This window comes from Salvelinus alpinus, chromosome 3 (genome assembly GCF_045679555.1).
Source record: "Salvelinus alpinus chromosome 3, SLU_Salpinus.1, whole genome shotgun sequence".
Taxonomy (NCBI): domain Eukaryota; kingdom Metazoa; phylum Chordata; class Actinopteri; order Salmoniformes; family Salmonidae; genus Salvelinus; species Salvelinus alpinus.
The window spans coordinates 14133671-14272838 of NC_092088.1; the positions used below are offsets into that span (position 1 = coordinate 14133671).

General features: G+C 44.1%; 2 protein-coding genes and 2 long non-coding RNA genes across 16 annotated transcripts; 3 read left to right on the forward strand and 1 right to left on the reverse strand.

The window, feature by feature from the left end:
- Window positions 1-52081: 52081 nt before the first annotated feature.
- On the reverse strand, window positions 52082-115767 carry LOC139570046 (glutamate receptor ionotropic, NMDA 2C-like). 4 transcript variants are annotated; one of them, XM_071391511.1, is made up of 18 exons: window positions 115569-115767; window positions 115335-115471; window positions 115047-115145; window positions 112950-112968; window positions 102726-102754; window positions 96030-96095; window positions 95689-95877; window positions 90467-90807; window positions 89902-90016; window positions 76766-76977; window positions 72254-72422; window positions 67228-67381; window positions 66497-66622; window positions 58808-59037; window positions 56661-56821; window positions 56280-56467; window positions 55859-56091; window positions 52082-54620 (listed from the first exon to the last, which is right to left on the reverse strand). In XM_071391511.1, the coding sequence occupies exons 1-18, from the start codon at window positions 115762-115764 to the stop codon at window positions 52995-52997; spliced, it is 4290 nt and encodes a 1429-aa protein (XP_071247612.1). In that variant the 5' UTR covers window positions 115765-115767; the 3' UTR covers window positions 52082-52994. The 4 variants fall into 4 exon arrangements, with proteins under 4 accessions (XP_071247612.1, XP_071247613.1, XP_071247611.1 ...); XM_071391512.1 differs by lacking the exons at window positions 102726-102754; window positions 112950-112968 and having other exon boundaries at window positions 52082-53986; window positions 54119-54620; XM_071391510.1 differs by lacking the exons at window positions 102726-102754; window positions 112950-112968; window positions 115047-115145; window positions 115335-115471; window positions 115569-115767 and adding an exon at window positions 99501-99688 and having other exon boundaries at window positions 52082-53986; window positions 54119-54620.
- LOC139570045 (putative nuclease HARBI1) lies at window positions 59648-62872 on the forward strand. Of its 9 annotated transcripts, none has more exons than XM_071391507.1 (10): window positions 59761-59887; window positions 59975-60151; window positions 60242-60303; window positions 60386-60472; window positions 60560-60601; window positions 60670-60843; window positions 60923-60958; window positions 61057-61611; window positions 61893-62004; window positions 62099-62872. In XM_071391507.1, the coding sequence occupies exons 1-7, from the start codon at window positions 59824-59826 to the stop codon at window positions 60956-60958; spliced, it is 642 nt and encodes a 213-aa protein (XP_071247608.1). In that variant the 5' UTR covers window positions 59761-59823; the 3' UTR covers window positions 61057-61611; window positions 61893-62004; window positions 62099-62872. The 9 variants fall into 9 exon arrangements, with proteins under 9 accessions (XP_071247609.1, XP_071247606.1, XP_071247605.1 ...); XM_071391500.1 differs by adding an exon at window positions 61681-61796 and having other exon boundaries at window positions 59763-59887; window positions 60560-60843; XM_071391501.1 differs by adding an exon at window positions 61681-61796 and having other exon boundaries at window positions 59763-59887; window positions 60923-61611.
- Window positions 115768-118877: 3110 nt separating the features above from the next.
- On the forward strand, window positions 118878-120364 carry LOC139570047 (uncharacterized). Of its 2 annotated transcripts, XR_011674006.1 has the most exons (4): window positions 118878-119615; window positions 119703-119879; window positions 119970-120031; window positions 120114-120364. It is a non-coding gene; the product is annotated as an uncharacterized lncRNA (long non-coding RNA). The 2 variants fall into 2 exon arrangements; XR_011674005.1 differs by having other exon boundaries at window positions 118878-119879.
- Window positions 120365-120553: 189 nt separating this feature from the next.
- On the forward strand, window positions 120554-121591 carry LOC139570048 (uncharacterized). The gene is made up of 2 exons (XR_011674007.1): window positions 120554-120724; window positions 120819-121591. It is a non-coding gene; the product is annotated as an uncharacterized lncRNA (long non-coding RNA).
- The last annotated feature ends 17577 nt before the right edge of the window (window positions 121592-139168 follow it).

Genomic DNA, 139168 nt, shown 5'->3' on the forward strand with positions numbered 1-139168 from the left:
CAAATCTAAAATAGATCTTGATTTGTTTAACGCTTTTTTGGTTACTACATGATTCCATATGTGGAATTTCTACAATGTAGAAATTAGTCAAAAATAGTGAAAAACCCTTGAAGGACTAGCTGTGTCCAAACTTTTTACTGTTACTGTATATATATTATTATTACTTTTATTTTTTTATTTTTTTATTCAATGGCGGCCGCAGTGCAACTTAGAAGCAGCCCAAAAACCCGTAAACCGAGACCAATTAATTTTCACCACGACACTGTTTTTTTGGCGGAAAAAACCCTGTGTGGCGCCCAAATAAGGAAATGACAGTTGGAACTCCACAGCAGAAAATACGTGATTTTTGTTGCTAGGCTACCAGTTACAGTGCTTTTAGCTTGTCGTTTGCACGCGCCTTCATCCAGAAGCAATACCAAAATGATAGCTAGTGTCTGAAAGAATTATATGGATATAATATTTGTAAAATTATTGAGCATGTCCTCAACTCAAATAAGCATCAGAAATGGTCCTTATTTACCATATAATGTATATCAAGATCCTGATGTGGACCTCAGGCAAGAGCATATGCATTGTATGTGCTGTGAAAGTAAGAAAATATTCTATGTATGTATGTCAGTATTTGTCATCATATAGAGAAAATAAGATGTCCGCATAAGCCTATCTCAGCATACCTAGTGTCAATATCCGGCCATACCGTGTATGATATGCGGATGGAATCGCCCCAAAAAAATCTGTATGAAAGAAAAATATGGATTTCATATTTGTCAAATTATTCAGCATGTGCTGGAAAACTCTGAAATCGTCCTTATTTTCAGCATATCAAGATCCGGAAATGACCTCAGCCAAGAGAAATTCTAGAATCAATATAGCTTAATATCTTTTTTTACCCGCTTTTTTCTCCCCAATTTCATGGTATTCAATTGGTAGTAGTTACAGTCTTGTCTCATCGCTGCAACTAGCGTACGGACTCGGGAGAGGCGAAGGTCAAGAGCCATGCATCCGCCAAAACACAACCCAACCTAGCCGCACTGCTTCTTGACACAATGCACATCCAACCCGGAAGCCAGCCAATGTGTCGGAGGAAACACCGTACACCTGGCGACCTGGTCAGTGTGCACTGTGCAGCGCACCACAGGAGTCGCTAGTGCGCAATGAGACAAGGATATCCCTGCCGGCCAAACCCTCCCTAACCTGGGCAAATTGTGCATCGCCCCATGGACCACCCGGTCGTGGCCAGCTGCGACATAGCCTGGGCTCAAACCCAGAATCTCTGGTGGCCCAGATAGCACTGCGATGCAGTGCCTTAGCCACTGCGCCACCCAGGAGGCATAGCTTAATATCTAGAATGTGCTGAGAAAACACACACATGCGATGTATACAGTCAGTATTTGTCAACATGAAGAGAGACAATAGGATTTTGCGAAGGATATCAAATGAGTCCATATTCGGCCATTGGAAATGTCCAAGTGTGATATTCAGAGTAATCCCAATATCATATATGTCTAAAAGACACACAGAATTTGTCAGGATATGGAGCATATCCAGGCTGTATCAAAACTGGCCGTGATCGGGAGTCCCATAGGGCGGCGCACAATTGGCCCAGCGTCGTCCGGGTTTGGCCGGTGTAGGCCGTCATTGTAAATAAGAATTTGTTCTTAACTGACTTGCCTAGTTAAATGAAGGTTGAATTAAACATTACAAAAATTATGTCATATTCACAAAACTCTAAATATGCATTGCACATGTTCTGTATACTCTAGAATATAAAAACGTGTCAAGTAAATATATCCCCTTATATGGACCATTTCTGCCCAGCTCAGAAATAGAATAAATTGTACAGCCGCAAGGCTTAAAATGTCTATGTGCCATGTGTAGTGGGGTTGGTTCAGTGAAAACTCACTTGTGTGATGAGCAACACTACCTGGATAATACAGTGGGAAAGCCTAACCAAGGCACCAACATTGGAGATCAAAGGTCCTTTGAGGATTGTGAGGACTCTCATCTTTATCAAGAGATTCCATCTGTTAATGTATGTCCACATGTTCGTATGACTTTCAATACATGCGTGACCATATGTAACTTAGAGGTACATGCGTGACCATATGTAACTTAGAGGTACATGCGTGACCATATGTAACTTAGAGGTACATGCGTGACCATATGTAACTTAGAGGTACATGCGTGACCATATGTAACTTAGAGGTACATGCGTGACCATATGTAACTTAGAGGTACATGCGTGACCATATGTAACTTAGAGGTACATGCGTGACCATATGTAACTTAGAGGTACATGCATGACCATATGTAACTTAGAGGTACATGCGTGACCATATGTAACTTAGAGGTACATGCGTGACCATATGTAACTTAGAGGTACATGCGTGACCATATGTAACTTAGAGGTACATGCGTGACCATATGTAACTTAGAGGTACATGCGTGACCATATGTAACTTAGAGGTACATGCATGACCGTATGTAACTTAGAGGTACATGCATGACCATATGTAACTTAGAGGTACATGCATGACCATATGTAACTTAGAGGTACATGCATGACCATATGTAACTTAGAGGTACATGCGTGACCATATGTAACTTAGAGGTACATGCGTGACCATATGTAACGTAGAGGTACATGCGTGACCATATGTAACTTAGAGGTACATGCATGACCATATGTAACTTAGAGGTACATGCGTGACCATATGTAACTTAGAGGTACATGCATGACCATATGTAACTTAGAGGTACATGCGTGACCATATGTAACTTAGAGGTACATGCGTGACCATATGTAACTTAGAGGTACATGCATGACCATATGTAACTTAGAGGTACATGCATGACCATATGTAACTTAGAGGTACATGCATGACCATATGTAACTTAGAGGTACATGCGTGACCATATGTAACTTAGAGGTACATGCGTGACCATATGTAACGTAGAGGTACATGCGTGACCATATGTAACTTAGAGGTACATGCATGACCATATGTAACTTAGAGGTACATGCGTGACCATATGTAACTTAGAGGTACATGCATGACCATATGTAACTTAGAGGTACATGCGTGACCATATGTAACTTAGAGGTACATGCGTGACCATATGTAACTTAGAGGTACATGCTTGACCATATGTAACTTAGAGGTACATGCATGACCATATGTAACTTAGAGGTACATGCGTGACCATATGTAACTTAGAAGTACATGCATGACCATATGTAACTTAGAGGTACATGCATGACCATATGTAACTTAGAGGTACATGCGTGACCATATGTAACTTAGAGGTACATGCGTGACCATATGTAACTTAGAGGTACATGCGTGACCATATGTAACTTAGAGGTACATGCGTGACCATATGTAACTTAGAGGTACATGCGTGACCATATGTTCTTAGGAGCTCTGAGGGTTGTGATTTCAAATCCCAAGAGAGCTGGACATCTGAGTCCTGGCCTCCAGTATATACTACACATCTAGTTCTATGAGGCTTTACACATATTGGACTGCTTTAACACAGCCAGACCATTTCTGGTGGTGGTGGTGGTGGTGGGGGGGGGGGCTTTTTAACACTAATTGGTCTTTTCACCGATCAAATCTGATGTGAAAAGATCTGATGTGATTGATCAAAAGAACAATTAGTGGGAAAAATATCAGAATTGGCCTGCCTGTACATGTAAACGCAGCCTAAAGGTCTTCATTCATGATATTCTGCGTTTGTTATATGTAGAGAATTAGGTATGGAGTCTGTTCTGAAGGTAGCTTTGTATAAAGAATGTGTTGGAGAAAGTAAGAGCCATTAAGATACAGCAGAGACACATCCTGTTGTCTGTCTGGAGGCATGGAGGAACGCCTACAGCGCCTAGTATTAAGTGCTCATTATCTCCCACATCATTATCTCTCTTTCTTTCTCTATCCCTCCCTTCCTCTTTTTGTGTCTCTCTCTTCCGCCATCTCTTGCTGTCCTGTCTTTCTCTCCCTCCCTATCTTCCTCCCTCTGTCCCTCCCTTTCTCCCTCCCTCCCCTGTAGAGTGTAATCATGAGAGTGATCAGTCGCGCTGTGTGTCTCAGGGCTGAGTGAGATATTACCTGAACGATTGGGATGATTAATAGCAACTCATTTTTAAAACACTAAATGGTACCTGGAGGCTGAAGCAGTTCTTCTCTCACTCAAAGTTAATCTCCTGAGTCCAAACAGAAGTTTCAAGTTTCACGTTTTATTAGTTGCATGTACGGGATAGAGTGCTGAAGACACTCCATCCATTCTATTGTTTTTTGATAGTCTCTCCCTTCTCACGTGTATTTGGGTTTTATGAGATTCCCTGTTAGAGCCTTCGTGCCCAAACCCATGCAGTGTGATAAATGTAAATGATTTGGCCGTGTGTATGTAGAGTAATATATTCCAGCTGAACCTAAATGCTGCAATTGTGGTGGTGAACATCCAGCCACATTTCTTTGAAGTGTCCTGTTAGGGTGAAAGAAACAGATGTGTTAAGATGAAGGGCTGTCCAGCACATCTCCTATCCGGAGGCAGTGAGAAGAGTGGAAGAAAGGAGTGAAGTTGAGGAAGTAATGGTAGCAGGAGTAGAAACACCACAAAGACATCCTGACATGTTGCATGTTAACAAGGTGGACTTTGTAGCGTGTAATACTTTGTTTATCAACTGCACAGCGCAAACTGACAGGAAATTTGAGAAAATGTTTATGGGGACTCAGGGACTTTTCCGCAGAAGCATTACAAGGAATCCTGTCGATGAATGCTCCGTTCTCACAGGCACCTGAGCCTGTTTAGGCATGTGATTTGAATGTGACTGAAGGAGTGGGATGGTTGGTTTGATTTATTTCTGTATTACCTCCCTGTTCCCCGCAATGGAATAAATTATTTTGGTTTTGTTTCAATACCGTATACAGTAGTTGGCGGCAATACACCAATAGGTGTAGTCTGCCATAAAACTTTGAAAAAGAAGATCTAGTTGTCACGCCCTGACCATAGAGAGCCATTGTTTCTCTATGGTGAAGTGGGTCTGCGCCTTGGTCCGATATTTATTCCAGCGAACGTGAAACTAGTGGCCATTAATGGTTGCAATTAGCCCTGCATAGCTTGACCCCCCCACTATCATTGACAGGCGATGTGATTAACCTTAGCCTTAACATTAACCTTCAATCTTCATTCATCTTTACATTAAAATAATGATAATTTTAGATTGTCTTAAAGGTAGAGGTGTAAAGTAGCTAATTACAACTACTCTCAATACTATAATTGAGTAGCTTTTCCAAGTACTTGGGATTTTACTTCTACTTAAGTAAAATTGTATTAAAGTAACAGTTGTTCTTCTTGTGTAGGATATTTCAGTACTCTTACCACCACTGGCTAATGAGTAAAAGAGGGAGGGAGGGAGGGAGTGAGGGGGGGTCTGGGTGTGGGAAAGAGGAAGTGAGGGAAAGAGGGAGTGAGTGAGGAAAAGATGGCATAAGTTATTGAAAAAAAGAGTGTGAATGGGTGTGTGAATGTCAGCCAGTCCCATGGATAAGTACCACAAAACAGAGGGGTGGATGAGGGATTGAATGGGTGAAAGAATCAGACATGTTTATTTCTGGAGTCTGATATTGAAGTCGGGCAACTTTATTGTGTATTGCTTGTTTATTTATCAATACATTTTAAATGCTTTAGAATTTTTGTTGTTGTTGCATATAGGTAACCTTGGTGAAATTAGCAAATTATCAAGGTCAATGTTTTTATTTTAAAGGTCCTGAACAGTCATTCTGAAAGTACTTTTTCTATCATGGCTAACACGCCTTCGCCGATGTTGGTTACAAGACGGTACTTATTTAAAGTAGGTAAGAGAATATCATGTTGCCATTGGTATATTAAAATGAGAGTTAAGGTGATGTCACCTTGTCCCCTTAATAACGAATGTAAGTGTTTGACATGGAGGAGGGGACCAGTAACTTTATGATCAAACTTTATCAATGTAGAATCAACAGTTATTTTACATACTTTGATTTGGTTTATCAAATATCATCACATTTCATGAAAAACATGATTTTGACTGTTCATGACTTGTAAAAGTAACTCAATTACTTTTACTTTTAAATTGGCAACTTTTTCCTTTTAAATGCGTAGTTTTTTACACCATTAATCGAGTAAAATGTCATTAAAGTAAAAGTACTTCTACTTGAGTAGGATATTCCAGTACTCTTTCCATCACTGCTTAAAGGTCCCAGACTAAAACAGGTTTCACCATTTCCTATACACTTGTCCCAACAAAATATCCCTCACAGATGTTTACCGTTCATCGTCACTATTATTGTATGCCAACCGCCCTAAAATCACTTGACGTCAACTAAATTTGCAACACAAAATGATGTGGCTGTAAAATATGACACCACCCCAGTGTTATGACAAAATGTTCTCCCCAGAACTCCTAACCTTCAGTGACATCATCCCGGGGACATCTCAGAGGACAACAACAGGAAGGGAAATGGTGTCGACGGAAGAAGACTATGGTGTTGTATCATTGCCTTCTCTCTCCTACCTCTCTCTTTCTCTGTATCTCTTTCTCTGTGTCTCTTTCTCTCATTCTTTCTTTCTTTCTCTCTCTCTCCATCTTACATCTCCATCTTCCTCTATGTGTGTATCTCTGTCTCTCCCACTCCATGTCTGGCCTTATACACTATATATACAAATGTATGTGGGCACCCATTCAAATGAGTGGATTTGGCTATTTCAGCCACACCCGTTACCGACAGGTGTATAAATTTGAGCACACAGTCATGCAATCTCCACACACAAACAATGGCAGTAGAATGGGCTTACTGAAGAGCTCAGTGACGTTCAACGTGGCACCGTCATACGATGCCACCTTTCCAACAAGTCAGTTCGTCAAATTTCTGCCTTGCTCGAGCTGCACCGGTAAACTGTAAGTGCTGTTATTGTGAAGTGGAAACGTCTAGGAGCAACAACGGCTCAGCCGCGAAATGGTAGGCCACACAAGCCCACAGAATGGAACCGCTGAGTGCTGAAGCGCGTAGCGCCTAACATTTGTCCGTCCTCCATTGCAACACTCTCTCCGAGTTCCAAATTGCCTCAGGAAGCAACCTCAGCACAAGAACTGTTCATCAGGAGCTTCATGAAATGTGTTTTCATGGCCGAGCAGCCGCACACAGGCCTAAGATCTCATTGCGCAATGCCAAGCATTGGCTGGAGTGGTTTAAAGCTCACCGCCATTGGACTCTGGAGCAGTGGAATCGCGTTGTCTGGAGTGATGAATCACGTGTCACCATCTGGCAGTCCGACGGACGAGGAATAATGGTATGTTTTTCATGGTTCGGGCTAGGCCCCTTAGTTCCAGTGAAGGGAAATCTCAATGATACAATGATACAGCATACAGTGGTATTCTAGACGATTCTGTGTTTCCAACTTTGTGGTAATACTTTCCGGTTCCAGCATGACAGTGCACAAAGTGAGGTCCATACAGAAATGGTTTGTCGAGATCGGTGTGGAAGAACTTGACTGGCCTGCACAGAGCTCTGACCTCATCCCCATCGAACACCTTTGGGATGAATAGGAACACCGACTGCGAGCCAGACCTAATTGCCCAAAATCAGCTCACTAATGCTCTTATTGCTGAATGGAAGCAAGTCCCCACAGCAATGTTCCAACATCTAGTGGAAAGCCTTCTCAGAAAGGCTTTCCTTTCTCAGTGGAGGCTGTTATAGCAGTAGGTATCCACATACTTTTGGTCATGTAGTGTCTGCTCGTCTCTACTTCGCCTCTCTCTATTGGTCCTCTTACACCCTCTCGTTCCCCTCCCCCTCGCCCATATCTCCTCTCCCTCTCTCTATTGGTCCTCTTACACCCTCTCCTCCCCCTCCACCTCCCCCATATCTCCTCTCCCTCTCTCTATTGGTCCTCTTACACCCTCTCCTCCCCCTCCCCCATATTTCCTCTCCCTCTCTCTATTGGTCCTCTTACACCCCCCCCTCCCCTTCCCCCATATCTCCTCTCCCTCTCTCTATTGGTCCTCTTACACCTTCTCCTCCCCCTCCCCCATATCTCCTCTCCCTCTCTCTATTGGTCCTCTTACACCCTCTCCTCCCCCTCCCCCATATTTCCTCTCCCTCTCTCTATTGGTCCTCTTACACCCCCCCTCCCCTTCCCCCATATCTCCTCTCCCTCTCTCTATTGGTCCTCTTACACCCCCCCTCCCCTTCCCCCATATCTCCTCTCCCTCTCTCTATTGGTCCTCTTACACCTTCTCCTCCCCCTCCCCCATATCTCCTCTCCCGGTCTTCTTACACCCTCTCCTCCCCCTCCCTCATATCTCCTCTCCATCTGCCGGTCCTCTTACACCCTCTCCTCCCCCTCCCCCATATCTCTTCCCCCTCCCTCATATCTCCTCTCCCTCTCTCCAATATCTTTATAATGTAATCTAGTTAGCCATCAGCCCCATGTGGTTAGTTCATCAGGTGTAGAGGGCACGAGGGGAGGGGGCAGGGAGGGAATGTTTGGGCCGTGCTTTTGTCGGTGCACCCACTGTCTCCCATCTGTCCCACAGTGCTGTGTGTGTGTGTATGTGTCTGTTGATCATTTGAGAAGATCAGTATGACAGCAGGGAGTCAGATGCTCAGCAGCGCTCAGACTTGTTTAAGGGAATGTGTGTGTGTGTGTGTGTGTGTGCGCGTGCGAGTGTGTGCGGGCGTATGTGCAAAAAAATAATAAGGTCAGTCCCACTATCATTCATACATTTTTTTATGTGATAAAATCCCCTGAGTAGAGGGATGACGTTTGTATTGGTATTTGTAGCTTCAATTGCGTCTTAGACACACTTATATGTCCTCTTTCACCTTCCTGACAAGGGCAATAGGATTCCTGTGTGACAGACTCGTGTGCCTGCTCTTTGCTCCTGTTACCATTCCTCTGACTCTGTAGGGGGTTGGAGAAGGGGAGTAGGTGGGGGATGAATTGGAGGGGGACGGATGAGTGCAGGAGAAAGGAGGACAGGAGATGGAGATGTAGCAGAGGGTGGTGACATAGACGGTAGGGGAAGACGAGGGAGGATGAGGGAAGGAGAAGAGGGGAAGCGACGAGGGCGGTATTTTCTGTCATCTGTCGTCTGCTGCAAGCACCTGTTGTGTGTGTGTGTGTGTCCTCATACTGTGTAAATATTTTTATTTATTTTTATTTTTATTAACCTTTATTTAACAAGGCAAGTCAGTTAAGAACAAATTATTTTTTACACTGACGGCCTACCAAAAGGCAAAAGGCCTCTTGCGGGGACGGGGGCTGGGATTAAAAATAATAAATAAATAAAATATAAATATAAGACAAAACACACATCACGACAAGATAGACAACACTACATAAAGAGAGACAACAACATAGCAAGGCAGCAACACATGACAACACAGCATGGTAGTGACACAACATGACAACAACATGGTAGCAACATAACATGGTAGCAGCACAAAACATGGTACAAACATTATTGGGCACAGACAACAGCACAAAGGGCAAGAAAGTAGAGACAACAACACATCACGCGAAGCAGCCACAACTATCAGCAAGAGTGTCCATGATTGAATCTTTGAATGAAGATAAAACTGTCCAGTTTGAGTGTTTGTTGCAGCTCATTCCAGCCCAAATATGTGGGCGAGATGGTATAATAAAGCTTGATCAATCATCCAGGGGTCACCGTGGAAACAGAGGAGAACAAGAATGATGTGCTAGGAGAACGCTAATGCACACCACCACTGACCTCTGACCCGTCAGAGAGACACTTTTAATCCCCTGGTGTTCCGTCAAATCGCCGGAACAGTTTAACACCATAGGTTTGTCAAAGTCATAAATGGGAATATGTTTTCTGCATGGACAGCCAATATCACGACTTCATAAAACAAAATAATGACGTAATTTATAAATGTGTGCCTTGTGTCTCCCCGACCCCTTTATTTCTCATTTCTCGGTGTTGTCGCTCAGGTTTCTGTATCTGTGAAGCCATAACATGGTTCTCTTTAGTTGTAGTTCCTGAGCTGCTCTCTCACGTCCACCTTTCAATCCTAATCCCCCAACACGTCAATCTTTGTGGGGAGGCAGGTAGACTAGTGGTTAGAGTGTTGGACTAGTAACTGAAAGGTTGCAAGATCGAATCCCCGAGCTGACAAGGTAAAAATCTGTCGTCCTGCCACTGAACAAGACACTGTTCCTAGGCCATCATTGGAAAAAAATAATTTGCTCTTAACTGACTTGCCTAGTTAAATGAAGGTTAAAAAAATTCTGTCACAGTCATCTTTGTTGAATAGCTGATATAGGAGTCTGATACAGAAAAGGCCAGTGTCAACTCCTCACTAAATGCCTGTTGGATTATGGGACCTTGGGATTGAAGATCACATCAACATGATCTCATAGCCTCACTTTGGAATTTGTCGTAGTATTTATTCTGCATGGTTACAGGGTTAATTCCATGTGGTTAAAGGGTTATTAACACAGAAACAACTCAAAGAGTTAAGTTTAGGTATTAATTCCTGACTGGTTAAGGTTAGGGCTATGGTTTGGGGAAGGCTTAAAACAAAATAATTTAAAACAATGTGCTGTTATCATCAAGTAGTCTTCCTGCTTGCTAGAGCATTGTGAACTATTGTGGCTCAGTGGTCTAAGCAGCGCACTCTAGCTCCGGAGCTCATGAGTTGTTATTGAAGTCCTCAGGATCTTTTCAGATGTCCTGTTCCATGGCTGTTTCCAGGCTGCAACCCATACTGTACAGGCTCAGTGTAGTAGCCTCAGATCCCTCTCAGCAATGCACACACACACACACACACACACACACACACACACACACACACACACACACACACACACACACACACACACACACACACACACACACACACACACACACACACACACACACACACACACACACACACACACACACACACACACACCTTTCAAATCTCCCCGCCATCTCTCTCAGCAGTACACACACACACACACACACACACACACACACACACACACACACACACACACACACACACACACACACACACACACACACACACACACCCACACACACACACACACCTTTCAAATCTCCCCGCCATCTCTCTCAGCAGTACACACACACACACACACACACACACACACACACTTTCAAATCTACCCTCATCTCTCTCAGCAGTACGCACACACACACACCTTTCAAAATCTCCCTCTCATCTCTCTCAGCAGTACGCACACACACACACCTTTCAAAATCTCCCCTCATCTCTCTCAGCAGTACGCACACACACACACCTTTCAAAATCTCCCTCTCATCTCTCTTTGGCTGCAGAAAAGCAGGTCCCTGCTAGCTAGCAGAGGGATGTATCCAACCCAGTGTTTTCCCCCTGTGCTAGTGATGTTGATCACGGCAGAGTGCCAAGGTATCACAGAGAAGCTGTGTGGATGGAGCCTGGCCCTGTGGAGTTCGCTATAGCGTGTTTTGTTCTTATCCAAAATGAAAACTGAAAACTTCTCAGAATGTCTTATATTGTTTTGAGTTTTGTTTTTATTGTTTATTTGTGGTTCTGTCTATAGCCCTTAAGGAAAAAGCACATGAATTTCACATGATCTCGTGATCACGTGATTCCATGTGAAGCTAATGTGATTATGCTGAAGCAACATGTGATAACATAAAACTACAGGTGACAACATGTGAGCATGTGAGAACATGATCTCAAGTGAATTTAATGTGAAATAAATGAGGATGAAACATTTCAACATGTGATACCATGAAAGTACATGGGACAACATTTGAGCATGTGAAAGACGAAATGTCAAATGTGACCCGTTTCAAGAAGCTAGGCATACATCGCACGTCACTACTTCACAGGAAAGGCAATTGAAGATTTTATCAAAATGCGTTTTTGGGCAGAAATGCCTTCCGGAACATGTGGACGTTCATGTGCCTTCATATCAAACTTGTATGCTGTCTGTAAATACAAATACAATTGTGAAATTACCAGCCTAGTTGGTTTAGCCACGGAAAAAGACGGGAACCTTCCCGCTAGCCATGATTGGCTGAGATAATGGATGGGCTGGACATGCCGAGAGATGAGTTCGGATTGGTCTGCTATGTAGCACGCTTCTGTCTATAATCCTTGCTACTGCCACTTTAAAAAAATATATATAACGTTAGCCATGGAGATCTGCAAAGGTGTTGCTACTGCTCTCAACAACATTGCTGCCCAGAATTTAGGAGGCGCTATCAACAAAGATCAGCGGGAAAAAGTAGTGATGAACTACTTTTTGCACAAGATCAGTGAGAACCGGAATGACTTGACACAGCAACGAGCCAAACAAGCTGTAGCTAGCTACAAACCAAACGGAAAAGACATTCTGCCCGTGAAGCGTTCTTCCATGTATATGGGTAAGAGTCTAGCTACATTTTCAGATATTATACCTTTCTAATATAGCCAGAAAGTCATTTTCATTGCAAGTTAGAGCTTACTGTTCGTTAGCTAGTGAACGTTAGCTTGCTGACTCACTAGCTAACGTTACATTTATGATCTGTGTAGTAATATTATTTGTAACTCAGAAATCCATTTGCATTGCTAGTTGTACCCTAATGTTAGCTAGCTAGCTAACATTGAACCTAGTTGCTTAGCTTTAGCTACAGTTGAAGTCGGAAATTTACATACACTTAGGTTGGAGTCATTAAAACTTGTTTTTCAAACACTCCACAAATTTCTTGTTAACAAACTATAGTTTTCGCAAGTCGGTAAGGACATCTACTTTGTGCATGACACAAGTAATTTTTCCAACAATTGTTTACAGGCAGATTATTTCACTTATAATTCACTGTATCACAATTCCAGTGGGGCAGAAGTTTACATACGCTAAGTTGACTGTGCCTTTAAACAGCTTGGAAAATTCCAGAAAATTATGTTATGGCTTTAGAAGCTTCTGATAGGCTAATTGACATCATTTGAGTCAATTGGAGGTGTACCTGTGGATGTATTTCAAGGCCTACCTTCAAACTCAGTGCTTCTTTGCTTGACATTATGGGGAGATCAAAAGAAATCAACCAAGAACTCAAAAGAAAAATTGTAGACCTCCACAAGTCTGGTTCATCCATGGGAGCAATTTCCAAACGCCTGAAGGTACCACGTTCATCTGTACAAACAATAGTACGCAAGTATAAACACCATGGGACCACGCAGCCATCATACCGCTCAGGAAGGAGACGCGGTCTGTCTCCTAGAGATGAATGTACTTCGGTGCAAAAAATGCAAATCAATCCCAGAACAACAGCAAAGGACCTTGTGAAGATGCTGGAGGAAACAGGTACAAAAGTATCTATATCCACAGTAAAACGATTCCTATTTCGACATAACCTGAAAGGCCGCTCAGCAAGGAAGAAGCCACTGCTCCAAAACCGCCATAAAAAAACAAAGACTACGGTTTGCATCTGCACATGGGGACAAAGATCGTACTTTTGGAGAAATTACATCTGGTCTGATGAAACAAAAATAGAACTGTTTCTTAACGATGGCTATAATGACCATCGTAATGTTTGGAGGAAAAAGGGGGAAGCTTGCAAGCCGAAGAACACCATCCCAACCGTGAAGCACGGGGGTGGCAGCATCATGTTGTGGGGGTGCTATGCTGCAGGAGGGACGGGTGCACTTCACAAACTAGATGGCATCATGGGGAAGGGAAATTAGGTGGATATATTGAAGCAACATCTCATAACAGCAGTCAGGAAGTTAAAGCATGGTCACAAATGGGTCTTCCAAATGGACAATGAACCCAAGCATATATCCAAAGTTATGGCAAAATGGCTTAAGGACAACAAAGTCAAGGTATTGGAGGGGCCATCACAAAACCCTGACCTCAATCCTATAGAAAATGTGTGGGCAAAACTGAAGGAAAAAAAAGTGTGTGCGAGCAAGGAGGCCTACAAACCTGACTCATTTACACCAGTTCTGTCAGGAGGAATGGGCCAAAATTCACACAACTTATTGTGGGAAGCTTGTGGAAGGCTACCCGAAATGTTTGACCCACAATTTAAAGGCAATGCTACCAAATACGAACTGAGTGTATGTAAACTTCTGACCCACTGGGAATGTGATGAAATAAATAAAAGCTGAAATAAATCATTCTCTCTACTATTATTCTGACATTTCACATTCTTAAAATAAAGTGGTGATCCTAACTGACCTAAGACCGGGAATTTTTACTTAGATTAATTGTCAGGAATTGTGAAAAACTGAGTTTAAATGTATTTGGCTAAGGTGTATGTAAACTTCCGCATATTCACACTCCAGCATTTCATGCATAGTGGCTAGCAATGACAATCAATTTGTACTGTAGCTAAGGGTTGGGATTATGGTTAATTGTTTAGCTAGCTAGCTAGCTACATGTCTAAATTAAAGACTCCACTTCGCAAGAGAATGGTTACATGACCCATCAAGTTAGTGTGTCGGGGTGATTACAGCCATCTATTGTATTTCATGAACATGTGTACATGTCTAGACAATAGTGACCCATCCACAGCTAGATGTGGCTGGGGGGAGGTGATTGTAGCATTTCTTTCACATGAACCATCAATGTGGTGTCTGGGTAAGCATCACCTAGTAATTCTAAAATATTTATAAAATATTCTTATCTGGACACTTTCAAAGTCAGATTAGGTTAAAGGCCAATAACTACATCAAGCGTATTTTTACCTGGAGTTTTTCCTTATTGTAGGCTGCTACTTTCACCACTTTTAGTCATGAAATCATTGATTGATTTTCTGCACTCTGTCACTCACTCTGTTTAGCACATGGCCTCGTGTGAATCCTTAAAGAGATGGGTGGGGCTAAGGCTTAAGAGGGTGTGGGTTACAATTTTCTTTCAAAGCAATATTACTTTCCCATTGTTCCTCTACTGCAGTATATTATATACCATTGTGTAGGTCTGTCTCTACTTTTTTTCAATGTAAAAAAACACCATATGAAATGTTGCTAGCTAAAACCCAATCGAGGCGTTGGGTCACAAATGTCCTTCAGAATACCCTACTTAGAAGGCTAAAAGGCATAATTGGCGTTTATTCAATTTAAACAGTCATGGTACCCTGCAGGTATTGTCTAGTTCCTGGTTTGTTCCAGGGATGTTCCAAGGACATTTTTCGGACGTTCTCAGAACATTATGTCATGGTCCCCTGGAGGTGTTTGTCTAGTTGCATTGAAAATACTGTAAATCTACAACTAGTTCAGGTATTTTTACAGCTAAATGATGGTGTTAATGTTAAAGGATGTTAGGCTGACTACTTGGGACTCAACCTCACTTGGGATTAAACTCAAATTCTCTTGGTTGCAAGCTACCTGAAGTTCCTGCTGAGCCACCAGGTCTATGGACATAATGGAGATTGGCTATATATGTATAGCCAAGAGTACATTTCTGCACTTTGCCTAAAGTTTTGCACTAAAAATAAAGTAAATATTTACAACAACTTGAAGGTGGTATTTCTATAAATGTACAGTATGCTACTGTATTCTGATTTCAATTACTGTAAAATCATACATACAATGTGCAGAAATGTATTGTGCCAATAAATCTGTGGCCAATCTCTGGCATGGCCACAGGCCTGGTGGTGTAGCAGGTATTTCAGATTGCTGGCATCCAAGAGGTTATGCATTTAAATCTTAGGTGTGGTTTCGTCCCAAGTGTGATAACCAATGTTGAAGTCAATTCCATTTAAATTCCAGTCATTTCAGAAAGTGAACCCAATTCAACATTTTCCGGTATTAAAAATAATTGGAATTAGAATTGGAATATATGTGTACTTCCTGAGTACAGTTCATTGTTGTACAGTTATTTACAGTAAAAATACAGTTCGGCTGTAGAAATACATTAAACGTTTTTTCCACTATTTTCACCGCAACACATTAGCCGGTAACTTATTATAAACTGACAGGATTTTTTAAAACAGTTTGTGCCATAAGCACATCTAAGCAAGTATCCTATACGTTTAAATGCAATTGTAAATGAAGAGTGCAACGTTTTATTTATATAGGCAAGTCAGTTAGGATCAAATTCTAATTTTCAATGATGTCCTAGGAACATTGGGTAAACTGCCTTGTTCAGGGGCAGAATGAGCTTTACCTTGTCAGCTCGGATATTCGATCTTGCAACCTTTTGGTTACTAGTCCAACACTCTAACCACTAGGCTACCTGTGGTTAGGATGCAGGATGGGCCAAAAAGTACCCAAGTGCATTGCGGTTCACAGTAAATATAAATCAAAACACTATTACTGTAGAAATGTACTGTACAGTGACAAAAAATTACTTCAAAATGAACAGTAATGGCTGACAGTGTAGTTTCATGTTATCACATCATGAACCACATTATTTCACATGTGGAAAATCACATGATTTCACACGGAACATTTCATGTCACACTTCACGTGATCACGAATTTCATATGTGCAACTGAAAACCTGGGGTTTGAATTTACAACCTCAGGATTAGAGGCACACTGACCTTTCTGCTGCACAACAAAGTCTGTAGCAAAGCCCATACACATTCATGACCTATACTAGGCAATTAGCAAAAGAGTGCCATCTGTGCTGTTATTTTAGTTATCACTTATTCTGACTATTCTCTCATCATTGTCTTAATTGACATATTTCAGCAATGTGAGAGTTTTCTGTATAATTGTCTAATGTTGCTGTGGCATATTATTCTGTTTTAATGTTACTCCTGAATTGTTATGATAAATATAATCATTGTGAGTGTTTTTTTTAACAAAGCTGAGATTTACTTTGCAGTCCAAAGCTGAGATCAGTTATTGACACAGACATGATGGCATAGCAAGAAGATTGGAATGCAGTGAACCAAGCGATTGTGAGTTTAAATCCCAGGTAAGAACATGTTGAATAGTTATTACTGTATAAATAAACACACAAATCTATAAGTTGAAAACACTGTGTGTTTAAAGCACTGTGTGTATGTATCGTAAAGGCTCTTCCTTGTTTGCAGGGCATCACCAGTGAAAAGGTGAATCCACTTGTGAAAAGTAATGAGATCTCATTTTAAATAATACAAGTGAAGTGTTCCAAAAGACATGTGCCATCAGGTGGTTTTTCCTTTAGGGATGCTTGACATTGGAACACTCAATGTGAGTCTGACCTCTGTCTCAGAGGATTTCTTATATCCAATATCTCTTATTCCCCATGCTATACAATACTGCACTCTCTAAATACTAATTAGATTTACTATGTATTTTGCAAGTGTGCAGTGGCACTGTCTTGAGGATGGTTGGCCTATAAAAGTCATTGTAGTACCAACATCATAGAACCCAATAACCTCAGCTGAATCTCTCTACCTCGTCTGTGTGGGCGGCATCCTGTCTTTCTCTGTGTGTGTGTGTGTGTGTGTGTGTGTGTGTGTGTGTGTGTGTGTGTGTGTGTGTGTGTGTGTGTGTGTGTGTGTGTGTGTGTGTGTGTGTGTGTGTGTGTGTGTGTATGTGTGTGTGTGTGTGTGTGTGTGTGTGTGTGTGTGTGTGTGTGTGTGTGTGTGTGTGTGTGTGTGTGTGTGTGTGCGCGCACACGCAGACACGCACGAACACACACACACACCAGGGGACAGCGAGTGCCCACATAATGTGTGTTATTGTGTCTGCAGAGCTTGGTCCAGTCTAGTAATGTCCTGTCGTTCCGTTGAGTGGATGGGATCCTGAATAGGTTCATTCTCTTCTGTATCGGTCTATTGCATGCGGTGTATCTCATTTAAGAAACATATTCTCTCACTCTTTCCATCTCTCTCTCACTTTTTCTATCTCTCTCTCTATCTCTCTCTTTCTATCTCTCTATCTCTCTATTTCTCTCGCTTTCTTTCTCTCTCTATTTTTCTCTCTCCCTCTCTTTTTCTCTCTCTCGCTCTCTTTCTATATCTCTCTTTCTCTTTCTCAATTTATATATATCTCTATCTCTCTATGTCTTACTTTATTTCTTCTGTCTCTGGAGCAGAAAACTATTTTGTCATTCTGAGGTTAAACAAGTCCAGCAGTTTACAAATTCTTTGAAAGAAGATGGCGCCGACAGACACGGTCGACCTGTTTCTGGCTCCTAGCCATCTTTGCAGCATTTTTGGGGGGGCTATTTCTTAAATAATTTGCTCAGAACGTTTCTTGTATTATTACCTCTGGCCGAAAATAACTTTTGCACATTCGATCACAGGTCACTCACCTGAAATTTGAGCAGGCATTTTACTTCCCAGATCTGGATCCAGTCAAAAGTTTTGGACACACCTACTCATTCCAAGGTTTTTCTTTATTTGTACTATTTTCTACATTGTAGAATAATAGTGAAGACATCAAAACTATGAAATAACACATATGGAATCATGTAGTAACCAAAAAAAGTGTATTTTAGATTCATAAAAGTAGAGCCCTTTTCATTCTCGCACACATCCTCTCAACCAGCTTCATGAGGTAGTCATCTGGAATGCATTTCAATTAACAGGTATGCCTTGTTAAAAGTTAATTTGTGAAATGTCTTTCCCCCTTAATGCGTTTGAGCCAATCAGTTGTGTTGTAAAAAGGTAGGGTTGGTATACAGTAGATATCCCTATTTGGTAAAAGACCAAGTCCATATTATGGCATGAACAGCTCAAATAAGCAAAGAGAAACAACAGTCCATCATTACTTCAAGACATGCAGGTCAGTCAATTTGGAAAATTTCAAGAGCATTGAAAGTTCCTTGAAGGGCAGTCGCAAAAACCATTCAAGCGCTATGATGAAACTGGCTCTCATGAGGACTGCCACAGGAAAGGACGACCCAGAGTTAACCCTGCTGCAGAGGATACATTCATTAGAGTTGCCAGCCTCAGAAATCGACAATCAACTGCACCTCAGATTGCAGCCCAAATAAATGATTCACGGAGTTCAAGTAACAGACACATCTCAACATCAACTATTCAGAGGAGACTACGTGAATTAGGCCTCCATGGTCAAATTGCTGCAAAGAAACCACTACTAACGGACACCGATAAGAAGAAGAGACTGGTGGAAATCTGTCCTTTGGTCTCATGAGCACAAATTTGAGATTTTTGGTTTCACCCGGCTTGTCTTTGTGAGACGCAGAGTAGGTAAATAGATGATCTCCACATGTGTGGTTCCCACCGTGAAGCATGAAGAAGGAGGTGTGATGGTGTGGGGGTGCTTTTCTGGTGACACTGTCAGTGATTTATTTAGAATTCAAGGCACACTTAACAAGCATGGCTACCACAGCATTCTGCAGTGATGCGTCATCCCATCTGGTTTGCGCTTAGTTGGACTATCATTTGTTTTTCAACAGGACAATGACACAAAACACACCTCCAGGCTGTGTAAGGGCTATTTGAGCAAGAAGGAGAGTGATGGAGTGCTGCATCGGATGACCTAACCTCTACAATCATCTGACCTCAACCCGATTGAGATGGTTTGTGATGAGTTGGACTGCAGAGTATTGTAGCTGGGAAAGCGGTGAAATTCAAATTACAGTATTATAAATATTTAACTTTCATAAAGTCACAAGTGTAATATATCAAAATAAAGCTTAACTTCTTGTTAATCCAGATGCTGTGTCAGATTTCAAAAAGGGTCTACGGCGAAAGCAAACCATGCGATTATCTGAGGACAGCGCCCCACATACAAAACCATTGAAAACATATTTCAACCAGGCAGGTGCGACACGGAAGTCAGAAATAGCGATATAATAAAAGCCTTACCTTTGATGATCTTCTTCTGTTGGCACTCCAAAAAGTCCCAGTTACATCACAAATGGTCCTTTTGTTCGATAAAGTCCTTCTTTATATCCATATAAACTCTGTTTAGCTGGCGAGCTTCAGTCGATAATCCACCGGTTTCTCTCCATCAAAATGCATACAAAATGAATCCCAAACGTTACCAATAAACTTTTCCAACCAAGTCAAACAACGTTTATAATCAAACCTTAGGTACCCTAATACGTAAATGAACGATCAAATTTAAGACGGGGAATCGTCATTGTCTTTACCGGAGAAAAATACCAAAGAATGCGCTCTCTTCCACGTGCTTGGAAACACTACAGACAAAATGGGAGCCACCTAGAAAAACTACAATTTCTGGCTCATTTTTCAAAAAACCAGCCTGAAACACTTTCTAAAGACTGTTGACATCTAGTGGAAGCCCTAGGAACTGCATTCTGGGAGGACTTCGCCTTATAATAAAAGTGATAGCCATTGAAAATAGAGGTAAGCTGAATATTTTTTGGGGGGGATGGTTTGTCCTCAGGGTTTCGCCTGCCATATCAATTCTGTTATACTCACAGACATTATTTTAACAGTTTTAGAAACTTTAGAGTGTTTTCTATCCAAATCTACCAATGCATATATATGCATTTCCTAGCTTCTGGGCCTGAGTAACAGGCAGTTTACTTTGGGCACGCTTTTCATCCGGATGTCAAAATACTGCCCCTTATCCCAATGAAGTTAAATATAGGAAATCTGAAGAAAATGCTACCGAAATTCTATCAATATGCCTCTTGTGCTACACGCACATCACAAACTCTTGATCATTGCTACTCTCGCTTCCGGGATGACTAAAGTTACTTGTGCTAGTTTAGCCAGCTAGTTCAGTACACAACATGTGGGAGCAACACCGTGTGCCAGCTAGCATGCTAGTTAGCTAGCAGAAGGTATCCCTAACTAGCAAGCTAGTTATCTAGCTAACAAATAGTGTCGCCCCAGCCTCCCGCCTGCTGTGCTAGCAGGAGGCAGGGGCGACTGATGGAGAGTGTCTTTCTCCCCCGCCTGTCACCAACTGTTTTCCCACAGTTCTTTTAATGACGGTGAGGGCATGTGTTCGGCAGGTGGGAGTGAAGGACACGCGAGGCATTCAAGCAGGAACCAATGGGGTGCTTGGAAGGTGGGGAGTGGCATTTATGCAGGAACCAATGGGATACTCAAGGAACGCCGGAATTGTGGGCTGCAGTTGCACACTATTGAGTTAAGGACCATATCACCTCCACCTTACCTGACAACCTAGACCCACTGTAATTGGGGTGCATGCTGAGCCCCTCCAGTACTCCCTGGTCACCCATGACTGCACAGCCACGCACGTCTCCAACTTAAAATTAAAGTTTGCTGACGACACAACGGTAGTAGACCTTACAATGATGAGACATCGTACAGGGAGGATGTGAGAGCCCTGGTGGAGTGATGCCAGAAAAAATAACCTCTCCCTCCACGTCAACAAAATGAAAACGCTGATTGTGGACTACAGGAGACAGCAGAGAGAGCACGCCACCATCGACAGGGCCGCAGTGGAGAGGGTCAAAAGCTTCAAGTTCCTGAAATGGTCCCTTCACACAGACCGTGTGATAAAGAAGGCACAGCAGCGCAACTATAACCTCACTAAATCTATACTCTGCCTGTGTTTCATCTCAGATCCTGCTGACCCAGCCTCATCTCTCTAGCCTCCAGCCATCTCCTTCTCTCCAGGGACAGGCCTGGTGGCTGGTTGTACATTAGACCCACCTCGCCTGGTGGATGTCATTTAACCTATGTCTGTGTGTGTACGTGTCACTGGTCCGTGATGAGACCCAGTGTGTGTGTACGTGAGAGAGAGCTTTTGCATGTTACCAAGGTCAGTTCAATACAACAAGCTCTCGGTAAACTCTTGTTTTTTCATTTCTCCCTCCAGCTACTTTCAGTAGAGAGAGAATGTGAGAAGGAGAAGGGGGGATGAGGAAAAGAGGGAGGAAGATTGAGAAATGATGAGGAGATATGATGTTCCTATTAGTTTTCACTGTGAGCCTCAGAGAGAGAGAGAGAGAGAGAGAGAGAGAGAGAGAGAGAGAGAGAGAGAGAGAGAGAGAGAGAGAGAGAGAGAGAGAGAGAGAGAGAGAGAGAGAGAGAGAGAGAGAGAGAGAGAGAGAGAGAGAGAGAGAGAGAGAGAGAGAGAGAGAGAGAGAGAGAGAGAGAGAGAGAGAGAGAGAGAGAGAGAGAGACAGACAGACAGACAGACAGACAGACAGACAGACAGACAGACAGACAGACAAGACAGACAGACAGACAGACAGAGAGAGACAGACAGAGAGAGAGAGAGAGAGAGCAGTAATAGCACTCTGTTCATCTCAAGACAGATGAGAGGAGTCTGAGCCCTATTAGCTGTGTTTGCCCAGAGGCCACACCCTCACACACACACACACACACACACTCACTCACACACACAAACACCCCTACACACACACCCTCACACACACACACACCCCTACACACACACCCCTACAAACACACACACACACCAACACAAATCCTCACACATACACCCACACACATCCTCACACACACACACACACCCACACACCCCCTCTCACACACACCCCATCAAACAGACCACACACACAATATAAAATATAATTTTTGATTGTAGCACAAGAACTCAGTTGTATTCGGTAATGCCACATATTCCCCAACATACAATGAACTGATTAAATGTTCTGAATATAAAGCTCGCTTGAACTACGATGCTGTTCGCACGTGTGTGAGTGGTGCTTTAATGTGAGTGTCAGATGAAAACGATAGTTTTAATTGGCCCTTTCCTCTGGGCCATCAGAATATTAGACGCCTTACAGCCGCACGCACGCACGCACGCACGCACGCACGCACGCACGCACGCACGCACGCACGCACGCACGCACGCACGCACGCACGCACGCACACACACACACACACACACACACACACACACACACACACACACACACACACACAGAACGAAAGATCTTTATATGGCTCTTGATACTGGAACAACTGTCAGCTACGGAGGTGTGTGTGTGTGTGTGTGTGTGTGCGGGCGTGTGTGTGAGCGTGGGTGTGGGCGTGTGTGTGTGCGGCGTGTGTGTGGGTGTGTTGCTTGGGGGTTGGTACTGTATGAAGTTGTTGAATAGTGATGCTATGAATAATTATCTAGAGTAAGTTTCATGTTATCCAGCTAATAGGCGCGTCACAGCGATAGAGGCGTCAGTCAGAAGCACATATCTCTAAAGAGGATAGTATCAGAGTTTACACAGCCTCAACCCATCATTACTAATCTTAGAAAGAGTTAGATATATCTTTACATCCTTTTACTGTCAACTCATCTGTTATATAGAGCCTGTACTGCAGGGGTACACTGACAGATATACATTTTTATTAATTTTGCTAGCAACAGCAGAATAAATTAATGTTGGACCAGGGATTTACATTTACATTTAAGTCATTTAGCAGACGCTCTTATCCAGAGCGACTTACAAATTGGTGCATTCACCTTATGATATCCAGTGGAACAACCACTTTACAATAGTGCATCTAACTCTTTTAAGAGGGGGGGGGGTTAGAAGGATTACTTTATCCTATCCTAGGTATTCCTTAAAGAGGTGGGGTTTCAGGTGTCTCCGGAAGGTGGTGATTGACTCCGCTGACCTGGCGTCGTGAGGGAGTTTGTTCCACCATTGGGGTGCCAGAGCAGCGAACAGTTTTGACTGGGCTGAGCGGGAACTGTACTTCCTCAGAGGTAGGGAGGCGAGCAGGCCAGAGGTGGATGAACGCAGTGCCCTTGTTTGGGTGTAGGGCCTGATCAGAGCCTGAAGGTACGGAGGTGCCGTTCCCCTCACAGCTCCGTAGGCAAGCACCATGGTCTTGTAGCGGATGCGAGCTTCAACTGGAAGCCAGTGGAGAGAGCGGAGGAGCGGGGTGACGTCAGAGAACTTGGGAAGGTTGAACACCAGACGGGCTGCGGCGTTCTGGATGAATTGTAGGGGTTTAATGGCACAGGCAGGGAGCCCAGCCAACAGCGAGTTGCAGTAATCCAGACGGGAGATGACAAGTGCCTGGATTAGGACCTGCGCCGCTTCCTGTGTGAGGCAGGGTCGTACTCTGCGAATGTTGTAGAGCATGAACCTACAAGAACGGGTCACCGCCTTGATGTTGGTTGAGAACGACAGGGTGTTGTCCAGGATCACGCCAAGGTTCTTAGCACTCTGGGAGGAGGACACAAGGGATCTGTGGGAAAAGTTAAAAGGGTGCTGTACAATATAATGTAATATTATTAATCCAGAATGTATTTTCCCTTAGATGCACAACATGGGCCTGGGAGGCTCAAACTGATATTGGCATCCACAGCATTCCATCAGTTATATATATTAGTTTTACTAAATTGTTCTTGTATTCCCTAAAAACATTTAGCAGTTAATTGATGGAGTACTGTGGACACCAACATCCCTGCATTGTAAAAAAAAAAATATATATATATATGTATGTATGTAAATATGTTGATTCAACGTACAATTGTAAGTCAACCATCTGAAATAGGATTGAGTGTTTGCTCAACATTTGGGCATATAGCTGAACCAACATACATGCTCAAGTTGAATTGTATGTTCACTTAACTTTTAATTTGATGTTGAGTAAATCATTTGTTCTACCTTATTTTAATATTTCCCAGTGTAAAATGTAATTCTTTATGGCATTACAATACATATATCACAAGGCCTTTCTTTGAGGGCATAGATACACCCTAACACAATGGTCTAAAACATAAAGCCTGCAAGTCATATTATTCTGGCTTGACAGTATGAGGTTAATCAACAATTGGTACTTTAAACCATCACTTGGATATTTTTTACTCTCATGCTGGGTTTACCTAGCACAGGGGTGTCAAGTTCATCCCATGTATGGCCCAGTGTCTCATAATAAAACCTTTTGAGATATTTAATGTTTTGGCATAAAGAGTTTAATTTAATAGCATTTGCCTAGGAACTCACACGGTGAAGGCCACAGGACTGACAATTAACTATTTCAACAGCCATGTGTAGTAACTCTGCAATTCACTCAGAAAGGTAAGGTATACTGGGAAATGATGCAGAAAAATGAATCCATGCTTTTGTTACTTTTAGGTTAGACTACTGCAATGCTCTACTTTCCGGCTACCCGGATAAAGCACTAAATAAACTTCAGTTAGTGCTAAAAACGGCTGCTAGAATCTTGACTAGAACCCCAAAATTTGATCATATTACTCCAGTGTTAGCCTCCCTACACTGGCTTCCTGTTAAAGCAAGGGCTGATTTCAAGGTTTTACTGCTAACCTATAAAGCATTACATGGGCTTGCTCCTACCTATCTTTCCGATTTGGTCCTGCCGTACATACCTACACGTACGCTACGGTCACAAGACGCAGGCCTCCTAATTGTCCCTAGAATTTCTAAGCAAACATGCCTTCATTCCTCTACAGCACACACAACACACAAAACACACAACACACAAAACACAACACACAAAACACACAACACACAAAACACACAACACACAAAACACAACACACAAAACACACAACACACAACACACAAAACACAACACACAAAACACAACACACAAAACACAACACACAAAACACACACACTAACTAAAACTATAATACTAGTCTTTTGGAACATAAACATCCATCAGCTGTTAGTATTCAAAGTGCTGTGTGTGTGCGTGGGTGTGTGTGTGTGGGTGTTAATGTATGTGTCAGTGTTGGGGAGAAGTGAACTACATATAGTTCAACTAGTAAATGAACTACATTTTGCAGTAGCTTGGTGGTAGTTGATCTAGTTAGTGTTTTCAATAGTTGCCATGTAGTGGTGTAGTAGTGGTGTAGTAGTGGTGTAGTAGTGGTGTAGTAGTGGTGTAGTAGTGGTGTAGTAGTGGTGTAGTAGTGGTGTAGTAGTGGTGTAGTAGTGGTGTAGTAGTGGTGTAGTAGTGGTGTAGTAGTGGTGTAGTAGTGGTGTAGTAGTGGTGTAGTAGTGGTGTAGTAGTGGTGTAGCTAACTTCTGGAACTACCCTCTACTCTTTTTCTACAAAGAAAGAAAATATGGGTGAAGTAGGCAATCATTTCCTTTCTTTTTTGGCATCATTCTGCCTAATTCTCACTGGAAACATCATTTTTGTGTTTAATAGAGTAATTTACACAGTTTGTTAACGTAAAACCCCAACGTGATCTGTTCTATTTTCACAGTAGCTTCCCCAACACTGGTATGTCTGTGATAAAAATTCTGCAGTCGATGAATCCAGACGGTGAAGGTCGTAGTGTCCCTGTCTCCATTGGAGGGGGATAATTTGTCGGTCGGATGGGGGACGACAATGAGATGACTCTTTTAATGGACTGCCACACTGATTTCCTCTGGGGTTAAAAACAAAATGAGCTCTATCCTCACCTCCTCACCTCTCTAAATGTAGTCTATGTCTCTTCTCTCCTCTCCTTTCTCTACACAAAAAATAAGGGTTCTAAATAGTACCAGATAGCGGTTCTTTGCTTGTAACCATAGCGGAACCCTTTTTGGGGCTATATATAAAAAGCATGCTCTTAAGTTCTAAATGGAACCTGTATGACGCTATATAAAGAACCATTAAAACAGGTTACACTGTACATAGCACCAAAACTGGGTTCATCCATGTTTACAACCTTTTTGGGGGCTATATAGTACCCTTTTTATTTTCTTTATGGAACGTTTATGGAGAATGGTTCTTTAAAGAACCTCTCTCAATCTCAAAGGTTCTTTGTAGAACCATACAGGGTTTTTTTTCTTCTCTGGTCAGCCATATTATACTGTTAAAATACCATTGGTGGTATTGGTGTGTTAATTGACACGTTTAATTGAGTGAGCTACCTCTGGAATAGCTGGGGGTCCCCGAAGAGACTAATGAAACCACTGACTAATTTAGCCTACCATTGTCAGTTGACACAAGGCCACACATGAATCTTCTAGAGCAGTGGTTGCCAAACTTTTTATAGTCCCGTAACCCTTCAAACATTCAACCTCCAGCTGCGTACCCCCTCTAGCACCAGGGTCAGCGCACTCTCAAATGTTGTTTTTTACTATCATTGTAAGCCTGCCATACACACACTATATGATACATTTATTCATAACTTTTCATGTTCAAAACTGTGCACTCTCCTCAAACAATAGCATGGTATTCTTACACTGTAATAGCTACTGTAAATTGGACAGTGCAGTTAGATTAACAAGAATTTAAGCTTTCTGCCAATATCAGATATGTCTATGTCCTGGGAAACTTTCTTGTTACTTACAACCTCATGCTAATCACATTAGCCTACGTTAGCTTAACTGTCCCGTGGAAGGGACACCAATCCCGAATAAGTTTGAAATATAAGAATGAGTGTAAGTTTTTTTCACAACCCGGCTCATGGGAAGTAGGACCAGAGCACAAATAATAACATAATAATAATTTATAATTTTGCTCTTTATTTAACCATATTACATATAAAACCTTATTTGTTAATTGAAAATTGTGAATAACTCACCACAGGTTCATGAGAAGAGTATGCTTGAAAGGATGCTCATAACTCTGCAATGTTGGGTTGTATTGGAGAGAGTCTCAGTCTTAAATAATTATCCACACACGGTCTGTGCTTGTATTTAGTTTTCATTCTAGTTGAGGGCCCGAGAATCCACTCTCACATACAGTGGGGAGAACAAGTATTTGATACACTGCCGATTTTGCAGGTTTTCCTACTTACAAAGCATGTAGAGGTCTGTAATTTGTATCATAGGTACACTTCAACTATGAGAGACGGAATCTAAAACAAAAATCCAGAAAATCACATTGTATGATTTTTAAGTAATTCATTTGCATTTTATTGCATGACATAAGTATTTGATACATCAGAAAAGCAGAACTTAATATTTGGTACAGAAACCTTTGTTTGCAATTACAGAGATCATACGTTTCCTGTAGTTCTTGACTAGGTTTGCACACACTGCAGCAGGGATTTTGGCCCACTCCTCCCTACAGATCTTCTCCAGATCCTTCAGGTTTCGGGGCTGTCGCTGGGCAATACGGAGTTTCAGCTCCCTCCAAAGATTTTCTATTGGGTTCAGGTCTGGAGACTGGCTAGGCCACTCCAGGACCTTGAGATGCTTCTTACGGAGCCACTCCTTAGTTGCCATGGCTGTGTGCTTCGTGTCATTGTCATGCTGGAAGACCCAGCCACGACCCATCTTCAATGCTCTTACTGAGGGAAGGAGGTTGTTGGCCAAGATCTCGCGATACATGGCCCCATCCATCCTCCCCTCAATACGGTGCAGTCGTCCTGTCCCCTTTGCAGAAAAGCATCCCCAAAGAATGATGTTTCCACCTCCATGCTTCACGGTTGGGATGGTGTTCTTGGGGTTGTACTCATACTTCTTCTTCCTCCAAACACGGCGAGTGGAGTTAGACCAAAAAGCTCTATTTTTGTCTCATCAGACCACATGACCTTCTCCCATTCCTCCTCTGGATCATCCAGATGGTCATTGGCAAACTTCAGACAGGCCTGGACATGCACTGGCTTAAGCAGGGGGACCTTGCGTGCGCTGCAGGATTTTAATCCATGACGGCGTAGTGTGTTACTAATGGTTTTCTTTGAGACTGTGGTCCCAGCTCTCTTCAGGTCATTGACCAGGTCCTGCCGTGTAGTTCTGGGCTGATCCCTCATCTTCCTCATGATCATTGATGCCCCACGAGGTGAAATCTTGCATGGAGCCCCAGACCGAGGGTGATTGACCGTCATCTTGAACTTCTTCCATTTTCTAATAATTGCGCCAACAGTTGTTTCCTTCTCACCAAGCTGCTTGCCTATTGTCCTGTAGCCCATCCCAGCCTTGTGCAGGTCTACAATTTTATCCCTGATGTCCTTACACAGCTCTCTGGTCTTGGCCATTGTGGAGAGGTTGGAATCTGTTTGATTGAGTGTGTGGACAGGTGTCTTTTATACAGGTAACGAGTTCAAACAGGTGCAGTTAATACAGGTAATGAGTGGAGAACAGGAGGGCTTCTTAAAGAAAAACTAACAGGTCTGTGAGAGCCGGAATTCTTACTGGTTGGTAGGTGATCAAATACTTATGTCATGCAATAAAATGCAAATTAATTATTTAAAAATCATACAATGTGATTTTCTGGATTTTTGTTTTAGATTCCGTCTCTCACAGTTGAAGTGTACCTATGATAACAATTACAGACCTCTACATGCTTTGTAAGTAGGAAAACCTGCAAAATCGGCAGTGTATCAAATACTTGTTCTCCCCACTGTAGGTACGTGGTTGCAAAGGGCATCAGTGGCTTAACAGCGCGATTTGCCAAGGCAGGATACTCTGAACACAGCCCGATCCAGAAATCTGGCAGTGGCTTCTGATTAAATTCAATTTTCACAGAACCGTTTGTCGCAATTTCGATGAGGCTCTTGTTCAGATATCGGTAAGTGGACTGGAGGCAGGTCATGAAAGGGATAACGAATCCAATTGTTTGTGTCATCCGTTGCGCACCCAACTCACTCAGGTGCTTCACTATGTAACATTTAACATTGTCCGTAAGTTTGAGTTAATTTGCACACAAACAATCATACAATGATAGAAAGACCTGTCCTTGTTAATGCAGACAGAGAAGCGCTCCAACTTCTTAATCATAGCCTCAATTTTATCCCGCACATTGAATATAGTTGCGGAGAGTCCCTGTAATCCTAAAGTCAGATCATTCAAGCGAGAAAAAACATCACCCAGATAGGCCAGTCTTGTGAGATACTCGTCATCATGCAAGCGGTCAGACAAGTGAAAACCGTGGTCAGAAAATAAAACTTTAAGCTCGTCTCTCAATTAAAACATTTAAAAAATCAATACTTTGTCACTTGATAACCAGTGCACGTCTGTATGTTGTAAAAGCGTACATGGTCGCTGCCCAAATCATTGCATAGCAGAGAAAATACATGGGTTCAGGGGCCTTGCTTTAAAACAAATTTAACCATTTTCACTGTAATGTCCAAAACGTCTTTCAAGCTGTCAGGCATTCCCTTGGCAGCAAGAGCCTCTCAGTGGATGCTGCAGTGTACCCAGCTGGCGTCGGGAGCAACTGCTTGCACGCGCGTTACCACTCCACTATGTCTCCCTGTCATGGCTTTTGCGCCATCAGTACAGATACCAACACATCTTGACCACCAAAGTCAATTTGATGTCACAAATCTGTCCAGTACTTTAAAAATATCCTCTCCTTTAGTCCTGTGGTTTGCAGAAGAGGATGTCTTCCTTAATTGACCCCCCATAAGCGTAACGGACATATACCAAGAGCTGTGCAAGGCCTGCCATGTCTGTAGACTCATCCAGCTGTAACGCATAGAATTCACTGGCTTCTATGCGAAGCAGTAATTGTTTCAAAACATCTCCTGCCATGTCACTGATGCGTTGTGAAACAGTGTTGTTTGATGGAGGCATTGTCTGTATAGATTTTTGGGACTTTTCCCCCAGCATCGTCCCAGCCGTATCTGCAGCAGCAGGAAGAATTAAGTCCTCCACAATAGTATGGGGCTTGCCTATCCTAGCCACTCGGTAGCTCACCATATAAGACACTTCTGGCCCATTTCTTTTTAATGGTATTTGTTGCTTTCATACATGTCTTACTACTCGAAAGTTGTCTTTATTCTCGCTCAAAAAACTCCCATGGCCTATTTTTCTAATTGGCATGTTTTGTTTCTAAATGTCTGCGCAAGAGTTCATCGAGTTGTGAGATGGTACTTTTTCACATATAACACACTGTGGCTGAGGAAAGGCACTACTCCCAATTTAAGTGAACCCCAAATCAATGTAGTTCTCATCATATTTGCGCCTCTTCGATGGTCCAATGTCCCAGTCTGCGCTTTCCCAGGTAAGGGGGAAGTAGCTCTTCGGCTGCATCAGATTCACAACTGTCAGTGTCCATGCTAGATGGGCTAACAACAAATGTAGAATTACTGATGCTAGCATTGGATGTGCTCGTGGAAGCAGAACATATATATATAAACATATATATTATTTTAAATGTTTATCACATTTTTATTTGGCATACCCCCGACAGCATTGCACGTACCCCTGGGGGTAATACCTGTTCTAGGGGATGCAGCCACTGGCCATAGTCATACATGAAACAGTATATAAGGCCATACCAACAACACATTAGATAAACTGGAATGACCCTCTCACTCACGGTTGAACATAAAGAGCAGCGCACAAACCACGCTCAAAAGTATTCCAATGAGCCGTCGCCCCTACGTTTGAATAATTACTTAAAGAACAATGAACCCCTTTGTGAACTGTAAAGAAGCATTGAAGAGCTCAAAGGGTTCTTTGAGTCTTTATGGTTCCACATAGAACCATCACCGTTCCCAAAGAACCTAGCAGGAAGCATCAGGAATTTTGTCATTTAGAAAAACTAGAGAGGAACAGGGTCAATATCATTACTGTAACCTGGAACAGGGTCAATATCACTCATCTAACCTGGAACAGAGTCAATATCATTACTGTAACCTGAAACAGGGTCAATATTATTACTGTAACCTGGAACAGAGTCAATATCATTACTGTAACCTGGAACAGGGTCAATATACAATATTTTGACTCGTACTATATACTGTATATATATGTTTTTATACCTACAGGGGGTCCTAAAATTCTAAATCAAATTTCTACATGATCCATGGAATGACCATCTTAAAACAGTTCCATAAGTTATCTTAGTAGAACCCCCCCCCCCCCCCAACGGCTTAGAGTTTTAGAGGTTAACTACATTCAACAAGCTCAGCGAGAGCGACATGAGACATGAGACACACGTTGACGTAGTTGATCGGCCCTGTAAGACAACTGTGCCCCCCGGGCCCTCTCTCCCCTTTTTCCTCTTCACTCACTGTAAACCCCAATGTGCTGGCATTACTCAAACCTTTTGAGGAAATCTGTTTCACTAAATATATCTGAGTACAGTTACATAAAATTATTTTACAGTCATTACTCCAACTGATAGAGACACCGTGAACCTGTAGGGGTCCAGATTTGAATTGTATCAGCTTGAAAATGTTAAGGAGGCTGAAGAAGTTTGGCTTGTCACCCAAAAACCCTGACAAACTTTTACAGATGCACAATCGAGAGCATCCTGTCGGGCTGTATCTCAGCCTGGTATGGCAACTGCAACGCCCTCAAACACAAGGCTCTCCAGAGGGTAGTGAGGTCTGCACAACGCATCACCGCGGGCAAACTACCTGCCATCCAGGACACCTACAACACCTGATGTCACAGGAAGACCAAGAAGATCATCAAGGACAACAACCACCCAAGCCACTGCCTGTTTACACCACTCTCATCCAGAATGTGAGGTCAGTACAGGTGCATCAAAGCTGGGAACGAGAAAAACAGCTTCTATCTCAAGGCCATCAGACTGTTATACAGCCACCACTAACTCAGAGAGGCTCCTGCCTACATTGAGACCCAATCACTGGTCACTTTAATAAATGGATCACTAGTCACTTTAAACAATGCCACTTTAAATAATGCCACTGTAATGCCACTTGTTTACATATCTCACAATGTTTACATATCTTACATTACTCATATACGTATGTATATACTGTATTTTATACCATCTGTTGCACCTTGCCTATGCCGCTCGGTCATCACTCATCCATATATTTAGACTTGCAACTCCTATTGGAATCTAGCCAGAGTTAAAAAAGACACAAGATTAAATTTGTATTCACCTGCAACCTGCATTCATAATGACTACCAGGGTTAGGAACAGTGTGAAGAGATGACCTAAACCATTTAAACTGGAACAACCATTCCAGTAATGGGTGAAATAAATCTAACTAACAGATTGGATTCGTTTAGAAAAATGAATGTTATTTATCTTTGTGTAACATAAGATTAATCAATCAATCACTCAACGTAGGGATGAGGTCAGAGACCTGGTCGTGTGATGCCAGGACAACAACCTCTCTCTCAACGTCAACAAAACAAAGGAGATGATCGTGGACTACAGGAAATGGAGGGCCGAACACGCCCCCATTCACCTTGACGGGGCGGTAGTGGAGCGGATTGAGAGCTTCAAGCTCCTCTGCGTCCACATCACTAAGGACCCCACATACTCACACATACTACACTGACACTCCAACACACACACACACGCACTACATATGCTCACACACACAAAGCACACACTCACATGCATATTGACGCCACACACACACTCTCACTCACACATTCACACTTTTTACCTAAGCTGCTGCTACTCTGTTTATTATCTATCCTGATTGCCTAGTCACTTTTACCCCTACTTGTACTGCATTACCTTAATTACCTCAACTATCTCGTACCCCTGCAAGTTGACTCGGTACTGGTACTCACTCCTTGTATATAGCCTCGTTATTATTTTATTGTGTTACTATTTCCTTTTTTTATTTAGCTAACATTTTTCTTACTTTTTATCTCTGCATTGCTAGGAATGGGCTCGTAAGTCAGCATTTCACAGTCAAGTCTACACCTGTTGTATTCGGCACATGTGATATTTGGCATATGTGACCAATAACATTTTAGATGAAAGGTCCTGAACAGTAGTGGCTAACTACCAAGAAGTTTGAAAAGACAGGCTGAGTGACTGGGGAGTTTATATTCATGAGCTTTGACTGACAGGTTTTATCTAGCAATGTAGATACTGTGAGCAGCATTGCAGTAAAATTAACTCACGCAAATTCATTGAAACACAAAACCTTGAAATTGTAACAATAAAAAAACAAAAAACGTATTTTTTTTTTACATACATCTCCCTTTCTTGCGCTGCGGTTTACAGCAACAATGTGTTGACTTGACATTGCCGTTTGAGTTTTGAACGACCCTTCCCCCCATTTTGTTCCATGCTGAATGAAGACCTAGCTGGCCAGTAACTAGCTAACACCAGACACAGATGAAGACCTAGCTGGCCAGTAACTAGCTAACACCAGACACAGATGAAGACCTAGCTAGACAGTAACTAGCTAACACCAGACACAGATGAAGACCTAGCTGGCCAGTAACTAGCTAACACCAGACACAGATGAAGACCTAGCTAGACAGTAACTAGCTAACACCAGACACAGATGAAGACCTAGCTGGCCAGTAAATAGCTAACACCAGACACAGATGAAGACCTAGCTAGACAGTAACTAGCTAACACCAGACACAGATGAAGACCTAGCTGGCCAGTAACTAGCTAACACCGGACACAGATGAAAAGGGAAACATATATTTGTCTTTGCAATAGATTAAAAGGGTAAACTTTTAATTATATTTTCTGACACCCTACAGTGAAATTTTGGCATCAGTATAGTAGCTATCTAGCTATATAAACCACGCCCCTCTGCAAACACGCCTTCTCTGATGTTGGTTACAAGACGGTACTTGTTTAAATTAGATAAGAGAATATCATGTTACCATTGGCTGTATTAAACTGAGAGTTAAGGTGATGTTCAGTGTTGAGTCAGTACCACATTAGATTTAAAAACACCTTGGGGTTTACAGTGTGTGTCTAGTCTGTGTCTGTGTGTCTGACAGTGTTGATGATGTATGGCCTGTGTACACACCAATGTATAGAGAACCACACCGCTGTCTGTGGCACGCTCACATTGCTCCCCAAAAAACCCATCCTGGAACCATTCAGAAAGCGGAGCACCTTGGAATTGAATCGCCTGGCCTAATAGGCTGGTGACAGTATAGAAGTGATGACAAATCATACCGCCAACTCTCTGGATGGAAAAGATCATATCGTGCCTAATATGCAGAGCAACGTAATCATTTTTCCTCATCTAAATCTTTTAGGGTTTCTTTGTGAAAGAGAAAATGGCATCTTTGTTTTCTACCACTCTACACACGATTCATGAGATAAATGTCTGTCTGCCTTCTGCTGGCATAACAAAATCTGCTTCCATTTCTACGGAATAGAGGTCCCTTTTTGTTTTCAAATCAGATATATTCTGACTAGTTAAGGTTTTCCCGCTATCTCAGTTTGATGTTGTCTAAAGAAATACACCTAAAACTTTTCAGATTTCAGATCAACTTTATTTTCCCACCAGGTGGAAATTAATTTGGTCATTTGTTTAAAAAGAGGATACATAAAAACACAGAATAATATGCAATAAAATGTATTTGAAAATGCAATAGTCTACAGATTGACTGTGAAAGTGCAATATGCTGTACACTCAAGGGACCAATAGACCAGGGTTCACCAACTGGCCGGTGGTTTTATTTTACATTTGTTCCCAACTATAATAGAGACATGTGATCGTATATAAATGTAAGCAAGGTTTGAAATGATTGTTTTATTCATTGTATCTGTTTGAGCATCTTACGGTCAATTTGCAGTCCACAAATTAGAGAAAAATTGGCCCGTGGCTGAATCTAGTTGATGATCCCTGCAATAGACTATCCATTGTACAGCCTAATGGCCATTGGAATAACAGAGTCCCCCATAATTATCTGTTCTCATCTTCTTTAGAATAAATTTCTTTCGCCTTGTCCGGCTGCTGCAGTGATTGAGTTTTGAGTGAAGGAGGTGGGTGCTGTTTTAGGAGAATACATTTTGTGTCCAGGTTGGAGGCTGATTCTTGGTCTGTACCATGTATTCTTCCCCTCGTCTTGATCAAGCGCGACTTTGTCTTCCGCTCCCATGTTTCCAGAAACGCAAATCAGACTAAAGGTCAGCACACAGATCTGTAGAACATTTGTTGAATATGGCGATCAACATTAAAATGGTTCAGTTTGTGTGAAAGAACATTTTCTCTGTAGCAGTTTCTTTGTCTTTGAAAGGGCACAGTCATTGCAATAAAACTTCAGTTTTAATTTCTATTTCGATTCCCAGGTATTTACAGAAAGCATTCAGACCCCTTGACTTTTTGCCAAGAGTGTGCAAAGCTGTCATCAAGGAAAAGGGTGGCTACTTTGAAAAATCTAAAATCTAAAATATATTTTGATTTGTTTAACAAATTTTTGGTTACTACATGATTCCATTTCTGTTATTTCATAGTTTTGATGTCTTCACTATTATTCTACAATATAGAAAATAGAAAGAATAAAGAACAACCCTTGAATGAGTAGGTGTGTCCAAACTTTTGACTGGTACTGTAAGTATTCAGACCCTTTACTCAGTACTTTGTTGAAGCACCTTACAGCCTCGAGTCTTCTTGGATATCACGCTAAAAGCTTGGCACAATTGTATTTGGGGAGTTTCTCCCATTCTTCTCTGCAGATCCTCTCAACCTCTGTCAGGTTGGATGGGGAGCTTCAATGCACAGTTTTTTTTCAGGTCTCTCCAGAGATGCTCGATCAGGTTCAAGTCCGGGCTCTGGCTGGGCCACTCAAGGACATTCAGAGACTTGTCCCGAAGCTACTCCTACATTCTCTTGACTGTGTGTTTATGGTCGTTGTTCTGTTGGAAGGTGAACCATTGCCTCAGTCTGAGGTCCTGAGTGCTTTGGAGAAGGTTTTCATCAAGGATCTTTCTGCTCCATTCATCTTTCCCTCGATCCTGACTAGTCTCCCAGTCACTGCCACTGAAAAACATCCGCACAGCATGATGCTGCCACCACCATCACTGTAGGAATGGTGACAGGTTTCCTCCAGACCTGATGCTTATCATTCAGACCAGAGAATTCTCATGGTCTGAGAGGCCTTTCAAGTGCCTTTTGGCATACTCCAAGCGGGCTGTCGTGCCTTTTCTTGAGGAGTTGCTTCCGTCTGGCCACTCTACCATTAAGGCCTGATTGGTGGAGTGCTGCAGAGACGGTTGTCCTTCTGGAAGGTTCTCCTATCTCCACAGAGGAACAACGGAGCTCTGTCAGAGTGACCATCAGGTTCTTGGTCGCATCCCTGACCAAGACCCTTCTCCCCCAATTCCTCAGTTTGGCCGGGCGGCCACTCCTAGGAAGAGTCTTAGTGGTTCCAAACTTCTTCCATTTAAGAATGATGGAGGCCACTGTGTTCTTGGGGACCTTCAATGCTGAAGAAATGTTTTGGTACCCTTCCCCAGATCTGTGCCTCGAAACAATCCTGTCTCGGAACTCTACGGACAATTCCTTCAACCTCATGGCTTGGTTTTTGCTCTGGCCTGCACTGTCAACTGTGGGACTTTATATAGACAGGTGTGTGCCTTTCCAAATCTTGTCAAATCATTTGAATTTAGCACAGGTGGGCTCCAATCAAGTTGTAGAAACATCTCAAGGATGATCAATGGAAACAGGATGTACCGGAGCTCGATTTCGAGTCTCTTAGCAAAGGGTCTGAATACTTATTTTTATTTAACCTTTATTTAACAAGGCAAGTCAGTTAATTAAGAACAAATTATTGTTTACAATGACGGCCTACCCCGGCAAAACCCGGACAACACTGGCCCAATTGTGCACTACCCTATGGGACTCCCAATCACAGCCAGAAGTGATTCAGCCTGGATTCGAACCAGGGACTGTAGTGTCACCTCTTGCACTGAGATGCAGTGCCTTAGACCACTGCGCTGTAACGTAACAGCATTTTGAAAAAGGGAAGGGGTCTGAATACTTTCCGAATGCACTGTGTATGAGGTCACTCTATCGACTGATTCCCCATAGATTTTTGGGGGATTGTGCAGTTTTATTCCTTCTAAAAATCACTTTCCATCTCTTTTGTGTTCTTACCGTTCATTTCAAGAGAGTTATTTGTGCACCACTGGATGAATTTTGCAGTTTCTCTGTCAAAACCTTCAAGAGATGCTTGGTCTGAATGGAGGAAACCCACAACAACAGTGTCATCTACATATTGAAGAAATGTGTGGGCTGGGTCAGAGGCTTGACAATCGTTAGTATACAGCGTGTACAGGATTGGTGAAAGCACGCAACCTTGAGGGGCTCCCGTATTCATCATTCTAGATGTGAAGATGGTGGAGTTAATCTTCACTTGATGGGTACCATTCACAAGGAAACTGTTGATCCACGTAATCAGTAGAGTGTTGACACCCAAATTCACCAACTTGACAACAAGTAGGTGGGGTTGGATGTTATTTCATTCGCTGGTTGGTTCCAGTTCTCCTCAATCAGGCTCTGACAGAGTTTGCAGTGAGTCTGTTGTTTCTGTGTTTCTTTGCGATCAGACCAGTCAGAGAACAACCTTTATGACTGATGTCTAGTGTGAAATATGTGTATTGCTCAAATTATTTTATTTCACTTCTGTCCATTTCGGTCAGTTAACTCAATTCGATCAGAATCTTGGAATCTTTACCTCGGAACACAGAAGGCATTTCAGCTCCTGTGATGGTTGGGATGATTGTGGGCACTGAGCCCGGAATCTTGGCATTGCCAAGGTAATTAACGCTCCTTCTGGCAAAATCAATTACGTCGTCTGATCTAGAGAGTGACTCAGCAATGACATGAGTGACACGCAATTAGTTAAAAAGAGTCGAGTCAAACCCATCAAACAGTTCTCAGATGCAGGTTACAACAGATTTCATATGAAAGGAATAGAGATACCAAATATCAGTCAACATATTGTAAAAGACTACTAGAATTGAACTACAACCATAGATTGTTAATCAAATATCTTAGAGTAATACAGTTCAAATCAATAGATATCTTCATATTTTATTGGATAAAAGATCACGGATCACGCTCCACAGTATCTCCACCCTCACCTCTTTATAACTCCTCCTATCTCTACCTTATCCAACCACTCCTCTCCCCGCCCTCTCCTAACCACTCTGTCCCCCCATCCCCTTTCTAGTTTCTCATATTCCAATAATATCTCTACCTTATCCAACCACTCCTCTCCCCGCCCTCTCCTAACCACTCTGTCCCCCCATCCCCTTTCTAGTTTCTCATATTCCAATAATATCTCTTTCTTATCCAACCGCCACCCCTCTCTCCCCCTCTCCTTCCCTCTCTTCCTCCTCTTCCCCCCTTCATCACCTGTCAACCCTCTCATTCTCAAGGTGACTCTGAGCATCTGTGGTAGTTTACGACACATGAGCACATTTTTTCAGACCACCATTCTCCTCATGTGTGTGGGTGTCCTTATGTCCATGTGTTCGTATGTCCGTGTGTCCGTATTTCCGTGTGTGTGCGTGCGTGTGTGTTTGTGTGTGCGTGTACGTGTACGGTCTGAGATTTATCCTTTTTCAAGGTCATATGGTTTTGTGAGACACTGTTTATGTGTGTGTGTCCATAAGAATGTGAATAATTACTACGTCTTCCCCTCCTCCCTCTCCCCGCCTTCCTCTCCCTTCCTCTCCCCTCCTTCCTCTCCCCTCCTCCCTTCCTCTACCTTCTTCCCTCTCCAATCCTCCCTCTCTCTTCCTCACTCTCCCTTCCTCCCTCTCCCCTCCTTCCCCTCATTCCTCTCCCCTCCTCCATCTCCCTTCCTCCCCCACCTTGCTCCCGACTCCCCCGTCTCCCCTCTGTCCTATGTCCTGAATATTAAAACCTCATCTGGACACAGACACGCTATTTACTGGTAAATTTGTCTCATCACCCTCTCTCTCTCCTCATCTTCTCTCTCTCCTCCTATTCTCTCTCTCTCTCCTCATCTTCTCTCTCTCCTCCTATTCTCTCTCTTTCTCTCCTCATCTTCTCTCTTTCCTCCTATTCTCTCTCTCTCTCTCCTCATCTTCTCTCTCTCCTATTCTCTCTCTCTCCTCATCTTCTCTCTCTCCTCCTATTCTCTCTATCTCTCTCTCATCTTCTCTCTCTCCTCCTATTCTCTCTCTATCTCTCTCTCATCTTCTCTCTCTCCTCCTATTCTCTCTCTCTCCTCATCTTCTCTCTCTCCTCCTATTCTCTCTCTCCTCCTATTCTCTCTCTCTCTCTCTCACACACTGTGTGCATCTTGCGTCCTCCACAGACGTTTTCATGTGCACCAATTGAACCATTCATCAATTGGCAACACAGCTCTGCCTCTACATCAAATCTCTCATTGAAGAACACACACACATGTCCCCCCTCCCCTCCCACACACACATGCACGGATCAACCTTTATGAAAGTGAAATGAGTCTCGTGTCGGAGTGTTCAGTGGTGTGTCTCCTCTTTAGTCAGTTGACCATCAGACCTACGCAACAAGCCCAATCACCTGCTCTCTCTATGACAGACCATGGATCAGATGAATCAGTAGGGAGATGACTGGTTAGATGATTAGATCGGAGTTATCTGTGCTATTGCCCACACTGTACTAACAAAGCAGAGCCCTTTATGGAAAATCTTGAAGTTGCAATTTACCTGAATAGAGTCTTACATCTATCTCCAAACAATGAAGCACTGGAGGTTTAACTACTACCTGTCAGTCACCTTGTGCTGTGGGAGGAAAGAGAGACATGGAAGAACACTTAAGTAGCTGTTTTGGTGCATAACGAGTCACTTGATTTGCGAAAATCACGTTCCTTATCAACGCACAGAGTGTGTTCATATGGACTGATTTTCCCTCATGTAATCTCATTTCATCCAGAACTAAACTCTTGCGTAATTGGTCAGGTGCTCAATTAAGTTCTGGGTCCATATGTTTCCCTCTCTCTTTCACTCTCTCTCTCTCTCTCTCTCTCTCTCTGTGTGTAGGAAGGAGTTTATGAATATATTGTTCCTGGTCATATTGATCCATCAGCACTATAAACCGTGGTACAGACAGGACTATCTGCATAAGTATAACCAGTGGTTAATTAATACAGCCAGCATCACTGACGGCCACGTTGCTTATTCTCAGCCTGGAAAAACAGTCGTGTTCACTCTCTGAGAAGAATATACAGCGCCTTGCAAAAGTATTCATCCCCCTTGGTGTTTTCCTATTTTGTTGCATTACAACCTGTAATTTAAATAGATTTTTATTTGGATTTCATGTAATGGACATACACAAAATAGTCCAAATTAGTGAAGTGAAATGAAAAAAATGTAATGTTTCCAAAAATTCGAAAAAATACAAAATGTTAAAGTGGTGTGTGCATATGTATTCACCCCCTTTGCTATGAAGCCCCTAAATAAGATCTGGTGCAACCAATTACCTTCAAAAGTCACATAATTAATTAAATAAAGTCCACCTGCATGAAATCTAAGTGTCACATGATCTGTCACATGTTCTCAGTATATATACACCTGTTCTGAAAGGCCCCAGAGTCTGCAACACCACTAAGCAACAGGCACCACCAAGCAAGCGGCACCATGAAGACCAATGAGCTCTACAAACAGGTCAGGTAAAAGTTGTGGAGAACTACAGATCAGGATTGGGTTATAAAAATATATCCGAAACTTTGAACATCCCACGGAGCACAATTACAGAGTCAGAATTGAAGGAATGATGGATGGAGGAAACCTGTTTCAGTGTACCAGAGATTTGAGACTGGGATGGAGGTTTACCTTCCAGCAGGACAATGACCCTAAGAATACTGCTAAAGCAACACTCAAGTGGTTTAAGGGGAAACATTTAAATGTCTTGGAATGGCCTGGTCAAAGCCCAGACCTCAATCCAAGTGAGAATCTGTAGTATGACTTAAGGATTGCTGTACACCAGTGGAACCCATCCTATTTGAAATGGCTGGAGCATTTTTGCCTTTGAAGAATGTACCAAGCTTATAAACTCAGCAAAAAATAAACGTAAATTTTTCAGGACCCTGTCTTTCAAAGATAATTAGTAAAAATCCAAATAACTTCACAGATGTTCATTGTAAAGGGTTTTAACACTGTTTCCCATGCTTGTTCAATTACCAACCATTTCGAATCCCACCATACCTTCTCCGCTATGCAATCTGGTTTCAGAGCTGGTCATGGGTGCACCTCAGCCACGCTCAAGGTCCTAAACGATATCCTAACCGCCATCGATAAGAAACAATACTGTGCAGCCGTATTCATTGACCTGGCCAAGGCTTTCGACTCTGTCAATCACCACATCCTCATCGGCAGACTCGATAGCCTTGGTTTCTCAAATGATTGCCTCTCCTGGTTCACCAACTACTTCTCTGATAGAGTTCAGTGTGTCAAATCGGAGGGCCTGTTGTCCGGGCCTCTGGCAGTCTCTATGGGGGTGCCACAGGGTTCAATTCTTGGACCGACTCTCTTCCCTGTATACATCTATGATGTCGCTCTTGCTGCTGGTGAGTCTCTGATCCACCTCTACGCAGACGACACCATTCTGTATACTTCTGGCCCTTCTTTGGACACTGTGTTAACAACCCTCCAGACGAGTTTCAATGCCATACAACTCTCCTTCTGTGGCCTCCAACTGCTCTTAAATACAAGTAAAACTAAATGCATGCTCTTCAACCGATCGCTGCCTGCACCTGCCCGCCCGACCAACATCACTACTCTGGACGGTTCTGACTTAGAATATGTGGACAACTACAAATACCTAGGTGTCTGGTTAGACTGTAAACACTCCTTATAGACTCACATCAAACATCTCCAATCCAAAGTTAAATCTAGAATTGGCTTCCTATTTCGCAACAAAGCATCCTTCACTCATGCTGCCAAACATACCCTTGTAAAACTGACCATCCTACCAATCATCGACTTCGGCGATGTCATATACAAAATAGCCTCCAATACCCTACTCAATAAATTGGATGCAGTCTATAACAGTGCCATCCGTTTTGTCACCAAAGCCCCATATACTACCCACCATTGCGACCTGTACGCTCTCGTTGGCTGGCCCTCGCTTCATACTCGTCGCCAAACCCTCTGGCTCCAGGTCATCTACAAGACCCTGCTAGGTAAAGTCCCCCCTTATCTCAGCTCGCTGGTCACCATAGCAGCACCCACCTGTAGCACGTGCTCCAGCAGGTATATCTCTCTGGTCACCCCCAAAACCAATTCTTCCTTTGGCTGCCTCTCCTTTCAGTTCTCTGCTGCCAATGACTGGAATGAACTACAAAAATCTCTGAAACTGGAAACACTTATCTCCCTCAATAGCTTTAAGCACCAGCTGTCAGAGCAGCTCACATATTACTGCACCTGTACATAGCCCATCTATAATTTAGCCCAAACAACTACCTCTCCCCCTACTGTATTTATGTATTTATTTTGCTCCTTTGCACCCCATTATTTCTATCTTTACTTTGCACATTATTCCACTGCAAATCTACCATTCCAGTGTTTTACTTGCTATATTGTATTTACTTAGCCACCATGGCCTTTTTTTTGCCTTTACCTCCCTTATCTCACCTCATTTGCTCACATTGTATATACTTATTTTTTTCTACTGTATTATTGACTGTATGTTTGTTTTACTCCATGTGTAACTCTGTGTTGTTGTATGTGTCCAACTGCTTTGCTTTATCTTGGCCAGGTCGCAATTGTAAATGAGAACTTGTTCTCAACTTGCCTACCTGGTTAAATAAAGGTGAAATAAAAATAAATAAAAACCATAAACAATTAATTAACATGCACCAGTGGAACAGTCGTTAAGACACTAACAGCGCACAGACGGTAGGCAATTAAGGTCACAGTTACGAAAACTTTGGACACTAAAGAGGCCTTTCTACTGACTCTGAAAAACACAAAAAGAAAGATGCCCAGGGTCTCTGCTCATCTGCGTGAACTTGCCTTAGGCATGCTGCAAGGAGGCATGAGGAATGCAGACGTGGCCAGGGAAATAAATTGCAATGTCCGTACTGTGAGACACCTAAGAGAGCACTACAGGGAGACAGGACGGACAGCTGATCGTCCTCGCAGTGGCAGACCACGTGTAGCAACACCTGCACAGGATTGATACATCCAAACATCACACCTGCGGGACAGGTACAGGATGGCAACAACAACTGCCCGAGTTACACCAGGAACGCACAATCCCTCCATCAGTGCTCAGACTGTCCTCAGTAGGCTGAGAGAGGCTGGACTGAGGGCAGGTCCTCACCAGACATCACTGGCAACAACGTCGCCTATGGGCACAAACTCACCGTCGCTGGACCAGACAGGACTGTCAAAAAGTGCTCTTCTCTGATGAGTCGCGGTTTTGTCTCACCAGGAGTCATGGTCGGATTCACGTTTATCGTCGAAGGAATGAGCGTTACACCGAGGCCTGTACTCTGGAGCGGGATCGATTTGGAGGTGGAGGGTCCGTCATGGTCTGGGGCGGTGTGTAACAGCATCATCGGACTGAGCTTGTTGTCATTGCAGGCAATCTCAACACTGTGCGTTAGAGGGAAGACATCCTCCTCCCTCATATGGTACCCTTCCGGCGGCTCATCCTGACATGATCCTCCAGCATGACAATGCCATCAGACATACTGCTCATTCTGTGCGTGATTTCCTGCAAGACAGGAATGTCAGTGTTCTGCAATGGCCAGCGAAAAGCCCGGATCTCAATCCCATTGAGCACGTCTGGGACCTGTTGGATTGGAGGTTGAGGGCTAGGGCCATTCCCCCCAGAAATGTCCGGGAACTTGCAGGTGCCTTGGTGGAAGAGTGGGGTAACATCTCACAGCAAAGAACTGGCACATCTGGTGCAGTGCAGTACTTAATTCAGCTGGTGGCCACAGCAGATACTGACTATCTTTTTTTTGACCCCCCTTTGTTCAGGGACACATTATTGCATTTCTGTTAGTCACCTTGTCTGTGGAACTTGTTCAGTTTGTGTCTCAGTTGTTGAATCTTATGTTCATACAAATATTTACACATGTTAAATAAACAGAGTTGACAGTGAGAGAACGTTTCTTTTTTTGCTGAGTTTAGAGACATACCCCAAGCGACTTGCAACTGTAATTGCTGCAAAAGATGGCTTTACAAAGTATTGACATTGCGGGGGTGAATAGCTATGCACGCTCAAGTCTTCAATTTTTTTTGCCTTATTTCTTGTTTGTTTCACAATAAAAAATATTTTGCATCTTCAAAGTGGTAGGCATGTTGTGGAAAATCAAATGATACAAAAAATATATTTTTATTCCAGGTTGTAAGGCAACAAAATAGGAAAAATGCCAAGGTGGGTGAATACTTTCACAAGCCACTGTAGCATTGTCTCTATACCTCCCCTGAGGCCCTGTCTCTTTCTCTCTCTCTCTCTCCCCCCTCTCTCTCTCTTTGCCTCTCTCTCTCTCTCGTCTCTCTCTTTGCCTCTCTCTCTCCCCTCTCTCTCTCAATTCATCGCAGTGCTAGAGTTTGATCCCGGGCTGTATCACAAAAGGCCGTGATTGGGAGTCCCATAGGGCGGCGCACAATTGGCCCAGCGTCGTCCGTGTTAGGGGAGGGTTTGGTCGGAGTGGCTTTACAAGTAGGTCGTCATTGTAAATAATAAAATTGTTTTTAACTGAATTGCATAGTCAAATAAAGGTTAATAAAAAAAATGCAAATACAGTTGAAGTAGGAAGTTTACATACACTTAGGTTGGAGTCATTAAAGCTTGTTTTTCAATCAATCCACAAATTTCTTGTTAATTAACAAACTATAGTTTTGGCAAGTCAGTTAGGACATCTAATTTGTGCATGACACAAGTAATTTTTCCAACAATTGTTTCCAGACAGATTATTTCTGTCACGCCCTGACCTTAGAGGGCCTTTTTATTTCTCTATTTGGTTAGGTCGGGTGTGATTTGGGTGGGCATTCTAGTTTTTCTATTTCTTTGTTGGCCGGGTATGGTTCCCAATCAGAGGCAGCTGTCTATCGTTGTCTCTGATTGGGGATCACACTTAGGCCACCCTTTTTCCCACATTAGATTGTGGGATCTTCTTTTTGCATAGTTGCGGTCTAGCACTGCAGAACTTTACGTTCGGTTTTGTATTTTGTTGTTTTGTCTGAGTTCAGTATTAAAAATCATGAACACTTTCAACACTGCGCTTTGGTCTCATTCATCTAATGACAGACGTAACAGAAGATTCCACCACAAATGGACCAAGCAGCGTGGTCAGGAGGAGAGGACATGACGGAAACCCGAGAGGCAGCCCCCAAATCTTTTTTTGGGGGGGGGGGCAGATGACGTGGGCGTCGGTGCTGAGGGGTGAGTCCGAGGCCAAGGAGGAATTCTTGGACCGTTTGAGCGAGGAGTGGTTGGCAGTGGAGAGGGATGAAAGAGTTTGAAGGGGTTGGAGTCTGGAGCAAGACAGTCGCTTTGAGGAGCGTGTGACACTTCAGGCACCGTGCTTTGCGGTTACACATACTGTGTCTCCGGTACGCATCCACAGCCCGGTGCACTCTGTGCCAGCTCCCCGCATTTGCCGTGCTAGAGTGGGCATTCAGCCAGGACGGATTGTGCCGGCTCAGCGCTCCAGACCTCCGGTGCGTCTCCATGGCCCAGTATATCCTGTGCCAGCTCCACGCACCCGGTCTCCTGTGCGTCTTCCCAGCCTGGTAAGCCCTGTGCCAGCTCCACGCACCAGACCTCCAGTGCGTCTCCCCAGCCTGGTAAGCCCTGTGCCAGCTCCACGCACCAGGCTTCCAGTGATGATCCATGGCACGAAGCCTCCAGTGATGATCCATGGCCCGAAGCCTCCAGTGATGATCCATGGCCCGGCGCCTGCAGTGATGATCCATGGCACGAAGCCTCCAGTGGTGATCCATGGCCCGGAGCCTCCAGTGATGATCCATGGCACGAAGCCTCCAGTGAGGATCCATGGCCCGAAGCCTCCAGTGACGATCCAAGGTCCGGAGCCTCCAGCGACGGTCTGCAGTCCAGAGCCTTCAGCGACGGTCAGCAGCCTAGAGCCTTCAGCGGGGGTTCCCAGGCCGGAGCCTCCAGCGACGGTCCCCAGTCCGGAGCCTCCAGCGACGGTTCCCAGTCCGGAGTCCGTGTCGACGATCTACGGTTCCCGGAGTCTGCGACGATCCACGGTCTGATCCTCCGGCGACGATCCAAGGTCTGGTTCCTCCGGCGACAATCCACGGTCCGGTTCCACGGAAGCGGAGGGATCAGCGAGCGGAGCGGGGTGTACGTCCCGAACCGGAGCCGCCATCGAGGCTAGATGCCCACCCGGACCCTCCCCCTTGGAGTCAGGTCTTGCGGCCGGAGTCCGCACCTTCGGGGGGGGGGGGGGTGGGGGTACTGTCATGCCCTGACCTTAGAGATCCTTTTTATTTCTCTATTTGGTTAGGTCAGGGTGTGATTTGGGTGGGCATTCTAGTTTTTCTATTTCTTGTTGGCTGGGTATGGTTCCCAATAAGAGGCAGCTGTCTATCTTTGTCTCTGATTGGGGATCATACTTAGGCAGCCCTTTTTCCCACCCTAGATTGTGGGATCTTGTTTTTGCATAGTTGCTGTCCAGCACTGCAGAACTTTACGTTCGGTTTTGTATTTTCTTGTTTTGTCGGGATGTTCAGTATTAAAAATCATGAACACTTTCCACGCTGCGCTTTGGTCTCATTCATCTAACGACGGACGTAACAGAAGATCCCACCACAAACGGACCAAGCAGCGTGGTCAGGAGGAGAGGACATGACGGAAACCCGAGAGGCAGCCCCAAAAATGTTTGGGGGGGCAGATGACATGGGCGTCGGTGCTGAGGGGTGAGTCCGAGGCCAAGGAGGTATTCTTGGACCGTTTGAGCGAGGAGTGGTTGGCAGTGGAGAGGGATGAAAGAGTTTGGAGGGGTTGGAGTCTGAGCAAGACAGTCGCTTTGAGGAGCGTGTGACCCTTCAGGCACCATGCTTTGCGGTTACACATACTGTGTCTCCGGTATGCATCCACAGCCCGGTGCGCTCTGTGCCAGCTCCCCGCATTTGCCGTGCTAGAGTGGGCATTCAGCCAGGACGGATTGTGCCGGCTCAGCGCTCCTGGTCTCCGATGCGTCTCTTCGACCCAGGATATCCTGCGCAGGGCTCTGCGCACTGTGTCTCCGGTGAGCCTTCATAGCCCAGTGCGTCCCGCAGTTGCCGGGCTAGGGTGAGCATCCAGCCAGGGCGGGTTGTGCCAGCTCTGCGCTCCAGACCTCCGGTGCGTCTCCATGGCCCAGTATATCCTGTGCCAGCTCCACGCACCCGGTCTCCTGTGCGTCTTCCCAGCCTGGTAAGCCCTGTGCCAGCTCCACGCACCAGACCTCCAGTGCGTCTCCCCAGCCTGGTAAGCCCTGTGCCAGCTCCACGCACCAGGCTTCCAGTGATGATCCATGGCACGAAGCCTCCAGTGATGATCCATGGCCCGAAGCCTCCAGTGATGATCCATGGCCCGGCGCCTGCAGTGATGATCCATGGCACGAAGCCTCCAGTGGTGATCCATGGCCCGGAGCCTCCAGTGATGATCCATGGCACGAAGCCTCCAGTGAGGATCCATGGCCCGAAGCCTCCAGTGACGATCCAAGGTCCGGAGCCTCCAGCGACGGTCTGCAGTCCAGAGCCTTCAGCGACGGTCAGCAGCCTAGAGCCTTCAGAGGGGGTTCCCAGGCCGGAGCAGGGCTCTGCGCACTGTGTCTCCGGTGCGCCTTCATAACCCAGTGCGTCCCGCAGTTGCCGGGCTAGGGTGAGCATCCAGCCAGGGCGGGTTGTGCCAGCTCTGCGCTCCAGACCTCCGGTGCGTCTCCATGGCCCAGTATATCCTGTGCCAGCTCCACGCACCCGGTCTGCTGTGCGTCTTCCCAGCATGGTAAGCCCTGTGCCAGCTCCACGCACCAGACCTCCAGTGCGTCTCCCCAGCCTGGTAAGCCCTGTGCCAGCTCCACATACCAGGCTTCCAGTGCATCTCCCCAGCCCGGTAAGCCCTGTGCCAGCTCTACGCACCCAGCCTCCAGTGATGATCCATGGCCCGAAGCCTCCAGTGATGATCCATGGCCCGAAGCCTCCAGTGGTGATCCATGGCCCGGAGCCTCCAGTGGTGATCCATGGCCCGAAGCCTCCAGAGACGATCCAAGGTCCGAAGCCTCCAGTGATGATCCATGGCCCGAAGCCTCCAGTGGTGATACATGGCCCGGAGCCTCCAGTGGTGATCCATGGCCCGAAGCCTCCAGTGATGATCCATGGCCCGAAGCCTCCAGAGACGATCCAAGGTCCGGAGCCTTCAGCGACGGTCAGCAGCCTAGAGCCTTCAGCGGGGGTTCCCAGGCCGAAGCCTCCAGCGACGGTCCCCAGTCCGGATCCTCCAGCGACGGTCCCCAGTCCGGAGCCTCCAGCGACAGTTCCCAGTCCGGAGTCCGCGTCGACGATCTACGGTTCGGAGTCTGCGACGATCATGGTCTGGTTCCTCCGGCGACGATCCATGGTCCGGTTCCACGGAAGCGGAGGGATCAGCGAGCGGATCGGGGTGTACGTCGGCACAGCTGGCACAGGGCTTACCAGGCTGGGAAGACGCACAGCAGACCGGGTGCGTGGAGCTGGCACAGGATATACTGGGCCATGGAGACGCACCGGAGGTCTGGAGCGCAGAGCTGGCACAACCCGCCCTGGCTGGATGCTCACCCTAGCCCGGCAACTGCGGGGTGTAACGACGATTGTAACAATTTCACTTATAATTCACTGCATCTCAATTCCAGTGGGTCAGAAATGTACATACACTAAGTTGACTGTGCCTTTAAACAGCTTGGAAAATTCCAGAAAAAGATGTCATGGCTTTAGAAGCTTCTGACAGGCTAATTGACATAATTTGAGTCAATTGGAGGTGTACCTGTGGATGTATTTCAAGGCCAACCTTCAAACTCAGTGCCTCTTTGCTTGACATCATGGGAAAATCAAAAGAAATCAGCCAAGACCTCAGAAAAAATATTGTAGACCTCCACAAGTCAGGTTCATCATTGGAAGCAATTTCCAAATGTCTGAAGGTACCACGTTCATCTGTACAAACAATAGTACGCAAGTGTGAACACCATGGGACCACGCAGCCGTCATACCTATCAGGAAGGAGATGCGTTCCGTCTCTTAGAGATTAATTTCGTTTGGTGCGAAAGTTTAAATAAATCCCAGAACAACAGCAACCAGACTACGGTTTGCAACTGCACATGGGAACAAAGATCGTACTTTTTGGAGAAATGTCCTCTGGTCTGATGAAACAAAAATAGGACTGTTTGGCCATAATGACCATTGTTATGTTTGGAGGAAAAAGGGGGAAGCTTGCAAGCCTAAGAACACCATCCCAACCGTGAAGCATGGGGGTGGCAGCATCATGTTGTGGGGGTGCTTTGCTGCAGGAGGGAATGGTGCACTTCACAAAATAGATGGCATCATGAGGCGGGAAAATTAGGTGGATATATTGAAGCAACATCTCAAGACATCAGTCAGGAAGTTAAAGCTTGGTTGCAAATGGGTCTTCCAAATGGACAATGACCCCAAGCATACTTCCAAAGTTCTGGCAAAATGGCTTAATTAAGGACAACAAAGTCTAGGTATTGGAGTGGCCATCACAAAGCCCTGACCTCAATCCTATAGAACATTTGTGGACAGAACTGAAAAAGCATCTGCGAGCAAGGAGGCCTACACACCGGACTCAGTTACACCAGCTCTGTCAGGAGGAATGGGCCAAAATTCACCCAACTTATAGAAAGAGAGAAATGGGACAGGGCAATAAAGAGTCACAGAGAGAGAGGGGGGGGGGGCAGAGAGAGAGAGAGGGGGGGCGGGGGGGACAGAGAGGCAGACAGTGCTAGAAAGAGAGAAACATGGGACAGGCCAATAAAGAGTCACAGAGAGAGAGAGGGGGGGGGGGGGGCAGAGAGAGAGAGACGGGGGGGGCGGGGGGGACAGAGAGGCAGACAGTGCTAGAAAAAGAGAAACATGGGACAGGGAAATAAAGAGTCACACAGAGAGAGAGAGAGAGAGAGAGAGAGAGAAAGAGACACGGTCACCTTCGTCCAAAAGACTTTTAATTGTTCTTAGTGATTAATTACAATGTGGAAGAAGGTAATACAGATACTAGAATAGCTTTCAATTACCTCCTTTAACTAGCTATCATTATACAGAGGGAGGGAGGGAGGGAGGGAGGGAGGGAGGGAGGGAGGGAGGGAGGGAGGGAGGGAGGGAGGGAAAATGAAAGGAACTGAGAAAAAGAGAGAGAGAGAAAGATAATATCAATCATAGTAAATGGCTCACCAAGTCTGTCGGTCAGTTCTGCCATTATAAAGCCTTAAAAGACGTGACTGAATAGATATTGGTTATAAAACTCCATTCTATATATATTGATTCATGAACATAATACTAAGTCAACCAACACCACATTATCTATATATTATCTATATATTATCAAAATGTTATCTGTATATTATCTATATATTATCTATATATTATCTGTATATGATCTATATATTATCTGTATATGATCTATATATTATCTATATATTATCTATATATTATCTGTATATTATCTATACATTATCTATATATATTATCTGTATATTATCTATACATTATCTGTATATGATCTGTATATGATCTGTATATTATCTATTTGTTATCTGTACGTTATGTACATTATCTATATATTATCTGTGTATTATCTATATATTATCTGTATATTATCTATATATTATCTGTATATTATCTGCATATTACCTATATATTATCTGTATATTATATGTATTTTACCTGTATATTACCTGTATATTATCTATATATTATCTATGTATGATCCATATTAAGAATATAGAAAATAAATCTGTTGAGAAGCCCTATTAGAATGTGTTTATGTAAATGAATCATTCATCCAATGTGAGTAGGTACAGATCTAGGATCAGCCTACCATCCCAGATAAATAGCCGTAACCATAAGGGAGGAACACAAAACTGACCGTAGATCAGCATCTGAGCTAGGATCACTTCTAAAGCTGAAACCTTTGTATTACACTGTAGACAGACACTTAACTGTCTATATTCCTTCTTTATTTTGGAATTTTACCCCCTTTTCCTCCCCAATTTTGTGATATTACAATCTTGTCTCATCACTCCAACTCCCCAACGGGCTCAGGGGAGAGTCGAAGATCGAATCATGCGTCCTCTGAAACATGACCCGCCAAACCGCGCTTCTTAACACGCTGCCAGCTTAACCCGGAAGTCAGCTGCACCAATGTGTCGGAGGAAACACCGTTCAACTGATGACCAGAAGTCAGCCTGGAGGCACCCGACCTGCCACAAGGAGTCGCTAGAGCACGATGAGCCAAGAAAGCCCCCCCAGCCAAACCCTCCCCTAACCCGTACAATGCTGGGGCAATTGTGCGCCGCCCTATGGGACTCCCGGTCACGGCCGGTTGAGACACAGCCTGGGATCGAACCCCAGGCAGTAGTGACGCTGCAACACTGTGATGCAGTGCCTTAGACTGCTGCGTCACTCGGTTGACCAGCTGTCTGTTTTCCTTATAAACATACAGAGAGCGTACATATGGACTGATCCTCCCTTACGCTTCTACAACATCTTTATTGCAATTCTTCTCCAGATACTTTAATTGTACTCCTACTTATAGGCATGCAGTTGCTTGGTTGCCATGGCCTTGTACACAGCAGTCAACAGGTTCAGCTGTCTGGAATATTTGTTATTTCTAAGTGTACATGGTTGTGCGATTCTATCATTTTTGCTTAGATGGAGAACTGAAGACTTGTTCCTCTCTCGTTCGGCCCAGTGGCCCGGACTGACAACACACACACAGCTCTCTGAGACGCATTTGTCCCAGACAGCAACACTATCGACTCTGTACATCGTGGTATTATATATGAATAGTATATATTTATATATAAATATTATATATAGTATATCATAATATAATGCACAGAACACAGGAATATAATGTTTCAAAGCAGCAAGTAAAATGAACGTTCCGTCCTCTCCAACACACTCTCCAACACACTCTCCAACACACTCTCCAACACACTCTCCAAAACGCCCCCATTTTACCACTTTACTATGTTCTCTATTTGGTTGCATTAAGAACTCTGTACGTAGCATGCTAACTGTTTGGGAAAGGGGACGTCACCGTGCTAGGCTGAGCCAGCTGCAGTACGGTGCGCTCCGCTACACATCCTTTCAGTTTCATGCTTTTTCCAAAATGGCCACTGAACATTCAGTCAAACACTCCACTTATTCTCTTCAATAAGAAAGAAGTTCAACTGTCCAACATATCAAATTAATTCTAACCCTCAGCTTCCCTCCTTTACTGCACATATCCTTCTCGTACGTGATTCTGTGTATGAGAAGCATCCCACCCCCCTCTGAAACGGTCACTGTGGATCACAAATCTTCAATGTGGAATTCCAACCGTATATTCTGCAGTATACATTCCAGTCTATAAAGTATGTAGTGTTTGTCTGTCTCTCTCAGACCTCTGACTCCAGACTAGAGACTTTTCCCCAGGGCCGAGTCACACAGGGTCTGTCCTCAGACCTCAACCCTACCGAGCCCTCTTCTCTCTGGGGCTCTAAGGCCGGATCCTGGGCCCCTCGATAGGCTCCATAGGCTCCATACAGACTGTCCTGGTACAACAACCCCCTCTGACTTCGACAGCCCCCTCCACAGGCCAGGAGCTGGCATACAGGGCTGGGGATACGGTAGGTACCGGGGCTGGGGTGGTTGCTGGACGCCGGGGAATGGGCCTGGAGGTTGAGGGGGCTGTGGTATAGAGGCAGCCCAGGGTAGGAGGTTAGATAGTCGTTGTACTGTCTGCTGAGCAGGCTGGTGGTTCTCCGGACCACCCCCAGGCCTACCCCACCTCCCCCTTCCTGGCCCCCCAGCACGACCTCCCTGTATGTGGGCAGGTGGGTGGAGTGTGAGTGCCGCAGCTTCTTACGTGAGTTTCCTTTCCTCTGGTCCTGCCTTATATGAAGATAGGCATGTTGGCGGGGTGAGGCGGCAGGATAGCATAGGTTGTTCCGGAACGGGGTGGGGTTGTAGAGTTTAGTGGGAGTTTCTTGGTCGACCATGACGCAGGGAAATAAGTCTGGTAAAGCAGAATGTGATTGGCTATCGAGGGATGTAGGCGGAGTATCGTCCGGCTGGCGAATCTGCTCGCTGCCCCAGGTGGCTCGAAGGAAAGATGGCCGTCGGTGGAGCCGCCGTCTGCCTGCTAGGACGAGCTCCTCCAGAGGAAGAGGCCAGGAGCCACCGCAGCCCTCTTCCCCAGGACAGAGCACCTTTCCTGGGTACAGGGAGTCAGGCATGTGGGGCGAGACGTGGTTTTCCTGGAGGTGGTTGGCCCGGAGTTCAGCCAGGCACACCGTCTTCTCCTCTCTGCGCCGCCTCCTCTGTCCTCCTCCTCTTCCTGTCTCCCCTGAGAGGAGGCTCTTGCTCTTTCTCTTCCTCTTGGAGGGCTCTGTGTGGGGGGGGTGGGAGACAGCAGAGGGTGGGTGAGAGGAGAGGTAGATGTCTGGGAGCTGGAGCTCACTATAGGGGATGAAGGGAGAGCGGGGGTGTGAAAGGTGTTGGGGGTCCACATAGAGCCTACCTGTGGAGGGGTGAGGGCAAGAAGAGAGGCGGTCCCCCCCAGCCAGGTCAAGGTGAGGGCAAATGAGACTAGAAACAGGAAGTGGTCTGTCGTAGAGAGAGGAAGTACGAGCCGGGAGCGTGTATCGTAGCGGTGTGGGTCTCGCCAGCCCCCTCTGCTGGTTCACAGATGTCACTACACCCAGCGTGCAGTATTGTGGGCTGAGGGGGCGCTCGGGGGGTGGGTGTGTATTCTCTGTGACATAAGCGAATCCTCCCGGGACTGTTTCCATGGTGCCTTGCTGCAGAATGTGGACTGGCAGGCTGCCGCCATGGCGTCCCCAGTGTTCTATGGTCTTGGTGGCGTGGTCCAGTGAGGTCTCGACTTGAGCGGAGTTAACCAGGTCCTTAGCAGTGCGTAGCATCTTGAGCATGTTAGCCTGGGCATAGTTAGCTGTCAGGTCTGGGTTGGCCAGGTTAGGGAGGTCTGGTTCCTCCACCCCGTTGAAGCAACTGTAGATACCCTGGGAGACGGAAGAGAGGGAGGGAGGGGACAGAGGGAAAGTAGAGGAAGGGAGAGAGAGCGAGAGAGAGAGAGAGAGAGAATACATGATCTACTACATGTAACGTTCAGTAGAAGCCCTGTAGAGAGATCTAGCTCAAAAGTTAAACCTCACAAAGAAAGTCATTCGATTCAACAGATTTTGCCAGCTTGCACACACACTGAACACACACTGAACACACACAAACTTGCTGAGCAAATAGTATCAAACTGCATGGGCAAACAGAGAGCTGAGTCCCCTGACTGCACCGTTCACAGTCGACTGAAAAACTGACAAAGCCTAATTTAATTTGGCCCTCAGGGGCCCCCGTAGGGATTAACTATCTGATAGTAATTTAGCTGCTAATCTGATAAACCATGATACAGGTACAACGCTGCAATTACACACTGTTAGCAGAGCGTGCACACACACACACACATACACACACATTTTCGTGAGACTGCCTAGTCACTTTTACCCCTACCTACATGTACATATTACCTCAACTACCTCGTACCCCTGCACATTGACTTGCTACCGGTACTCCTTGTATATGACCTCGATATTGTTATTTATCGTGTTACTATTTCATATTTTTATTTGCTCATTTATTTAATGGTAAAAGTTTACACCCCGGTTGTACTAGGCGCATGTGAAAAATAAAATCTGATTTAATTAATTGAGTTAAGTCCATAGACTTTAGGCTGGTAATGTTTTCCACGTTCGTTCGCCCCTTCTGCCTCTCCTACAAACACGCTCTTATCACATAGATTGCTTGTTGATTAACACTAATGTTGAGCTGGAATTAAAACCGTGGTTTGTGCTCATTAAAACTATTGTTCTGCAGATGATAATGTAGTCATAGGAATTATACGTGGGGTAAACAGCAATAAGAGCTCATATCAGGCGTTATTCATTCGCCACACATCATTAACTCTTATACCAGTTTTGTTCTCTCTCTCTTTCTCTTTCTCTGTATCTCTCTCTCTCTTTTTTTCTCTGTATCTCTCTCTCTCTCTCTTTTTTTCTCTGTATCTCTCTCTTTCTCTCTCTCTCTCTCTCTCTCTCTCTCGCTCTCTCTCTCTCTCTCTCTCTCTCTCTTTCTCTGTACCTCTCTCTCTCTATCTCTCTCTTTCTTTCTCTGTACCACTCTCTCTCTCTCTCTTTCTCTCTTTCTCTCTCTCTCTCTCTTTCTTTCTCTGTATCTCTCTCTGTCTCACCCTGCTGATGGCGAGCAGGAAGTCCATCCTGGGAGACTTGTCTAGTTCCTTGTGAAGTTTCCAGTAGAGTAGATGTTCCCAGGAGAACACCAGCAGACTGAGCCCCATGGCCACCAGCAGCATGTAGAAGACCCCGGCCATGTTGTCTATGTCCAGCTTACTGCTCATCACCTCGTTCTTCTCATTCTGACAGATGCCTGACAGCCAGACCGTCTCCAAGCGCTGGGTGTCACCTGGGAGAGGAACGCAGACAGAATCACCTTGAGGAGTGACTCACCAGTGAATGACCACAGTCAGATTCAGGTGCATGGGGTTTCTTTCAAATTAGGCTACTGAGGAATATGTGATTTATGACTTACAAATTGGGGTTACCAGTGTGTGTGTGTGTGTGTGTGTGCGTGTGTGTGCATGCATGACCCACCGTCTCCCAGGAACTGCAATAAGGCCAGGTCAATTGGTCGTTTCCATCGGGAGTCTTTCTGCAGGGCGATACCATAGCCCGTTGTAGCAAACACCTTCCCAGAGCCAATAGTCACAAGCTTACAGCCCTCGTCCTTCCCTGCCATGTAGTTCAACACCGCAGCATCATAGATAAAAGCATCCAGCTTCCTGGATGAGATGGAGAAGAATCAGAATGTGTTGCAGTTTTAATAAACCAAATGGAACTCCTCCCAGTAAATAGGCCTGGATCAAACTATGGGGATCATAGACAGTAATGTATTCTGAGGTAGTTGGACTGGGGGTTAGGGGTTAGGGTTGAGAGCTGGAGGAGAGGTAAGAATTAAAGGCAGTGCGTTCTTACGCTGTCTTAAGGCTGTTGAGGGCTTCCTCCACTCCTTTCTGGTTGTATTTGACCATGTGTGCGTGCATGTCGGGGTAGTTACTCCTGATGTTCCTCTCTGTGCTGCCGTTAGGGACCGTCCCAAACCGGAATGGAGGGTAGTGCTCCTGAGGCTTCTGGAACTGTGAGGAGAGGAGAGGAGAGGAGAGGAGGAGAGGAGAGGAGAGGAGAGGAGAGGAGAGGAGAGGAGAGGAGAGGAGAGGAGAGGAGAGGAGATTCAGCTCAGTGAGATCTAATTCAGAGCAGTTCTATTAATTTGAAACTGATTCAGTTAAATCTCTTCCTCTCAATTCACTTTCATTGGAATGAACGCCATTCTACCCTTTTCAATTTAAGTCATTCTATTCTATTTAAGTCATTTCAGTAGCCATAGACTTAGTTCAGTCTAGAAGATCAACTCAGGGCCGTTTGGAGTCGGTTCAGAGTTGAAATGATTCAGAGGGCAGGGTGGATGAAACCTTTGAAAGAACCACACAGGACGCAGACGCTCATACAACTCTATTAAAGTGTAAATAAAAACTGCTCTATTATTCTCTGTTAGTATTGACCTTCAGAGCCCTCTGTAGATGGATGGACCTCTCGTAGATAACATCCTATACAAGTGTGTGTGTGTGTGTGTGTGTGTGTGTGTGTGTGTGTGTGTGTGTGTGTGTGTGTGTGTGTGTGTGTGTGTGTGTGTGTGTGTGTGTGTGTGTGTGTGTGTGTGTGTGTGTGTGTGTGTGTGTGTGTGTGTGTGTGTGTGTGTGTGTGTGTGTGTGTGTGTGTGTGTGTGTGTGCCTGCATGAACTTGAGTGTGTATAGGTAGGAGTTTATGAATATATTGTTACAGGTCATATTGATCCATCAGTACTATAAACCGTGGTACAGACAGAACTATCTGCATAAGTATAACCAGTGGTTAATTAATACAGCCAGCATCACTGACGGTCACACTGCTTAATCTCAGCCTCTCTCTGTGTATCTCTCTCTCTCTCTGTTCAACTGTTTCTATCTCTCTCTCCCTGTTTATCTGTTTCTCTCTCTGTATCTCCCTCTGTTTATTGGTTTCTGTATCTCTATGTATCTCTCTGTTTATCTGTTTCTCTCTCTCTGTATCTCTGTTTATTGGTTTCTCTCTCTGTATCTCTCTGTTTATTGGTTTATCCCTCTGTATCTCTCTCTGTTTATTGGTGTCTCTCTCTGTATCTCTCTCTGTTTATTGGTTTATCTCTCTGTATCTCCCTCTGTTTATTGGTTTCTGTATCTCTATGTATCTCTCTGTTTATCTGTTTCTCTCTCTCTGTATCTCTGTTTATTGGTTTCTCTCTCTGTATCTCTCTGTTTATTGGTTTATCCCTCTGTATCTCTCTCTGTTTATTGGTGTCTCTCTCTGTATCTCTCTCTGTTTATTGGTTTATCTCTCTGTATCTTTCTCTGATTATTGTTTTCTCTCTCTGTATCTCTCTGTTTATGTCACGTGTGTTCCCTCTCCAGCCTCTAGGTCACCAGGCTGCTCGTTATGGTGCACACCTGTCACCATCGTTACTCGCATCAGTGCATAATGACACTCATCTGGACTCCATCACCTCCTTGATTACCTGCCCTATTTATGTCACTCCCTTTGGTTCCTTCCCCAGGTGTTATTGTTTCTGTTTCAGTTTCATGGTTGTGTGTTGGTCGTGTTTCTTGTTTTGTATTATGTTTTGTTTAATGACCAAATCACTTGCTTTCTGAACTTGCTTCCCGACTCTCAGCGCACATCGTTACAGTTTATCTGTTCCTGTCTTTCTCTCTGTTTCTCTCTTTCTCTGTTTCTCTCTCTGGATCTCTGAAACAAAGTTTGGCGCTTGTCATTTTCCTCTTCTGTGATTATGCTGAGGAATAGCGAGCTGAATGAAGAAGAATGTGTGTTGTGTGTGTTGTGTGTGTGTGTGTGTGTGTGTGTGTGTGTGTGTGTGTGTGTGTGTGTGTGTGTGTGTGTGTGTGTGTGTGTGTGTGTGTGTGTCTTTGTGTTTACATATGTAAGCTATTGAATGACAGGGATAATCTTTGACAAGATGAGCTACAAGAGGACAGTTATCAGGATAGATGTATTGGTGGATGACTCGGGGATTGATTAACTGTCCTACCTTCTTGTCAGACAGTCCAGACACAGTGTCTATGTACTGCTCCTGGATCATGAAGGCAGCCAGGTTGGCGGTGTAGGAAGCCAGGAAGATGACCGCGAAGAAGGCCCACACCAGCACCATGATCTTACTGGTGGTTCCTTTAGGGTTCTCGATGGGGACTGAGTTATTGAACACGATGCCCCAAAGCAACCACACTGACTTCCCTATGGTGAAGGTAGGACCTCCTGCCGCTGGTGGGGCAGGGGTTGGAGGCAGGAGGAGAGAAAGGAGGAGAGGGGGGAGGTGTTTGGTTAGTAAACTCATTGCACCATAACAGTATCATTAGCAGGGGCCTGTTGCACAAAAGTAGAATTAAGACATCCGGGATAAATGACTCAGCTGAGCTCAATGAAGCCAAAACATGTGCGTCCAGGCTTAATTGGTTGCACAAAGACCAAGCCAGGATGAGCAGACACGGATTCATTAAGCCAGGTGAAACCAATCCTGGATAGGTGCGCGCTCACGGCTCACTCAAATAGACCCCGCCACAGATCACAGATTAACTGATTTACCATGGCAACTAGAGCCGCGTACTTTTCCCCGTCGGAAGCACAAATCCTCATGGAGGCATACGAGGAGGTAAAAGATATAATTAAGAAGAAAGGCAACACCGCCACAGTGATAAAGCAAAGAGAAAAAGCGTGGCAAAGTATTGCAGACCGCCTGAATGCGTAAGTAGTGCACAATTACACACTCACCGCTCCGCTGAAACATCACGATTACAATTCAAATATTTAATTCACATCTCCAAAAATGCAGTTGTACTGTAATTATGAAACGGTTAAATTTTTAATTGAAATGCACTGCAGATATGAGTGAAATTGTGTAAAGTAACTCCATCACACTGTATAAAGCTATGATACATTTTTTGATATTTTTACTGAAAACAAGACAAAAATACCAAGTAATTTTTTGCAGTGTGACTCCATTAAAGGTGTGTGTGTGTGTGTGTGTGTGTGTGTGTGTGTAGATTAAACATGAACGGGCCAAAACGGACATGGCAGCAGGTCAAAATCAAATACAAGAACATTCTGCAGAATGGTATGGTCCCTGACTAATATTTAACAAAGCACAAGCATATATTGTACCCAGAAGGTGCCTGCTCACACATTGTCTGTACTGTTTTAGCAGTGAAAAAGAATACCCACAGACAAGGCACGGGTGGTGGGTCACCAAAGGCTGACCTTACCCCAGCAGAGGACATGGCCTTGGAGCTAAATAAAGGCAGGCCCGTCTTAGAGGGGATCCCTGGGGGGAAAGAGACGAGCATAGGTTCCTCCCAAGATGCCACCCGCTTCATTCAAGGTATGTCCTTCCATCTCTACATGGGATACAACCACATTCATATTGAATCAATTTGGACTGTCTGACTTTGGTTTACCTATTGCCTTGCAGTGTCTGGCAGCACTGTGTTCCTGTTAGAGCCACCAGCACAAGCACCAGACGATGCTGATCCAGTGAGTACTCCATCAAAGGCATACTGTAGGCCTGGCATGTCTTGTCTACTAGCTTCAATATGAATCCGATTAAATGTGATAGGGTGAAGGCCCCAGTGCAGCAGCAACAGCACATGATGGAGACGATGATGAGGAGGAGACCATCTCTCTGGATTCCAGAAGGCATGAGGTATCATGTTAAGACTGTGAAAGTACTATTTACTCTACAATGGTGAGGAGTCCTCATCAAAATCAAAAAATCTAATTTCTTTTACAGGACCCAGATGCTATACAGTGGGAAAACCAGCCTGGCAACATAGTGCGTATTAATAAAAGGACACCACATCCTGCCAAATTCCAGCTGCGCTAATTGTATTGTGTTCACAGAGCTCACAAGCTATCAGAAAGTTGTATGGCAACCACCTCCGGCGCCAAATAGAACTGGCAGACATAGACATTCAGTACAAGAAGAAAAAGATGGAAAATCTTGCACTGGAGTCCGAAATAAAAAAGAGGACAATTAGGAAACTGGACCTTGAAATAAAAAAACTTGAGAGGGAGGTGAGATATGCCTTCAATGTACACTGTATGCTAACTGTAACACAAATGTATTAATCATTATTTTTCTTTCCTCCCCCAGCTCCAAGAAGATGACACAGCTCAAAATAAAAATTAGGTATATTCTCGTAAAGTCAAGTGAGCCATGACATATGAGCTCTTATTGTGAGCACACAGGACGGTGGCATCTTTCTAAGGTTTTTTTTATTTTCCCAGCAATCAGTACAACCAAGTCATCGTTATAAGGCATCGCCCTCTTTTGCCCACCCCCCCAGCACCAGGTGTGGCCACTAGCCTATATGAAGGCCCAAAATTGTGTGTTCCTTTCTGCTCTGACAATGGCATGCCCATTCGTGCGAGATGTGGTGGATGAAGAAGCACTTGTGCTGAGGAGAGCCTTCAGGCGAGAAAGGGTCTTCAGGGACCGGCTGGACCCACTGGCCTTCCCTGATGACCATCTATATGAAAGATACAGGTTTTCTGCAGATGGCATCAGGTATCTATGCAGACTACTGGGTCCCAGGATTAAGCACCGCACTGCACGGAGCCATGCACTGAGTGTGGAGCAAATGGTTTGTGTGGCCTTGCGCTTTTTTGCTAGTGGAGCCTTCCTGTACTCAGTGGGGGATGCAGAACAGCTGAACAAGGCCACAATTTGCCGCACAATAAGGAGTGTGTGTCTGGCTATCAAAGCATTAGCAGATGTCTTCATCTCCTTCCCTGGCCACAGAAGACTCTGTGACATCAAAGAGGAGTTCTATAGGATTGCAGGTAAGAGGATCTACAAATTACAGGACAACTGTTAACACATAGTAGGATACTCATTACTTTGTGTGACAGGTTTCCCCAATGTCATTGGTGCAGTGGACTGCACACACATAAGGATAAAAGCCCCCTCAGGTGCCCATGAGGCCGATTTTGTGAATAGGAAATCCTTTCACAGCATTAATGTTCAGGTGAACATAACTTTTTGATATTGTCCATTGACGAACACTCTGCATTGCCAGTGATGTGCATTGATTGGTGTAATATTCCTCATCTTATGATTTCAGATGGTCTGCAATGCTGACTGTGTGATCAGCAATGTTGTGGCAAAATGGCCTGGCTCAGTCCATGACTCCAGAATCTTTCAGGCCTCTGAAATCTATCAGTGCCTATCACAAGGTAAGCCACACAACCCCTATTTATAACCATCATGGCTGTGTCAAGAATATCACTGTGTTTATGAGGTAGTAATGATGAGATTTTGTGTTGACAGGTGAATTCTCTGGTGTGTTGCTGGGAGACAGGGGGTATGGCTGCCAGCCTTTTCTCCTGACACCTTTCACAGACCCCCAGGAAGCACAGCAGGCCTACAACCATGCCCATGCCAGGACCAGGGCCAGAGTTGAAATGACCTTTGGCCTCCTGAAGGCACGCTTTCACTGCCTTCACAAATTAAGGGTCAGCCCTGTTAGGGCATGTGATATTACTGTGGCTTGTGCTGTCCTCCACAATGTGGCCTGCCTGAGGAAGGAGAGGGCCCCCAGAGTGCCACCAGACATGGACTGGGACAATCCGGCAATCTTCCCTGATGACGACAGTGGTCGGCTGCTGAGGGACCAATATGTGTTGAATTATTTTAGTTAGTATGTGTGCTTTCAATTTTGGTTAAATATGTCCTGCGGTGGCAGAGGAATTTGGGTTTTTTTTGGGTTCGTTTTTTGACGAATTTGGCCTCTTATGATGTTTGTGCGGTATACTGTGTGTAATACAAGGCTGCAGGGAGGCTACTGCATCCATTCATTTGTCTGTTCAGTTGATGTGTATGGATTTGTCCTGCATTTATTTTAGTGTGCAGACATGCAGGGTGTGTTATATACAGACCTTTGAATGTGTATGTATCATTTTGTATAATATGCTTGGATTCTGTGCTTTCCATCTTGTAGAGTCACTGTGACTTCAGTTTCGAAAGGAGCTGATGGTTTACCTGCTTTGTTTTGTCCTTATTCAATAAAGGAACATAATGTTACACATTGTGTTTTTATATTCATATGGAATGTGTATTTGTTTATATGACAGAGTACTAGGGCCACACTGAAGAAAAAGGATAAAGTCATAAATTTATGAGGCTGGTTCTTTCTGCAGAAAAGCTACATATTGTTTTTACAGTTTTGATACTTATGACAATGTGATACTTAATATTCTGGCACATCAGCATGTCTTTGTTTATGAAACCATACTGAAGTACAATTTCACGAAATGCCCCACATCTGTCATTTTAACAACTGTCCTCCTTTAAAACAACTGGTTACAATATTATGACTTGTGTTTTTTTCCCCTCTGTGGCCCTAATATTCTATCATTTTATATATAGCCTTATAGTCTATGGGAAACTGTAAATTATCTAATGATAGCAACATCATCTAAAAATCATTTTTTATCCAAAATCATTGAAATTAATGATCACAAACGTTTAAATAATAACAGTGGGTCTAGTTATATGTGATAACAATGTATAGTGAGCAGTGAAATAACTATTGGTTTCCATTTGTGGTGACTGCTGACTGACATTAGGGATGAGATTAAATAGATCCTGGAATTTAGCCTGGTCTGGAGCAGGCTAGCTCCACAGAATAAATCTCCATGGTAATTTATACCATAACATATCCTCCTGCCCCCTATCCATCTTTAGTGCAACCGGATTACGGATCAATTGAGCCAGGATCACCAAGATATCCTGGCTTACTCCCTTATCCTAGTTTTGTGCAACAGGCCCCTGATGTCCAATATATGTCCATGTTATTGATGTGTGTAGTGAAACATACGTCCATGTTATTGATGTGTGTAAAGAGACATACGTTCATGTTATTGATGTGTGTAATGAAACATACATCCATGTTATTGATGTGTGTAGTGAAACATACGTCCATGTTATTGATGTGTGTAATGAAACATACGTCCATGTTATTGATGTGTAATGAAACATACGTCCATGTTATTGATGTGTGTAATGAAACATACATCCATGTTATTGATGTGTGTAGTGAAACATACGTCCATGTTATTGATGTGTGTAATGAAACATATGTCCATGTTATTGATGTGTGTAATGAGACATACGTCCATGTTATTGATGTGTGTAATGAGATATACGTTCATGTTATTGATGTGTGTAGTGAAACATACGTCCATGTTATTGATGTGTGTAGTGAAACATACGTCCATGTTATTGATGTGTGTAGTGAAACATACGTCCATGTTATTGATGTGTGTAATGAAACATACGTCCATGTTATTGATGTGTGTAGTGAAACATACGTCCATGTTATTGATGTGTGTAATGAAACATACATCCATGTCATTGATGTGTGTAATGAGATATACGTCCATGTTATTGATGTGTGTAAGGAAATATACGTCCATGTTATTGATGTGTGTAATGAAACATACGTCCATGTTATTGATGTGTGTAGTGAAACATATGTCCATGTTATTGATGTGTGTAGTGAAACATACGTCCATGTTATTGATGTGTGTAATGAAACATACGTCCATGTTATTGATGTGTGTAGTGAAACATACGTTCATGTTATTGATGTGTGTAGTGAAACATACGTCCATGTTGTTGATGTGTGTAATGAAACATACGACCATGTTATTGATGTGTGTAATGAAACATACGTCCATGTTATTGATGTGTGTAATGAAACACACGTCCATGTTATTGATGTGTGTAGTGAAACATACGTCCATGTTATTGATGTGTGTAATGAGACATACGTCCATGTTATTGATGTGTGTAGTGAAACATACGTCCATGTTATTGATGTGTGTAATGAAACATACATCCATGTTATTGATGTGTGTAATGAAACATACATCCATGTTACTGATGTGCGTAGTGAAACATATGTCCATGCTATTGATGTGTGTAATGAAACATACGTCCATGTTATTGATGTGTGTAATGAGACATACGTCCATGTTATTGATGTGTGTAGTGAAACATACGTCCATGTTATTGATGTGTGTAGTGAAACATACGTCCATGTTATTGATGTGTGTAGTGAAACATACATCCATGTTATTGATGTGTGTAATGAAACATACTTCCATGTTACTGATGTGTGTAGTGAAACATATGTCCATGTTATTGATGTGTGTAGTGAAACATACGTCCATGTTATTGATGTGTGTAATGAAACATACGTCCATATTACATGTTATTGATGTGTGTAAGGAAACATACATCCATGTTATTGATGTGTGTAATGAGATATACGTTCATGTTATTGATGTGTGTAAGGAAATATACGTCCATGTTATTGATGTGTGTAATGAAACATACGTCCATGTTATTGATATGTGTAAATGAAATATACGTCCATGTTATTGATGTGTGTAAGGAAACATACGTCCATGTTCCTATACTGTTGATGGCTGTATCATGCATTTCCAATTAGCTTGTATGTACAGCCCCTTACTAGACCTAATAGAATTTGGACCTTTTCATCTCTCTATCACGTTTCCATTCATAGGTTGTTCCCTATCCCATCACTCAACCCAGCAGCAGCACTCAACACAGCATCATTAGCGATCCTCTCAGCATTAGACTAGTCACTGAAGGGTTTGCCATTAGCCTGCCTCTAGCTGTGTGTCGTGTTGGGTAACAGTGTTAGCCATTAGCCTGCCTCTAGCTGTGTGTCGTGTTGGGTAACAGTGTTAGCCATTAGCCTGCCTCTAGCTGTGTGTCGTGTTGGGTAACACAGTCTTAGCCACTAGCCTGCCTCTAGTTGTGTTGTGTTGGGTAACACAGTGATAGCTGCAAGTCTGCCTCTAGCTGTGTGTCGTGTAACACAGTGTTAGCTACTAGCCTGCCTCTAATTCTGTTGTGTTGGGTAACACAGTGTTAGCTGCTAGTCTGCCTCTAGTTCTGTTGTGTTGTGTAACACAGTGTTAGCTGCTAGCCTGCCTCTAGCTGTCTGTCGTATTGGGGAACACAGACTCAGCCCATCCATCTTCGCCAGCTTGGAGAAGCCAAATCCATCTCCATCAGATTAGCCTAGCGGCAAACACTAATTAAACCAGGAAGTGACCTTTCAGACCGCGAGACGAGAGCGGGCTCTGGCAGCTCGGCATGCTGGGATTGATTAGCCGTCTTTGTTGAGTGCAGTGCTATACCCCACTCTCCCAGGGACTCTCGGGGTCTGGCATTCTGTGTCAATACCTGCCTAAAACCACTTTAAAACTGTTGGCACCTAGCTTCTGTTTCTAGTATGTCAGAGTTTTTTGTGTAGTAGGACACAGCCGTTTCTCATACTAGTGTAGCCGATAAACAACTCTCGCTTTCCTGTGTTTGTGTGAATAAGCAGTGTTTTGTTTTATTATTATTATTTATTATTTTAGGGGTGGATCAGCTTTAATATTGCAGATTGTAGCTTCCATCAATGCAATTGTCTGCATCATTTCCAATCCCCCATATATTTTTTGTGTAAATATGTATATAAAATATGTTTTATTTTATTATTTTCACCTAACCCTACCACCCCTCTCATACACTTCCTTGTGTTTGGGTGAATAAGCAGGGTTAATGACCAGCTGAGTTTCAACCCAAGTCTCCTGTGTGAGCCCTCAGTGCTAAAGCCAGGGTAGCAGCAGGTGTGCCTCAACTCACCTTTAGCGCTGAGCAAGCTGCGGTTGTAGCCGACAGGACTGAAGTACTCAAACACGAATACGGTCACAGCTACCACGGTCAGGCACATTACAAACATCATCACCCACACCGCTGGGCTATAGGGCTCTGGGAGAGAGGAGGAGAGACAAAGAGGAGGGAGAGAGGGATCTTTCTTTTTAGGTCTTTTGGACTGGCCAATGATGGCTAATAATGTCTCCGGTATAGTATCTACAGAAGACTTAAAGAGTCATAGGATTGTTCATCCATTGCTTTGGTTGTCATATAAGCTTGTCTACTGCCAGGCTCAAACAAAGCAATTATACATTCTGAGCAGCTCAGGGAGAGAAAAGGCAGAGATAAAAATGACAAATTTTAACATGGGGAAAATATCCGCAAACTTGATTTAATTTTGATTTGGTTGTTTCAGGGTTTATGTATGATGTAGTTGTATCTGCAGGATAAATCAAAAGTTACCTAAAACGGAAAACAGACCACTGAGACAGAACCCAGTAAAGTAGGCCAAACACAAACACAAACACACACTGAGCGTTGCCATGGGAGCTAGCTTGGCACTCCAGGTAAATCACTGTTAGACACAGATCTAGGATCAGACTATACTCCCAATATTATAATGTTAACTATTGGAGTACTAACACTAAACTTACCTCAGATCAAATGATATTTACATTATATAAAGTCAACCAATCAATGAATCAATCCAACTATCTCACCGAGGAAGGCGGAGGGGGAGACAGTCCCATTGCTACGGGCAACCATGACGCTGATGCCGGTCTCGACGAAGGGCACAGAGAAGTCGATGATTTCAGAACGCTCCTCATTTATGGTGAGAGAACCTATGGCCATGTCTGCTTTCCCGTAGAACACCTGGGAGAGAGGGAGGAGAGGGGGGGGAATCAGACGGGGGGTGGCAGGGTGATATTTCTTTACATCATACTACTTAAAACCTAATCTACTGTGCTTCATCCCTCTGTCAATGTAAGAATTTCACATTAGAGCATTTTTTCCCCTCTTGCATTACCTCAACAAACGGCATTGAGCCTCTGGGCATGGGGATGCAGGCAGGGATGTTGCCATGAGGAACACCTGTTCAGGCGTACGCCTTTAGGATGCGACTGTGTTTGATGTGTCTTCAGCACCATATGATCATGCATGTTTCCACACACCATTAACCTAGATACAATCAACTATCAAAGAGATACTGTACACCTACCCAGTCTACCTCTGACCACTGTCTCTCTCCTGGTCCCAACAAACACACAGCACAGATTTAGGAGTAGGAGCTCTGGAGCTGTTCACAGGGGAAGTTAATTTATCTTCCAATTGTTATCTTCCTGCCTGGGATTTCAACCAGCAACCTTCCAGCTACTGGTCCACCTCTAGCCTCTAGCCACCGCCTCTGTCCTGTAACGTCCTACATCACTGGGACTTCAACCAGCAACCTTCCAGCTACTGGTCCACCTCTAGCCTCTAGCCACCGCCTCTGTCCTGTAACTGTTATGCTGATGAATGAGGACCCAAAAGCGACGTAATAGTAACAGAGTCTTTATTCCAGTATTAAACAAATAATGATTCTCCTGGATATAATCAATGGTAATCCAAAACAGGAAACTGAAATCCTCTCGTCAATAGAGAGGAACGCCTGGAGACGCGACCACAGACTGCAGGTCGCTTCGGGAAGGCACTGGCCGTAGCTGACATTGACACCTGCTCACACGCAGCATCTGAAGAAGGCAAAGAACACGACAGGGCGAAACAAGGACACAGGAACAGCAAACATCAAACAAGAATCCGACAAGGACAGGAGCGGAAAACAGAGGGAGAAATAGGGACTCTAATCAGAGGGCAAAATAGGGGACAGGTGTGAAAGAGTAAATGAGGTCGTAGGGAGAATGAGAAACAGCTGGGAGCATGAACGGAACGATAGAGAGAGAGAAAGAGAAAGAACCTAATAAGACCAGCAGAGGGAAGCACAGGGACAAGACATGATAATCAATGACAAAACATGACAGTACCCCCCCACTCACCAAGCGCCTCCTGGCGCACTCGAGGAGGAACCCTGGCGGCGACGAAGGAAATCATCAATCAACGAACGGTCCAGCACGTCCCGAGAAGGAACCCAACTCCTCTCCTCAGGACCGTACCCCTCCCAATCCACTAAGTACTGGTGACCACGTCCCTGAGAACGCATGTCCATGATCCTCCGTTCCTTGTAAATAGGAGCGCCCTCGACAAGGACGGGAGGGGGGGAGGGAAGACGAACGGGGGCGCGAAGAAAAGGCTTGACACAAGAGACATGGAAGACAGGGTGGACGCGACGAAGATGTCGCGGAAGAAGCAGTCGCACAGCGACAGGATTAACGACCTGAGAGACACGGAACGGACCAATGAACCGCGGAGTCCACTTGCGAGAAGCTGTCGTAAGGGAAAGGTTACGAGTGGAAAGCCACACTCTCTGACCGCGACAATACCTAGGACTCTTAATCCTACGTTTATTGGCGGCTCTCACAGTCCTCCCCGCAGACGAAGGCAGATCGGTAATAAAGTCTAAGGCGATCTGAGACCATGGTCGAGAAGGAATGGGAAGCGGTCTAAGACGACCGGCAGGAGGAGAGTTACCTGACTTAGTCTGCGCGCAGTCCGAACAAGCAGCCACGAAACGGCGCGTGTCCCGCTCCTGAGTAGGCCACCAAAACCGCTGGCGAATAGAAGCAAGCGTACCCCGAACACCGGGGTGACCAGCTAACTTGGCAGAATGAGCCCACTGAAGAACAGCCAGACGAATAGAGACAGGAGCGAACAGAAGGTTACTAGGACAAGCGCGCGGCGACGCAGTGTGAGTGAGTGCTTGCTTTACCTGTCTCTCAATTTCACAGACAGTCAACCCGACAACACGCCCTTCAGGGAGAATCCCCTCGGGTTCCGATGACGACAATCGATGAGAAAAGTAAGCGCAAGGATGGACCTTATCGTCAGACTGGAAGCGCTGGGACAGAATGGCTCCCACGCCCACCTCTGAAGCGTCAACCTCGACAATGAATTGTTTAGTGACGTCAGGAGTAACAAGGATAGGGGCGGATGTAAAACGCTTCTTGAGGAGATCAAAAGCTCCCTGGGCGGTACCAGACCACTTAAAACAAGACTTGACAGAAGTCAGAGCTGTGAGAGGGGCAGCCACTTGACCGAAATTACGAATGAAACGCCGATAGAAATTAGCGAAACCGAGAAAGCGCTGTAACTCGACACGTGACTTAGGAACAGGCCAATCGCTGACATCCTGGACCTTAGCGGGATCCATCTGAATGCCTTCAGCAGACAGATAATCATCGAGAGCCTTACGTTCGGGAGCCGACAGAGAGAATAATCTACCCCGAAGAGAAGTGGTCCCCGGATGGAGATCAACACAACAATCATACGACCGGTGAGGAGGAAGAGAGTTGGCTCTGGACCGACTGAAGACCGTGCGTAGATCATGATATTCCTCCGGCACTCCTGTCTCATCACCAGGCTCCTCCTGAGTAGAGGGGACAGAAGAAACAGGAGGGATAGCAGACATTAAACACTTCACATGACAAGAAACGTTCCAGGAAAGGATAGAATTACTAGCCCAATTAATAGAAGGATTATGACATACTAGCCAGGGATAACCCAAAACAACAGGTGTAACAGGTGAACAAAAAATCAAAAAAGAAATGGTCTCACTGTGGTTACCAGATACAGTGAGGGTTAAAGGTAGTGTCTCATATCTGATACTGGGGAGAGGACTACCATCTAAGGCGAACATGGGTGTGATCCTCCCTAACTCTCTGAGAGGAATGTCATGTTTCCGAGCCCATGCTTCGTCCATAAAACAACCCTCAGCCCCAGAGTCTATCAAGGCACTGCAGGAAGCAGCCGACCCGGTCCAGCGTAGATGGACCGACAAGGTAGTACAGGATCTTGATGGAGAGACCTGAGTAGTAGCGCTCACCCGTAGCCCTCCGCTTACTGATGAGCTCTGGCCTTTAACTGGACATGACATGACAAAATGTCCAGCAGAACCGCAATAGAAGCAAAGGCGGTTGGTGATTCTCCGTTCCCTCTCCTTAGTCGAGATGTGAACACCTCCCAGCTGCATGGGCTCAGTCTCTGAACCGATGGAAGGAGATGGTCGAGATGCGGAGAAGGGAAACCCCGTTAACGCGAGCTCTCTTCCACGAGCTCGGTGACGAAGATCTACCCGTCGTTCTATGCGGATGGCGAGTGCAATCAAAGAGTCCACGCTGGAAGGAACCTCCCGGGAGAGAATCTCATCCTTAACCTCAGCGTGGAGTCCCTCCAGAAAACGGGCGAGCAACGCCGGCTCGTTCCAGTCACTGGATGCAGCAAGAGTACGAAACTCTATAGAGTAATCCGTTATGGATCGATCACCTTGACATAGGGAAGCCAGACCCCTGGAAGCCTCCTTCCCAAAAACTGAACGATCAAAGACCCGTATCATCTCCTCCTTAAAGTTCTGATAAACGTCAGAACACTCAGCCCTTGCCTCCCAGATAGCTGTGCCCCACTCCCGAGCCCGCCCAGTAAGGAGTGATATGACGTAAGCGATCCGAGCTCTCTCTCCAGAGTATGTGTTGGGCTGGAGAGAGAACACAATATCACACTGGGTGAGAAAGGAGCGACACTCAGTGGGCTGTCCAGAGTAACATGGTGGATTATTAACCCTGGGTTCCGGAGACTCGGAAGACCAGGAAGTAGCTTGTGGTACGAGACGAAGACTCTGAAACTGTCCTGAGAGATCGGAGACCTGAGCGGCCAGGGTCTCAACGGCATGACGAGCAGCAGACAATTCCTGCTCGTGTCTGCCGAGCATTGCTCCCTGGAACTTGACGGTAGTGTTGAGAGAATCCATAGTCGCTGGGTCCATTCTTGGTCGGATTCTTCTGTTATGCTGATGAATGAGGACCCAAAAGCGACGTAATAGTAACAGAGTCTTTATTCCAGTATTAAACAAATAATGATTCTCCTGGATATAATCAATGGTAATCCAAAACAGGAAACTGAAATCCTCTCGTCAATAGAGAGGAACGCCTGGAGACGCGACCACAGACTGCAGGTCGCTTCGGGAAGGCACTGGCCGTAGCTGACATTGACACCTGCTCACACGCAGCATCTGAAGAAGGCAAAGAACACGACAGGGCGAAACAAGGACACAGGAACAGCAAACATCAAACAAGAATCCGACAAGGACAGGAGCGGAAAACAGAGGGAGAAATAGGGACTCTAATCAGAGGGCAAAATAGGGGACAGGTGTGAAAGAGTAAATGAGGTCGTAGGGAGAATGAGAAACAGCTGGGAGCATGAACGGAACGATAGAGAGAGAGAAAGAGAAAGAACCTAATAAGACCAGCAGAGGGAAGCACAGGGACAAGACATGATAATCAATGACAAAACATGACAGTAACGTCCTACATCACTGGGACTTCAACCAGCAACCTTCCAGCTACTGGTCCACCTCCAGCCTCTAGCCACCGCCTCTGTCCTGTAACGTCCTACATCACTGGGACTTCAACCAGCAACCTTCCAGCTACTGGTCCACCTCTAGCCTCTAGCCACCGCCTCTGTCCTGTAACGTCCTACATTACTGGGACTTCAACCAGCAACCTTCCAGCTACTGGTCCACCTCTAGCCTCTAGCCACCGCCTCTGTCCTGTAACGTCCTACATTACTGGGAGAGTTTGTTGCTGGAGCTCCTCTCACCTCTCCGATCATGCCGTTCCAGATGCCACTGATCATCTTCCCATGTTTCCCGTTAGTGACCAGGTAGAGGTCGTAGGAGAACTTGATGGTGCGAGACAGCTTCTTCAGAATGTCGATGCAGAACCCCTTACAGCACAGCTTGGTGTAGGGCTCCGAGTGACCCACAAGACTGTAGGGAGAGGAGGAACACACACACACACACACACAGACAGAACGTATGTGACGCACAGTAAGTTTTAGGAGGAAGAAGAGCAACTCCTAATTGAACTGATTGGTCCTCTAATTGACCTGATTGGTCCTCTAATTGACCTGATTGGTCCTCTAATTGACCTGATTGGTCCTCTAATTGACCTGTTAAACAGCAGTAACTCTGTGAAACCTGATGGCTGGAGATGAGAGACCTATGAGATCAATAAGCTAAACAGCATCAGAGCAGAGCAGAGCAGAGGGGGGAGGAGTGTGGTCTGTACTAATGACTGGGAATCAAGGACCTGGTCTGCAGACAGGAAAGACAACAGGAAATCGGTATCCCTGAGACACTCACACACACACGCGCATGCACACACAAACACACTTAGTGCAGTCTGAGTGCCTGAGACAGACTCTAAACACAGGGAATTATGGTGTTTGGTGAAACACACACAGAGCAGTGATGATCTGTCACCTCCAGCCTCCCCTCGACCCCACTGTCTAATGATGTGTAGGTAGAGGGGGAGGACAGAGAGAGAGAGAGAGAGAGAGGGATGAAGAGAGAGAAGGATGGTTGTTGTTAAACCTAGAGTAAACAGTTCTGTCCTTGTCTCCTTCGTCTCACCTTCGTCTCACTAGCTGCCTTGGCTAAACGCTGTAGGTTAAGATCAATGAGTCTGTGTGTGTGTGTGTGTGTGTGTGTGTTTTCTGTGTCTCCCCCACCTCTACGCGCACACACATACCCCTGACGGTTAGCGATGTCTCCGTTCTTCCCAGAAACAGCAGAAGTATAAAACTATGTGCCCAGAGGAAGGAATAATGGGGAATGAATGTTTCAGTGAGGAGTTTGCCAGTGGTGTACCCACTAATGCCTGTACTGGCCCTAACTATGTCTGCAGTGCTGCACTTGAACTTACTACATTACAATACAACTCTCATTAACTCTGTGCATCCAGGTAGCTACTACATTACAATAAGATATCCACACATAGATAAGTTAGGAGTCCACCCAGACAAAGCGTCATACTGCATGTAGAATCACACAGCAGCACTCTAACTGCTAACCCATAGTCAGTCCTGATAGTGCCTTATAACTGTGCCTTATCCTACCCTCACTTAATGGAGTTCAGTTATCTTGCCAATGAGACCAGCCACTGTCCAAAAAAAAGAGGCGTTTTAATGTTTAAAAAACCTTTCAATTACACCAAACATCTGCTACGGAGAATAGCTGTGTCACCAACATACAGTATGATTAACTGGTTAACCTCCTCTACTTCGCATTCATTAACTCTCCTTTCTCCTTATCTTGCTCACGCTCTCTTTCTCTCTCTCTCTTTGTCTCTCTCTCTCTCACGCTCTCTCTCTCATGCTCGCTCTCTCTGTTTTTCCCTAGTAGCTCGGGAGTGTTGATTGCAACTCAAGCAGGGTGGGGAGGGAGAGAGAGACAGAGAGAGAGACAGAGAGAGAGAGAGAGAGAGAGAGAGAGACAGAGAGACAGAGAGAGAGAGAGAGACAGAGAGACAGAGAGAGAGAGCGAGAGAGAGAGAGGAGGGAAAGAGAGAGAGAGAGAGAGAGAGAGAGAGAGAGAGAGAGAGAGAGAGAGAGAGAGAGAGAGAGAGAGAGAGAGAGAGAGAGAGAGAGAGAGAGAGAGAGAGGAGGGAAATAGAGAGAGGGTTGTGTTGTTTCTATCCTACCATGATAGATGTGCCAGCGTTGGCAGATAAATCTTCTTTACGGCCAATCAATGTGCCATCGCACTCAACCACTCTCCCCACACATCTTTCCACCGTTAATATGCCACACTGACACACACACACACAAGCGCACGCACACACACACACACACACACACACACACACACACACACACACACACACACACACACACACACACACACACACAAGCGCACGCACACACACACACAAACACACCTCCATGAATATGCCAGCGGTGTTATGTCGTGTATGGATTCAAGTCTTGCACACACAAACACACACACAGTGGATCCATAATTGATGTGTGACTCATGTGAATGTCAAAGGGACGTACAGCAGGTATATTACAGGTGTGTAAAAGATGTGTCATGGTTGTATTATAATTGTCTTGTGGTTGTACTGTGGTTGTCTTGTGGTTGTACTGTGGTTGTACTGTGGTTGTACTGTGGTTGTACTGTGGTTGTCTTGTGGTTGTACTGTGGTTGTACTGTGGTTGTCTTGTGGTTGTACTGTGGTTGTCTTGTGGTTGTCTTGTGGTTGTACTGTGGTTGTCTTGTGGTTGTACTGTGGTTGTACTGTGGTTGTCTTGTGGTTGTCTTGTGGTTGTCTTGTGGTTGTACTGTGGTTGTACTGTGGTTGTCTTGTGGTTGTACTGTGGTTGTACTGTGGTTGTCTTGTGGTTGTACTGTGTTGTCTTGTGGTTGTCTTGTGGTTGTACTGTGGTTGTCTTGTGGTTGTACTGTGGTTGTCTTGTGGTTGTACTGTGGTTGTCTTGTGGTTGTCTTGTGGTTGTACTGTGGTTGTCTTGTGGTTGTACTGTGGTTGTCTTGTGGTTGTACTGTGGTTGTACTGTGGTTGTACTGTGGTTGTACTGTGGTTGTCTTGTGGTTGTACTGTGGTTGTCTTGTGGTTGTACTGTGGTTGTACTGTGGTTGTACTGTGGTTGTCTTGTGGTTGTCTTGTGGTTGTAATGTGGTTGTCTTGTGGTTGTACTGTGGTTGTCTTGTGGTTGTACTGTGGTTGTCTTGTGGTTGTACTGTGGTTGTCTTGTGGTTGTAATGTGGTTGTCTTGTGGTTGTCTCCTGTTAGTAAGCCATCGCAGGTGTTTTTATGCACTTGGTTTGACACCGCTTTAGTGATCACACAACTGCTGTGTGCTCTGACAACAGCTTAACAGTGTGTGTGTGTGTGTGTGTGTGTGTGTGTGTGTGTGTGTGTGTGTGTGTGTGTGTGTGTGTGTGTGTGTGTGTGTGTGTGTGTGTGTGTGTGTGTGTGTGTGTGTGTGTGTGTGTGTGTGTGTATGTATATATATATATATATATATATATATATAGTGAGGGAAAAAGTATTTGATCCCCTGCTGATTTTGTATGTTTGCCCACTGACAAAGAAATGATCAGTCTATAATTTTAATGGTAGGTTTATCCAGAAAAACGCATGTCAAAAATGTTATAAATTGATTTGTATTTTAATGAGGGAAATAAGTATTTGACCCTTCCTCAAAACATGACTTAGTACTTGGTGGCAAAACCCTTGTTGGCAATCACAGAGGTCAGACGTTTCTTGTAGTTGGCCACTAGGTTTGCACACATCTCAGGAGGGATTTTGTCCCACTCCTCTTTGCAGATCTTCTCCAAGTCATTAAGGTTTCGAGGCTGACGTTTGGCAACTCGAACCTTCAGCTCCCTCCACAGATTTTCTATGGGATTAAGGTTTGGAGACTGGCTAGGCCACTCCAGGACCTTAATGTGCTTCTTCTTGAGCCACTCCTTTGTTGCCTTGGCCGTGTGTTTTGGGTCATTGTCATGCTGGAATACCCATCCACGACCCATTTTCAATGCTCTGGCTGAGGGAAGGAGGTTCTCACCCAAGATTTGACGGTACATGGCCCCGTCCATCGTCCCTTTGATGCGGTGAAGTTGTCCTATCCCCTTAGCAGAAAAACACCCCTAAAGCATAATGTTTCCACCTCCATGTTTGACGGTGGGGATGTTGTTCTTGGGGTCATAGGCCGCATTCCTCCTCCTCCAAACACAGCGAGTTGAGTTGATGCCAAAGAGCTCCATTTTGGTCTCATCTGACCACAACACTTTCACCCAGTTGTCCTCTGAATCATTCAGATGTTCATTGGCAAACTTCAGACGGGCATGTATATGTGCTTTCTTGAGCAGGGGGACCTTGCGGGCGCTGCAGGATTTCAGTCCTTCACGGCGTAGTGTGTTACCAATTGTTTTCTTGGTGACTATGGTCCCAGCTGCCTTGAGATCATTGACAAGATCCTCCCGTGTAGTTCTGGGCTGATTCCTCATCGTTCTCATGATCATTGCAACTGTTTTTCTGGATGTTTTTGTTGTTATTCTGTCTCTCATTGTTCAAATAAACCCACCATTAAAATGTTAGACTGATCATTTCTTTGTCAGTGGGCAAACGTACAAAATCAGCAGGGGATCAAATACTTTTTTCCCTCACTGTATATATATATATAAAAAAACGTCCTGGTCTCAAAATGTACCATCCAGTATGTGCTTACCAGATATGTGCAGGCTGTTGTGTGAGCATAAATCTTCAATTTGCATGTTGTTTTGTGTGTGAGTGAGTGCGTGTATACCTCTCGGTGCGGTTGGACTGGCGTCGGCAGGGCACGGTGTTGCGTACACAGGTTCCCGTGTCGAGGTCCACGTTCTCTACGATGACGAAGGGCCTCTCCTCCAGAGTGGCTACCGTCAGGTGGCGATCATCTGATACCGGCTCGAGAAAACTGCCATATCGAGGCCACACCGGATAACGCACCTGGAGGATACCCCGCTCTAATGTCCCCACCTGGGGGGAGTGGTGGGCGGGCGGGGGGGGTAGCGAGAGAGCGAGAGAGAGGTTGAGGGAGAGAGAGAGAGAGAGAGAGAGAGAGAGAGAGAGAGGTTGAGAGGCAGAGGAAGATAGAGAGAGAGAGAGAGAGAGAGAGAGAGAGAGAGAGAGAGAGAGAGAGAGAGAGAGAGAGAGAGAGAGAGAGAGAGAGAGAGAGAGAGAGAGAGAGAGAGAGAGAGAGAGAGAGAGAGAGAGAGAGAGAGAGAGAGATAGAGAGAGAGATAGAGAGAGAGATAGAGAGAGTTAGAGAGAGTTAGAGAGATGGCAGAGTTAGAGAGATGGCAGAGTTAGAGAGATGGCAGAGTTAGAGAGATGGCAGAGTTAGAGAGATGGCAGAGTTAGAGAGATTGAGGGAGAGAGAGAGATGGCAGAGTTAGAGAGATGGAGGGAGAGAGAGAGATGGCAGAGTTAGAGAGATGGAGGGAGAGAGAGAGATGGCAGAGTTAGAGAGATAGAGGGAGAGGGTAGGAAGAGAGAGATGGCAGTTAGAGAGAGAGAGAGAGAGAGAGAGTAGGAAGAGAGAGAGATGGCAGAGTTAGAGAGGTAGAGGGAGAGAGTAGGAAGAGAGAGAGATGGCAGAGTTAGAGAGATAGAGAGAGAGATGGCAGAGTTAGAAAGATAGAGAGAGAGAGAGAGAGAGAGAGTAGGAAGAGAGAGAGATGGCAGAGTTAGAGAGGTAGAGAGAGAGTAGGAAGAGAGGGGTGGCAGAGTTAGAGAGATAGAGAGAGAGAGTAGGAAGAGAGGGGTGGCAGAGTTAGAGAGATAGAGGGAGAGAGTAGGAAGAGAGAGAGATGGCAGAGTTAGAGAGATAGAGAGAGAGAGTAGGAAGAGAGAGAGGTGGCAGAGTTAGAGAGATAGAGGGAGAGAGAGAGATGGCAGAGTTAGAGAGATAGAGGGAGAGAGTAGGAAGAGAGAGGTGGCAGAGTTAGAGAGATAGAGGGAGAGAGTAGGAAGAGAGAGAGATGGCAGAGTTAAAGAGATAGAGGGAGAGAGTAGGAAGAGAGAGGTGGCAGAGTTAGAGAGATAGAGGGAGAGAGTAGGAAGAGAGAGGTGGCAGAGTGAGAGAGAGAGAGAGAGAGTTAGAGAGAGTTAGAGAGAGTTAGAGAGAGTTAGAGAGATGGCAGAGTTAGAGAGATGGCAGAGTTAGAGAGATGGCAGAGTTAGAGAGATTGAGGGAGAGAGAGAGATGGCAGAGTTAGAGAGATGGAGGGAGAGAGAGAGATGGCAGAGTTAGAGAGATGGAGGGAGAGAGAGAGATGGCAGAGTTAGAGAGATAGAGGGAGAGGGTAGGAAGAGAGAGATGGCAGTTAGAGAGAGAGAGAGAGAGAGAGAGTAGGAAGAGAGAGAGATGGCAGAGTTAGAGAGGTAGAGGGAGAGAGTAGGAAGAGAGAGAGATGAACGATCTGAGAGACAAGGCAAGAAGGGCCTTCTATGCCATCAAAAGGAACATAAATTTCAACATACCAATTAGGATCTGGCTAAAAATACTTGAATCAGTCATAGAGCCCATTGCCCTTTATGGTTGTGAGGTCTGGGGTCCGCTCACCAACCAAGATTTCACAAAATGGGACAAACACCAAATTGAGACTCTGCATGCAGAATTCTGCAAAAATATCCTCCGTGTACAACGTAGAACACCAAATAATGCATGCAGAGCAGAATTAGGCCGATACCCACTAATTATCGAAATCCAGAAAAGAGCCGTTAAATTCTACAACCACCTAAAAGGAAGCGATTCCCAAACCTTCCATAACAAAGCCATCACCTACAGAGAGATGAACCCGGAGAAGAGTCCCCTAAGCAAGCTGGTCCTAGGGCTCTGTTCACAAACACAAACACACCCCACAGAGCCCCAGGACAACAGCACAATTAGACCCAACCAAATCATGAGAAAACAAAAAGATAATTACTTGACACATTGGAAAGAATTAACAAAAAAACAGAGCAAACTAGAATGCTATTTGGCCCTAAACAGAGAGTACACAGTGGCAGAATACCTGACCACTGTGACTGACCCAAACTTAAGGAAAGCTTTGACTATGTACAGACTCAGTGAGCATAGCCTTGCTATTGAGAAAGGCCGCCGTAGGCAGACATGGCTCTCAAGAGAAGACAGGCTATGTGCACACTGCCCACAAAATGAGGTGGAAACTGAGCTGCACTTCCTAACCTCCTGCCCAATGTATGACCATATTAGAGAGACATATTTCCCTCAGATTACACAGATCCACAAAGAATTCGAAAACAAATCCAATTTTGATAAACTCCCATATCTACTGGGTGAAATTCCACAGTGTGCCATCACAGCAGCAAGATTTGTGACCTGTTGCCACAAGAAAAGGGCAACCAGTGAAGAACAAACACCACTGTAAATACAACCCATATTTATGTTTATTTATTTTAACTTGTGTGCTTTAACCATTTGTACATTGTTACAACACTGCATATATATAATATGACATTTGTAATGTCTTTATTGTTTTGAAACTTCTGTATGTGTAATGTTTACTGTTCATTTTTATTGTTTATTTGACTTTTGTATATTACCTACCTCACTTGCTTTGGCAATGTTAACACATGTTTCCCATGCCAATAAAGCCCCTTGAATTGAATTGAATTGAGATGGCAGAGTTAGAGAGATAGAGAGAGAGATGGCAGAGTTAGAAAGATAGAGAGAGAGAGAGAGAGAGAGAGTAGGAAGAGAGAGAGATGGCAGAGTTAGAGAGGTAGAGAGAGAGAGTAGGAAGAGAGGGGTGGCAGAGTTAGAGAGATAGAGAGAGAGAGTAGGAAGAGAGGGGTGGCAGAGTTAGAGAGATAGAGGGAGAGAGTAGGAAGAGAGAGAGATGGCAGAGTTAGAGAGATAGAGAGAGAGAGTAGGAAGAGAGAGAGGTGGCAGAGTTAGAGAGATAGAGGGAGAGAGAGAGATGGCAGAGTTAGAGAGATAGAGGGAGAGAGTAGGAAGAGAGAGGTGGCAGAGTTAGAGAGATAGAGGGAGAGAGTAGGAAGAGAGAGAGATGGCAGAGTTAAAGAGATAGAGGGAGAGAGTAGGAAGAGAGAGGTGGCAGAGTTAGAGAGATAGAGGGAGAGAGTAGGAAGAGAGAGGTGGCAGAGTTAGAGAGATAGAGGGAGAGAGAGAGGTGGCAGAGTTAGAGAGATAGAGGGAGAGAGTAGGAAGAGAGAGAGGTGGCAGAGTTAGAGAGATAGAGGGAGAGAGAGATGGCAGAGTTAGAGAGATAGAGGGAGAGAGTAGGAAGAGAGAGGGACAGAATGAGTAGGAGGAAGAGTACATGAAAGTGGATTAAACTCAGTGCTGTAGATCTGAGACGGGCTGATCCAGGATTGTGACCCAGAGCCGAGCTCCGACACAATGATCCCAGGTTAAGAACCTGCCCTCGCTTAACCCTATTGGGGCTCCATTTGTCACCCAGCATCCCGTCCCTGGAGCTCCCCACTCCATCCCCCCAGTCATAGCTCTGCTGATTTATACACAGCAAATTCTCCAGTGTTAAATCAAAACTAAGAATGTTAAATGAACACTGAAAGTGTGGACCTGTAAAGACACTGGAAAGTGTTAAATTAACACTGAAAGTGTGGACCTGTATAGACACTGGAAAGTGTTAAATGAACACACTACTTACTACTACTACTACTACTTAGTGTAAAACCTTATTTCCCAGAATGCCTTTTCGAGCTAATTGTAGAGTTACCACCCAGGACAGTATTTGTTAGTGACAGAGACATCATTGTTGCATTAATCACTTGTTTGTCCTTGGGACGTTACCAAGTGAGATCCTGAGCGAATATGTTATTTTGTAGATTTTCAAAATATGTATTTCATAAGGCCTTATTTTGAGGGACTACAATCTAAACATAACAAGCAACTCTTTAAATGTTGGATTACCACTCCTTGGTGTAAAATAACCCCATTGTTGGTGTTAATAACCAGAGTTGAACCAAAACCACGCCCCACTTTATCATATTTCCCAGCATGCTCTACTGTAGGTTGGTTTTAAGAATTGTTTGTTTCAGTATCTATGTTTTTGCATGTACATTGATGGATTAATTCATCTTATGCTTCTCAAATATAAACAACATACATTTTCTAAACTAATGCAATATGTAAAATTGATTTTTTTTGTAACCGCTACTGAAATGGTTGTTCCAGTTTATAAGATATCGGAGCTCTCAATCCAAGTTTAAATTGGAATTACACATGACTTTACAAACTAATATCATGTATGTTGGGTTGTACAAATTCCTCAGACAATGGTTAATTTAACCATGAACTGGGATTTTATTCACTTTAATTCTGGTTTGACTGAGCTGCTGGGTCTTTATTTGATGTAATCCATGTGGATTTTCTGTATTTATTTTGGCCACCGTTCAGAGAGAAAGTCATTACAGTTGATCATGTTACATTTTCTTTTAATGTTATTGCACATTACATATTCTAATAAAAAACAGATTAACTTCATTTTTGACATATTGCAACAAAGTGGTTACTATTAGGGTTGTGGCGGTCACAAAGTTAATTAACAGAAACACATTTAGCCTCTCCTGGCTTCCATTTTAAAAACTCTAATAAATCCATGTAATATAGCCTACACCATGACAATACATCCATTATTTATTTTAAACAGGTCTAAAGCAGCATGACATTAAGAAAATGTAGTCTATTTCAGAAGAACAGAATAGCGTACTGTGAGTTGTCCTTATGTTTGGTCCTGATGTGGCTATGCCAAATGACTGTGGGCTACACTAGTTCATTTACCAGAGAAGATTTGCTTATAATTCCATGGCATTATTTTATAGTATGAAGAATACAATTAAACAAAGCTGAATAAAATATATTGGCTGCAAATGATTTGAGGCTGTGCACATGCTGCTATTCTGTGTTGAGCTGTTAACAAAGAAACAGGTTCTCCTATATGCTTCATTTAGAGTTATGAATGTAACTTTAGTTGTTCTACAAACATTGGGCTATATGTTTAGATTTTTAATACATTGTAAGGCTGCATGATGAAAGATTAATGATGATTTGAAAAAAGTCATTTGAAAGGCATGAGCTCTGCTTTGTTTTTTGCGCAGGCTGCACACACTCCAATAGTCTCTCATTCACAATTTCACAAGCACTTGATAATGCCTCGAATTTCACGGTGGAATCCCCTTTGTGGTGGTAATGCACCCTAAAAAAAAACATGCCTTTTGCGGCCCGGAGTGGTGTGTTGTGCCCTTCTCCCTGCGTGTGCTGCGCAATCGGAAGCGCCTCTCGCTCACATGACTCTCTGTCACGTGATCTGATCTTTCTCACAGGCTACAAAACAAGACAGACACATCAGGGACGCAACTGCGCGCGTCCTTATCCAATCGGGAGGCGCATATTGGAAGAACTGTCCACATTTACTTTTCGTCAGCCAAAAAGATGAGTAGGACAAACGAAAATCAAAAGCAATAGCCTATTTAAATCTACTATCCCCCATAGTACAAAAGTCGAACCTATGCTATTCTGTATGAGAAATACATATTCCAAACATAATCTGGGACAGTTGTGGGATGTGATAGATCCCAAATTAATACAACCACTAGCATGAAATAAACGTTTATGCAATGTGGCTGACACAACAGATCAGAATGTTTTGCTTAAAATGTTTGATAAACTGTTAGGCTTTTTCTTCACATTATAAGCACAGCAATGTGCACATGGTAGCAGGCTATAAGCGCAAATGTTCCATTAGCGGAAAACACAATTACCATATATTGTAAAAGTACATTTTTATGGTGAAAATTATCTTCCCCAAAATTGAAACTTACGCGCTGCTTATACAGTTGAAGTCGGAAGTTTACATACACATAGGTTGGAGTCATTAAAACTCGTTTTTCAACCACTCCACAAATTTCTTGTTAAACAAATTATAGTTTTGGCAAGTCGGTTAGGACATCTACTTTGTGAACGACACAAGTCATTTTTGCAACAGTTGTTTACAGACAGACTATTTCACTTATAATTCACTGTATCACAATTCCAGTGGGTCAGACGTTTACAGACACCAAGTTGACTGTGCTTTAAACAGCTTGGAAAATTCCAGAAAATGATGTCATGGCTTTAGACGCTTCTGATAAACTAATTGACGTCATTTGAGTCAATTGGGGGTGTACCTGTGGATGTATTTCAAGGCCTACCTTCAAACTCAATGCCTCTTTGCTTGACATCATGGGAAAATCAAAAGAAATCAGCCAAGACCTCCACAAAATTGTAGACCTCCACAAGTCTGGTTCATCCTTGGGAGCAATTTCCAAATGCCTGAAGGTACCACGTTCATCTGTACAAACAATAGTACGCAACTGTAAACACCATGGGACCACGCAGCCATCATACCGCTCAGGAAGGAGACACGCTCTGTCTCCTAGAGATGAATGTACTTTGGTGCAAAAAGTGCAAATAAATCCCAGAACAACAGCAAAGGACCTTGTGAAGATGCTGGAGGAAACCGGTACAAAGGTATCTATATCCACAGTAAAACGATTCCTATATCGACATAACCTGAAAGGCCATTCAGCAAGGAAGAAACCACTGCTCCAAAACCGCCATAAAAAGCAAGACTATGGTTTGCAACTACACATGGGGACAAAGATTGTACTTTTTTGGAGAAATGTCCTCTGGTCTGATGAAACAAAAATCGGACTGTTTGGCCATAATGACCATCGTTATGTTTGGTGGAAAAAGGGGGAAGCTTGCAAGCCGAAGAACACCATCCCAACTGTGAAGCACAGGGGTGGCAGCATCATGTTGTGGGGTTGCTTTGGTGCAGGGGGGACTGTGGCACTTCACAAAATAGATGGCATCATGAGGCAGGAAAATTATGTGGATATATTGAAGCAACATATCAAGACATCAGTCAGAAGTTAAAGATTGGTCGCAAATGGGTCTTCCAAATGGACAATGACCCCAAGCATACTTCCAAAGCTGTGGCAAAATGGCTTAAGGACACAAAGTCAATGTATTGGAGTGGCCATCAGAAGTCCCTGACCTCAATCCTATAGAACATTTGTTGGCAGAACTGAAAAAGCGTGTGCGAGCGAGGAGGCCTACAAACCTGACTCAGTTACACCAGCTCTGTCAGGAGGAATGGGCCACAATTCACCCTACTTATTGTGGGAAGCTTGTGGAAGGCTACCCAAAACGTTTGACCCAAGTTAAACAATTTAAAGGTAATGCTACCAAAAACGAATTGAGTGTATGTAAACTTCTGACCCACTGGGAATGTGATGAAAGAAATAAAAGCTGAAAGAAATAATTCTCTCTACTATCATTCTGACATTTCACATCCTTAAAATAAAGTGGTGATCCTAACTGACCTAGGGAATTTTTACTAGGATTAAATGTCAAGAATTGTAAAAAACTGAGTTTAAATGTATTTGGCTAAGGTGTATGTAAACTTCCGACTTCAACTGTATATGCCAGTTAGTCTCTACACCCCTTGTAAAGCTGATTAATGTGCTTAATTTTAAGAAGTTATTTGGCTGCTTTAGTTGTGATACAAACCTTATTAAATATAAGCAATGTGCTTAGTATTAGGAAAGTTGAGAAATACATTTCATAGGCCTAGTCTATAGAAAGCTGATGGGATCCTCCTCTTTCTATTAGCGGCCATCACTGTTTCTCCCTCAACTGCATAGCCTATAGAAATGTTGCGCAACATGAGCTCATGGGCTCTCATTAAGTGTTTGATTAGATTTTCAAATACATTTGCATTTATGTCAGAGGGATTAGAGGGACAATAGAGTGCTGAGTACCAGGTAGTTAGCAAGTTTGGTAGGCTACTAATGACCAGCAGCAGCATCAGAGCTTGGAGAAGCCTAATTATCATGACTAAACAGCCACGTGGAATTTGACTACCTTCCTGACTCATGACCAACAGCCCAAGTTACTGTCTTATTGGGGAAATCACAGTGGACTTTGCATAGGTTTTTAAGAAATTCATACACTTCTGTAAGCTTCATGAAAGCTACACAAATGGCAGTGTTTGACCATGACATGTGATTACAATTCAACAGAACAGATGAACAGGAATGACATTTACTCTCATGGGTTGCCAAAAAAACTCCCTGAAAGCCATGCCCCTACTAAGCCAAGCAACAAACCACCTTGCTTTTTTTTATGTATAAATAAAGAACTGACCAACCCAGTAGTTGGGTCATTGAAACAACACATATTTGTTGGTGTAAGGCCTCAAAATAAGGCATTATGAAATACATATTGTATTAAATGTTTATATTTTATACAACGGGGGTCTATTCCTGAATGCTGATTGGTTAAAACCGCATTCCCAGACGATATCTATTCTACAAGTTACCACCGGCTAAATCTATGACGTTAAAATGCCTAATTACTCTGTTCCATCTGACTGTGCAATCCACTGTCTCATCAGCCCAGCGAGGCAACTTGATATCCACTATAAAAAGCACCTAGACATTATCTCACATTTCTTTTAGACTAGCATTTCATTTTCAACAGCGGAGATTTGTATAAACTTTGCTGTCTGTCTCTCTGAAATTTGCAACATTGTTTCAATATTCAACACCAGATGTCCCATAGTAATGAATGTGTCAGGGTCCGGACGTGACAGAGAGGCAGGCATCTTTTCTCAGCCAGTTGAAATCATGAATCAGCATAATTTTTTATACACATACAAAGAACTATCAATAGAAAACAGGTCAAATTAAATGATGTGCTGCTAGTTTGCTGTCTTTCCAGCTTCAGTTAGAAGTGATTATTGTGTTAGCTGTGTTGTTGGCTAGCTCCTCTGAACAACAATGTCCTGAGGAGAGAGCACATTAAACCAGGCAAAAGTGTGCCTCATTAGCTAATTGTTATGGATGTATCAAAATACATTTCACTAAAAAACAGCTTAAACAAACGCAATTGCAGCTATTTTGCTGTTATTCAGGCTGCACTGTTTGACGTGACTGTAAATTAGCAATAGTTGGCTAGCTAGCAAGCAAGAGATAAGAACATGGCCAGCCAGTATGGCAATGGAACATTTCGAACCAACAACTGGGTCGCGTCCACAGATACAGAACAAAAAGACTGAACTTTTGTGTCTCTGGTAACCGAACTGATAGAATGAACGACCAGCCGGCTTGGGTAGCAACCCCAGATTAGTGTCAGAACAATTTTTTCCCCCACCTTTATTTAACCAGGGAGGCCAGTTGAGAACAAGTTCTCATTTACAACTGCGACCTGGCCAAGATAAAGCATAGCAGTGTGACAAAAACAACAACACAGAGTTACACATGGGATAAACAAATGTACAATCAATAACACAATAGAAAAATCTGTATACAGTGTGTGCAAATGAAGTAAGGAGGTAAGGCAATAAATAGGCTAATAGTTTATATTGTGGTGGCATGAAATAATATGAATAAATTAATAAAAATAACAGTGATAATGCCCAAGAAGCCAGTGTTTTGAGGCTATATTGACAGAGTTTGCCAGCCCTCAACTTTGTCTCGGGCCTAAGAACACCCACCCCAGCATTTCCTCCAAACACCAGCTTCTCAAGGATTACTACTTAAGTAATAATGACACATTCATTTAGGAACTTTCTTACTGAAGTCCCCAGGATAGAAATTGGATGTATGCAACAATAATCTGTCTGTCACTAATAAATTCAGTCATGGGTGGTAACTCTACAATTCACTCGAAAGGCAAAGCATTCTGGGAAATATGCCAATAAAGCTTTAGTGTTAATTCAACACAGTTTAATGTCTATACAGGTCCACACTTTCAGTGTTAATGTAACCAACCAGCTCTCACAGACTCACGTCAGAATTAGATGTTCATCCATGTTTCTCAAATGCAATATTTTGAAATTGTTCCAAATGTCAAAGTATTTAAGGTTAAGTTCAGGCATTAACTCCACATTTCAAAGTATTTAAGGTTAAGTTCAGGCATTAACTCCACATTTCAAAGTATTTAAGGTTAAGTTCAGGCATCAACTCCACATTTCAAAGTATTTAAGGTTAAGTTCAGGCATCAACTCCACATTTTTAAGGTTAAGGTTAAAAGTTTGGGATAGGCTTAAAACAAAAATCTCAAAATCAACTTTCGATCACTGGATTCAAACATACACCAGAGGATGTCCCAGGGGACCCCAGGGGACCTGGCTGAATGTAACACAGGGATGCTGGCCCCATGTTGGCTCCAACGCTTCCCACAGTTGTGTCAAGTTGGCTGGATCTCCTTTGGGTGGTGGACCCTTATTGATACAACTGGGAATCACAGGTGGACTGGCTGAATGTAACACAGGGGGATTTACTAGGCATATAACAAAGTACACATAGCTACAACACTATTGAAAGACACAGTAGAGTGTAAATAACCCACACTATTGTGTCTGACTATGAATCTCAATGCTGTTTTGAACTGCTATGAACTTTTCTCTGGCAGTTTTTTAAAATTAATCACTTTTACAACATCCTTACCCCCCCCCCCCCTTTAAACTTTATCTATCTTCCCTGCCCCCCTCCCTTTATACTCTCTCTATCTTCCCTTCCCCCACGGGAAGAAAATAGGAAAGAAGAGAGGGAGATAGGATGATGTTTCTCCCTGACTTAGTAAAAACATTAGATAGGATGATGGTTCCCCCTGACTTAGTAAAACATTAGATAGGATGATGGTTCCCCCTGACTTAGTAAAACATTAGATAGGATGATGGTTCCCCCTGACTTAGTAAAAACATTAGATAGGATGATGGTTCCCCTGACTTAGTAAAAACATTAGATAGGATGATGGTTCCCCCTGACTTAGTAAAACATTAGATAGGATGATGGTTCCCCCTGACTTAGTAAAAACATTAGATAGGATGATGGTTCCCCTGACTTAGTAAAACATTAGATAGGATGATGGTTCCCCCTGACTTAGTAAAACATTAGATAGGATGATGGTTCCCCTGACTTAGTAAAACATTAGCGTGTAGTGCTGTCAGTGTGTCAAAAAGAGAGGGTATGAAATGGGCATGTCACACCACAAACACATATACACTGAGTAAACCAAACATTAGGAACACCTTCCTAGTATTGAGTTGCACCCCTCCACACCCCCATCTCAGAACAGCTTCAATTCGTCGGAAATGGACTCTACAAGGTGTCGAAAAACATTCCACAGGGATGCTGGCCCATGTTGACTCCAATGCTTCCCACAGTTGTGTCAAGTTGGCTGGATGTCCTTTGGGTGGTGGACCATTCTTGATACACACAGGAAACTGTTGAGCGTGAAAAACCCAGCAGCGGCACCTACTACAATACCTCATTCAAAGGCACTTAAATATTTTGTCTTGCCCATTCCCCCTGTGAATGGCACACATACATAATCTATGTCTCAATTGTCTCAAGGCTTAAAAATCCTTCTTTAACCTGTCTCCTCCCCTTCATCTACACCGATTGAAGTGGATTTAACAAGTGACATCAATAAGGGATCATAGCTTTCACCTGGAGTCACCTGGTCAGTCTGTCATGGAAAGAGCAGGTGTTCTTAATGTTTTGTCCACTCAGTGTACAAGTGCCCACTGCCACGTTCTCACTGACGAATGAGCTAGATGACATGGGGCAGTGAATGACTGTGGGAACTCCGGAGCATTGCCAGACTTTGTGTTCGGTCTGCACAGTCACGAAACACACGCACACAAACACACCTGCCAGCCAGTGACAGTGATAAAGTAGTCTTGCTGTGGCAGGGCAGGAATAAATGAGTTCAACAGTAGCAGTGAGATTACTCTTTGTAGACCTACACCCTCTCTGGCTACCCTTGGGAGACAGGTGTGTGTGTGCGTGTGCATACCCTTGGGAGACAGGTGTGTGTGTGCGTGTGCGTACCCTTGGGAGACAGGTGTGTGTGTGCGTGTGCGTACCCTTGGGAGACAGGTGTGTGTGTGCGTGTGCGTACCCTTGGGAGACAGGTGTGCGTGTGCGTGTGCGTACCCTTGGGAGACAGGTGTGTGTGTGTGTGTGTGCGTGTGCGTACCCTTGGGAGACAGGTGTGTGTGTGTGTGTGTGCGTGTGCGTACCCTTGGGAGACAGGTGTGTGTGTGTGTGTGTGCGTGTGCGTACCCTTGGGAGACAGGTGTGTGTGCGTGTGCGTACCCTTGGGAGACAGGTGTGTGTGTGCGTGTGCGTACCCTTGGGAGACAGGTGTGTGTGTGCGTGTGCATACCCTTGGGAGACAGGTGTGCGTGTGCGCGTGCGTACCCTTGGGAGACAGGTGTGTGTGTGCGTGTGCGTAACCTTGGGAGACAGGTGTGTGTGCGTGTGCGTACCCTTGGGAGACAGGTGTGTGTGTGCGTGTGTGTACCCTTGGGAGACAGGTGTGTGTGTGCGTGTGCGTACCCTTGGGAGACAGGTGTGTGTGTGCGTGTGCGTACCCTTGGGAGACAGGTGTGTGTGTGCGTGTGCGTACCCTTGGGAGACAGGTGTGTGTGTGCGTGTGCATACCCTTGGGAGACAGGTGTGCGTGTGCATGTGCGTACCCTTGGGAGACAGGTGTGTGTGCGTGTGCGTGTGCGTACCCTTGGGAGACAGGTGTGTGTGCGTGTGCGTACCCTTGGGAGACAGGTGTGTGTGTGTGTGTGTGCGTGTGCGTACCCTTGGGAGACAGGTGTGCGTGTGCGTGTGCGTACCCTTGGGAGAAGGGCGGGACACCGCCATGGGAGATAACAGTACACCACATCATCAGCAACACTGGTAGTTTGTAATTAACCGGATGAAACAATGTATTGATTACATTCATGTATGCAAGTTATTTTGAGGCAGGGCATGCAATATGGCAGTGCTGGGTTGGTTGTTTCATGGTCCACACGCACACACACACACACACTCGTTCAGTACCTTGTCCCACTGTCTGTCTCTATTCAGAGCGATGATGACCATGGAAGGGTTTGTCAGGTAACCATCGTTATTAAACGACAGGTCCTTATGCTCCCATGTCACGTTCAGCATGTGTCTAGAACACAGACACACACACGTTCAGTATGTCTACTGCTACGACAAACACACACACACGTTCAGTATGTCTACTGCTACGACAAACACACACACGTTCAGTATGTCTACTGCTATGACAAACACACACACGTTCAGTATGTCTACTGCTACAACAAACACACACACACACACACGTTCAGTATGTCTACTGCTATGACAAACACACACACGTTCAGTATGTCTACTGCTACAACAAACACACACACACACACACGTTCAGTATGTCTACTGCTACGACAAACACACACACACACACACACGTTCAGTATGTCTACTGCTACGACAAACACACACACACGTTCAGTATGTCTACTGCTACGACAAACACACACACACGTTCAGTATGTCTACTGCTACAACAAACATAGACACTCAAACACAGAGCGAGGGGGTGTGACCTCACACTCACCTGAACAGTGTGTTGTTGTTAATGTGTGTAACTGGTGTGTTGCAGTCGCTGTGTCCCTCGGGAACGAACCCCTGATGCCTCTTGAAACTCTCTGCCCCTTTGGCCACTATGGCCACTCCCTCTCTGACCCGCTGCCTCAGGCTCTTCCTCCATTGGTCGGTGATGACGCCAATCACTCCTATGGGGAAGCTGCTAGGTGAAGGGCTCTCTGTGTTGCCCAACGCGAGGGAGGGGAGGATCCAGATGTAGCCAGGCCCCAATAGACCCACCTCCCCTGCTACCTGGAACAGGTACTGGGCCTCTTCATGGGAGCAGTAGGCTACGAGTACCTGGGAATCAATCTAGAGGGAGAGACAGATATGGGAGTGTAGCCAGTATCTAATATTAACCTCTGACATCTAAGCCTGTGGAACAGTTATATCACAACCCTTAACCCTTGCCCTATCGAGTGCAGTCTATTCATGTCAAGGGAAGCCAGGCTTCCCTAAAAAAATGAACAGAGAAAAATAATACAAAATATATATTCAGTCATTTATCTTCCGTCTCTCTGTGTTTCATAATTGTCCTTCAATTCGCAAGAGGCTGAATATATCTCACCGGAAAAAGCATCCAAGCGAGCGAAACAGTGCCCCTCTGTCTCTGTATGTGTAGCCCATCTATCTGATGCTGTCTGGTCAAAAAAGAGTATGACAATGTTGCCACCGGTAGCATTGAATGCAAGGGAAGCCAGCGAGCATTTGGCCTCCCTTCATGAAACAACATGAAGTTATAGCCAATCAGTGTTAAGCTTAACTTAGTGAGCTCAACTGTGAATGGTCCTGGCGCTCCAAAAAAAGTGTCTAGGGACCAATCGCATCACATCAAAAGCCAAATGTCATTCACAGAAAAAAATTGAATTGTTACATCTCGTTGTGTTGTTGTCCTCATGTGGCTAGCTAGCTGGATAAAATTGACCCTTTCCTAAATTAGCCATGGGATAGAGATAGGGATTTGAACTTGTGGTTTTACTTAACTTCTTGGGACTATAGGGGGTGCTGTTCTGCATTAGCATATTTGGGTCTCCAAATTAAACTGCCTCGTGCTAAATTCTTGATCGTACAATATGCATATTATTGTTATTATTGGATAGAAAACACCTTCTAGTTTCTATAGAAGTTGGAATTTTGTCTCTGAGTGGTACAGAACAATATCTACAGCACTTTTCATGACAGGGGTCAGATTTCAGAATTTTTTACCCCTGATCTGGAGTCTGTTTTTAAGGCGACAGTGAATGCTATGAAGAAACCGACACTGCCTACGTCTTCCTCTGGGTGTCTGTACGTCATCACGTTTTGAATGGAGTCTATTGCACAATCCCAGCCCATATAAAACCACAAAACGTGGGAGGATCTCTCTCTCTTCTCCGCGCGCCACAAGCAAGATGGACATCGGACCTGCCTCATTCCAAATCGTTGTTTAACTAGTTATATTTCTCCGGTCATGTTTTCAGTCGTTATAGTTGTTAAAAACATCATAATGTAGTTAATTTGAACCGTTTTATAGCAATTTATATCCGTTTAGTGCGATTTTGAGGAATTTCTTTGTTGTGCACTCTGAAACTTTGGACACGTTTTGGGGTCCCGTTCGATCGTTAGTGGATATTTCGAAGGACAGAGGACATCTATCGACCAAAAGACGTTTATAACATAGAAAGGATACATTGCCCAAGAATATGATGGAAGAACAGCTCAAAGTAAGCAATATTTAATATGATAAATTGTTGTTCTGTCGAAATATTTTAAACGCATATTTCACCATTTTGTTTGGTATAGCTTCACTTGGCGAACCCTGTATTGAAAAGTAAGGATAATTTTAAAAATGTAAATCAGCGGTTGCATTAAGAACTAATTTGTCTTTCGATTCCTGTCAACCCTGTATTTTTTAGTCAAGTATATGATTAGCTTTCGATTAAACTAGATCACTCTGAAAGCTGACGTTCCTCATTTTGAGGCTTGAGTTGTGACTATTTCCATTGTATAACCACGGTTTTGTATGGCTAAATATGCACCTTTTCGAACAAACTGTATATGTATGTTGTAAAATGATGTTACAGGAGTGTCATCGGAAGAATTCTGAGAAGGTTAGTGAAAAAATTAATATATTTTGGCGGTGATTACGTTATAGCGCTCTTTGGCTGGAATCGATGCTCTGGTAACGTTTGCACATGTGGTATGCTAACTTATCGATTTATTGTGTTTTCGCTGAAAAACGCTTAGAAAATCTGAAATATGGTCTGAAATCACAAGAACTGGGTCTTTCCATTGCTATGCTTTGTCTATTTTTATGAAATGTTTTATGATGAGTAAATTGGTCATACACGTTGCTCTATCTAGTAATTCTAGTCGATTTGTGATGGTCGGTGCAATTGTAAACTGTGATTTCTACCTGAAATATGCACTTTTTTCTAACAAAAACTATCCTATACCATGAATATGTTATCAGACTGTCATCTGATGGTTTTTTTTATAGGTTATTGGCTATCAATATCTTAGTTGAGCCGAATTGGTGATAGCACCTGAAGGAGTAAGAAACTGATGGAGTTAGAATAGTGGTGTATTTTGCTAACGTGTTTAGCTAATAGATTTACATATTTTGTCTTCCCTGTAAAACATTTTAAAAATCTGAAATGGTGGCTTTATTCACAAGATCTGTATCTTTCATCTGGTGTCTTGGACTTGTGATTTAATGATATTTAGATGCTACTATCTACTTGTGAAGCTATGCTAGCTATGCTAATCAGTGTGTGGGGGGGGTGGGGGGTGATCCCGGACCCGGGGTAGAGGCTCGTGAAAGGTTAATATCTCTGTACTGGCCAACAATTATAACAGCGATTCTAGTCCAATCATTAATTCATATATTGTGTCCCTGGCTTGAGAGGATGGAAGTTCAATACGTAGCTAGATGTAGAAGGCTAATGTTAACTAGCTAATGTTGCCCATGAATGGAAGTTAGACTAGCGAGCAAGCATTTTAGCCACGTAGTCTAGGACAACAAAAACTAAAAGCCTGTACTGAATGACAGACTCAAAGAATGTTTCGGCAACATGAAAGAGAGGAGGACGGTATCTCTACAAGCAGGGTGAGTCAACATGTTTTTTCGACTTGCAAGCACGCACGCACGCACACACACACACACAGAAATCAGTTCCATGGACAGCCACATCATATTTAGCTTACGTTGAATAGACTAGATTTTGGTATCTTTTAGTTGTCAATGTATTAGACTAACATTAACTTGCTTGACCATGCTGTAGGTCATGTAACTTTGTTACATACAATATGCTTTGTGGACTTCACCAGACAGAGGTTAATCTCCGGTTTTGTGATGAAACAAAGGTGTGGTTGAATTTATTCTGCCACTGTGTCTTCTTATTGTCTCGGCCTTAGGCCTATATATCACAGTAGGAAGGCATATGAACTAACAGGTTATAGAGCAAACACAAACTACAAAATAGGTTGTAATGTGTTTTTGTCCTGGCTTGGCTTCCCCAGTGATTTTACCCACACACCACTACTGGCCCTATCCCTAGGTTAATTGTAACTCTGACCCTGTGTACCAGACCTCTTCATAAGCACACATCGAAGTCCTCATATATATATATATAGTGGAGAGAACAAGTATTTGATACACTGCCGATTTTGCAGGTTTTCCTACTTACAAAGCATGTAGAGGTCTGTAATTTTTGTCATAGGTACACTTCAACTGTGAGAGACGGAATCTAAAACAGAACTCCAGAAAATCACATTGTATGATTTTTAAGTAATTAATTTGCATTTTATTGCATGACATAAGCATTTGATATTTATATACAGTATAATATATAATATTTGGTACAGAAACCTTTGTTTGCAATTACAGAGATCATACGTTTCCTGTAGTTCTTGACCAGGTTTGTACACACTGCAGGGATTTTGGCCCACTCCTCCATACAGACCTTCTCCAGATTCTTCAGGTTTCGGCGCTGTCGCTGGGCAATACGGACTATCAGCTCCCTCCAAAGATTTTCTATTGAGATGTTTCTTACGGAGCTACTCCTTAGTTGCCCTGGCTGTGTGTTTCGGGTCGTTGTCATGCTGGAAGACCCAGCCACGACCCATCTTCAATGCTCTTACTGAGTGAAGGAGGTTGTTGGCCAAGATCTCGCGATACATGGCCCCATCCATCCTCCCCTCAATACAGTGCAGTCGTCCTGTCCCCTTTGCAGAAAAGCATCCCCAAATAATGATGTTTCCACCTCCATGCTTCACGGTTGGGATGGTGTTCTTGGGGTTGTACTCATCCTTCTTCTTCCTCCAAACACGGCGAGTGGAGTTTAGACCAAAAAGCTATATTTTTGTCTCATCAGACCACATGACCTTCTCCCATTCCTCTACTGGATCATCCAGATGGTCATTGGCAAACTTCAGACGGACCTGGACATGCGGGGACCTTGCGTGCGCTGCAGGATTTTAATCCATGACGGCGTAGTGTGCTACTAATGGTTTTCTTTGAGACTGTGGTCCCAGCTCTCTTCAGGTCATTGACCAGGTCCTGCCGTGTAGTTCTGGGCTGATCCCTCACCTTCCTCATGATCATTGATGCCCCACGAGGTGAGATCTTGCATGGAGCCCCAGACCGAGGGTGATTGACCGTCATCTTCAACTTCTTCCATTTTCTAATAATTGTGCCAACAGTTGTTGCCTTCTCACCAAGCTGCTTGCGTATTGTCCTGTAGCCCATCCCAGCCTTGTGCAGGTCTACAATTTAACCCTGATGTCCTTACACAGCTCTCTGGTCTTGGCCATTGTGGAGAGGTTGGAGTCTGTTTGATTGAGTGTGTGGACAGGTGTCTTTTATACAGTTAACGAGTTCAAACAGGTGCAGTTAATACAGGTAATGAGTGGAGAACAGGAGGGCTTCTTAAAGAAAAACTAACAGGTCTGTGAGAGCCGGAATTCTTACTGGTTGGTAGGTGATCAAATACTTATGTCATGCAATAAAATGCAAATTAATTACTTAAAAATCATACAATGTGATTTTCTGGATTTTTGTTTTAGATTCCGTCTCTCACAGTTGAAGTGTACCTGTGATACAAATTACAGACCTCTACATGCTTTGTAAGTAGGAAAACCTGCAAAATCGGCAGTATATCAAATACTTGTTCCCCCCACTGTATATATATGTTGGACATTTCTGTCTCCTACCTGCTGTAACATGCGTTTGGCGCGGACGTCGCTGGTCCCGATAGACATCTCCAGAGACAGGATATCCTGCAGCCTCCACAGGAAGTAGGAAGTGTCGGTGTAGGAGCGGACGTAGTCCACAAATGTCTCGTATCCCGGCAACATGCTTGTGATGACTACAAAGTCTCCCCAGTCATACTCCTCCATCAACTACAATATAGACATTATATTACATATAAATATAAAATGATATATCTACATTACATTTTAGTCCACAGCTTTGCTGAATATTCGATTCTGATTGGCGGAAGGGGGTTCTCTAATTGAACATTACATTTAGATGTAATATTCTATTCCTGTACCTTGAACATGCAGGCAATCTGCTGTTCCAGTGATGCGCCCATCTGGAGGAACGTGGAACCCTCAGCCTGGAACGGGAGGGGGGGGGGGGGGGGCATGAACACGAGAGAGAAAAGGTTGGCAATGATACCGTGCAGTATTCATGTGAGCACACTCACACACACACACACCCAAACACACCAGAGGCACAAACCCAGACACACACTCTCCTTCTCCTTGACCTTTCTGGTAGACATACTCCACACCCAGAGGAGGTAAATAACGTGTGTTTCATCCTATTGCTGTTACAACAAACACACACACACACACACACACGCGCACACACACACACACACACACACCAGGCTGTGAGGGCTGATTCTATCTCTGTGATTAATATCAAAGCATTAAACATCATCATCACAGCAGGCATTCTGTATACCGCTACAGCTCTGTACTTACGACACCTTTAGTGATCAGTCTTTATGAGCTGTCATAAAACCTACATAACGACTCCATGAAAATGACATAGTAGGCAGGCAGCTAGGAGGCAAAGTTAAGGTGCAGAAATGGAGGTTCAATTGATCAAATAAATGCATATAAAAAATAAATAAAGGTGTGAGGTTAGGATGAGGTAAATAATAATAAGGTAAGTAATAATGTTAATAATAAATAATGTCCCCCCCAGTTTTATCACTGGAATGTGATACCAAACGAGGCAACGGTGTGCTTTAGGACCATGGGATGCCTCCGAGTGGTCGGGTAGGCTGTTTGAAGTGTTTATCAGACTGAAGAAAAAAAAAGATGTAGCCCCACATCTAAAATGAAAGTTGCACCCCTGTATCTTACCATCACATAATATTCACTGGCCTTTCTCAGTCAAACTGGTATACATTTTTTAATGTGAGAGATCTCATTAAACAAAACAATAAACTGACAAAATGACGGAACCAGTCGGAAAAAGGGGTGCACGCTTCTCCAGCATCCGCGGGTGGAAGTATATACACATCTGTGGGTGCGACTCGTAATAGAGCGCTGACATTCACGAGCGGAACTCCGATAGCAACGAACACAAGACTAACACAAAGTAAGCACGAGTAGAAATCAATGCACAAACGGAAAGACAATTATTTCATTGTAGCTACAAAGAAAACTGTAGGATTTACTAGCAATATCCATGCACCCACTAGTGGTCAAAAGTTTTTTGGTGCTCAGAAAATACGGTACGGTACTGTATTCTGTTGGGTGGAATTACAGTACCAATCAGAATATAGCCATTCTTTCACAGCCCACAACATTTTCCCACAATGCACCATAACTTATAGTATGCTGCAGTTAAACATTTCACAGTATTTTACTGTTGATAGTACCCCAATTACAGTTTTCTGTTACAGTGTAGACACGCTCGCTCCTCCCCCATACACACATACTGTATATAATACCCCAAGCACCAGCTTCTCACACACATACATAAATAAAAACACACATGCTCACCTACCCCCACCCCAAAACCCTCTTTTACGCACGCACGCATGGATGGACACACGCACGCACGTACGCACGCATATAACAGGAATATGACCTATGGATCATCCAGCACCAGATGGCACCAGATGTTTAGTGAAAGCACATTCTTTCAGCCTTTTCAGGGAGGAGTTAAAGAGCAGAATATAAAAAGGGGGGAGGAGCTTAATCTACATTAAGTGATTACATACATGATTTTGTATTGTACATGTATACATTATACAGGAGCGGAGATGCAAGTACCAGACTTTACTGACATCAGTGGAAGCTTCTCAGAGGAGGAAGTGGAGGACCATCCTCTTCAGTGAATTTCATAAAATATGCAGCTAGCTAGTTTAGCCTACTGAAACACCCTGCTTAAAAAGAGGGATGCTGTGTTAGCTAGCTGGCGATGACTATCCAACACAACACTGGGACTCTTCCAGGTCAAGGGAAGCTGTTGGTTTTACTAATGTATTGCCACCGAGGCCCGCCGGTGTAACTGCTTACTGACTGTACACTGTAATGTTAGTGCATGACTGTAGCGGGTTTACTAACGTGTTAGTTCTATTAGCTATGTTGACTAGGACGTTACTTTAGCTAATATGGGGACAACAATGTAGGCAGTGTGTAGCGGTTATGACATGGTTTAGCTTGGAAAGGTTTTTTTCGCCTGGTCACATACTGTGTCACATACATGATGTGTTATTCATTGAAGTCCACAAACGAAGGGAAGAGGTGAGAGGAGGAGAGTGCATAACGTAGATGTGAGAAGGAATAACGTGGCTGCTATGAAACTGTGATCTGCGTTTACGCGTGATCAGGGGTGTATTCATTCCGCCGACACTGTTGAACAACATTTCTTAAACAGAAGCAAACGGAACAAAACAGATTTTAAAAATACCTGAATTTGTCCAATAGAAACTCGTTTGCAACTGTTGGACTAATGATTACACCCTAGATAAGCTAGATGCAGGCAAGAGCGTGCCAGGCGGTATTGAATGTCCCTGTCTGTCCATGTGTCACATCAAATCTGTCTCTCGACCTGTGTGCACCTATATTGTAAACTTTCATTCATAGGCTAGGTTGTAGCAACCTCATGATGGGTATAGGGACAATTTGAGTATTATGTAGTAGCCTAAACCTATCACTGTTACATTGAGCTGGGTGAATGGAATATGAATGACAGTCATCCAATATGCTGTAATAAAAATAAGGCCATGTTCATGAAAAGAAATCGTCCTCCCTCATCTGAAACGGCACCGACCGCCACTGACTGACATAACTGACCTGACCCACCAGCACAGTCCGTTATCTGTCACCATGACCCATCCTAACATCTGATCTAGGATCAGAATAACCATACATAGTACATCCATTTAGAGTCATCAAAATGCAACATTGTTATAAATTTAAAACAGGGCTGTCATCGATGGACTGTCAAAGTCCATGAGGAGAATAGGCAAAGGCCTCCTATTCCAGCTAGTCTCTAGCCAATGCCTAGGCCCTATATAAACAATAGTGTCTCCTATATAGACCTTGACAGCTAGTGGGATTCTGAGTGTGTTTTCTACTCAGCTAACATATGGAATTGTTTTAGGATTGTCATGGATCATTTAGCTATTTCATTTTGAATTTTAGGACAAAAAATAAAAAAATATTTGATGAAATATTCAATTTGGCCTTTACTACTATAGCCCACAGAAACGCATCGAATAGCGCATTCATAAATGGCAAAAAAAAACAGTAAAAAAATTAATCAAAAGGAATAAGGTTTTGAAGTGTCTGTTCTATATCTAGGAGATATAAGAAAGCTCAGGAAATATTTTTGGACACATATTTAAACCCTTATTGTAATGGCTGTCAAAGTCGTTCTCCTCCTCAGACGAGGAGGAGCATGGATCGGACCAAGATGCGGATTGATAATTGTACATGTTTAATGTAAATAACAAGAAAACACTACAAACTACAAAACAACAAACGTGACATACCTCAAAACAGTCCTGTGTGGTCCAAACACTGACACAGGAAACAAACACCCACAAAAGCCTACTGCCTATGGCTACCTTAAATATGGCTCCCAATCAGAGACAAATGAATGACAGCTGTCTCTGATTGAGACCCAATCTAGGCAGCCATAGACATAACTAGACAACCTAACAAACACTATCCCATACACATACAACACCCATAGACTAAGCAAACACACACAACATACAATGCCCACCCCAACTCACGCCCTGACCAACTAAACATAATCAAAATAACATAAAAATAGGTCAGGAACGTGACATAACCCCCCCCTCAAGGTGCGTACTCCGAACACACCACCAAAAGTCTAGGGGAGGGTCTGGGTGGGCATCTGTCCACGGTGGTGGCTCCGGCTCTGGACGCTGTCCCCACACCACCATAGTCACTCCCCGCTTCCGTATCCCCCACCCAATGACCACCCTCCAACTAAACCCACCTAACTGAAGGGGCAGCATCGGGATAAGGGGCAGCACCGGGATGAGGGACGGCAGCTCCGGGCTGAGGGACGGCAGCTCCGGGCTGAGGGACGGCAGCTCCGGGCTGAGGGACGGCAGCTCCGGGCTGAGGGACGGCAGCTCCGGACTGGCTGGCGGATCCTGGCTGGCTGGCGGATCCTGGCTGGCTGACGGCTCTGGCTGGTCATGGCTGGCTGACGGCTCTGGCTGGTCATGGCTGGCTGAGGGCTCTGGCTGGTCCGGTCTGGCGGAAGGCTCTGGCTGATCCGGTCTGGCGGAAGGCTCTGGCTGATCCGGTCTGGCGGAAGGCTCTGGCTGATCCGGTCTGGCGGAAGGCTCTGGCTGATCCGGTCTGGCGGAAGGCTCTGGCTGATCCGGTCTGGCTGACGGCTCTAGCGGCTCCTGTCTGGCTGACGGCTCTAGCGGCTCCTGTCTGGCGGACGGCTCTGTAGGCTCATGGCAGACGGGCGGCTTTGCAGGCTCATGGCAGACGGGCGGCTTTGCAGGCTCATGGCAGACGGACAGTTCAGACGGCGTTGGGCAGACGGGCAGTTCAGGCGCCGCTGGGCAGACGGGCAGTTCAGGCGCCGCTGGGCAGACGGGCAGTTCAGGCGCCGCTGGGCAGACGGGCAGTTCAGGCGCCGCTGGGCAGACGGGCAGTTCAGGCGCCGCTGGGCAGACGGCAGACTCTGGCCGGCTGAGACGCACTGTAGGCCTGGTGCGTGGTACCGGAACTGGAGGTACCGGGCTAAGGACACGCACCTTCAGGCTAGTGCGGGGAACAACAACAGGGCACACTGGACTCTCGTGGCGCACTCTAGGCCTGGTGCGTGGTACCGGAACTGGAGGTACCGGGCTGAGGGCACGCACCTTAGGGCGAGTGCGGGGAGAAGGAACAGTGCGTACAGGGCTCTGGAGACGCACAGGAGGCTTGGTGCGTGGTGCCGGAACTGGAGGCACTGGGCTGGAGACACGCACCATAGGGAGAGTGCGTGGAGGAGGAACAGGGCTCTGGAGATGCACTGGAAGCCTGGTGCGTGGTGTAGGCACTGGTGGTACTGAGCTGGGGTGGGAAGGTGGCGCCGGATATACCGGACCGTGAAGGAGGACACGTGCTCTTGAGCACCGAGCCTCCCCAACCTTACCAGGTTGAATGGTCCCCGTAGCCCTGCCAGTGCGGCGAGGTGGAATAGCCCGCACTGGGCTATGCAGGCGAACCGGGGACACCACCTGTAAGGCTGGTGCCATGTACGCCGGCCCGAGGAGACGTACTGGAGGCCAGATACGTTGGGCCGGCTTCATGGCATCCGGCTCGATGCCCAACCTAGCCCTCCCAGTGCGGCAAGGTGGAATAGCCCGCACTGGGCTAAGCACGCGTACTGGGGACACCGTGCGCTTTACCGCATAACACGGTGTCTGACCAGTACGACGCCCTCTCACTCCACGGCAAGCCCGGGGAGTTGGCTCAGGTATCCTACCCGGCTTCGCCACACTCCCCTTTAGCCCCCCCCCCCCCCCCCCCCAAGAAATTTTTGGGTGAGCCTCTCGGGCTTCCAGCCTCTCATACGTGCTGCCTCCTCATACCGGCGCTCCTGGGCTGTGGCTGCCTCCTTCTCCTCCCGAGAGCGGCGATTCTCTCCCACCTTAGCCCAGGGTCCTTCTCCATTGAAAATTTGCTCCCAACTCCATTCCTCCTCTCTCCATTGCTTTAGTTCTTGCCCTCCTTCCTCAATCCGCTTGGTCCTGTTGTGGTGGGTGTTTCTGTAATGGCTGTCAAAGTCGTTCTCCTCCTCAGACGAGGAGGAGCATGGATCGGACCAAGATGCGGATTGATAATTGTACATGTTTAATGTAAATAACAAGAAAACACTACAAACTACAAAACAACAAACGTGACATACCTCAAAACAGTCCTGTGTGGTCCAAACACTGACACAGGAAACAAACACCCACAAAAGCCTACTGCCTATGGCTACCTTAAATATGGCTCCCAATCAGAGACAAATGAATGACAGCTGTCTCTGATTGAGACCCAATCTAGGCAGCCATAGACATAACTAGACAACCTAACAAACACTATCCCATACACATACAACACCCATAGACTAACCAAACACACACAACATACAATGCCCACCCCAACTCACGCCCTGACCAACTAAACATAATCAAAATAACATAAAAATAGGTCAGGAACGTGACACTTATTTTTGTTGGCATAAAACTACCTCCATTCTTCCATTCAGAGGAGAGCTGTGGGGTTTGTGAGGGTCGTAGAGCAAAACGGAGAACACCATCATGTTCGTGAGAGTCTCATCGTTCCATGGAGTGGTTTCTAGGCCGAACCATTCAGACGTTACAGACGTTTTCACGAGAAGACCAATTTTTGGGATGTCTCATGGTCTGACAAACACTGCTGTAGCTCAGCCACTTTCCACCGCAGATGTGGAAGGCCGACATAGGTGGATGTGGTGGATTGAGATGTATCCAATCCCAAACAGCTATCTCTAGTTTAAATTGACCGATTTTGATGGGGATTTTTTTTATTATGTTACTTAGATTGACGCAGGGGTGCAGAAATAGACTCTTAAGGATTAAGATATTAGAGAGTGCCCACAATTTAAAGGCCGTACAATTAACATTCTGCATAATGGCACAGCATTTAATAAACTTTACCGTGGGAAAGTTGATATGCTTCATTTTGCTGCCATATTGCATTTTAATTTTCACATTTATATTTCCCTTATCCAAATGGATTACTCAATTACCTAGTGTAACCAATGTGAAATGGCTAGCTAGTTAGTGGTGGTGCGCGCTAATAGCGTTTCAATCGGTGACGTCACTCGCTCTGAGACCTGAAGTAGTTGTTCCCCTTGCTCTGCAAGGGTCGCGGCTTTTGTGGCACGATGCTTCGTGGGTGACAGTTGTTGATGTGTGCAGAGGGTCCCTGGTTCAAGCCCAGGTAGGGGCGAGGAGAGGGATGGAAGTAAGCTGTTACACTAGCTCTTATCGAGAGCGCTTATCAAGTTGTAAATTACAGTGCATGGAGAATGGTGTTGCTAGACCTTATTCATGGTTTCGTCGTGTGTAAAGGTGGTGGAATTAAGTCAAGGTCAGAATACGGCATATCTGTAGACACACCTCCTCACCTTCATTTATTTGATCTCCACCCCAAACGAATAGCAGTTGAAAATCATGATATTCTCATGCTTAAGTTCAAGGTCAGAATATGTATAGAGAGAAAAGTACATAAAAAGGGAATTACATTCCATTTACGCTTAACTCGGGTCTGAATCGTCCCATAAGAGAAAAGCTGTGAAATGGAGAGTTAAAAATAAAGAGAAGGGACAGCCAGAACAGTAGTCAAAAATTTTGGGAAAATGTTTGTGTGATGATTGTGAGGAGCTAAACTACTATAATATTAACTCCAGCAGAAGTAAGCATTTCTTCCAGTAAAATGATACACCAAATGTACATTATGACTCGGGAACAGGAGTGGAGAAATATAATTTATTTCTTTCAGCACCTTGAGAGAATGAATGCGTGGGTAGGGACCATCTGTAAAGGTGCTATTTTGAACAGCATCATAAAAGCTGATTGTATTTCAACTACAGTACCAGTCAAAAGTTTGGACACACCTACTCATTCAAGGGTTTAACTGAATTTTTACTGTTTTCTACATTGTAGAATAATAGTAAATACATCAAAACTATGAAATAACACATATGGAGTCATGAAGTAACCCAAAAAGTTTTTTAACAAATCAAAATAGATTTTAGATTCTTCAAAGTAGCCACCCTTTGCCGTGATGACAGCTTTGCACACTCTTGGCATTATCTCATACCAGCTTCATGAGGAATGTTTTTCCAAAAGTCTTGAAGGAGTTTCCACATATGCTGAGCGAGCACATGTTGGCTGCTTTTCCTTCACTCTGCAGTCCAACTCATCCCAAACCATCTCAATTGGGTTGAGGTTGGGTGATTGTGGAGGCCAGGTCATCTGATGCAGCACTCACTCATTCTCCTTCTTGGTCAAATAGCCCTTACACAGCCTGGAGGTGTGTTGGGTCATTGTCCTGTTGAAAAACAAATGATAGTCCCACTAAGCTCAAACCAGATGGGATGACGTATCACTGCAGAATGCTGTGGTAACCATGCTGGTTAAGTGTGCCTTGAATTCTAAATAAATCACAGACAGTGTCACCAGTAAAGCACCCCCACACCATCACACCTCCTCCATGCTTCACGGTGGGAACCACACACGCAGAGATCATCCGTTCACCTACTCTGCGTCTCAAAAAGATACAGCGGTTGGAACCAAAAATCTCAAATTTGGACTCATCAGACCAAAGGACAGATTTCCGCCAGTCTAATGTCCATTGCTTGTGTTTCTTGGCCCAAGCAAGTCTCTTCTTATTATTGGTGTGGTTCTTTTCAGCAATCCGACCATGAAGGCCTGAATCACGCAGTCTTCACTGAACAGTTGATGTTGAGATGTGTCTGTTACTTAAACCACGTGAAGCATTTATTTGGGCTGCAATTTCTGAGGCTGGTATATCTAATGAACGTATCCTCTGCAGCAGAGGTAACTCTGGGTCGTCCTTTCCTGTGGCAGTCCTCATGACAGCCAGTTTCATCATAGCGCTTGATGGTTTTTGCAACTGCACTTGAAGAAACTTTCAAAGTTGTTGAGATTTTCCGTATTGACTGAACTTCATGTCTTAAAGTAATGATGGGCTGTCGTTTCTCTTTGCTTATTTGAGCTGTTCTTGCCATAATATGGACTTGGTCTTTTACCAGATAGGGCAATCTTCTGTATACCATCAATACCTTGTCACAACACAACTGATTGGCTCAAACATATTAAGAAGGAAAGAAATTCCACAAATTAACTTTTAACAAGACACACCTGTTAATTAAAATGCATTCCAGGTGACTACCTCATGAAGCTGGTTGAGAGAATGCCAAGAGTGTGCAAAGTTGTCATCGAGGCAAATGGTGGCTACTTTGAATGATCTCAAATATAAAATATATTTTGATTTGTTTAACACTTCTTTTGGTTACTACATGATTAGATACGTGTCATTTCATAGTTAGATGTCTTCACTATTATTCTACAATGTAGAAAATAGTAACAATTTTGACTGGTGCTGTACATAAAATATGTATTCAAGCCGAACTTAAATCTTATCAGAAACATGTTCGTCGTTTTCACAGCTTTTAATTCCCTTAAAAAAAGGTAAAATTGAAATTTTGTACAGAAAAAAATGGTTGTTTTGTTATTGCATTTTTAAACATCTTTGCTGTGTGAGAGAAACAAAGATGAACGTGCAAACTTTATCGATGTCAACTAGATTGAAGCATTCATTCTATCGATGTTTGACAAAAACTCAGCAAAAAAAGAAACAGCCCTTTTTCAGGACCCTGTCTTTCAAAGATAATTAGTAAAAATCCAAATAACTACACAGATCTTCATTGTAAAGGGTTTAAACACTGTTTCCCATGCTTGTTCAATGAACCATAAACAATTAATGAACATGCACCAGTGGAACAGTCATTAAGACACGAACAGCGCACAGACGGTAGGCAATTACGGTCACAGTTATGAAAACTTAGGACACTAAAGAGGCCTTTCTACTGACTCTGAAAAACACCAAAAGAAAGATGCCCAGGGTCCCTGCTCATCTGCGTGAACGTGCCTTAGGCATGCTGCAATGAGGCATGAGGACTGCAGATGTGGCCAGGGCAATAAATTGCAATGTCCGTACTGTGAGACACCTAAGAGAGCACTACAGGGAGACAGGACGGACAGTTGATCGTCCTCGTAGTGGCAGACCACGTGTAACAACACCTGCACAGGATCGGTACATCCGAACATCACACCAGTGGGACAGGTACAAGATGGCAACAACTGCCCGAGTTACACCAGGAACGTACAATCCCTCCATCAGTGCTCAGACTGTCCTCAATAGGCTGAGAGAGGCTGGACTGAGGGCTCGTAGGCCTGTTATAAGGCAGGTCCTCACCAGACATCACCGGCAACAACGTCACCTATGGGCACAAACCCACTGTCGCTGGACCAGACAGTCGCGGTTTTGTCTCACCAAGGGTGATGGTCAGATTCGCGTTTATGGTCAAAGGAATGAGCGTTACACCGAGGCCTGTACTCTGGAGTGGGATCGATTTGGAGGTGGAGGGTCCATCATGGTCTGGGGCGGTGTGTCACAGCATCATCGGACATAGCTTGTTGTCATTTCAGGCAATCTCAACACTGTGTGTTACAGGGAAGACACCCTCCTCCCTCATGTGGTACCCTTCCTGCAGGCCCATTCCTGCAGGCTCTTCCTGCAGGCTCATCCTGACATGCCACCAGCCATACTGCTTGTTCTGTGCATGATTTCCTGCAAGACAGGAATGTCAGTGTTCTGCCATGGAAAGGCGAAGAGCCTGGATCTCAATCCCATTGAGCACGTCTGGGACCTGTTGGATCGGAGGGTGAGGGCTAGGGCCATTCCCCCCAGAAATGTCCGGGAACTTGCAGGTTTCTTGGTGGAGGAGTGGGGTAACATCTCACAGCAAGAACTAGCAAATCCGGTGCAGTCCATGAGGAGGAGATGCACTGCAGTACTGCAGTACTTAATGCAGCTGGTGCTGACTGTGACTGTTACTTTTGATTTTGACCCCCCCTTTGTTCAGGGACACATTATTCCATTTCTGTAAGTTACATGTCTGTGGAACTTGTTCAGTTTATGTCTCAGTTGTTGAATCTTGTTATTGTCATACAAATATTTACATGTTAATAATAATATTCACATGTTAAATAAAATATTTACACATGTTAAATCTGCTGAAAATAAACGCAGTTGACAGTGAGAGGATGTTTCTTCTTTTGTTGAGTTTATTTTCTGGTCAGCAAAGGTTTATTTAGTATTCTAGGGCAACAAGTAATGGGAGAAGAAAAGCTGCATGAATGTTATTATAGACCAGTTGACTGACTAACAAGTAGCCAAAATGTCGGAAATTAGAAGCAGAAACACCTATCTAAATTAGGTAACAACGAAAAAATCCTGCAACCCTTGTCAAAAAATGAGTCCCGGCATCTCTGACTCCACAGCGCATTTTCTGTATTTGCAGGTTAGAGTCTCAGATTTGAAATGTATCACCTATAGTCAGGAGGTTGCAGATGGGAAATAAGCAACTGCAGGTAGGTGCTGGTGAACAAAAACAGCTGACCCGCTCACTACTACCTAAGCAAGGTTCGTCATACGGTACTATCCCCTCGGTTCAGGAGAGCGTGTCCTTACACTAGACTAGACTACACCACACCAAGTTCATCACGTGTTCATGCCTCGCCAAATGGCCCCCAAGTCACCATCCCACCGCTTACACCAATGTAAATATATCCAAACTAATATTAAACTGCAGTTTACACAAACAGAAACACAGTGTAAGCCATACAGGTGCACATTCAAGTCAATGTCTGCTTATATACAGTCATTTTATTGTTCCACTGTGACCACTGATTATGATTACCATGTGTTTCTGAATAGACCAGATCTGATTTCCATGGAGCCCTGGCTGGGTTACGGTAGGTGTTTGAGTGTTTATTTATGTAGTGTGTAGATCAGCTATTCCCAAACTGGGGTATGCGTAATGCCGTCGGGGGTACGCCAAATAAAAATGTGATTTAAAAAAATAATAATAATAATAATTTGTATTTATTTACATTTAAAAAATCTTCACATTTTCAAACATTCCATTTATATTTTCCAATGGGGCTATACATTAGGGTAAGGTTTTATTCATTAGGGTAAGGTTTTATAAGTAGCCTCGTTTCACTGCCAAAAATAAAATTAAACCATCTAGTGTTCAGTAAAATAACAACACAATGTCAAATACAGGTAGCCTAGTCAAATAATTAACATCCAATCACGTTAACCGTTACTCTCTCGTGGGAATTCCACTAACAGTTCGTATGTAGCCAAACGTAGCTGCTGCTCATTCCGTTACTCGAAAATGGATAAATGCTTTAAAAAAGTAAGGCCCGCGTCCATAGAGACACATACCAGCTCTACTGGTAGTACTGCTACTACCAGCAGTACAACATCTGCACCTGTCGATCACACAAGTTGTTTTGCTTCCACGAGCACATCCTCTGACAGTTGTAAATCTGATGCAGCCGAAGAGCTACTGGCCCCTTACCTGGGAAAGCACCGAACAACAGACACGGACATTGGACCCTCAAAGAGGCGCAAATATGATGAGAACTACATTGATTTGGGGTTCACTTATATTGGGAGTAGTGCCTTTCCTCAGCCACAGTGTTGTATGTGCAAAAGTACTATCTCACAACTCAATGAAACCTTCACTCTTGCGCAGACATTTAGAATGAGTGAGAATTAAGACGACTTTCGAGTAGTAAGACATGTATAAAAGCAACAGATACCATTAATAAGAAGGGGCTATAAGCGTCTTATATGGTGAGCTATCGAGTGGCCAGGACAGGCAAGCCCCATACTATTGTGGAGGAATTAATTCTTCCTGCTGCCGCTGATATGGCTGGGACAATGCTGGAGGACAATTCCCCCAAAAACTATACAGACAATGCCTCCATCAAACAACACTGTCTCACAACGCATCAGTGACATGGCAGGAGATGTTTTGAAACAATTACTGCTTCGCATACAAGCCAGTGAATTCTATGCTTTACAGCTGGATGAGTCAACAGACGTGGCGGGCCTGGCACAGCTCCTGTTTTATGTCCGTTACGTTTAGATAATGATGTTGGCCGGTGTATCAGTCTTAACACAACATTAGGAGACAGTGATGTTGGCCGGTGTGCCAGTCTTAACACAACATTAGGAGACAGTGATGTTGGCCGGTGTACCAGTCTTAACACAACATTAGGAGACAGTGATGTTGGCCGGTGTGCCAGTCTTAACACAACATTAGGAGACAGTGATGTTGGCCGGTGTGCCAGTCTTAACACAACATTAGGAGACAGTGATGTTGGCCGGTGTACCAGTCTTAACACAACATTAGGAGACAGTGATGTTGGCCGGTGTGCCAGTCTTAACACAACATTAGGAGACAGTGATGTTGGCCGGTGTGCCAGTCTTAACACAACATTAGGAGACAGTGATGTTGGCCGGTGTGCCAGTCTTAACACAACATTAGGAGACAGTGATGTTGGCCGGTGTACCAGTCTTAACACAACATTAGGAGACAGTGATGTGGCCGGTGTACCAGTCTTAACACAACATTAGGAGATAGTGATGTTAGCCGGTGTACCAGTCCCTCAACACAAAATTAGGATACACCACTGTCTACTGAACACAACCAAAAGATGGGACTCATAGCCTGGGAAACACACCCACACACATACAAATAGCAAGCATATACGACCATGATCACACACACACCCCAATAGAAACCATGCGATCACACATGCAAGCACGCCCACAAACACACGCACGCCAACAGCAAGCATGTACGATCACACACACACAGTCTTCCTTCCCCCTTCTATCTCTATCTTACCCTCTGTTTTATTGGATTGATACATGTGTAACCTTTCCTCTTCTCATTCGTTTCATCTGCCTTTCATCGTTCCATGTTTAGTGATACATAGATCAGGGATAGAGGACAAAGGAGAAAGACAGGAACCAGAAATAGGCGACTGAGACTGAAGAGCCGGGTCCTTTAAAACACACCAAAGACGCATCATCAAAGATACATCTTTATCATCAGCGGCTGCAGGGCCATTGATAATCAAGCGGCTATTGAACCCTTTATTCTATTAATATAATCACACACACACACCTCCCTCCCCACCTGTTCCTTTGTAAAATACCCTGCTGAAGAGGTTCTTTGTAGAGTTCACAAAGAACAGATACTGGAGAGGAGATCAGCCTAGATAGGAACAGGACGGATCAGGGGAGCTTTATCTACTTCATGTCGTTTTCTATTCTGTGTCCAGACCTGTCATGTCTCCTTGACATACAGACGGTATCAGAGGCTTCTTCTACAGTATGTCTTATGAAGAAAGCTGTCTCGCAATACTTTGGTTTTCGGCTGTTTTGTCTAATGGAGCTGCATGTATCCTAGATTTTGATTCTCATGAGAGATGTCTCCCTACACTGTCTTAGACAAAGGCCTGCTAGCTGTCGCTCTACATTGTCTTAGACATAGGCCTGCTAGCTGTCGCTCTACATTGTCTTAGACAAAGGCCTGCTAGCTGTCGCTCTACATTGTCTTAGACAAAGGCCTGCTAGCTGTCGCTCTACATTGTCTTAGACAAAGGCCTGCTAGCTGTCGCTCTACATTGTCTTAGACAAAGGCCTGCTAGCTGTCGCTCTACATTGTCTTAGACAAAGGCCTGCTAGCTGTCGCTCTACATTGTCTTAGACAAAGGCCTGCTAGCTGTCGCTCTACATTGTCTTAGACAAAGGCCTGCTAGCTGTCGCTCTACATTGTCTTAGACAAAGGCCTGCTAGCTGTCGCTCTACATTGTCTTAGACAAAGGCCTGCTAGCTGTCGCTCTACATTGTCTTAGACATAGGCCTGTTTGTTATCAGTCTCATTCTTTACACAGCTGTCAGTTAGACCCTGTTTAAGAAGCTATGGGGGTTATCTGTACTCTAATTAGATATAGAACAAGAAACTCACAGGCTAACAGCTATCTGTGTGCGTGAGAAAGAGAGAGAGAGAGGGAGATAGAGAGGGAAGGATAGAGGGGGGGAGAGAGAGAGAGCGGGAAGGAAGGAGATAGAGAGGAGAGAGAGGGGGGGAGAGGGAGAGGGAGAGAGAGAGTGAAGAAGAGGAAGAGAAAGAGAGAGGGGGATAGGGAGAGATAGAAAGGGAGAGAGGGAGAAGAGAGTGAATGAGAAAAAGAGAGAGGGAAAAGAGTGGGACGGAGAGAGAGAGAGAGAGAGGGGTAGAGATAGGGAGATTGTAAAATATGATAGGGTGATAGGTGTGGTAGGGAGTCTCTGCCTCCTAAAGGGTCTAATTGAATGTTTAAATCCCCCTAAGGTCGATGTCCACGCCCCCATGGAAATAAAATTAGCATAATAAAACAATCCCCATAAAAATCTGTTGCATTGGATGCGTCTCAATCCGCCTATGTCGCACTTCCGCATCTGCTGTGAAAGTTGACAGATCTAGAGCTGTGTTTGTCAGACCATGAGACATCCCGATAATCGGCCTTCTCACAAAATCGTCTGTAGTGTCCGAACGGTTTGTCCTAAAAAAAAATTATGAAAATTATGGAAAGATGAGACTCTCACAAACACGATGGTGTTCTCCGAACTTCACAAGTGTCAAGAGACTCTCTGAAGTCGGTACAGCCCATCTGGTGAATTCTGTCCGAACCGTTTGGGCTACCCACCAAAAGTCTAGAAACTTTCCCAGAATTCCCAGATTTCCAGGACTCGTACAACCAGGATTTATGGAAATCCTAGGAAATGTACTAGAATTTTGCAACCCAACCTGCAAGTCACATTATGCTAGCCTGCAAAGTGATGTGTAATTCCTATTGATATCCAGCCAGTTAGGATATCCAACAGATAACATGTGTATTCACTCACAACCTGCATTCATAATGACTGCCCGGGTTAAGAACAGTGTGAGGCGACGACCTAAACCATTTAAACTAGAACAACCATTTCAGTAACGAGGGCAAAAAAAATCTAAATGATTTGATTAGTTTAAAAAAAAATGTGTTATTTATCTTTGAGTAGCATAATATTAATCAATAAATCCCTCAATGTACGTGCAAAAACACAGATAACAATTCCAAAACATCAACCTGCAGTAGCGAATGCTGGGGGAAAAAAGGTGAATTTGTTATCATAACTTTTTTTGAAATGTAGTTGTGTCATTTAGTTTTGAATCAGTACCACATAGACATTTTAAGTAATAATTACTTTTCATTGACTTTGATTTCAACTTACTAAAAGTATTTGAGTTACAAAAATTCCTTTGGGTTTACGGTGTCGGCTACAGCTTCATATAGACACCAGATAATAGCTCCGTCACTCTGTTTGATGGCTTTCCGTGTACATTCCCATCCACGTAGAGTGCTGATTAACACCCCTGGAGCAGGAGTATACCCTTCACTCCTCCCACAGACACGCGCGCTGTATTGTATCTCAAAGCCCTGTTCAATCTGAGCACCAGGCTAGCCATGGGCACGTGAGTGAGTGAGAGAGCGTGTGTGTACAGTGTGTGTGTGTACAGTGTGTGTGTGTACAGTGTGTGTGTGTGTGTGTGTGTGTGTGTGTGTGTGTGTGTGTGTGTGTGTGTGTGTGTGTGTGTGTGTGTGTGTGTGTGTGTGTGTGTGTGTGTGTGTGTGTGTGTGTGTGTGTGTGTGTGTGTGTGTGTGTGTGTGTGTGTGTGTGTGTGTGTGTGCGCGCGAGTGTACAGTGCGTGTTGCTGGGTGCCACTGTCAGTACTATAAATACAGGGTGTTGATAGCAGGTGTTAACGCCTCACATCTCTCGGGTGAGGAGGGGGGGGGGGGGTGAGAGAGAAAGGAAGAGGAGGGGAACATGGGAAAGTGCGGGATAAATTAGGGACAAGGGGAAGGACAACGTGAAAATAAAGGAGAGACGGTGAGGAAAGGGTGAGGTTCAGGCGAAACTGTAGCAATCGAGCTACTTCAACGATTACAGAACCTGAAGTAATCTGATGATCGATCATCTCTCTACACTCTAACCATCGTGCTCAACGCGTCTATCAGAACTCGTTACTGTGAAACACTGTACACATCATCATGGTAGAATGTGTCTGTATTGATCTGTGTAGGGATGACTGAGTAAGTGAGGTATAGATCATTCTCAGCATTTCTCTGCTCTGTCTAATTCTCAGAGTCATTTGCTGCTTGTGTTTCCCAGCAGAACAACTCTTTCCCAGCTGTTATCTGATACTGGTCGATGGAGAGGAGGGAGAAGACATATTTCTTGTTCTGATCTCTGCCCTGTGCTGTATGTTTAGAAAAAACTCCCACATTGAACTACAGACTGGTGTTAAACTGCAAGTCTGTAGAGGTGATGTGGTGTGGCATTGCTGTCTGAAGTGGTTTGAGGTGGTACCCTATACAACAGGGGTATTCAAATCTTACCCTACGACGTCCGAATGACTGCTGTTTTTATGTTCTACCTGGTAATTAATGGCACCCACCTGGTGTCCCGGGTCTAAATCAGTCCTTGATTAGAGTGAAAGAATTTACAAAAGCAGTGGAACAGGCTTCGAGGTCCAGATTAGAATTTGAGGGCTCCCCCTTTTCGTCCTTCGACGTCGCCGGTTTACTAAACCACCGGTCCTGGCAACCATCATTACGCGCACCTGCTCCTCATGATGAGGCACACCTGGACTTCATTTCCTCTCTCATTACCTCCCCTATATCTGGCACTCACTTAGGTTTATTCCCTGGGCAGTATTGATGTTGTTTCATGTCCGTACGCTACTCTTGTTTCTTGTATTGGTCCATGTTTATTGTATTATTAAACTCACCACCTGCACTTGCTTCCCGACTCCCAGAGTCTACATTACAGAATACTGCCTCAACAAATGGAAGCAACAGGGATACCTACTTCCTCAACACCACAACCAGCTGGTACAACTGGGGAAGGCTATGGAAGAGGTTCTTCGCATTCTTCAACATCTCGAACATACCCGAGAGGCATTGCCTTCAACTAGCGTAGGATACTCTGCCACCAGCCAACCCAGCAAGTCAGCACACCAGTCCATTCAGCAGTTCGCCCAGGTCAGCGATGCCCGTTTGTCCCTCCCAGATAAATATGACGGAAGCACTTCTAAATGTCGTGGCTTCCTACTCCAGTGTTCCCTCTATTTTGCGCACCAGATGGGAGCCCCCACTACTGAGAGGTCCAAGGTTGCCACGGTTATTTCTCTGCTGACTGGGTGTACGTTGGTGTGGGCTACGGCCGTCTGGGTGAGAGGAGGAGCTGGATTCGTATGAGGGGTTCATGGCTCTGTTCAGAGGTGTCTTCGATCATCCACCGGAGGGCAAAGAGGGGGGTGAGCACCTATTCCAACTACGGCAGGATGACCAGATCGCTGCCAAGGACGCGCTCACCTTCCGGACTGTAGCAGCATCCAGCGGATGGATTGAGCCGACACGTCGTACGCTATTCAGAAGAGGACTGCGCGAGGAAGTCCAGACGAAACTGTCACGTCGAGACGACAACCTCTCCTTGGACGCACTCATCACGAGAACCTACTTTGGGAGAGTCGGTACCCTCATCGCTTCTCTCCCTCCCTCAGTGACCACTCTGTATCAGAGCTTGAACCCATGGAGGTAGGGGTCACAAGCCTCCCCGCGGCTGAACAACTCCCAGCGTCTACGTTACAGCTATACAGATGTAGTATCTTCATTTGAGCCAGTTTGCTTCAGCAGAAAATGAATCCTGTTATTATTATGTGGATTATAATTCATTAACATTTCTGTAGGTGTTGATACATTTTTCGTAATTTTTCTTCTGAAATGTCTAAATGAAATTTACAAACTCTAGAAGACTTTTTAAAACTAAAATACATTACAAGTTTACATTTCCTGCTATGCAGAAATATTCTCAGGAATAAAAGAGTGATCAAATTAAGATCCTACATCTGTAGGCAATTTGTCTCACCTTATGGAGATGGGTTTTAGTGGGGTACTACAGTGTGTGGAAGGCTATGGTTACTTGTTTCAGTGGTGTAAACTACTAAGTAAAAATTATTTAAAATACTACTTAAGTAGTTTTTTGTGGTATCTGTGCTTTTCTTTACTTTTTCTATTTTTGACAACTTTTACTTCACTACATTCCTAAAGAAAATAATAGACTTTTTACTCCATACATTTCTCCCGCGCACCCTTTTACTTTTGATACTTAAGTATATTTAAAACCAAATACTTTTACTCAAATAGAATTTTACTGGGCGACTTTTACTTGAGTCATTTTCTATTAAGGTATCTTTACTCAAGTATGACAGTTGGGTACTTTATCCACCACAGGGCAGTTTGAGTATAGATACAGCATTATGTTACCTTGTGAGGTATGACAACGGCAGATCCTCCGCTGATGCCAATGATGGGTAGAGCTGTCTGAGTCGACAGGAAGTCCAGGATCTGAGCCACTTCTGCCACCTTGGAGACAACACATGCTTTTATTAGGTCCCGTCAGAGACATACACACAGCACTTAACAGATACAGGATGTTACCAACTCCTCTGCCGTCTCATATCTATCCCGTTTTTTTATCCCCAAAGAAGAGAGGTCAGTATCTGAGCTAACCTTCCACCTTGGTTGTCATGATTGATTGATTGATTGACAGACCTGCGGTCCAGCTCCTGATCCCACATCGTCCTCGAACACGACTCCATGCAGTTTCTCTGTGGCCATGGTTTGACAGAGACGCGTCAGCAGGGCGCGAGGGTTGGTGTCATTAACCAGAACAGTGACCGGGTTCACCTCTGAGAAGAAGAACAAGAAAAATAACTCCAAAGTGGACATAGTAAAGATCACATAAGGATTAGCGTAAAGAACATACAAACTGGTAAATGTTCATACCTAGGGGAAGATCAGCGAAGTTCTCTCTGCTCAAACGACCCCTGACCTCATTCTGGTAAGCAGAGCCGCTGAACATTACTGCTACATTAATAGAAGGATGGAGGATGAGAGGACGGGAGAGGAGGGGAGGAAGGGAGGAGAGGAAGAGGATGAAGAGGAGGAGGAAAGGAGGAGGCTGTCCTGGAAGAAGACCCATTACTGCCTGGAGAGGAGGAAGAGGAGTACAGAGAGAGAAATAGATGGGAAGAGAGGAGAGAAAGATATAAGTAGAGGAAGAGGAAGTGAGGGTGGGACAGAGGGGTCAAAGAGAGGGGAAGGAGGTGAGAGGAGGAGAGAAAGGGGGGGTAGGAGAGGGAGAGGAGGGGATGGTAAGACAGAGGGGTCAAAGAAAGGGGAAAGAGGTGAGAGGGGGAGAGAAAGGGGGGGTTGGAGAGGGAGAGGAGGGGATGGTGGGACAGAAGGGTCAAAGAGAGGGAGAGGAGGGGATGGTGGGACAGATGGGTCAAAGAGAGGGGGAAGAGGTGAGAGGGGGAGAGAAAGGGGGGGTTGGAGAGGGAGAGGAGGGGATGGTCGGACAGAGGGGTCAAAGAGAGGGGGAAGAGGTGAGAGGGGTAGAGAAAGGGGGGAGAAAGGTGGGTTGGAGAGGGAGAGGAGGGGATGGTGGGACAGAGGGGTCAACGAGAGGGGGAAGAGGTGAGGGGGGGAGAGAAAGGGGGGGTTGGAGAGGGGGGGGGATGGTAAGACAGAGGGGTCAAAGAAAGGGGAAAGAGGTGAGAGGGGGAGAGAAAGGGGGGGTTGGAGAGGGAGAGGAGGGGATGGTGGGACAGAAGGGTCAAAGAGAGGGAGAGGAGGGGATGGTGGGATAGATGGGTCAAAGAGAGGGGGAAGAGGTGAGAGGGGGAGAGAAAGGGGGGGTTGGAGAGGGAGAGGAGGGGATGGTCGGACAGAGGGGTCAAAGAGAGGGGGAAGAGGTGAGAGGGGTAGAGAAAGGGGGGAGAAAGGTGGGTTGGAGAGGGAGAGGAGGGGATGGTGGGACAGAGGGGTCAACGAGAGGGGGAAGAGGTGAGATGGGGAGAGAGGGGGGGAGAGAAAGGGGGGGTTGGAGAGGGAGAGGAGGGGATAGTGGGACAGAGGGGTCAAGGAGAGGGGAAAGAGGTGAGAGGGGAGAGAAAGGGGGGGTTGGAGAGGGAGAGGAGGGGATGGTGGGACAGAGGGGTCAAAGAGAGGGGGAAGAGGTGAGAGGGGGAGAAAAAGGGGGGGTTGGAAAGCAAGAAAATAAGAACACTAGTCAGACATGCAAGCAGCTTACAAAATAGCTTCCAATACTTTACTCGGCAAATTGGATGCAGTCTATCACAGTGCCATCCGTTTTGTCACCACCCACCACTGCAACCTGTATGCTCTAGTCGGCTGGCCCTCGCTACATATTCGTATTTGATCCCCTGCTGATTTTGTACGTTTGCCCACTGACAAAGAAATTATCAGTCTATAATTTTAATGGTAGGTTTATTTGAACAGTGAGAGACAGAATAACAACAAAAATATCCAGAAAAATGCATGTCAAAAATGTTATAAATTGATTTGCATTTTAATGAGGGAAATAAGTATTTGACCCCTTCTCAATCAAAAAGATTTCTGGCTCCCAGGTGTCTTTCATACAGGTAACGAACGGAGATTAGGAGCACACTCTTAAAGGGAGTGCTCCTAATCTCAGTTTCTTACCTGTATAAAAGATACCTGTCCACAGAAGCAATCAATCAATCAGATTCCAAACTCTCCACCATGGCCAAGACCAAAGAGCTCTCCAAGGATGTCAGGGACAAGATTGTAGATCTACACAAGGCTGGAATGGGCTACAAGACCATCGCCAAGCAGCTTGGTGAGAAGGTGACAACAGTTTCTGTGATTATTCGCAAATGGAAGAAACACAAAAGAACTGTCAATCTCCCTCAGCCTGGGGCTCCATGCAAGATCTCACCTCGTGGAGTTGCAATGATCATGAGAACGGTGAGGAATCAGCCCAGAACTACACAGGAGGATCTTGTCAATGATCTCAAGGCAGCTGGGACCATAGTCATCAAGAAAACAATTGGTAACACACTATGCCGTGAAGGACTGAAATCCTGCAGCGCCCGCAAGGTCCCCCTGCTCAAGAAAGCACATATACATGCCCGTCTGAAGTTTGCCAATGAACATCTGAATGATTCAGAGGACAACTGGGTGAACGTGTTGTGGTCAGATGAGACCAAAATGGAGTTCTTTGGCATCAACCCAACTTGCCGTGTTTGGAGGAGGAGGAATGCTGCCTATGACCCCAAGAAACCATCCCCACCGTCAAACATGGAGGTGGAAACATTATGCTTTGGGGGTGTTTTTCTGCTAAAGGGACAGGACAACTTCACCGCATCAAAGGGACGATGGACGGGGCCATGTACCGTCAAATCTTGGGTGAAAACCTCCTTCCCTCAGCCAGGGTATTGAAAATGGGTCGTGGATGGGTATTCCAGCATGACAATGACCCAAAACACACGGCCAAGGCAACAAAGGAGTGGCTCAAGAAGAAGCACATTAAGGTCCTGGAGTGGCCTAGCCAGTCTCCAGACCTTAATCCCATAGAAAATCTGTGGAGGGAGCTGAAGGTTCGAGTTGCCAAACGTCAGCCTCGAAACCTTAATGACTTGAAGAAGATCTGCAAAGAGGAGTGGGACAAAATCCCTCCTGAGATGTGTGCAAACCTGGTGGCCAACTACAAGAAACGTCTGACCTCTGTGATTGCCAACAAGGGTTTTGCCACCAAGTACTAAGTCATGTTTTGCAGAGGGGTCAAATACTTATATCCCTCATTAAAATGCAAATCAATTCATAACATTTTTGACATGCGTTTTTCTGGATTTTTTTGTTGATATTCTGTCTCTCACTGTTCAAATAAACCTACCATTAAAATTATAGACTGATCATTTCTTTGTCAGTGGGCAAACGTACAAAATCAGCAGGGGATCAAATACTTTTTTCCCTCACTGTACCTACCTCATCCCCATTTTGTTTTAATTTACTTTTCTGCTCTTTTGCACACCAGTGTTTCTACTTGCACATCATCATCTGCTCATCTATCACTCCAGTGTTAATTTGCTAAACTGTAGTTACTTCGCTACTATGGCCTATTTATTGCCTTACCTCCTCACGGCATTTGCACACACTGTATATAGACTTTCTTTTTTTTATTGTGTTATTGACTGTACGCTTGTTTATTCCATGTGTAACTCTGTGTTGTTGTTTGTGTCGCACTGCTTTGCTTCATCTTGGCCAGGGGCCTGTTGCACAAAAGTAGAATTAAGACATCCGGGATAAATGACTCAGCTGAGCTCAATGAAGCCAAAACATGTGCGTCCAGGCTTAATTGGTTGCACAAAGACCAAGCCAGGATGAGCAGACACGGATTCATTAAGCCAGGTGAAACCAATCCTGGATAGGTGCGCGCTCACGGCTCACTCAAATAGACCCCGCCACAGATCACAGATTAACTGATTTACCATGGCAACTAGAGCCGCGTACTTTTCCCCGTCGGAAGCACAAATCCTCATGGAGGCATACGAGGAGGTAAAAGATATAATTAAGAAGAAAGGCAACACCGCCACAGTGATAAAGCAAAGAGAAAAAGCGTGGCAAAGTATTGCAGACCGCCTGAATGCGTAAGTAGTGCACAATTACACACTCACCGCTCCGCTGAAACATCACAATTACAATTCAAATATTTAATTCACATCTCCAAAAATGCAGTTGTACTGTAATTATGAAACGGTTAAATTTTTAATTGAAATGCACTGCAGATATGAGTGAAATTGTGTAAAGTAACTCCATCACACTGTATAAAGCTATGATACATTTTTTGATATTTTTACTGAAAACAAGACAAAAATACCAAGTAATTTTTTGCAGTGTGACTCCATTAAATGTGTGTGTGTGTGTGTGTGTGTAGATTAAACATGAACGGGCCAAAACGGACATGGCAGCAGGTCAAAATCAAATACAAGAACATTCTGCAGAATGGTATGGTCCCTGACTAATATTTAACAAAGCACAAGCATATATTGTACCCAGAAGGTGCCTGCTCACACATTGTCTGTACTGTTTTAGCAGTGAAAAAGAATACCCACAGACAAGGCACGGGTGGTGGGTCACCAAAGGCTGACCTTACCCCAGCAGAGGACATGGCCTTGGAGCTAAATAAAGGCAGGCCTGTCTTAGAGGGGATCCCTGGGGGGAAAGAGACGAGCATAGGTTCCTCCCAAGATGCCACCCGCTTCATTCAAGGTATGTCCTTCCATCTCTACATGGGATACAACCACATTCATATTGAATCAATTTGGACTGTCTGACTTTGGTTTACCTATTGCCTTGCAGTGTCTGGCAGCACTGTGTTCCTGTTAGAGCCACCAGCACAAGCACCAGACGATGCTGATCCAGTGAGTACTCCATCAAAGGCATACTGTAGGCCTGGCATGTCTTGTCTACTAGCTTCAATATGAATCCGATTAAATGTGATAGGGTGAAGGCCCCAGTGCAGCAGCAACAGCACATGATGGAGACGATGATGAGGAGGAGACCATCTCTCTGGATTCCAGAAGGCATGAGGTATCATGTTAAGACTGTGAAAGTACTATTTACTCTACAATGGTGAGGAGTCCTCATCAAAATCAAAAAATCGAATTTCTTTTACAGGACCCAGATGCTATACAGTGGGAAAACCAGCCTGGCAACATAGTGCGTATTAATAAAAGGACACCACATCCTGCCAAATTCCATAGTAGGATACTCATTACTTTGTGTGACAGGTTTCCCCAATGTCATTGGTGCAGTGGACTGTACACACATAAGGATAAAAGCCCCCTCAGGTGCCCATGAGGCCGATTTTGTGAATAGGAAATCCTTTCACAGCATTTATGTTCAGGTGAACATAACTTTTTGATATTGTCCATTGACGAACACTCTGCATTGCCAGTGATGTGCATTGATTGGTGTAATATTCCTCATCTTATGATTTCAGATGGTCTGCAATGCTGACTGTGTGATCAGCAATGTTGTGGCAAAATGGCCTGGCTCAGTCCATGACTCCAGAATCTTTCGGGCCTCTGAAATCTATCAGTGCCTATCACAAGGTAAGCCACACAACCCCTATTTATAACCATCATGGCTGTGTCAAGAATATCACTGTGTTTATGAGGTAGTAATGATGAGATTTTGTGTTGACAGGTGAATTCTCTGGTGTGTTGCTGGGAGACAGGGGGTATGGCTGCCAGCCTTTTCTCCTGACACCTTTCACAGACCCCCAGGAAGCACAGCAGGCCTACAACCATGCCCATGCCAGGACCCGGGCCAGAGTTGAAATGACCTTTGGCCTCCTGAAGGCACGCTTTCACTGCCTTCACAAATTAAGGGTCAGCCCTGTTAGGGCATGTGATATTACTGTGGCTTGTGCTGTCCTCCACAATGTGGCCTGCCTGAGGAAGGAGAGGGCCCCCAGAGTGCCACCAGCCATGGACTGGGACAATCCGGCAATCTTCCCTGATGACGACAGTGGTCGGCTGCTGAGGGACCAATATGTGTTGAATTATTTTAGTTAGTATGTGTGCTTTCAATTTTGGTTAAATATGTCCTGCGGTGGCAGAGGAATTTGGGTTTTTTTGGGTTCGTTTTTTGACGAATTTGGCCTCTTATGATGTTTGTGCGGTATACTGTGTGTAATACAAGGCTGCAGGGAGGCTACTGCATCCATTCATTTGTCTGTTCAGTTGATGTGTATGGATTTGTCCTGCATTTATTTTAGTGTGCAGACATGCAGGGTGTGTTATATACAGACCTTTGAATGTGTATGTATCATTTTGTATAATATGCTTGGATTCTGTGCTTTCCATCTTGTAGAGTCACTGTGACTTCAGTTTCGAAAGGAGCTGATGGTTTACCTGCTTTGTTTTGTCCTTATTCAATAAAGGAACATAATGTTACACATTGTGTTTTTATATTCATATGGAATGTGTATTTGTTTATATGACAGAGTACTAGGGCCACACTGAAGAAAAAGGATAAAGTCATAAATTTATGAGGCTGGTTCTTTCTGCAGAAAAGCTACATATTGTTTTTACAGTTTTGATACTTATGACAATGTGATACTTAATATTCTGGCACATCAGCATGTCTTTGTTTATGAAACCATACTGAAGTACAATTTCACGAAATGCCCCACATCTGTCATTTTAACAACTGTCCTCCTTTAAAACAACTGGTTACAATATTATGACTTGTGTTTTTTTCCCCTCTGTGGCCCTAATATTCTATCATTTTATATATAGCCTTATAGTCTATGGGAAACTGTAAATTATCTAATGATAGCAACATCATCTAAAAATCATTTTTTATCCAAAATCATTGAAATTAATGATCACAAACGTTTAAATAATAACAGTGGGTCTAGTTATATGTGATAACAATGTATAGTGAGCAGTGAAATAACTATTGGTTTCCATTTGTGGTGACTGCTGACTGACATTAGGGATGAGATTAAATAGATCCTGGAATTTAGCCTGGTCTGGAGCAGGCTAGCTCCACAGAATAAATCTCCATGGTAATTTATACCATAACATATCCTCCTGCCCCCTATCCATCTTTAGTGCAACCGGATTACGGATCAATTGAGCCAGGATCACCAAGATATCCTGGCTTAATCCCTTATCCTAGTTTTGTGCAACAGGCCCCAGGTCGCAGTTGCAAATGAGAACTTGTTCTCAACTAGCTTACCTGGTTAAATAAAGGTGAATTTTAAAATATATAAAAAATAATAATACCACGTAATCCTTCAGTCTCGTGACAATAATAACACCACGTAATCCTTCAGTCTCGTGACAATAATAATACCACATAATCCTTCAATCTCGTGACAATAATAATACCACGTAATCCTTCAGTCTCGTGACAATAATAATACCACGTAATCCTTCAGTCTCGTGACAATAATAATACCACGTAATCCTTCAGTCTCGTAACAATAATAATACCACGTAATCCTTCAGTCTCGTAACAATAATAATACCATGTAATCCTTCAGTCTCGTGACAATAATAACACCACGTAATCCTTCAGTCTCGTGACAATAATAATACCACGTAATCCTTCAGTCTCGTGACAATAATAATACCACGTAATCCTTCAGTCTCGTGACAATAATAATACCACGTAATCCTTCAGTCTCGTGACAATAATAATACCACGTAATCCTTCAGTCTCGTGACAATAATAATACCACCTAATCCTTCAGTCTCGTGACAATAATAACACCACGTAATCCTTCAGTCTCGTGACAATAATAATACCACCTAATCCTTCAGTGCATTTGTTGAAGTATGATCTATTGTTCTCTCTCTCCTTTCCAGTTCGTTACACACCACACACACACACCACACACACACACCACACACACACACCACACACACACACCACACACACACACCACACCACTGACAGTCTGCTAGCTGGTGTGGTATAGCTAGACCTGACAGGTGTAAAACTGTCCTGTTCTTTGGTGTGTGTGTGTGTGTGTGTGTGTGTGTGTGTGTGTGTGTGTGTGTGTGTGTGTGTGTGTGTGTGTGTGTGTGTGTGTGTGTGTGTGTGTGTGTGTGTGTGTGTGTGTGTGTGTGTGTGTGTGTGTGTGTGTGCGTGAGTGCGTGTGCGTGTGTAATCCTCTGTAATCCCTTTTTCTGTGTCATGACTGTGATCACCTCTTCATCTTCACACCCTCCTGCGTCGATGACACACACACACACACACACACACACACACACACACACACACACACACACACACACACACACACACACACACACACACACACACACACACACACACACACACACACACACACACACACACACACACACTCACACACACACACACTGCTGTGTGCACAGCTGCTTTGACACCAGTGCCTGAACTATATCAGACATTAACACTAATCTAGCCCGGCTCTACACAGCCAGGTCATCCGTGAAACAAGTCAGTATTTGACATCTAGCGATAGAAAGTTATTTTTGCGATTTTTGTTTTAAGCCTATCCCAAACCTTAACCCTTACTTTAACCATTCAGAGTTAATGCCTAACCTTAAGATTTTGGAGTTAAAGCCTAAACTTACCCTTAAAAACTTCTACATTTCAGAAGCATGGATGAATGTCTAATTCTGACGGGAGACTGTGAAAGCTTGTTGGTTCTACAAAATGTAATCTGGAAACACACTCAAAGTCAGTACGTACACTCACACACACTCTCAGTACTCACACACACTCACTCTCAGTACACACACACACACTCACTCCCTCCCTCAAAACCCTGCCAGGTCACTCACTGACTTTGAAATAGGACATCCATCCAGGTTCCCGAGGACATTGGGAGATGCCTTTAAAACCCACCACTAGGAGGAAAAGGTGAGCGCTATTACCATTAGGTAGGCTTGGGTTTTGCTAGAGCATTGTGGACGGGGACGTGCTCGCAAGCTCCCGATCAGCTGGTCATAGCCATCTACGGCCAAACAATATCACCCCGGAGCAGTAGAGGTCGATCAGATGGCAATAGCCATCTACGGCCAAACAAGGAAGTGACGACACACCCAAACAAGGAAGACACGTGTGGAAGAATAAAACATTGTACACAAAGACACTTTACTGGCGGGAAAATGTAATTTGTGCATATTGCCCGGGGATCTACTACATGTGAGGTGCATAGAAACACATATATATATATAATAGGCCAGATACGGAGACAGAGAAGATGCCCGCTACAGGTCCACTATTGTGGATGTAGGGGCGTACAGCCCAGAGAGATATGGTGGAGTGTTTCAAGAGTTCTTTTGGGTCCAAACTGCTACAAAAGATTTACCACCGCCAGCTGGATTTACTACTGCCAGCTGCACTGCCAGGTACCACAACGCCAGATACGTTTCCTGGGAGATGCAGTTTCCCCCTACATGAGAATCCTATGCGCCCTTATCCAGGTACTGTATGTTGATAGAATCAATGTAACTTTTTCTGTTTGTAATTTACCTTGTTATTTACCTTGTTACTGCATACAGTGCATGTATGGCACCTCTATATGAGAAGTGCCATTTTATACAGGCTTTTGGAATATGGTTCCTGGAAAATGTTATGTTTTTATTTACCAAATATATACATATATATATATACATATATATATATATATATATATATATATGACATTCTGTTGTTACCTCTCATTCACAGGTGTCCATGTCAATGAACCTGGGCGTACCTGGAACTACCACCACTCTCGTTGTCAGAGAGTCAGACAATGCATTGGGGATCATGGCTGCAAGGGTGAGGACTTTTGATGGATGCACATACTCAGTTCTTTGTGTGCACTGTGAACCAATAAGTTTTAATCTTGTTAATAAAATTAAACCTGATTCTGGGACGTCTCGGGTAATTTAGATTGAACTGCACCACAAGTAAAGCTGATAGAGTCTGTGGTACACACAGCTCTTCTCTACGTAGACAGCACATGATGTTCAAATAGAATGCATTGAAACACCTAGTGTTGAGATGAAGAAATGCCAACAGAGCTTTTTTCAGCACACAAATAAACCTTTATTCTTGCTGCTGAAAGTAAAACCACAATACAAAAGTGTCTGCTGAGAACAGACGTGTAAACAAGTGTCTATGGAGTAAAATGTGTCAGAGTAGCTTCACATCTTTCGGAGTATAAATATTTCAGAACAATAGTAAAACAGTGTCTTATGAGCAGACATGTAAATAACAAAAGTGTCTTTGGAATAAAAGAAAAGTGCCAAGTTGTTCGGCCCATATCTTCTTTGTGAAGTCATGCATGAACTCGTGCAGCTGGTGATCAAATTCCTCCCAGAGTTTTGGCGAGAGTTCATCCAGGAAATCAGCTATAGGTTCCAGGACCCTGTGGAGAGGATGACGAGAGGGCAGGGGGGGGGGGGGGCATTAGGAGTGTCTGGAGAACCGTGTGCATGGTGAGGAGGAAACAGGACAACAGAAGAGAGGAATGGGGATCAGATTAAAGTCTTGTATTTAATTATTTACCTTTGGGACAAGCTGGTGCTGGTCTTCAATCTTTTGTGGCATCGCTGAGGAACAGGCCAGTGGAGTAGGTCTTGGAGGTGGACCCAGGATAGAGCTTCCCAGGTCCTGCATGTTTCTAATTTTGCACTGCAACTCAGTGTGGGAGACGGGCTGGGGGCCGATCATCAGTCAGTACTGTGGGGGCAGAGGTAGTGTTTGGGGCCGGTGAAGAGGCAGTGCTGGGGCGCAGAGAACTAAACTAGGTGCTGTCTCCATTCGCTGGTGTTTGTGCATGAAGATAAAAAAGTAGAGGGCTATTTAACACATATCCAAAACATTAATGAACATCAAATATAAGTAACCAAGACTACAATAGACTATATAATGTTGCAAACATTTGAGTAGAGTTGAGTACCCTGGCCTAGCTACTCAACTCTGCTCAAAAGTTTGCAACATTTTGACTAGCTGGACCTTGCTACCAAACTTTGACTGTGTTGTTACCAATGTGGGAAGCTTATGATTTATCTTCTATGACTAAATTGTTTGATCAAATTTTTTTTAGTTTAGTTGGTTGGTTTGCTTCCCTGCACTAGTATGCTGCTAGGAAAGCTAGAGACTTCCCTGCACTAGTTTGCTGCTAGGCTAGCTAGCCACTAGCCAGCCAAGTAGCTAGAGCTATGTTAGCAAAACATGGCTACTCTTTTCGTTGACTACAATAGAAAAAACAAAAACATACCACCTCCTTTGGTGAAGACGGCATGTTGCTTTCAGTCTTCCCATGCTTCACGTACCGAACAAGCCATACACAATATTTTCGAACAAATGTTTGGGTCGGACCCCCAGCGTCTCCGCAATCTACCTCCATGAATTGGCTAGAATTGTACTGGTGAAAGGTACATGTGTACCTCCTCGGTCAATTAATGCTCGAAGTTGTCGTTCACCATGTTGAATCCATACTGAGTTTCAGGCTGAATTGACAAGAAGCAGAAACTCGAGTCACCCGTAAAGTTTGCCCGAACAGCCGACAAAACACTAACCGAACTCCAAAACTAACAAAAACGTCACAAAATATCGACATAATATATGCACGAACTGTACTAAACTGTTTCGGTTGGGAAGCATGTGGCAGTGAGCTCCGGCTTTTGAGGGGCTTGTGTTAAATCAGTTTTTTTTTTTATCCCTTAATCCCTTAATTTAACCGTTTCGGAATTAATGCAGGAGGAGCCACAGCAGGAGAAACACTAGGCTGTCCAAAACACCTCGAAAGTTTATGTTTTGGAGCAACTACGAAATTTGACGTTTGGAGAAATGTGGATAAACGTCCAAATCTGAAGTCTAATTGGTCAAACCGTGAGTTCTTGTTGTCACACCCACTGTCAGAATGAACAGTAAACTACCAGACAACCAAGTTCATAATCAGTTTAGAACATTTCTTTGGATAAGGATGTGCTTAAAATATTTGTAATAATCCAGTGGTACACGCAGATTTTGGACTGTTGATTTCTGATGGGATTGAACAGGGCGCAAGAGATGATTGAATTCTGGCCCAGGTTGTTCATGTCCGTGTTAGTCAGTCAGATGACAGGCTTTACTCTGGACCTTTCAGACACAGTTTACAATAACTAGTGGTGAGCAACTGCAGGGACAGAAAGAGAATGGTACAGAACTTCAAAGACATATAAAAGGAGACAGACAAAATCACCTTAGAAAAGACAGGCTTGAAAGAGAGGTTGAAAGGATATATCTGATGACAGTTCTATTCTAAAAACTCTTACAATATTCGTTTTTTTTGTCTCGTTTTTAATTTGCACAACAAAACAACTATAGTCCAGCATTGGGACATTGGGACATTTGGTCTGTGTTAGAACAAAGAGACAGGAGATGTGATTATGAAGGCGTCTCTGATGACCAGAGATCACAGAGATGGATTAAACAGTCACTCATTACATACAGACACACCATGCCAACAGCACATCTGACAGAGTAGAGTGTGTGTGTGTGTGTGTGTGTGTGTGTGTGTGTGTGTGTGTGTGTGTGTGTGTGTGTGTGTGTGTGTGTGTGTGTGTGTGTGTGTGTGTGTGTGTGTGTGTGTGTGTGTGGGTGTGTGTGTGAGAGCGTGTGCGTGTGCGCGTGTGTGTGTGTGTGTGTGTGTGTGTGTGTGTGTGTGTGTGTGTGTGTGTGTGTGTGTGTGTGTGTGTGTGTGTGTGTGTGTGTGTGTGTGTGTGTGTGTGTGTGTGTGTGCGAGCGCGTGTGCGTGTGTGTGTGTGTGCGTGCGGGCGTGTGTGGAGCAGGGATGTGATTGTGCATATGTTATTAAACACCTGTCCAATTTGTGATGCCAACTTTAAAATCCCACAGACAACAAGGTATGCTGTGGAACATACACAATGTGTCAAAGTGCGTGCATGCGTGTGTGTGTGTCCGTGCGTGTGTGCATATGTGTGTGTTTCCGTGTGTGTGTGCATGTGTGTGTTTCCGTGCGTGTGTGCATGTGTGTGTGTCCGTGCGTGTGGGCATATGTGTGTGTTTCCGTGCGTGTGTGCATGTGTGTGTTTCCGTGCGTGTGTGCATGTGTGTGTGTTTCCGTGCGTGTGTAAATGTGTGTGTTTCCGTGCGTGTGTGCATGTGTGTGTTTCCGTGCGTGTGTGCATATGTGTGTGTTTCCGTGCGTGTGTGCATGTGTGTGTTTCCGTGCGTGTGTGCATGTGTGTGTTTCCGTGCGTGTGTGCATGTGTGTGTTTCCGTGCGTGTGTGCATGTGTGTGTGTGTGTTTCCGTGCCGGCGTCAGTAACATACGACAGGGTCTCATTCTTTCTAATTTGAAAAAACATTATCGTGAAAATGTGTTTTTAGAGTTATATGATCTGTACTAGACACAACCTGAGACCAAACATCAGAGACAGAGAGATGGGGGCAGTTAGAGAGAGACAGAGAGAGAGAGAGATATGGGTAGAGTTAGATAGAGAGAGAGCGAGAGAGAGAGAGAGAGAGAGAGAGAGAGAGAGAGAGAGAGAGAGAGAGAGAGAGAGAGAGATGGGTAGTGTTAGAGAGAGAGAGACAGAGATAAATATACAGAAATATACAAATATAAATATATAAATATACATAAATATACTGTACAAATATACAGACAACAAATTCCAATTGGCTATACTAAAACTTTAACATCATCCTTAGCTCTGGCATCTTCCCCAGTATTTGGAACCAAGGACTGATCACCCCAATCCACAAAAGTGCAGACAAATTTGACCCCAATAACTACCGTGGGATATGTGTCAACAGCAACCTTGGGAAAATCCTCTGCATTATCATTAACAGCAGACTCGTACATCTCCTCAGTGAAAACAATGTACTAAGCAAATGTCAAATTGGCTATTTACAAAATTACCGTACACCAGACCACGTATTCACCCTGCACATCCTAATTGACAAACAAACAAACCAAAACAAAGGCAAAGTCTTCTCATGCTTTGTTGATTTCAAAAAAGCTTCCGACTCAATTTGGCATGAGGGTCTGTTATACAAATTTGATGGAAAGTGGTGTTGGGGGAAAAACATACGACATTATCAAATCTATGTACACAAACAACAAGTGTGCGGTTAAAATAGGCAAAAAACAAACACATTTCTTCCCACAGGGCCGTGGGGTGAGACAGGGATGCAGCTTAAGCCCCACCCTCTTCAACATATATATCAACGAATTGGCGCGGACACTAGAAAAGTCTGCAGCACCTGGCCTCACCCTACTAGAATCTGAAGTCAAATTTCTACTGTTTGCTGATGATCTGGTGCTTCTGTCACCAACCAAGGAGGGCCTACAGCAGTAGATATTCTGCACAGATTCTGCCAGACCTGGGCCCTGACAGTAAATCTTAGTAAGACAAAAATAATGGTGTTCCAAAAAGGTCCAGTCGCCAGGACCTCAAGTGCCCTAGAGCACACAAAAAACTATACATACCTATATATACCTACAACCACCTAAAAAGAAGCGATTCCCAAACCTTCCATAACAAAGCCATCACCGACAGAGATGAACCTGGAGAAGAGTCCCCTAAGCAAGCTGGTCCTGGTGCTCTGTTCACAAACCCAAACACACCCCACAGAACCCCAGGACAGCAACACAATTAGACCCAACCAAATCATGAGAAAACAAAAAGACAATTACTTGACACATTGGAATAAATTAACAAAAAAACAAACTAGAATGCTATTTGGCCCTAAACAGAGAGTACACAATGGCAGAATACCTGACCACTGTGACTGACCCTAGCTTAAGGAAAGCTTTGACTATGTACAGACTCAGTGAGCATAGCCTTGCTATTGAGAAAGGCCACCGTAGGCAGACCTGGCTCTCAAGAGAAGACAGGCTATGTGCTCACTGCCCACAAAATTAGGTGGAAACTGAGCTGCACTTCCTAAACTCCTACTCAATGTGTGACCATATTAGAGACACATATTTCCCTCAGATTACACAGATCCACAAAGAATTCAAAAAAACAAACCCGATTTTGATAAACTCCCATATCTACTGGGTGAAATACCACAGTGTGCCATCACAGCAGCAAGATTTGTGACCTGTTGCCACAAGGAAAGGTCAACCAGTGAAGAACAAACACCATTGTAAATACAACCCATATTTATGTTTATTTATTTTCCCTTTTGTACTTTAACCATTTGCACATCATTACAACACTGTATAAATACATAATATGACATTTGTAATGTCTTTATTCTTTTGGAACTTCTGTGAGTGTAATGTTTACTGTTCATTTTTATTGTTTATTTCACTTTTGTATATTATCTACTTCACTTGCTTTGGCAATGTTAACATATGTTTCCCATGCCAATAAAGCCCCTTGAATTGAATTGAGAGAGACAGAGAGATGGGTAGATTTAGAGACAGCTGTAATGGCTTCCGTTGGTAGAAGGAGAGGAGGACCAAAGCCCAGCGTGGTATGTATCCATATTTATTAGAATACTTTTTCAATAATGAACAAAACAATAAACAGACGAGAACCCAACGAAGCTACAGTCCCGAACTACACAAAAGCAGATGAACGCAAGAACAGGAACAATCACCCACAAACCAACAGTGAAAACAGGCTACCTTAATATGGTTCCCAATCAGAGACAATGACAAACACCTGCCTCTGATTGAGAACCATATTAGGCCAAACAACAAACCCAACATAGAAACACAAAACATAGAATGCCCACCCAGCTCATGTCCTGACCAACACTAAGACAAGAAAACACAAAAGAACTTTGGTCAGAACGTGACAACAGCTTGGAAAATTCCAGAAAATGATGTCACGGATTTAGAAGCTTCTGATAGGCTAATTGACATAATTTGAGTTAATTGGAGGTGTACCTGTGGATGTATTTCAAGGCCAACCTTCAAACTCAGTGCTTCTTTGCTTGACATCATGGGAAAATCTAAACAAATATTGTAGACCTCCGCAAGTCTGGTTCATCCTTGGGAGCAATTTCCAAACGCCTGAAGGTACCACGTTTATCTGTACATACAATAGTACGCAAGTATAAACACCATGGGACCACGCAGCCATCATACCGCTCAGGAAGGAGATGCGTTCTGTCTCCTAGAGATGAATGTACTTTGATGCGAAAATTGCAAATCAATCCCAGAACAACAGCAAAGGACCTTGTGAAGATGCTGGAGGAAACAGGTACAAAAGTATCTATATCCACAGTAAAACGAGTCCTATATCGACATAACCTGAAAGGCCACTCAGCAAGGAAGAAGCCACTGCTCCAAAACCGCCATAAAAAAGACAGACTACGGTTTGCAATTGCACATTGGGGACAAAGATCGTACTTTTTGGAGAAATGTCCTCTGGTCTGATGAAACAAAAATAGAACTGTTTGGCCATAATGACGATCATTATGTTTGGGGGAAAAGGGGGAGGCTTACAACCCGAAGAACACCATCCCAACCGTGAAGCACGGGGGTGACAGCATCATGTTGTGGGTGTGCTTTGCTGCATGAGGGACTGGTGCACTTCACAAAATAGATGGCATCATGGGGCAGGAAAAATAGGTGGATATATTGAAGCAACATCTCAAGACATCAGTCAGGAAGTTAAAGCTTGGTTGCAAATGGGTCTTCCAAATAGACAATGACCCCAAGCATACTTCCAAAGTTGTGGCAAAATGGCTTAAGGACTACAAAGTCAAGGTATTGGAGTGGCCATCACAAAGCCCTGACCTCAATCCTGTAGAAAATTTGTGGGCAGAACTGAAAAAGCGTTTGCGAGCAAGGAGGCCTACAAACCTGACTCAGTTCGACCAGCTCTATCAGGAGGAATGGGCCAAAATTCACCCAACTTATTCTGGGAAGCTAGTGGAAGGCTACCCGAAACGTTTGACCCAAGTTAAACAATTTAAAGGCAATGCTACCAAATCCTAATTGAGTATGTGTAAACTTCTGACCCACTGGGAATGTGATGAAATATATAAAAGCTGAAATAAATAATTCTCTCTACTATTATTCTGACATTTCACATTCTTAAAATAAAGTGGTGATCCTAACTGACTGACAAGGACTGACAAGGAATTTTTACTTAGATTAAATGTCAGGAATTGTGAAAAACTGAGTTTAAATGTATTTGGCTTAGGTGTATGTAAACTTCCGATTGCAACTGTAGCCCCTGGTTCAACTGTATATACAGTATATAACAGAAAGAATGTAAGCTGTTATCCCATTTATCTCACTCTTAACAACTTAATAGATAGTAGTTACTGTATTTCTGACTGCTATTCTTTCTTTTTGCAACATGAAATCACTATCAGTTAGCATGCGGAACATTCAGGACCTAAACTCATCAACCTTTAGACTGAAGAGTTTAGCAACATCTTAAAGATGTTGACGTCATCATTCTGCAATAGGCATGATGTAAGGCAGACACTGTCACTCACTGTCCCACAGGCTACAGAGAGGTAATTGTGCCATCACAGAAACACAGCTCTGTGAGACCTGGCAGAGACTCTGCCAGGTCTGATCATTTGGTACAAATCCGAACTACAAAATCGAATTGATCCCCTCAAAATATCACATTTGGTTAAAACTGAAAAAATAACTTGTACTGACATAAAAAGATGTGTTCCTTCGCACAATATGTATCCCCCCTCAGAACCCCCATATTACTCAGAGGAGATCTTCTCCACCCTTGAGGAAGAGATGTGCCATCTGTGGGGACACAAATGCGCGCACAGGAACACTACCTGATCTAACGACCACACGAAGGGACAGCTTTATTACAGGCCATACTGTTTCTAACTGCCTTAATCTCCCCCATAGAAACAACAGTGACAGAACCATCAACAAAAATGGAAAGGATCTGTTGCAGCTCTGTAGAAGCCTTTGGTCTGTACTTTGTCAATGGTAGGTTACGGGGGGACTCTTTGGGGAGGTTCACCTACTGCTCACCTCTTGGCCACAGCACAGTAGACTATATGATTACAGACATTGACCCTTTCTCTCTCAGCTCATTCACTGTCAAGCCACTTACACCTCTGTCTGATCACAGCCAAATTACGTTCATCCTCAAAAGAACAGACATGGAAACAACCACACATTCACAGCCCAGTAAGCTGTACAACATCAGAAATTCATATAGATGGGCCCAAAACAGCACAGAAGAATACCAGAAAGCAACCTGTAACCAAACTATCCAAACACTCTTAGATAACTTTCTGGATACCACATTCACTCACAGTAAAGAAGACATCAATCTAGCAGTAAAAAACATCAACTATATGCAGTAGAAAACATAAACTATATGTTCAGGCAAATGGCAAAAGAAGCACAACTGAAATTGATACAAAACAAAACAAAAGACCACAGATGACACCTGGTTTGATGCAGATTGTAAAATTATAAGGAAAAAACTTAGAACACTATCCAACCAAAAGCACAGAGACCCAAATAATGGTGAATTACGCCTTCATTACTCTGAGACTTTAAAACTCTATAAACGTACTCAAAACCAAAAAAGTACAGTACAACAGCAAGCAGCTGACGCTAATTGAGGAGTCCATAAACACAAACAACTTCTGGCAAAATTGGAAAAACCTAAAAAAATCGAAACGAGGAATTAGCGATACAAAATGGTGACATATGGACAAACCATTTTAAAACACTCTACAACACTGTTCAAATTGACACAAACGCAAAGCAATGCCAAATTCATGAAAAGTTGAATGGATTAGAAAAAGCTATAAAGGACAATCAAAATCCATTGGACTCCCCAATTACTGACCAGGAGCTCTATAAGAAACTTCAGGCTCTCAAATTTAAAAAAGCATGTGGACCTGATGGCATCCTAAATGAGATGCTCAAACTCACTAGTGTAAAATGTCAATTGGCTGTATTAAAACTGTTTAATTTGATCCTGGGTGTAGGTTAATTACCTGACATCTGGAACCAAGGACTCATAACCCCAATCTTTAAGAACGGAGACAAATTTGACCCTAACAATTACAGAGGCATTTGTGTGAACAGTAACCTGGGGAAGGTTTTCTGCAGTATTATAAATGTTAGAGTTCTAAACTTCCTTAATAAGCACAATGTCTTGATTAAAAGCCAAATTGGATGTATACCAAAACATCGCACGACTGATCATATTTACACCCTACACACCCTGATAGATAAACATGTGCACAAAAATAATACCAAAATATACGCTTGCTTTATCAACTTCCAAAAAGCATTTGATTCTATTTGGCATACAGGACTGTTCTACAAAGTTATTGAAAGTGGTGTAGGGGGTAAAACATATGACATAATTAAATCAATGTATACTGGCAATACGTGCAGCATAAAAATTTGCAAGAAAATGACATAATTCTTTAACCAGGGGTGGGGCCTTCACCAGGGTTGCAGTCTGAGCCCTGCACTCTTCAATATTTACATCAACGAATTGGCCACTATTCTAGAAAAATCCTCAGCCCCTGGTGTTAGTCTCCACAATTCAGAGGTTAAATGCCTACTCTTCGCAGATGACCTATGCCTGCTGTCACCCACAGCACATGGCCTACAGCTGAGCCTGGACCTGCTAGAGCAGTACTGCCAGACCTAGGCCCTGGCAGTAAACCCCAACAATACTAAAATAATGATTTTCCAGAGAAGATCCAGATCTCAGGGAATTAGACCAAAGTTGGTACAAAATAAAAGTCTCAATTGGTACAAAATATATAGAGAACTGCACACACTACAATTACTCAGGTTTAAAAATAAGCTCAACTGGACACCTTAATGATGCAGTGAATGAACTGGGAGAGAAAGCATGCAGGGCATTCTGCGCCATAAAAAAACAAATTCAAATTGAAATACCTATTAAAATTTGGCTAAAACGAATTGAATGTGTCATTGAACCAATTGCACTTTATGCCAGCGAGGTGTGGGGTCCACTTGCAAAACAAGATTTCACCAAATGGGACAAACACCCCATTGAAACCCTGCATGCAGAGTTCTGTAAGATTGTCCTACATGTCCAGAGGACAAAATACAAACAATGCATGCAGGGCTAGAATTAGGCCAAAATCCACTAATAATAAAAACTCAAAAAATAGCAAATAAGTTTTGGAAACATCTAAAATACACTGACCCCCTCTCATATCATTACCAAGCCCTGCAATGCCAAGAGCTGATCAAAGAAAAGAGTCCCCTCGTCCAGCTGGTCCTGGGGCTGAGTTCACAAACCTGTTCTACTAATACACTGAAGCCTCAGGACCAGAACATCCAATCAATCAGAATAAAACAAATTACAACACAGTCAAAACAAAACTACATTGCTTATTGGGAAACACAAGCACACGCACAAAGCAAACTGCAGTGCTATCTGGCCCTAAATCGACAGTACACCGTGGCTAACTATTTGACCATGGTTACTGATCAAAACATTAGAAAAATGTTGACAAAGTACAGGCTCAGTGAGCACAGCCTTGCCATTGAGAAGGGTAGACACAGGAAAACCTGGCTCCCTGTAGAGGAAAGGCTGTGCAACCACTGCACCACAGCAGAACCTGAGACAGAGCTGCATTTCCAGACAAAATGTCAACAATATAAAACAATTAGAGAGTGACATTTCCCCAAATTTGAAACCCTTATTCAAGATTTCAAAGACCTCTCTGATGAGAGTAGGCTACCTGTCCTGTTGGGAGAGGACGCAGAGAGCTGTGGGTTGGCAGCGCACTACATTGCTGCCTGCCATAAAATGAGGGACAGTGTCTGACAGACCAATCAACCTGCACATGTCCTCTATTGTATGCTTATTGTTATTGTTGGTTATTGTTGTTACTGTTGTCCCGTTGACAGTTTTGATTCTTATTATCTTAATATTGTAAATATCCAAAGTAAGCTTTGGCAATATGTACATTGTTACGTCATGCCAATAAAGCAAATTGAATTGAATTGAATTGAGAGAGAGAGAGAGAGAGAGAGAGAGAGAGAGAGAGAGAGAGAGAGGAGAGAGAGAGAGAAAGAAAGAGAGAGAAAGAGAGAGAAAGCAAGAGAGAGAGAGAGATTGCAGAGTTTGAGAGAGAGAGAGAGAGAGAGAGAGAGAGAGAGAGAGAGAGAGAGAGAGAGAGAGAGAGAGAGAGAGAGAGAGAGAGAAAGAAAGAGAGAGAAAGAGAGAGAAAGCAAGAGAGAGAGAGAGATTGCAGAGTTTGAGAGAGAGAGAGAGAGAGAGAGAGAGAGAGAGAGAGAGAGAGAGAGAGAGAGAGAGAGAAAGAAAGAGAAAGAGAAAGAGAGAGAGAGAGGGAGATTGCAGAGTTTGAGAGAGAGAGAGAGAGAGAGAGAGAGAGATAGATAGGAACCATGGTTCCAATTAGAATCTGGCTCAAAATTTTTCAATCAGTTATAGAACCAATTGCTCTATATGGCAGTGAAGTATGGGGTCCACTCTCTAATAATGAATTTACTAAATGGGACAAACATCCAATTGAAGTATTGCATGCAGAGTTTTGCAAGACTGTATTGCAAGTACAAAGAAAAACTCCAAATAACGCATGTAGGGCAGAATTGGGCCAATATCCCCTCCTCATTCGAATAGAAAAAAGAGCCATCAAATTTTACAACCATCTAAAAACAAGTGACCCTAAAACATTCCATCACACAGCTCTACAATGTCAAGAGATGAATCCAGAGAAGAGTCCCCTCAGCCAGCTGGTTCTGAGGCTCAGTTCACCAACCCAAACCAACCCCATAGAGCCTCGGGACAGCCCTCAGAAAATCTGGCCCAACCAAATCATCACAAAACAAAAAGAAAAATATATAACCTATTGGAAAGACACCACAAAAAATCAAAGTAAACTTCAATGCTATTTGGCTCTAAACAGACAGTACATGGTGGCAGACTATCTGACCACTGTGACTGATAGAAAACTGAGGAAAACATTGACTAGGTACAGACTCAGTGAGCACAGTCTGGCTATAGAGACCGGTCGTCACAGACAAACCTGGCTGCCCAGGGAGGACAGGCTGTGCTCACTCTGCTCCAGGGGAGAGGTAGAGACAGAAGTGCATTTCCTACTACACTGTGACAAATACTCAGACCTAAGAGCATATTTCTTTCCCAAAATTATAATTCAATACAAAGAATTTGAAACTATAAAAGATGAAGAAAAATTCAAATATTTGTTGGGTGAAAAGCCAAAATGTGCAGTTTTGGCAGCCAAATATGTGTCCTCCTGCCACAGCCTGAGGGACAGCCAGTGAAAAATGCAAAGTAATGTTGATAATATTTCCCATTTAGCTTAGTTTTGTTTTGTCTTTCGTACCAGGTCATGTGTCTTCTCAGTCATGTTGACACTGGTCTACTACTGTTGCTTTAATGTATTGTTGTTCTGATTAATATTGTTGTTGTAGCTGTTATTAATGGTAATCCCATGTCCACTACTACTATTATTATTACTGTTAGTCCCACCATTTATTTATATATAAATATATATATATTTTGTGTATATATATACATATATATTTTATTTAAATTTTTCGATATGTATACTTTGACAATGTAAGTAATAATAACTTGCCATGTCAATAAAGTCCATTGAATTGAATTGAATTGAATTGAATTGAATTGAATTGAATTGAATTGAGATAAAATTGGCAAAAAACACACACATTTCTTCACACAGGGTCGTGGGGTGAGACAGGGATGCAGCTTAAGCCCCACCCTCTTCAACATAAATATCAACGAATTGGCGCGGGCACTAGAACAGTCTGCAGCACCCGGTCTCACCCTACTAGAATCCGAAGTCAAATGTCTACTGTTTGCTGATGATCTGGTGCTTCTGTCACCAACCAAGGAGGGCCTACAGCAGCACCTAGATCTTCTGCACAGATTCTGTCAGACCTGGGCCCTGACAGTAAATCTCAGTAAGACCAAAATAATGGTGTTCCAAAAAAGGTCCAGTCACCAGGACCACAAATTCCATCTAGACACCGTTGCCCTAGAGCACACAAAAAACTATACATACCTCGGCCTAAACATCAGCACCACAGGTAACTTCCACAAAGCTGTGAACGATCTGAGAGACAAGGCAAGAAGGGCCTTCTATGCCATCAAAAGGAACATAAATTTCAACATACCAATTAGGATCTGGCTAAAAATACTTGAATCAGTCATAGAGCCCATTGCCCTTTATGGTTGTGAGGTCTGGGGTCCGCTCACCAACCAAGATTTCACAAAATGGGACAAACACCAAATTGAGACTCTGCATGCAGAATTCTGCAAAAATATCCTCCGTGTACAACGTAGAACACCAAATAATGCATGCAGAGCAGAATTAGGCCGATACCCACTAATTATCAAAATCCAGAAAAGAGCCGTTAAATTCTACAACCACCTAAAAGGAAGCGATTCCCAAACCTTCCGTAACAAAGCCATCACCTACAGAGAGATGAACCTGGAGAAGAGTCCCCTAAGCAAGCTGGTCCTAGGGCTCTGTTCACAAACACAAACACACCCCACAGAGCCCCAGGACAACAGCACAATTAGACCCAACCAAATCATGAGAAAACAAAAAGATAATTACTTGACACATTGGAAAGAATTAACAAAAAAACAGAGCAAACTAGAATGCTATTTGGCCCTAAACAGAGAGTACACAGTGGCAGAATACCTGACCACTGTGACTGACCCAAACTTAAGGAAAGCTTTGACTATGTACAGACTCAGTGAGCATAGCCTTGCTATTGAGAAAGGCCGCCGTAGGCAGACATGGCTCTCAAGAGAAGACAGGCTATGTGCACACTGCCCACAAAATGAGGTGGAAACTGAGCTGCACTTCCTAACCTCCTGCCCAATGTATGACCATATTAGAGAGACATATTTCCCTCAGATTACACAGATCCACAAAGAATTCGAAAACAAATCCAATTTTGATAAACTCCCATATCTACTGGGTGAAATTCCACAGTGTGCCATCACAGCAGCAAGATTTGTGACCTGTTGCCACAAGAAAAGGGCAACCAGTGAAGAACAAACACC

Bases quoted from the DNA above. Each gene is read 5' to 3' on its own strand.
- LOC139570045 (XM_071391499.1), top strand. From the start codon at position 61,140: ATGAAGGCCCAAAATTGTGTGTTCCTTTCTGCTCTGACAATGGCATGC. The intron at 61,612-61,680 runs GTAAGAGGATCT...TTTGTGTGACAG, and splicing joins GGAGTTCTATAGGATTGCAG to GTTTCCCCAATGTCATTGGT. The intron at 61,797-61,892 runs GTGAACATAACT...TTATGATTTCAG, and splicing joins TTCACAGCATTAATGTTCAG to ATGGTCTGCAATGCTGACTG.
- LOC139570046 (XM_071391511.1), bottom strand. From the start codon at position 115,764: ATGGGTCTTCTTCCAGGACAGCCTCCTCCTTTCCTCCTCCTCTTCATC. The intron at 90,017-90,466 runs GTGAGTGTGAGG...TCTGTGTTCTAG, and splicing joins AACAACAACACACTGTTCAG to ACACATGCTGAACGTGACAT. The intron at 56,092-56,279 runs GTGGGTCATGCA...TTCCTCTCCCAG, and splicing joins ATTGCAGTTCCTGGGAGACG to GTGACACCCAGCGCTTGGAG.